At 32.3% G+C, this 130,237-nt stretch overlaps 2 protein-coding genes and 4 long non-coding RNA genes across 6 annotated transcripts; 5 read left to right on the top strand and 1 right to left on the bottom strand.

The window, feature by feature from the left end:
- Positions 1-12,978: 12,978 nt before the first annotated feature.
- On the top strand, positions 12,979-13,929 carry LOC133200697 (uncharacterized). The gene is made up of 4 exons (XR_009722995.1): positions 12,979-13,074; positions 13,371-13,454; positions 13,739-13,769; positions 13,855-13,929. It is a non-coding gene; the product is annotated as an uncharacterized LOC133200697 (long non-coding RNA).
- Positions 13,930-25,189: 11,260 nt separating this feature from the next.
- On the top strand, positions 25,190-43,778 carry LOC133200893 (uncharacterized). Its single transcript, XR_009723012.1, has 6 exons — positions 25,190-25,297; positions 29,826-29,895; positions 30,883-31,026; positions 39,450-39,559; positions 39,777-39,942; positions 42,380-43,778. It is a non-coding gene; the product is annotated as an uncharacterized LOC133200893 (long non-coding RNA).
- Positions 43,779-56,824: 13,046 nt separating this feature from the next.
- On the top strand, positions 56,825-57,357 carry LOC133200879 (uncharacterized). The gene is made up of 3 exons (XR_009723009.1): positions 56,825-56,900; positions 56,993-57,091; positions 57,330-57,357. It is a non-coding gene; the product is annotated as an uncharacterized LOC133200879 (long non-coding RNA).
- Positions 57,358-67,479: 10,122 nt separating this feature from the next.
- LOC133200979 (uncharacterized) lies at positions 67,480-70,720 on the top strand. The gene is made up of 4 exons (XR_009723024.1): positions 67,480-67,589; positions 68,099-68,197; positions 68,433-68,461; positions 70,617-70,720. It is a non-coding gene; the product is annotated as an uncharacterized LOC133200979 (long non-coding RNA).
- Positions 70,721-85,751: 15,031 nt separating this feature from the next.
- Positions 85,752-91,211, bottom strand: LOC133200950 (uncharacterized). Its single transcript, XM_061336763.1, has 6 exons — positions 91,085-91,211; positions 90,705-90,735; positions 90,413-90,468; positions 89,484-89,538; positions 89,225-89,329; positions 85,752-85,878 (listed from the first exon to the last, which is right to left on the bottom strand). The coding sequence occupies exons 1-6, from the start codon at positions 91,155-91,157 to the stop codon at positions 85,809-85,811; spliced, it is 390 nt and encodes a 129-aa protein (XP_061192747.1). The 5' UTR covers positions 91,158-91,211; the 3' UTR covers positions 85,752-85,808.
- Positions 91,212-97,717: 6,506 nt separating this feature from the next.
- Positions 97,718-116,538, top strand: LOC133200832 (cell surface hyaluronidase-like). Its single transcript, XM_061336647.1, has 24 exons — positions 97,718-97,840; positions 99,427-99,652; positions 100,670-100,821; positions 100,981-101,164; positions 102,741-102,920; positions 103,260-103,478; positions 105,116-105,220; positions 105,318-105,454; positions 107,379-107,451; positions 107,904-108,034; positions 109,343-109,473; positions 109,625-109,694; positions 110,615-110,749; positions 110,963-111,092; positions 111,206-111,269; positions 111,461-111,496; positions 111,628-111,759; positions 111,868-112,048; positions 112,388-112,600; positions 112,814-113,019; positions 113,157-113,336; positions 113,467-113,644; positions 116,166-116,213; positions 116,425-116,538. The coding sequence occupies exons 1-24, from the start codon at positions 97,718-97,720 to the stop codon at positions 116,452-116,454; spliced, it is 3,264 nt and encodes a 1,087-aa protein (XP_061192631.1). The 3' UTR covers positions 116,455-116,538.
- The last annotated feature ends 13,699 nt before the right edge of the window (positions 116,539-130,237 follow it).

The following is a 130,237-nucleotide window of genomic DNA, read 5'->3' as shown; positions in this document are numbered from 1 at the left end:
GTGGTACTTCATTTGAAAAAAGAAAACATCACTACATCCTAAAAGACTTTATAAAATACATGATCAAAAGTAATTATAGTTTTTTTTATCCTTCAGACTTGTGTTAGGAATATAAATGATTGGATGTAAACCTTAATTGAGTTTCTTCTTTTGTACATGTAAAACAAAATTAGATTTTTGATTATTATTTTACATTAATTGTCTCAATTCTGGTTTGGAAAGCTTTAATAGGAAAGAATTATGATACAATAAATTCCAAAAATTACCTTTTTGTTCATTTAGTCTTTTTTTTTTTTTTTTTTTTTTTTTTTTTTTTTTTTTTTTTTTACAAATAGAAGCCCGAAAAGAAATATGATATTTTAGTTTTCTAACAAAAAATACTAGATTTTGAAGTGACCCTATTTTACCTTATTTTGTTGCACCCCTGATATTTGATATGTTTTTATTTAACATTGTTTCAAAAATTATAACACACAAAAATTCATTCAAAGTTTGAGCAGTTATCGTTTTGTTATTTTTTTTTTTATCATTTATAGCAAGCTTTTCACATTTGCTTGACTTCAACATACGAATATTTACTTAAGCAATATATATTTTAAAATATATGTTTAGTGATAAATACTATTCTGCGAATTGGCTGTAAAACGTCCAAAAATGTCTGTTATTTAATTGTTGATAGACATAATGATTTCAACTACAAATAATATAGAACATTTCCTGCAATTTATTTTTTAAGTAAAGAGAAATAAAGTTCATTGATAATTATATAGCAGTTTTGTTGCACTCCTGACTGTAGAAAAATTTAAAATTAAAACCATAGAACACAAAAATTCATAGGGTTTTGTCAACATCAATGTTGTAACGAATTTATACAATATTTATATTCCTGATACTTCATGGTTAAAATGCATAAAATTGTTTAAACTCAGATCTATATCCTGAATTATTTCCTATCAATGTCACAAAACTAGTTAAAAATATATTTGGAAGATAAAATTATATTTTATAAGGCATTTACTTCATGCGACAAATACTGTTAGCAATTGAGGTCAATCAGAAACATTTTGCTCATCAATTGTTTCTTATATTGATTCATATTTGATCATCGATATTTCTAACAATTTTGTTGCACTCCTGACCAAAAGCATGTGAGTCTTTAAAGTAGAATTTTGAGGTATAAATTACATCAGAACATATTCTTTTGTTTCAGTGAAGTTGTGGTGGAATTACTTGAATTTTATAACAATTTTTCAGTGTTTTTCTTTAATTTTTCAAGAAATAAATTAAAAGATAAAAAGGAATCTGGATTGATAAAATTGAAAAAGAAATAGATTTCAATAATAAAATTGTCAATAATTTAGTACTAAATTATTCAAATAGATCCTTATGTATCAAAGAATACTTATTAGTATGAATGGAAGTCATTGAACTTGAACCTTTAAAAAATGTGTTGCACTCCTGACCCTAGAAATATGGATCTGAAACACAAACAGATCCTGGAATTGATAGATTTATTACGTAAAATGTTCTTTGTGTCTTTATTTTCCAAAATAGATAGCAAAGAACTATATACTTATAAAGGTTTTTCCATGTTGAGAGCAAACAAACAACCCCCCCCCCCCCCCCCCCCCGAAAAAAAATCAAATGCTGCACTCCTGACATACTGTAGATTCCTTATTTTACGCGAGTACTTATTACCGCGAAATGACCCAAGGGCGTCAAATCGCGAGAATAATAATTCGCGAATGGTTGATTTATCTAGAGATTTTACATACATTAAAGCACCATAAAAATAAAAGCGAGTAATTTTATTTCGCGAGCGGTGCTTCTCGCGTAATTACGCGATAATTTATTCCTCGAGTATATTTAGGAATCTACAGTAAATGGGTATGCACAGATACATAACTCTCATTAATGCTGCCCTTGATTCATTTAATATATTTAACTTTCTAAAGTATCAGTTATTGATTTACATTTTGAAAATACTTTATTGACTTAAGAGTCATATGGATTTTTAAAATCAATGTTTTTTGGCAACAATACATTTTTCCTGTTGCATTCCTGACATGCTTTAACATTTTTTCAACAGTAGCCATGATTATAACTTGGTCAAACAAAAGTTACTACAGTGTAAATATAAAGCTCAATACATTGACTTTTATAAGGAAAGTCTTTATTTCCAAAATAAACCATTATTATTTATGTCATAGACCCTAAAAAAATATTACACTTTCAAAATATCACTAAAAAGGTGTTGCACTCCTGATATTTTAATATCATTTTAGGGCATAACTTTTTTGTGACTAAAGATATCAATAAGATATTTGGCAGGTATTTAGCTAAAAACAAAAAAACATATGATGAGCCATAGATATTGTTTTCACATCGCCTGTATTATCAGTGCAGATTGATAAATAAATGTATGTATCTGGTCATTTTTTTTTCTTGAATTCACCCTTGAACTACAGGATCTGTCAATATTTTTCTTTTATTTCTTGTAAATTCTATCATTATTTAATCTTGCTATAGAAATACTGTGAAACTTAAAATTCATGCTTTCTTTATTGAGACAAATCTATCATTAGGTTTGTCAGAAAATTATAAAGGTCTATATGTAAGTTGGAACTCATAAACTGATGATCTATTTCACTCTTAGCGACTTAGATACCACCAAGAATTCTTTTCAGGCAATGAATGCCCTCAGCGTCTTTGATTTTTGGTTGTCGGAGAAAAAACCATCTGCCAGAATATTTTTCACTGAGGAAAGCATAAACGTTATATGTAGAAATCTCGTGTTAAACAGTCAAGGGGCAATATGAAAACCATCTATCCTTTTGTTCTCAATAATTCAGAAGTAAAAAAAGGCTTAAATAGACTACAGATCTATGTACTGGTCCCAGCTGACAAAGCTATTAGCAACATAGTCTTTGTGTGTAGGGTTCATTATTACAGTTGCATTTTAGAGAAACTTGGATTTAATTCTACAAATGGTAATCCAAGTTATGATCATAGTTTCCCTTTCTAAGGAGGAACTTCAAAATCATATGCCAGTTTTGAATATTTTTATATATTCCCAACAACCAAATTGAATTTGAATTACCATACATATTCTGTATTCCTAAACTTCATAATGTTTTTTACAAAGCTACATAGCGGGTTATAGTGGATGTTCTACCGAGCCCTTTCTCACGAAAATATTAATAGCGGTGAAGGAGAAACTTCAGGAGTACTGCACCACAATATATTTGAGAGGTAGTGTTAATCAGATGTGGACGCTTAAAACACCAAGAAATTTTACGAAAATTTGAAATCACAAATTCGTACCAAAATCAAAATGTACAACATTTCAATCCTTTATACAACCATTCCCCACGATAAATTAAAGACCAGGGGCCCGTTTTACAAAAGAACTTACGACTAAGACCAAAATTTAATTCTGCTTGTAACTTTTTAACTTACAGTATATTAAAAATGGTTTTAATCTTTTTGAAAGGAATGTAGTAAGATATTTTTACGCTAGCAATTTTAAACAAAATCATTTATTTTGCAAAATTTTACAACCAATTTAAGTTTTCGGTCTTATTCGTAAGTTCTTTTGTAAAATGGGCCCCTGACTTTCTGACATCAAAGACAACTGGTTCTTCAATAAGCTCAGGAATTGGCATACCTTGTCATTAGCCGTGTGCAAACTTATTTTGTTAAAAAACATTCTGATTCGACACACAAGTACTCCGAGGTTGATATTAAAAAGATGTTTGAGTTTCTTATTGACAATATCTATGTAGTTTTCGGAGACAATGTCTTCCAACAATCTGTTAGAATTTCCATGGGTAATTGTGCCCCTTTATTAGCAGATTTTTTTGTATTCACAAAAAGCAGATTCTATTCAAAAACTTCTTAATGAAAGAAGTCTCTTGCTGTGGCCTTCAATTCTATTTACATATATCGACGATTTAACAATTAACAATATTCAGTTTCATGCATTCCTACGTTTATTCGATATATCCCATTAAACTCGAAACAAAAGGCACCACAGAGTCTGACATATCTTTTTTATATTTGGGTGTTTTGCTAGCGAAGGACATTGTTATCATACTGACAGCTTAAGTGTATGACAAACGTGATGACTTCAACTTTTCTATCCTCATTACTTCCCTTATTTATGTAACAATATACCTTTATCACATGTCATTGAGTTTATGTATCTCAGTTGATTTGATACGCAAGGACTTGTTCTACATACAAATAATTTCTGAAACGAGGCAAGCTATTGACAAATAAGTTGATGAAACCGCGAAATCACTTGTTTAAAGTCAACATTTTGCAAATTCTATGGTCGATACTATGACATTTTTTGCAAATACAATCTGTCGAATATTTACTGAGGTCTTTGATTCAAATTGTAAGGTCAGTATTTTCACATTGATATGTCTACGGATTTTTTCGGTTTATCCAATCATGACAAAGAGCACATGGCGGGTGTGACCGGTCGACAGGAATGCTTACTCCTTCATGGCATCTGATTCCATCTTAGTTTTCAGAGGCCCGTGTTGGTCCTGCTTATAATTTATATTGTGTAAAGGACTTTTTAAAATGGTCACTGTTCATTATCTTCACATTTCACAAGAGAAAATAATTCCTTACTCTAACTTTAATGTCCTGTAAAATATTAAGCTCCCGCTATATGAAAGACTCCTGGTTAACAAAATGTTCATTATTGTATGAATAACATTTTATGATGTTTGTTTTACTAAACGTTCTTTGAAAAATAAAGTGCATGAGACAAAATCATACTTTCTGTAAGGTGACAACATTATTACTCTGTCTCTAACAGAAAGAATAGTCTCCGGACTTTTTTGAGTAGATCTGGACTTTTGTTTTAGGAACAATACATAATGAACTCAAGATAGATACATATAGCTAAAAATATTAAAGGTCTTTGTCCGTTTCTCTACAAATTTGCCTCATTTACGTCTTAGGTTACTTTTTATATATTCCGGTATTTACATAAATATGTAGCTTAGTACTTAGATAGCAGAGGAACTACTGTGACATTGATATTGCTTCGATATCAATTATTAAAACAAGAAATAACGAAAAATTACATGATGCTTCCAGAATCGATATATTTTGTACCATAAAACAGTCGGCATGGCGACTCATTTATAAAATAGACCATTATACATAAAAGACAATGGTAATTAGATTAAATAATACAAACACCTTTAATAAGAAAATCCAATTGTTTGGTCATCATTACCATTACCTGTATTAATTTCAACTAGTGGTACTGTGAGCAGTGAGCTCACAAAATTATACCCCGGTCTCATACGAGTATAATAACAAAGTCCATTTTTTTGCTATGGGAAAACCCAAATATCTGTCCTATCAAAACATAAAGAAGGATGTGCAGAATGGCACTATGTAAAAAGATTCTGTGAAAGTGTCATTAAATTTTATTCAGTGTATAGGAGGAGTTGTGGGAAAAAATGGGTACTACCGATAATATGGAAAGAATGGCAGTGTCCATGTTTTGCTGTGGGGAACTTGAAATATGTACAGTCAGATCAAAAAGTAAAATAAAAGGAGCACTATGGCATTATGTAGCAAAGATTCTACGACAGTTTCATTAAAATTTATTCAGTGATATAGGAGGAGTTGTGGATAAGAGAAACAAACAAACAAAAATGTATCCTTGTCCAAACCTCAAAAACCTATTTTCATGGGTTTGGGAGTAGGACAGGTTGCTTTCCAAAATCAATTTCCTTCATATTTATGCCTCTCATGCCTATTATGCCTCTCCTAACCATTTTTAGAGGAGTAAGTGTGACCTAGGGGTCCAAGGTCGCTTTTTTGTTACTTTACATAGAAAGGAGATGGGCGAACATAGCGTGCAGAAAGCCTATAGCTTCAGATATATAAAAATCTTGTTCAATTTATGAATTCAGTATTTAGAGTAAAGTTCTCATTATTGAAATTTATGAAATTATAATAAAAAAAAAACTTTTCTGAGGAAAATTTTCTCGGCAAAATTTATTCTTTTATTAAAAAAAATAATGTGGTATTCGTGGGGTTCGAACCCTAGCAATAAAAAAAATCCTGAGTATCATTTTCTTTCGAGACTAGCACGCTAACCACTAGACTACACAAGTCCTGATGACTAGTGGCATTTAAATCATGTTTGTGATATGACCCTTGACTTAATGGACTTCAAGTATTTCTCGATAAGATGCGAATGATATGTCATAAAAGTATATTTTTAAGGTATAGTGGGTCTTTGCTCCATATTTTTGGAAACCAAAAAATGTATATTTTTATGCAAACTTCGAGGATTAACTTTCATAAAAATGGAGCGAACACCCACTCATATCGAAAAATAGTGTTATAGTATGAGAAAATTACTCTTTTTTGCCCTCTTTAGTGTGTGTACAATACTTCTTATGTATATAATTTCAATCTTCTTGAGATTTTTGCAATTTGTAGAGATTTTACATAAAGTATATTTTAATGTTAGATGAAATATCAAGGAAAATTTTGATATAATTGAGATTTAATTTTTCACCTTCATGTTTGTCACACTATAGGCTTTTCGCTCGTCATGTTCACCCATCTTCTTTAATTACCTTGAAAATTCCAGTTGGGATGGACCCCCTCCTGACCCCCCCCCCCCTTTGCTAGATCTGCGCATGTAGAAGTTAAGATGTGAAAATGTTATCAAAAAACAGGGTCCCTTGCAATATTATACAGATGCAATTAAGATTGTGCGTTAAAAGAAAGTTCTAGCTTTCTTTTTGTATTTTTACTAAAAACCCTTCTTCTTTTATGCATATTTTGTCAAACAATTACACAAGAAAAAATCTTCCATGGGATAACTGATTCTAAATTCTGAATCCTACATTGATGTATAAGGCGCTTTCCCTTTAACAGTGTTTAATGTTCAGTCGACATTTGATGCCTACAATCTTGTTATACTTCAATGCGTAAGGTATTCTTTACTTGAATTAAACTAATAAAAAATAAATATACATTATACGTACTAGTATATCTTTCACATATGAAGTTACAGAGCTTTGAAAAACAGGATTTAAATAATGTAGAAGTGAAATGTATTTATTTAGATAAACAGCAACATAGTTTTGATAAGAAATAAATGAAAAAAAAAATCCATGGAATTAAAAATACAGGAATATTGCAACAAAGATATGAGAAGTTTTAGCATAGTTTAGGGTTAGTTCGCATAATCTTTATATACAGTAAATATTCTAATATGAAATCAATGTGGAAGATTCTGTAATGTTTTCAAATTTTGAGTGTATTCCATAAAACGTTGGTGATATTTAAATTTTAAATTAAAAGGTAACAGCAAGCATGCAGAAGCTTTTGTATGCATTCTTTGTCATAAGAATAGAAAGAAAAGCAGGCCGTTTTACAAAGGAGCACAATATGTGCCTATTGAAAATAAACAAATTATGGGAAGACTTGGTCTCCAAATATTGCATAATCTCTTTTGTAATTAAAAATCGTTTTAAAATCAACTTCAGAGAACTTATGTGTAGAATTGAAAAGTAATTTTGTAGATGACTAATCACAAAACAAGAAAATTACCGAGTTCCAATTTTTATTGAAGAAGCAAGCGTCTATTTTTGGGGAAAAAATTGTTTCATTCTTTACGTTGATTAAATTGCGATGTCAATTTATTTAGTATAAACTCACAAAATTATTAAGTTTGCGAAACTTTAAAACTACATTTAATTTTTAGACTGAGTGGTACATTCTTTAGTAAAACAGGGCACTGGACTTTTATTAATGTGATGAATGGTTGTATGATGCTTATAAGTTACTCTAACTTTATAAAAAATTGTGAATTGAAATTTTCTTAGAGATTTTTTGAGTTTAGAGAAACCAAATTTGATTTTCACAACGTCTAGAGAACGCACGTCTGAAGTTTCTCCTTAAAAAGTGTATTTAAAAATGAAACACAAAATTGAAGAATTTCATCTTTTAAAAGGAAACTGTGATTAAATAAGTTGGATGTGGATTTAAAGTTAAGTTCTTCTTAGATGTAATCAGAACTATTAAATATTAACATAGGCTTTTATATGAATTCTCAGCTTGGTACATGATAAGGACATTAGATACTAAAAACAATTGTTAAAAAAAAATTGTAAAAATAGCTTGTACAAATTTTATCAATGCTAAAAACATAATAATTACAATATTTTTTCTACCAAGCCAATCTTATTTTTTTATACTCCCCAATTCTTTTCTTTCAACTCTAAGAAATGCAGTGCAAAAATCATGAATATACAAAATTCTGCCAAACTAAATATTAATTTACTATAATTTTACCATGAACAAATTAATTTGAATTTAAAAACAACAAAATAAAGAAGTTACACTGCAAATAATGTCTAACGTTAATTAAATGTTAATCTCAAATTCTCAATTAGCCTTACTTTGACGTTAATTTGATGTTATTTGATGTTCTTTTCACGTTAAATTGGTTTAAATGATTAACATTAAATTAACAATTAATTAATGTTATTCTAATGTTAAATGAACGTTAGGCATAATTGGCTGTATATGATATAAAAAACAACTTGCCCCAGATTTTGGGTATCCTATGACCTTAAGGTGTGTAAGCACGTATTATGCATACCACTGATATTTTTTTTTATGTTTTCAAATGAAATGATTCTTTTGATTAATGAGGAAGATATTTCATCTAAAAGGAATATTCAATCTTATTTTGCATGTTTATAATCAACGTAATAAAGAATATATATATATATATATATATATATATATATATATATATATATATATATATATATATATATATATATATATATATATATATATATATATATATATATATATATATATATATATATCATGATTTATGATATGATTGAATATTTTTTATATCCATTGAGTTGTGTGTTTAACCACTTTGGTTCTTAGTTCACAAGCACACATTGATAAATTTTGATATAGAATGGAGTTGGATAAAAAAAAAAAGTTAAATCAAATACCATCTGTTTTCCTTTTTTAAATGGAATTACCCCTCCCCCTTTTCCGGTCGGCTACTTTGGGTCACATAATACATTTAAGAAAATAGGGCATCTAAAAATGATGTGTGATAAAAAGTGGAAAAATTCTTCTCTTTCAATGTAGAATCTTTAATTTGAATAATTGAAGGAATTACAATATTTTGAACTCTGACTGGATCTTTAATGTTTATACTTACTTATGCATATAAATGTTTTGATTTCATAACATAATGAGGCGTCAGAAAACAAACTGTGGAATATGAAAAAAATGATAAGGATGATATCCACTAAATGAAGGGATAAAACTGTGATAGATAAAAATATTTTACACATGATGATTTGTTCATAAAAATGATCAGACAAATTAAACAAAATGGATATAAATTTTGCTTAATTTCTATAATTTCTATTTAAATATTTTCCTACTTTACTATCATTGACAAGAAGTTTGGGATATTGTATTATTGCCATTAAACTTAACTTTTGCAGTATAATTTTGTTCTTTTTAAGTTTGTAACAAAAATACTCTGATAGTAATTCAATTCCTTAGTTTTGTCAAATCAAGTAGTTCAGTGTTTCAATATATAATCCCATAATAATTCAATCATTACTTTACAATGGAATTTCAGTTTTGTATTTAATTTATTTCAGTTTTTAGCTGAGATTTTTTTTTTTTTTGCATTTCAAAGACAATGCTACTGACCCATTTAGATTTTACTTTCCTTTTTTACAATCGTATTATTATAATTTTATATATTCTATTATTGTTATTTTCGAGATTCTCTTTCATCGCCGCATTTTAACATCGCAGCAAATAAATAAGTGTTTCTAAGATATTACATGTACAAAGCCCTATGCTGACATTTTTTTTTGTTTTGTTTGTAGGTTTTTTTTAGATTGATCTTCACCCATTTCATTCAACCAGTTAGATATTTTAGTCAAGTATTGTCTCCTGTACTTTATTTTTCAAGGAATGCATAGTCAAGCAAACATCGTAAATATGTCATTCATGTATCAATGGGACTTTTGTTAACCAATATAACTTAACCGCTTACCGTGTAAATTTAATAAAATTGATTTCTTAATCATTACTAAAAGTGCAAAATTTTGAGTTGAAAGGTGATAAAACATGACAATAACATCTTTTCAAATAATACACGATATACGTACTTAATTGCCTCGATTTTTTTTGTAACATGTATAATTTGTTTTTTTAATGAATATGATGCTTAGATTAAATAAATGTGAAGTTGGATATTTTTTCCGATCCTGAAACCTTATGAAGATTTTTTTTTTAAAATCTATTAAGAACCTATTTATTTCTAAAAGAAAATATAAAATACTTCTGAAGTTTAACGTTTAATACTCTTTAATACTCAATTATATAATCATGGAGACGTTTTTATGAGAAAAAAGCACTTTTAGCTTCGTTAATTTAAAAGCTCGTAGGCGTCTTTTATAATCATTTTAATAATGTAAGAGCTGTATAATAACCAACATTCATTGTATTAAAAATAAAACTCCATGAATCGAAATATTATACAGCAAAATAATAAGAGTAATGGAATTTTTTTAATAACTAGAAGTCATAGATAAAACAAATGACATATTATTGCAATTCTTTATTTGATAAATGACAGAAAATAATCTACCAAACTGAACGAAGCCCCATTGTTAATTGACAGGACGTAATTGGACAGTTCCGTATAAATATCTCCTAGAAATTCCATTCATAGTTGACAGAAAATTGATCGAGATTTGCTTAGTCCAATAAGGTAAGAATTCTTTTTCATTCTGAAAAGTTTCGTTATATAAAATATTTTTTGTTAAAGAATATTTACAGAATGAATTGATAATATTAAAAAAAGAATATATTTTAGTTTCAAATCCAAATAAAAATTGAATATTACTAAATATATAAATAAATACTACTTTTCTCACTCAAACCATTTAATATACCTTTTCTTTTTAAATTTTGCAGTTCCAGTTTAGTTCTCATATATTTATATATAAACTCTTTTTTATATACTTAAAATTATTTTTAATCAGTAAATAAGTTATGATTAGGTCCCTGAAAAAGGTGATCAATCTCAAAAATCCTATAAACATTACAAACCGTGCACAGGGCCAAAACACGGACCCCTGAAAATCCCCAGACTTAGGATCAGGCGCCTAAGAGGAAAAAGTACCTTTGATGACCGGTCACACCCGCCGTGTGCCCTCAGTATTAATCAGGTAAACGGAATATTCCGTAGTCCAACATGTCCTCATTTTTTTTATTTCGCTTTCGCCTGCATATGGTGTTTACGTCACCCAACTTATTTGATGACTAAACAATTATAAATATATATATTATTACATATATTATTGACAATCAAGGTGATGAAACAAGAATATCAACAGTCTCGTTTAAAGTCATCATTTCGTAAGTTTTATTGTCGATACAATGACCTTGTCAGCAAATACAATCTCTCATTAAGTCAAATGCTGAATGACGATTTTCATATTAATAATATGAATTGTTAGGATATTATTACACACTGAATTGTCGACGGATTTTTCCGTTATTTCCCGATCATGACAAGGAGCACACGGCGGGTGTTACCGGTCGGCAGGGGATGCTTACTCCTCCATGGCACTCGATCCCACCTCTGATGTTTTAGAGATTCGTGTTTGCTCTGCTCCTGATTTGTTTGTTTGAAGGGACTTTTCAGCTGGAATACTGTTCGTATATATCTCCATATATTTCCTCCATGATTTATATTGCTATATTCTCTGATTTTAAATTTTTATAAGAATTGAAAGAAATACTTTTTGGATAAATTTCTTTCACAGAAAGGATAAAGACGGGTTTCTCAAAAATGTATAATTTATTTTATATTCCGCTATCACCTGTATATGGTGTTAACGTCTCCCAACTTATTCAATACTCAAGAACATGCTCTGAATACGATTCATTGTTAAAGCGGGACAGACCACTGAGCGATAAGTTGATGTTACAGGGATTTTATCAACCTCGTTTTAGGTCAGCATTTTTTAAATCTGGTTCTTCTAATGACCTTGTTAGCAAATATAACCTATCACTGGATTGTATTTTCGCTCTAAGCACCTGATAACATTTCTAATTTTTCTAGCGATCCATGTTTTTACTCTCTTTTTGATATGTAAACTTTATCAGATTTATGAGATAGTTCGATTCCCTGTACGTTATCTTGATCTTTTTCATAAGGTTGAATGCTATGTTATTTTTATTGTCGTCTGTAGAGCACAGCTTATCTTGTATATGGCGATATCTCTTGAACAAAACTGTGTCTCCCTTCCCCCGTTTTTTAAAATGCACTGTAAGATACAGGACTCGTGAAGTTTTGTACTTTGATGAATTTCATAGCGTACATTACCCTTCACCCCATCCTTTTGTTTATAAATTAAATATAAATTTAATTTCTTCATTCATTTAATAACAATTAATTATAAGTTACATTATTTGGAACATTTTTAAAAAGTGTGTATTTAGTCATATATATTAAAAATAAATATCAATGATATTCAAAGTAAGGAAAGTATTATATAATCCATAAATATAAAAATAATATAATCAATGATACAAAAAAAGTATGTGTGTATATATAAAAATAATAAATATCAATTATATACAGACAGTATGTGTGAAAATACAAAAAAAAAATAGATGTTAATGATATAAAGAAAGTATTTATGTAAATGTTAAAATTAAAAAAAAAAAAAAAAAATCAATGGTCAAATTTCAATTCAGAAAAGTTTAAAAATGAAAATCACTCCATTATGACAGTTAATTTACGAGCAATCTCTTTTTTGATACTGTGGCATTTTATAATTAAATTACTCTATAAAGTGAAAGAGTAATCCAGAGTTTTGTTTACGTCATTTATGTTTTGTAGACAAACATCATGATCCATTACGTCATCCTCTCAGTCTTCTTAATTTTCTCAATGACAGAACTCGGCACTTCCAAGAGTTTTAGTGATGCTGTCAGTTACAAAAGGTGCAAGGTTTAATATTTATTTACATTAGATACCCTTATATGTTATTCTGCTTTAATGTTTTGTTAATTTCTTTTTGGATTTTACCTTATTTCTAGATGTAGAAATGATAAAAATATTACTATATTCAAAAATGAATTTTTTATATTGTACGTCAAAAATTAAATAAAAATAAACTTGATCTTATGTTTCAAAGTTATATTTGAAACACATACCCTTTTTAAATCAAAAATAAATCCCGATTATCATTAAAAAAAAAACCCAGACCTATTTTATACAATGTATACTGAACTGGTAGGTCAGCCATCGGAGATCTTATCAGGATGAAAGCCCTAGCTTTGAAGGATGAGATAATTGCCCATGGACTCAATGCATCTAACTAGTATGTTTCCTTTTTCATTTTTTAAATGGTATTAATGATAGAGGACTATATGCATTATATATTAGTTAACATTGCATAGACAACATACAGCATCGATCTTTTTGCGGAAAAGTATCTGCTAGGTGATTGGTTCCTGATTTATAACATTTTTATGTTGATGAAATCAGAAAAATTAATTATCAAGTGTTTATATTTTGGGCCAAAGCCTACATTTTTTAAAACTGAATATCAATATATTGCCTTGTTACGAATGCTTTTAAGTTCTTGGTAAATTTACATTACAGTGGAAGATAGCCGCAACAAGCTTTCGTAGAAGTAAGTACCTGTACATATATAACATTATCATTCCAAGAACTTGAAATTATTGAACATTACATTCTTTTTGAAAATTCTATTGCAGGTTAATGATTCTTAGAAGAGAGTTAATCTAAATGTGTCTGTATTTAAACATATTGAAATAAATAGTTGAACCCAATACCAGTATTTTGATTACTAATTTTGAACTACTACCAAGACTTCATTTTAGTTTCGTGCCTTTTAATTGTAAGAACTTTTAAAAAGATGTTAAGAATGTATTTCAAATTGAGGATTTTTTGAATATCCCTAAGTAAATTTATTGAAATATGTGGAGATAACGAACAGTATTCGAGCTCAAAAGTCCATTAAACATTACAAAATAGGAGCAAAGCCACACGGACCTATATAACATCAGAGGTGGGATCAGGTGCCATGGAGGAGTGAGCATCCCCTGCTGACCGGTCACACCCGCCTTGTGCTCCTTGTCCTGATCGGGAAATAACGGAAAAATCCGTCAACAAATCAGTGTGTATATAATGGCCTAACTATTAGTATGAAAAAAGTCTGTCAGCATTTGGCTTAATGAGAGATTGTATTTGCTGAACAAGTTCATTGAATCGACCATAGAACTTACGAAATGATGACTTTAAACAAGACTGCTTATATTCTTGTTTCATCAACTTGTTTGTCAATAATTTACCTCGTTTTAGAAATTGTTCATACGTAGAGCATGCTCTTGCGTATCGAATCGACTGAGAGATATAGACCCCGTAAGCAGATGATAAGCGTATATTGCTACATATTAAGTAAGGGAAGTTGACCATTGAAGAATTAAAGTCATCACGTGTATCATAAAGCTTTGTTGTTAGATTACCATTAACGTCTTTTTCTAATAAAATATCCAAATATGAAACAGATGTGTTAGACTTTGTGGTATCTTTTATCTCAAGCTCACCGGGATATATCGTGTCGACATAAGAATGAAAATAACCATTGTTAATTGACAATACGTCGTCGATATATCTAAATGTCAAGTTGAAGGTCACAACAAGTGTTTTTTTTTTTCTTTTCACGTAAAAGATTTTGAACAAATTCTGCTGCATATGAATACAAAAATAGGTCTGCTAATAACGGGGTGCAATTGGTACCCATGGGAATTCCAATAGATTGTTGGAAAACCATTTAATACACGATGTGGAGTTATTTCTTTACTACCCCTGCCTTTCAATCTGCCCATTTTGTCCAGCCTGTTAATTAATATTTTAGCTTCAATTTATCATTTATATAACAAACTCAAACATTATGGTTGACTTAAGTTGTCGTACTGTGTTCAGATCTTGATTCAAGCTTCACAAAGGGGAAGATAATTTCAGCACAATGTTATAAAAATGTTCAGACATGTTTATATACCTTTAAAGGAAAAAAATGATAATCCAAGCAAAAGTGGTTCTTGTCCATATTATGTGACTAACTTGTTGTAAGGTTATTATTATCAAAAGTCAAAGTACTAATAATTGTTCTATTTATGAAGCCTCAAGTGAAGACGGTGAAACTGTACAAGTACTTATTTTTGTTTAAGTATTTGTGTAGGACATGCATGTACCTCAAAGGAAGTTTACGGTATTTAAATACCTCTTTGCTTAATGAAGACAACCCCACCGTATTAGATTTAGAAGAGGGAAAAAACACATTATTTTCCCCCCTTCAGTTGTCAAAAAGAATGCGTTTCAGCAAATGAAGGACTATTAATAATCGAAATTATGATATTTATATGACACATCTGTTTCATATTTAGATATTTTACTAGAAAAAGATTTAATGGTAACTTAAAAGAAAGCTTTTTGATAAAGGTGATGACTTCAAATTTTCAATTGTCAACTTCCCTTACTTATGTAGCAATATACCCTTATCAACTGCATATGGGTTTATGTCTCTCAATTGATTTGAAACGCAAGAGCATGCTCTTCGTAGTTTCTCAAACGAGGCAAGCTATTGACAAACAAGTTAATGAAACAAGGATATCAACAGTCTCGTTTGAAGTAATCTTTTTGCAAGTTTTATGTTTGATACAATGACCTTGTCAGCAAATACAACCTAGCATTGAGTCAAATGCTGGCTGACGATTTTCATACTAATTGTTAGGCCATTATTTATACTGATTTTTCCGTTTTTCCCTCGATCATTTCAAGGAGCACACGGCGGGCGTGACCGGCGGTAGGGGATGCTCACTCCTCCATGGCACCCGATCCCAACGCTGATGTTTTAGACGTCCGTATTTGCTCTGCTCCAAATTTGTATCGTTTCATTGGACTTTAGAGATTAAATAATGTTTGATATCATCACATTTCATGAAAAAAAAACCCATCAATATTCTCCCCTCCCCTCCCCCCCCCCCCCAATACGAGACTTGACTGGAATCATACACTGCTGCATACTATGCCCTGAAGAAATTGTGAGAAAGGGCACGTCATACTTTTATACTTTTTTTCCAATTATCTGTTTTGTCTACGTATTAAAATATAACATAGATATTCTGTACTCAGTGAATCAGAAAAAGAAATAGAAAACAGGAATAGAAAGTTCTGTAAAGACTACACAAATATTATACCAATGGGTGTTCTTCCTTGGTTTATCAGTTGTTAGAGGAAAGTTAGGAATTTATCTTAGAAACATCCATTTTGCAAAAGAAAGCAACAACCAAAAACAAAACAAAAAACAAAAAAAAAAAAAACAAACAAAAAAAAAACAAAAAAACAAAAACAAAAAAAAACAAAAAAAAAAAAACAACAACAGAAAAACACTCACAAACAAAAACAAAAACAAAAATAAATAAATAAATAAATAAATAAAAAGTCGTATTTTATTTTTTAAATAACAATAAAATAAAAGTATCTGGTCATAAGACCCGAAAATAAGGATGCAGTAAAACATTTAACAACTTTTTAAAGTACTCAGTCATATTTTTTTTTTGTAATATGGAGACAAAAATTGCGAACATAAATCAAAATTGTCAGTATGAGTGATAAATGCCCTGACCAGAACCATGTTAGAGTCATTTACTGAGAATACAATCACATGTAAGGAATCCATTCTTTATAAGACGGAGGTGCCCCGCTGCTGTGATACAGAACGCGCCCTTTCTGTATCGTATAAAAGTATGATAATCTTCATACGTCTTAATCATAGAAAAGTGTTCAGAGAGGTAAGGTAAGCATTTTCGAATTTCATCTCGCTTATTGAATGTTTTTAAAATATTTTCTGAGTAAAAGAAAACAAAAGGTTTAAAAAGTACTTTTATTCAATATAAAGTATTCACTATATATATATATATACGAGGGGTTATCAAAAAGTTCGTGGACTAACGTCATAAAATTAAAACCGCTTTAGGTACATCAATGAATTTTTACACATTTAGTTAGCATCATCTTTTCTATCTATAGAATAAACCATCAATCATAATTTTTATTTTTTAATAAATTGTTAGTGTTTTTGTAAGCAAAGGTATGTCCAGGCGGCGCAACCTCTAATATGACGTTTTTTTCTACCTGAGTGTAACTGAGAAAAACTCTTTAGATATGAGTATTTGTCATCAAAAAATCTCGTTAATTCAGGCATGTGGTGCGACACATTTGTTCAGTAAAATTTGCAATTTTGCAATTCTGTAATTTCTATGAAAGTTTATCGTAAATTTTATATGGAGTGTCTAAACAATTATGGGCTTGAAAATAACGTCAAAAAAGGGGAGGGGTTTCTTTTTGGAACACTCTATAGAGTTTCGCTCCTGGAAAAACTGGTATTGACCTAAGGAATGTTTAAACTGGCTACAGAAAAATAAAATGCATCCAGAGTACTTGTTTTTTAATGCCCAAAAAGATTCAGAGAGATGAAATATGCACAGTTAGTGTCGATTTGTAGTCAGCGTGTCAAAAGTCAGTCACGTCGAAAAGTGACGTTGATCATGTGTGGTAGAAATTGAACTCCAACAAGCTAAGTATTCTGGCATGATCAAGTGAGGATCTTTCCCCATATAAAGATCCATTTATAATATTATATGCATTGAAAACAGCTGCTCATGACATTGTAAATTCATATAAATAAGACGGGTTTAAGTCCTTACTTAACTCCAGGTAATCTCAACAAGATAAGTGTATGAGGTAGAGAGAGCGGACATTAAGAAACAATGACGTTAAGGGGACGTCATGACACTAAACGGCAACAGCGCCGGGTGATCACATAAAGTCTTTTTAATTTTAGAATAATTTGGCAAATTATCAACGTATCAAGCTAAAATTTTCAACATTTCTTAAACTTTTCTTGTTTTATGTTCCGCTTAAATTTTGTAAGCAAAGACTACATATTATTAATTTTATCGCGTCAGTCCACGAACTTTTTGATAACTCCTCGTATATATATATATATATATATATATATATATATATATATATATATATATATATATATATATATATATATATAGGATCTCCCATGATTTGTAGTTGGATATGATTTTTATCCAACGAGTTGTGTGTTTTTTATCGCGAGCCTTGGCGAGGGGATAAAAACACACAACGAGTTGGATAAAAGTCATATCCAACTACAAATCATGGGAGATTCTTTTTATCCCATGTTTAATACTTCACAACCAATGTTTTACACTGTTTTATATAGGACTCCACTTTATTTTACTTCATCGCGCTAACGCAAAAACCATTGTGACGTCACAACTGTGGATTATGAAAAAATTATCCAATGAGTCATATCCACGGGATAATGGGGAAAACATGGGATATATATATATATATATATATATATATATATATATATATATATATATATATATATATATATATATATATATATATGTGTGTGTGTGTGTGTGTGTGTGTGTGTGTGTTGGTTTCACAGATCTCCCGAGGACTATAGTGTGAAAAAACACCTTTACTCCGAGGACGTAAATTTCTTCCGAGGACTTTTTCCACGTCCTCGGAAAAAAATTGCTTGTATCGTCACAAAATATCGAACTACATCACGTGGTGAAATTTGGTGAAAGTCCTCAGAAGAATAGTAAGATGTGAAATTGTGTTACACCATCACACACTTTTATCGTCTGCCATAACACACATTTGATATTTTAGACGCGCGCTGATGCGCGCGCATCCAAACAGGATATTTCCGATGCGCACTGATGCATGCGCATAGGAATGGCGGAAATGATGAAAGGTCTTGACTTTTACGTCTCAATATGTAAGTATTCACAGTATATTTACTAAACGTTGTTTTCATTAATGAAAAATAAATAATCTTAGATAAAAAAGACATTTAACAAAGAATTTTAATGCTAGTATCTGTACTTACATGTAGATGTAAACAGATAGGACATACACGAACATTAATAGGAAAATACATAAACAGATAAATGATAGATCTCATTTGACTACTTAAAAACGTGTTATTGAGGAAAAACTGTCAATGAAGAAGGGGAAATGATAAGTACGGAAAACATATGTTTATTCCATGTTCATTTCTATGAGCCTTTCAGGTTTTTAGGTGACATTAACTTGTTGACAAAACGCTTGCTTATTATAACCCCCCCCCCCCGAAGATTTTTTTAAAATGACAAAACACTTGTACAAGCAATGATACGTGGCACTGGTTAACTTAATTCACACGAATTAAGGTAGGATTATTAAAAATGGCAGTTTGTAAATTTAGAATTTACAGAGGGAAGAGCCAAAATTACTGAAAAGGGAAACTAAAATTTCGATCATTTATCTTCACATGACAATCTTAGATTCCTCACTTTTTCATTGTCGAGACTTTTTTATTTGGAATCGAAAACAATGTATAGTTCCTTTGACATAGTTTTCAGAAATGGAGCAGTAGATTAACTTGTTAAAAAAGTAGCATGCATGCAAATCTTTAATTTATGGAAAAGCAAAATTTAAAAAAAATATTCTGTTCTTTTGGAAAAACATGGTTAAGTTTTATGGGTCTGAAAAGCAGTGGTGATCAAGAAAACAAGACCAACCGTACTCAGTATTTATAACTTAACAAACTTTCAGAAACTTATAAATGGAATATTAAGGTAATGGATTTTGTTTATATTTGTTGTTGTAAAACTCGAGATTAGTATGAATACTTTTGCACACTTCAATTCATTTAATGTTCCTTACCTTTCATCTTCAAAACACAAAACTGATCTCCACGTTTGTTTCACGTTCCTTTAAGAATTTTTCACTCATATTAAAAAGCCACCACTTGCCGGTGGAGGGCTGCAAATTTAAAACTGTACTCAGTACTTATGGCTTTTGAGCAGTGAGGGATCTTTTTCATGCCAGCACTTATTGCGACACAGGACCTCAGTTTATAAGGTCTCCTCCAAAGACCGGTCTCCACGTTCTGCTATGGGATTTGAATCCACAATGTAAGGATCATCTTACTCCTCGACTCGTCGCCCGCATAGTGCAGTGGTTAGAGCGTCTGCTCTAGAGTCGCGGAGTAAGGAGTTGATCCTTACGTCGTGGGTTCGAATCCAACTGTGGGAAGTGGAGACCGGTCCTTCGGATGAGACCGTATAAACCGATGTCCCGTGTCGCAGTAGGTGCTGGCAGGAAAAAGATCCCTCACTGCTCAATGGCCGTAAGCGCCGAGTATAGGACAAAATTTGCAGCACTCCACTGGCAAGTGGTGGCGTCTCCATATGAGTGAAAAATTCTCGAGAGGGACGTTAATCAACATAAAAACAAACAAACAAACTCCTCGACTCTAAAGCAAATGCTCTAACCATTGCACCATGCAGGTGACTTTGATCTCCATGCCTCAAAGGAAATGACTTGATAGCCTCTTATAGGAGTAATTGTCACTGACTATATGCACTACCTATGTAGTCACATAAACCAAATACTGCTGCTCTTTGAGACATAGTTTATAAGTCTTATATAGTGCACTTAAAATAAGTCAAGATTCCAAAGAATTTTAAACATCCCATTCATTCAAAGAGTTAAAAATAATCAATACCTCAGGAAGTTTCGACAATTCTTAGATTTGAAAAATATTTGCTCAAATTGAATTAGATTTCATATTTTATTCTGTTTATGTCAAACATGATGTTCTATTTATTAACAATTGATTTCTCTCCTTGGTAAAATGATTTTTTACTGTTTATTTAACGTCCCTTCGAGAATTTTTTACTCATGTTAAGAAGCCACCACTTCCCTGTGGAGGGCTGCAAAATTAGACCTGAACTCAGCACTTATGGCCATTTATATTAGCAGTAAGGGATATTTTGTGCAAACACCTACTGCAACAAAGAACCTGCTTTATACGGTTTCATCCAAAGGACCGGTTTTCAGGTCCCACAATGGGATTAAAACCCTTGAAGTAAGGATCAACTCCTTACTTTGCAACTCTGGAGCAAAAGCTCTATACTCTATGCCACGTGGCGACTGGTAAATTGATAAACATGTACTAAATATGTTGACTCTACCACAGGCCTCTATGTGACCTCTAAAATTTAGGCACCAACTGGCTCCTTATGAAAAAAAAAATTTAGTCACCAATGCAAATTTTTAGCCGCCAGGTAAATTTTTCTTAGGCACCAATCTAAAAACTGATATTAGTCAATATTAGAGACATGTCCATTGCTTCTTTTCGGCTCTTTCTAAAAAAAAAAAAATTGAAAATGTTTATAGTTCAGTAATTTGATGATCACCAAGCCAATTTAAAATGGTTGCCAATTTGGCGAATTCTAGAAAAATTTTAGGCACCAATCATAATTTTTAGGTGCTATTGCGACTTAATTAGTCGCCAATTAGACCTATACCATATATCGCATACCCTGTAATTGTTTTCACTATCTGCACATTTTTGATTTTTTTGCCTTTACAAATCAACTTGGTTATAAAGATACACAACTGTATAATTTTTGTAAAACAGCTGGATTTTTAAGTTAAATTTCTTTTGGTTTAAAGCTAAGAAAACTTAGATATTATAGCTAAAGGACTGGTTATTAAGGGACAAGCTTAAGTATTTCTGACACATTTATTCTATCCCCTTTAAAATTACCATGGGGCTATAGATACAGGTTGGTCATGTGATCAAATCCCATGGAATCCAAAGGGCTTTATGGTAGGTAACAACATATGACTATAGTCCCATAGATGATAAAATATTATACTTTTTCATGTTACATTTTGCCCATATATGAAGCATTAGAGTATTATAAATTGTGTATAAAACATTGATGTTTTTACTTTGAATTTCAAATGTCAAGCGTCACCTGTGTGGCGCAGTGGTTAGAGCATTTGCTCTAGAGTCGCGGAGTAAGGAGTTGATCCTTACGTTGTGGGTTCGAATCCCACTGTAGGACATGGAGACCGGTCCTTCGGATGAGACCATATATATCTAGGTCCAGTGTCGCAGTAGGTGCTGGCACGAAAAAGATCCCTCACTGCTCAATGGCCCTGAGTACCGAGTACAAGTCAAAATTTGCAGCTCTCCACCGGCAAGTGGTAGCATTTCCATATGAGTGAAAAATTCTCGAGAGGGACGTTAAACAACAACAACAACAACAACAAATCAAATGTCAAGCTAGAATAAGGAACTACAGCATTGAACTATTGACACTTTTTAGTCATTCATAGTTATAAATGAGTCTCCTTGAATCCTAATATTTCTCAGGAGAAAGCACTGCAATTTTAAATAAGTGTTTATTTTCTAGAAACTTTTGTTTGTGCAGGTGTATCAGATGCATTCCAAAAGTGTTCAGTCACTGAAAATTTAAATACAGTTGAACTTTGGTATCTCAAGCACTGATAACTTGAATACCACGGATATGTCAAAGTTAACTGGAAGTCCGAACCACTTATTTTTTAAGAAATTAACACTCGATATCTTGAATACTCCTATATCTCTAAGTTTTTTCAGTTCCATCTATTTTAAAATAATGAGGTTTGACTGTGCATGTTTCTTATTTAGCATTTGATGAATTTCATATGAATCACCAACAAGTTTTCACATTTTGATGCAAACTTTTATAGTTCTAAACAACCAACCACTCATTAATCAATTACTACATATAATTTAAATAAAATAAATTAACAATTAGTTAAAAGTTTATAATTATATACATTTTACCAACTCTTTTTATGTATTCAACTGCAAGATATTATATACATAATTTAAATAAATTCAAATTGATCAGAAATGTCAAAATTGAAAGTTTGAGAAACCTGGCTTCATTTACTGGACAGTACTGAAATTGTAGAAAAGAAGTTCATTCATTTATCAATTTTATGATTCGTTCTAGGAACAGATCAGAAAATATGTTTCAAAAATAAGTAGTATCTATTAAAATAATTAAAAAATCAAAGTGAAGGAACACTTTAGCATATGTGCCTGCCTGTTCATCTATTTGCAATCATACTAATAAATATACAAAGCTGATGTATCAAGATAATAAATGCTACTATATAAGTGAAGCATTTCAAGTAAATCTTTTGGTTGTAACCATTATAGCATTTTGTCGTGTTAAACAGAAAAAGTAATCTAACTATGAAATAGCTCCCAAGTAGTCCATGTTCAAGTACTTCCAAGTTTCTTTGTAACAACCAGTTTTGTACCCATTTTTGCAGATGAGTAGGGCAGTATACATGGACCATATTCAAGATTTAGAGATATTTACGAAATAATGAAAAAGTTTGGTAAAATAATTATAATTTCATTGCCTCAATTGATATAATTCATGTTTCTTTGGATTGAAAAATCTTTATATAACCTTCAATAAAAGTCCTTAATTATTTCCTATGTATCTTAAAACACGAGATCTGATTGGTTAGCAAGCGGGGTGTAAATTTCCTTACACCCAGCTAAAGCTGGGGTGGGGTGGGTGGGGTTAAATAATGTGACATCACAATGAATAGTTTCTATATCAAATAAACACCATACAACATGATGTCACGATGTATTGAAGCATATAGTAAATCAATAGTTTAAAATATTAGTGGAATTGGGTTTACAGAGAAATTATTAGGTTATATAGGAAATAAAGATTTGTTATCCAGGTGTAATCAAGGGTGTACAAAGATTTACCTGTTAGCAAATATAACCTATCACTGGGTCGTATTTTGGCTGACTTGCTTCATACCAATTGTTAGGCCTTTGTTTATATGCTAAATTTGACTATCGAATATTCCATCTACTTGATCAATATATAGGGCTCACAGTGGGTGTGGCCGGTCAACAGGGAATGCTTAATCCTCCTTGGCACGTGATCCCACCTCTGGAATTTCAGGGGGTCTGTGTTTATGCAGTGTTCAAAGATTTGTATTGTTTGTAATTTTTATGAAATAGATCACTGTTCATTATCTTCTCTTTTTCACTCCATATCCATACCCCGCAATCATAACTTTGACCTTTTGACTCCAGAATCAAGAGGAATCATCCTCTCCACTGGAGTAGAGACTGATCTAAAAGCCAATTTGAAAGCAACTAAGTCATAGACACAAATTTAATTAATGATGTACACATACCCTAAATTAAATTAGTGACTATTGTCTGCCCCAAAATAAATACAGGGACCCAAGACTTTATCTTTAAAATAATTAAAAATTCTTTTAAACAATGTATAAGTACTGCACAACAAATGTAAATCACATAACACATAAATATGCATAGACATTTAACACATACAACAGGGTGATTGGGCTATGTGTATGTTTAAGGTGTGCAATAGAACATCTCCTATGACACGATACAATATTTTACAAGATGGTGTGTACATATCGAGTAAATTATGTGATATTTTGTTAGTATATTACTATATAGGTCTCTGGGTATTGCTAAGAGACCCCTAACATAGAATGAAATGCAAGTTGGGACCCATGCATGTAGTTTTCTCGTTTATTTAATTAGACGCATGCAATTTCTTCACTTTAAGAGCATATTTTATGATTAAACAAATGTCATTTCAAACTTTACCAGATATACTGTAATACAGTGCCCTACACTCAGTATATGTACAGGGTGATAAAAAATACATTATCAATATTACCATTTATCATGTTTATTTACCAATAATTTCAAAACTTTTTAATTCTGTATTGCATATTTATGAAAAAATCATGACGATACTATCATCAATTACTTGCAATAGGATTAATCAATAAAATAAATGAATTGTGCATTTCCGTCCTCATCGCGGTGATCACCATCTTTCTTCAGCATCGACTGATACGAGGTTCGACATGGCAATTATGAATAAATATTTATCTTTTTATTCTGTCTTCAAATGCTGTACAGCTGGTCTGAAAAAAATGTGATGGATTACCAGAGGAAATAAGATCTGATTTATTAGAATTAAATGTTCTGTATTTAAAAAAAAAACGGGTTGGCAATTTACGAAACAATAGTGGGTCGGGTTAATTAGCCAACCAAAATGGCAGTACAGGCTCCGACCGAGGACTGAGGAAGCTTAGGATGACTAATAAGAATGGTTGCGGCGAGTGTTTTGTTGTGGAAGTATTAGAAGAATGTGTAAGAAACATACGGTTAGTCGCCTAAGTTCAAATCTATCAAATTCAAAGTTTTAATAAAAAGATATCTACAATTCTACACTTGGACGATACACTGATACACAGTCATTTAGCTGGTACAATCACTAGTGGGGTTAGAAAATAATTTAATTCATAGTTTAACTTGCTGTAATCCTTGTAACAACAGTAAAGCAGTGGAGATACCAAACACCAAAACCAAAAAATATAAAACTCATTTTTTTGTTTGCACTGCAATAGACTGGAGTCATCTGGAAGAGGAAGTAGTTGTAGATAGAATTTTCTAATCATTAAAATGATTAATGTGCTTCAGACCCGGTTTAAGAGAGGTGTGGTGAGGGCTCGTCTGGAGACGCAGTTAGATTATTTAACTAATTTAAAAGTAGTTCGTGCCCCAAAGCTATTAAAGAGTTTTAAGACCGCGTTACAACATCCTGATGACTTAATGCACCCAGGCCTCCATCACATTAAAACCCAAGAGGATTCTTATAAATTTATACTGGTACATAAACAAATTGATTGAAGAAATGCCCATGTAGAAAACGCATGGTTTTTTCTCGTCAATGTCGTAGCATTATCTTGACATATTAGTATTGATAGAATACTTCCAATTACAATTAGGCCAAAATATAAAATACCTTTGTTTCCCCTAACACGACCGACCCACTTAAATCGTGCCGACTGAAAAGTTTTTTTAATAAGATTATTTAAATATTTTTTTTTTATTGTTTATCAAATTTATAAAATACAATTTCATCAAAATCCGTTTTTTATCAGAACGGCGGCTTTTGTTTTACTCTCATTTGGTGCCGACATTTGGCCACAGAGGGTTAGTTCATGTTATAAAACAATGGTGACGTATCAATCTTATTATATCTTTAACTTATTAGAATCCTACACTCTTGAGACATCTCGTGAATTAATGTACCATGACTAAGGAGTGTTAAGATGGTATTTAAAAAATTAACGTACGTAGTAAGCATAGCAAAGCCTGGCTCATGAGTAGATGAGGGGCGCTTCTTGTGAATACATATCAATAAATTTCACTGCATTTGATTTGTTTCGATCTAATAAACAGTTCATGTAAGATCCTATTTTTACTACATAGGACCATAGGAGTTTTAAATATGTCTTTGTATGATTATTTCATTTGATAAATATAATTCAGATGTCGTTTCTTCATTCCTTTTATTTATGGGGTATTGACTCCGTGACTATAAAATTAGATATATGAAACTTTAATCATTTTAGATATGGTTTGGTTGAATTATATATTGTTTATACATGTACATGTACACTATTTCCAAATAGTGTTGAAGTCTTTAAAATTTGCTTATGGTACGGCTTCCTGAGACGGCCAGTTTATTTTGCTTTAGTTAGGCCCTTGAAAACAGGTTGTTTCTTTGCTTTAAAATACCTTTAAAATTTGTTGGGCCGGTGGAAGGCTCCTAATTTAGACTTTTACTCGGCACTTATGGCCTTTGATCATTAAGCATCAGTAAGGGATCTTTTACGTGCCATCTGCATGTATACTCCGACACTGGACCTACGTTTTTTGTCTTATTCGACTGACCGGTCTGCAAGTCCCACGTTGGGACCTGTGATTTAGAATTAGCTCCCGAATTACGTCGTGACTCCAAAACGAAACACTAGAATTACTGTGCTACGCGATGCCCTTGACATTTTGTCTGTGTAAGTACTCTAAGATGATAGTAGGTTTGAAAAATGTACTTGAATGTCCGATGGTTCAGTATTTGCGAATCTTGTGTTTTTTTTGTAAATATTCGATTTCAATAAATTTACGCTGGCCTGAGATATTTTACAAGTTCAAATGAATAATATTTGTGAATTAATTTACCATACATGTTGCTTCATTTGTATGATATTAGGTTTAAAATTGGTTTCTTTTGTTCTTTCTTATTTATAAAGGTATTATTCAATTTTTCAGAATGTATTCCCAAACCTGCTGTCAGAAAAAAAAAATGATTTACCTACCTACCGACCCAACTTGAGATTTTTGGGTCGGGTTTGGGGAAACAAAGATATTTTTAATGATGGCCTTACTTGTTTTTAATTTTAACTTAAAATCATTAAAGTCATGACTGTATTTGTAGACCCCTACAGTTTGGGGTATTTCGAATCCTGTGTGTACATGAGAGCAGGTGAATAAGATACACATGCTGCACACATGTTATATTAATTTTACATGTCAGATGTACACTCAATTTTTAGACAGGACCAAACTTTTACTAGTCAGTGTCGATCAGACATGCCTTATAAATGTTAAACCCTGTGTCCGAATGCATAAATATTTTTTACTTGTCTGATTCTGAACAGATTTAAAGAAATTTGTTGAACTTAATGAAGGCTAAATTAGCTATAAAAATAACTGACTTATTTAGATTTGTGTTATCATGAAGATAGAAATATTAATTGCGCTCCTCCTCTCATTAGCAATATTTATCTAGGTATAACTGAGCGTTAAAGATGGAAAATTTATGCTATGCTACAAGTACATATTTTAACTTCAGTATCTTGAATCGTAGGATATCACAAAGTTTTTTCTAGGACCCATTAGGTTCGATGTTTATATTCTACTCTAAAAGCCTTAAAAATGAGTTTTTATACTACTAGTATCATTTACATTTTTGAAAAACATTTTTTAATAAATTTTTTTATCATGTTTTTATCACAAATATAGTTTCACTATATATACCATGAAGAGTTCACATCACATCAGAAACAGTTAATAACAAATGCTAGAAACAAATACAACAAAACAGAAAGAGTTGTAACACCCTCTTGATCATCCTCGTGTGCTTTTATGCTACATATTATAATAGCTCGGGTTCGAGATTTAATGCTGTTGGTTGCTAAGGCAAATATAAACAAAAAATGGGGCAGAGTTCCTGGGCTCGACATTGTATGCTCATCCACTTGTCCAGTACATGTACCAGTAAAATTTTTCATGAACAAGTGATAATTACTGACCACTTGTCCGATTTGACAAGGGATATTTTTCTAGGAAGAATTTTTTTTAGCTAAGCATGAAAACTTAAAGAATTAAAATTTGTTGTCAACTTTTTATCGGAGGTTCAAAATGAAAACATGCCATGCATGCGGTTTGTAAATAGTTAAATGTTGAATGATCCTGCTCGTAATATTGATGGCCCTGGTTGTCAAACTTGATCAGGAACAATGTTACTATGAAACTTGTCTGAAATATCTGATGTTTTTCAGGCATTTGTCACAATTTTAATTTTAATATTTAAAGTACCAGGAAGTTGACTACTTAGAACTACAGTAACTTTGAAACGTGTACTTTTACTGAAGGAAATTTGGGTTTTTATTATCTGGCAGGAGAGCTTTAGCAAAAGACAATTTAGGCTACAAAGGATAAGCAAAAGAAGGCAAAGAAAAATTTGAGGTCATATAGTCAGCTATTTCTTGTTGTTACTATTTTTCTTTCATACATGTATTACAATTATATAACATGATTTACATCTACTTTAGGATAGGATGATACAGTTTAGTAATTTGCAATAGATGTGTCCACTCAAAATCTCAAAAACAGACTCAATGAATGTATTATAGACTATTGTAATGTACAATATTTTTTCAAATTGTTAAAAAGGTCTTTTATGAAATATTTTTATACAAGTAAAAGTTATGTTCAGACAAGTAAATTTCACAATTGTTGTAAATTTAATGGCATCTTTAAAAACATTTCTTCTCAAGAATCAGTGGACCAGAAAATGAAAATTCTCTGAAAGCTTCATTACTTAGTGTACATTCAGTTTTGTTTAAATCATGACACCCCCCCCCCCCCCCAGGGTAGGTTGGGGCCACAATGGGCAATCAAATTTTTACGTATGAATAAATATACATCATCATGTGTAGTAAAAAAAAAAGTAGAACAGCAAGGCCATAGTGACTCGGGTGAGCATTGTTGCCCATGGCCACTTGTTCTTTTTACAGGCATTTTTTACTTTGACAAATTGCACTTTAATAATATAATTATAAGCTTAAATTGGATAATATTTTATTAACCATAATATTGTTAATCAAACTTTGGTGAAACTGTGAAATTAACTTGTCAAATGAGTAGAAATTTTTTACTGAATCTAGATATGGATATACAGTTCTTCAACATTTAAACTTTTACTGTGGCTCACCACACATAAACAAAAATTTTTGGAGATCAATAACATTTTGTCGAAATCAAAGACAAAACCAAATGCTTGGGTATTTATTTACAAAGTTTGATTTGTTAATTTTTTACCATATGCATAATTTACCCTTTCTTTCCAGTAGACCCTTGTTATGCCATGCTTAGCTTAGAGCCAGGAATAGCAAATCAAAATGAACTTAGTCAGTTATTGTTCTTTGTAGAAAGAGACAATTTCTTTTCAGGTTTTCTTTTTCAGTTTCTCATTTTAGGCCTACAGTATTTATTTTTTACTCAAATATTACGACTATTATACTTGTAGGCAATCAATGAATTTAAGGAATACTCTTTTTTTAGGTGCTCATGATGCAACTTCCTGGATGGTGTGTAAACTGTTTATCAGCATGTGAAATCCACATGATTGAAGGTATCTTACCTATCAGTAATATCAATTTTCTCTATTAAAAGCTGCATAAGGAATTTTTTTATTTCTGGTCTCAAATTTTTGTCCAAGCATCATTCATTTTTTCTTCATCTTTTATCTAGTGAGGGTCATATTAATTGATTAATTTAATCAAGGCTTTATAGTAAAATATAGTGAATTATGTTCTTGTGTATGACCTTTAAAGGGGCATAGACTCAGATTTGAAGTTAATATTTTCTAAAATTTTTGACTAGATCATGACATATGTGTGGCTATAGTATTTCACAAGGAAATATCATAAAAATAACTTATTTTACCTGAAAATTATTGAAACTACGAATTTAGGGACGCATTTGATTGACACATCCTTGCACTTTCACAAAGTAAAACTTCATCCTTGATACTTAAAAAAAGTAGAAATTTTGTTGTGTTTTAGTGAAAAAGATTAAAGATAAAATCCATAAAATTCAAAGTTGAAATGTGAGAAAGCAAAACCAACTCATCAGTATTGTCAGTCCGTGCTCAGTGATGTGTGCAGAGTTTAACAAATTGAACACACCCAATGGAACATAAATTGTTTTGTGTTCAATTTGTTAAACTCTTCACACATCACTGAGCATGGACTGACAATACTGGTTAGTTGGTTTTGCTTTCTCTCATTTCTACTCTTAATTTTCTGGATTATATTTTTTTTATATTTTTTCATTAATATGTATCAAAAAACCTACTTTTCTTAAGTATTAAGGATGAAGTTTACTTGTGAAAGTGCAAGGATGTGTCAATCAAACGCATCCCGAAATTCATAGTTTCAATAATTTACAGATAAAATAAGTTTTTTATTATATTTCCGTGTGAAATGCCATAGCCACATATATGTCATGATATATTACAGACAATTTGAGAAAATATTTCAAAATGTCGAATCAGTGTCTATGTCCCTTTAAGAGTAACAGGTAACTTCACTTTTGAAAATAATTTTTCTTATTTCAGGAGAAGTCTTCCTTGTTAAAGATCAGCAACGGCAGATAAACAATGCATGATGCAATCTGCTCACTAAAAAGATTACACCAATACATCCCATGACATGTATTTCTACCTATCACCTATGTAACCTTTGTCATGCTCTTCAGAGAGGTAAGAAAACAAAATAATTATGAAAAAAAATTTTGGTGAAAGCGACACTTAGAGATCACTTTACATGGTGTCTGTCTGTCTGTCATACCCTAGATCCTGAGAACTGTAAGAGGAATGGATTTGATACTTTGCACTTGCATTGCTTGGCACTTTGGCTTTTGTAAAATACTATATACAGTCAAACTCGTTTACATTGAAATTTAAGGGACCTTGAGATTTATTTCAAATTAACCGAATTTCATTATATCTGTGTGCTATGAATTACATAAAAAATGTAGATACAGTTGAACTTCATTATCTGGAACACTGATATCTTGAATACCATGGATATGTCAAAGTGATTTGCTGTTAATACCACTTATTCTTTAAGTATTTTACCCTCCATATCTCGAATCCTCAGATATCTCGAAGTTTTTTCTTGGTCCCTTCAAGTTAGAGGTAACGAGGCTTGACTGTACAGTAAAAAAAAATATACATGTGAGAATTCATATTTTTTACATAACATTACATGCAGTGTTTCAGAAATTTACTTATCTCTATTTTTCAAAAAAGTCCTAAATTTTTTTTACTGTTTTATTTTTTTTTTTTTTTGGATCTGTGTTAGAAAACTATCAAGACTATTTATACACGAAAAAAGTTCGTCCTGAACATTGCCGCATAGAAGCAATGATTTGTCAGGTTCGAATCTATAGAACAGCCCTGTCTCATCAGCATTGAAAACATATGCTTCATATACTTCAATTCAAGAAGTTTATTTTCCATTTACTTAATTACAGTGGATTTATTTACTCAGGCACTTTCTCCACTAGGGCTGTGTCAATATATTGATTAATCAATACATATCGATATTCAGGAATTTATCGTATCGACAAACTAACTTCCAATACGTATTGGGCAGACAGTTTTTTAGGTCACCTGAGTCACTCAGGTGACCTATTGCAATCTGTTTTCGTCCGTCGTCATCCGTCGTGCGACGTGCGTCGGTCATAAACTTTTGAACATTTTTAGCTTCTTCTCTTGAACCACAGAACCAATTTCAACCAATTTTGGCATATAGCATCAACGGGTGAAGGGGTACAAAAATTGTGAATTTCATGGTCCATACCCCCCTGGGGCCTGAGGGGTGGGGCTAAAACCATCAAAATTAGTGCTATCTTTAAAAATCTTTTTCTTTACTCCTGGACATCAAGCAGTCAAACTGTTGGCATGATTGAAATAAGCATTGAGCCCTCTACCAAAATTGTGAAATTCATGGCCCCAGGGTCAGGGGTTCTGGTGCTAGGGTTGGGCTATATAGATCATATAGTGAAAGTGCATTATTTCTTTGAAAATTTTCTTCTCTTCTCCTGGGTATTATTTAAACAAACTAAGTGCATGGTTATGACAAGCAATGGTGCCTTTTCCAAAATTGTGAAATTCATGGCCCCTGGGTCAGGGGTTCTGGTGTTAGGGTGGGGCTCTATTGATTATATAGTGAAAATGCATTAATTCTTTGAAAATCTTCTTCTCTGCTCTTGGGTATTATTTAAACAAACCAAGTGTATGATAATGATGCACAAGGATGATTTTTCCAAAATTGTGAAATTCATGGCCCCAGGGTCAGGGATTCTGGTGTTAGGGTGGGGCTCTATTGATTATATAGTGAAAATGCATTAATTCTTTGAAAATCTTCTTCTCTGCTCCTGGATATTATATAAACCAACTTAGTGCATGGTTATGATAAGCATTGATGCCTTTTCCAAAATTGTGAATGTCATGGCCCCAGAGTCAGGGGTTCTAGTGGTGGGCGGGGCTCTATTAATTATATAGTGAAAATGCATTAAGTCTTTGAAAATCTTCTTCTCTGCTCCTGGGTATTATTTAAACAAAACAAGTGTATGATAATGATGCACAAGGATGATTTTTCCAAAATTGTGAAATTCATGGCCCCAGGGTCAGGGATTCTGGTGTTAGGGTGGGGCTCTATTGATTATATAGTGAAAATGCATTAATTCTTTGAAAATCTTCTTCTCTGCTCCTGGATATTATATAAACCAACTTAGTGCATGGTTATGATAAGCATTGATGCCTTTTCCAAAATTGTGAATGTCATGGCCCCAAAGTCAGGGGTTCTAGTGGTAGGGCGGGGTTCTATTAATTATATAGTGAAAATGCATTAAGTCTTTGAAAATCTTCTTCGCTGCTCCTGGATATTATTTAAACAAACTAAGTGCATAGTAATTGTGCACAAGGATGTTTTTTCCAAAATTTTGAAATTCATTTCCCCAGGGTCAGGGGTTCTGGTGCTAGGGCGGGGCTATATAGATCATATAGTGACTTTGAAAAATCTTCTTCTCTACTCCTGGGTATTATTGAAACAAATTGAATACATAGTTAGAATAAGCAAGGGTGACTCTACCAAAATTGTGAAATTCATGGCCCCAGGGTCAGGGATTCTGGTGGTAGGGCGGGGCTATATAGATCATATAGTGAAAGTGCATTATTTCTTTGAATCTTCTTCTCTACCCCTTGGTATTATTGAAACAAATTGAATACATAGCTATAATAAGCAAGGGTGACTCTACTAAAATTGTGAAGTTCATGGTCCCAGGGTCAGGGGTTGTGGTGTTAGGGTGGGGCTATATACATCATATAGTGAAAGTGCATTATTTCTTTGAAAATCTTCTCCTCTACTCCTGGGTATTATTGAAACAAATTGAATACATAGTTATAATAAGCAAGGGTGACTCTACCAAAATTTTGATATTCATGGCCCAAGGGTCAGGGATTCTGGTGGTAGGGCGGGGCTATATAGATCATATAGTGAAAGTGCATTATTTCTTTGAAAATCTTCTTCTCTACTCCTGGGTATTATTGAAACAAATTGAATACATAGTTATGATAAGCAAGGGTGACTCTACCAAAATTGTGAAATTCATGGCCCCAGGGTCAGGGATTCTGGTGGTAGGGCGGGGCTATATAGATCATATAGTGAAAGTGCATTATTTCTTTGAAAATCTTCTTCTCTACTCCTGGGTATTATTGAAACAAATTGAATACATAGTTATGATAAGCAAGGGTGACTCTACCAAAATTGTGAAATTCATGGCCCAAGGGTCAGGGGTTCTGGTGCGCCAGACTCTATTGATAATATAGAGAATCTGTAGTAAAAATGCATTATTTCTTTGAAAATCTTCTCTGCACCTGGACATATCAGAAGCAAAAAGAGTAAAAGTTTTAATATAAAAAAGATTTTTGAACATCTGGACCATTTGGTCAAGTGTTCTGGTCCTGGCCAGAGCTCTATTAATTTGTATTCAACTGAGAGGAGTTATTCCCCTTTGCTATTTACTTTTGATAATTAATCACTGTAAATAATGTACTTGAAAGGTTAATAGAAGAGGAGAATTATGCAAGATTTTTTATTGTATAATACAAAAAGTACTTTTATAGTTTAAATGATTAGGTAGACTTGTAAGTAATAGATAAATAAAAATGAGACAAAAATAAGTTGTCTTATTCAATGCTCATCAAAGACCAAGAGAGTCCAATGTAAGGGATTTCATCAAGGAATTGAAATAGTACAGAATCACTGATAATTTGTTCATATATTGTATGGTGATAGTGATAAATGGGGAACAGATTAGAACCTAATTTATGAACTGTTAATGAACAGTAGACTAATTATTTTGTTGATCCTAATCACCCTATTTTTCTTGCTTTTGGGCAACAAAGCTTCACCTTTCAGTTCATTTTATACTCTGTGGATCCTCTAAATTGTTGTATTATACTCAGGTGACCGTTAAGGCCCTTGGGCCTCTTGTCTTATAATTCTGTGAAAAAGTTGGGAATTTCAGTCACCAAAGATAATTTTTAACTGTTTTTAATTAAAACTGGTCAATAATAAAATAAACATTAAGGAGATAGCACATCTTAATTAACTATTGCAAAATTCATATACAACTATATTTTAACATATTAGTTTTTCAGTCATTAAAAGTTTGAATTTGAAGTGTTCTTTGTAAAGACAGTGAGACATATGAACTTCCAATTTGGTATTAAAACACCCAGTTTTTATCAAATTTATGCATTAAATGATTTACAAGACCTTTTTGCTAGACTTATTAAAGAATCTAATATATTGCATATTGCTTTATAAAATATCTTATTGAAATATTTTGGTCAATACACAGCCCTATTCTCCGCACACCAATGTACACATGGCACCCCTGCGTATTTTATCCATGTCGGTCTTAATGCCGTAGTTAGAAAATAAAAACGGCGACTAATATGTTCATATAATTAAAGTTGCACAGGTCCACCAACATCAAATCACCTGTGAAAAATTAACATGCTAGACTTTATATATAGTCAGTCACCTGAGTCCACGCATCGCAATCGGCAACTTCAGTGTACCCGCTATAAGCTTTGTGTTCAGCGGACCCCAAAATCACTTCAAATTAACAGAGTTTTTCAAGTTAACCGATTTCAATCTAAACGAGTATTTATTGCAAAGAAACTGTACCAGCATTTTAGGAGAAACCCAGTTCATTTCAAACAAACCGATTTTTCAAACAAAGAGAGTTCAATGCAAGTGAGTTCGTTACATTACAATTCAGTTGACCTTGACCTTTGATTTTATAAAATCACTCTGGCGGTTGATTGAATTATTATTATTTTTTTCTTTGTTTTTTGATTTTGAGAGGCAGGATTTTGATAATTAGCATTTATATCACATGTTACTGTATATGAGCTCATGACACTGTACTTTGAAACTGTATGCAATATAACCACACAAACTGAAATTTAAATACTGTAACAATGAAAAGACATCAGGATGGGTATACCAAAAGTATCATTATAGAGTGAATAGAGACTGAAATCTCTTTTGGAAGATATCTGGGATAAAGATATATTTATTAAAAATAATTATTTTAATTATTATACCCCCACTCCGAAGGAGAGGGGGGTATACTGTTTTACCCTTGTGTGTCTGTCTGTCTGTCTGTCTGTGTGTCTGTCTGTCTGTCCGTAACAAATATTTCTTCACAGTTTTCTCAGCAACTACTCATCGCAGATGCTTGAAATTTTAGTACACACTTTATTGAGGTATGCCATATGGTGGGATTCATTTTCGTACGAATCTGATTTCAACTTCCTGTTTATCCGTGTGTCTGTCTGTACCATACATAACAAATTTTGGTTGCAGTTTTCTCAGCAACTACTGCTTGCAGATGCTTGAAATTTTAGCACATTCTTTGTTTAGGCATGCCATATGGTGGGATTTATATTTGTACGAATCCGATGTCAACTTCCTGTTTATCCGTGCATCTGTCCGTACCATACATAACAAATTTTGGTCGCAGTTTTCTCAGCAACTACTGATTGCAGATGCTTGAAATTTTAGCACACTCTTTGTTTAGCCATGTCATATGGTGGGATTCATTTTTGTACAAATCCGATGTCAACTTCTTGTTCATCCTTGTGTCTGTTCATAACTGAACTTGTGTATATTCACATCAGAATGTATATTCACATCAAAGCGGGGGTATTACTAGTGAACATTGGCTCACAGACTTCTTGTTAATTTCAATTTTATAATTCACTTTAGCTTTGAAGGGTGGAGAATCATATATCTATTGTCAGATTTTATATGATAAATGCTATTCTGTATGGGACTTACTATTTGTGGATTTTTTTTCTTTGCTATATAAGGGCTATTTTGAAATTAATGAGACATTTACTTTTACTCCATAAAAGAAAGACATAAATTCATGAAAATTTGTCAACATTTTAACAAGAACAAATAAAACAGCTATGCAAAATTTCTAATTGATAGGATAATTAGACATGTCCCATTGGAATTATAAACTTGCATATGTCTATTGAACTAAAGCATCATTGCTTCTTCATTTTCATCTCATGCCAGCCATAGATCTTTACCATGTTGAGACAGTCTGGAAGCTTTAATGCTTCTTTCTCTGTCATCACAGAAACTACTCAACTGATTGAGATGAAACCTTTTTAGGGTTAACAGGCATGTTGTGTAGATGTGCAGAAGGAAGGTCATTTTACCCACACTTGCATGCACATGCGTGCGCGTTCAAGGAGTGAAATGACTGAAGCAATTGAAACACCATTAACCTTCCTGTTTTTTTTTATGATATGCTTTGAACTTCATTGTATAAACTTGTATTAGTGGTGTAGACAAGAAGATGTGGTTGAATTAGCAAGAAAGCATGTTCATGCATGTGTGCTTTGCTCTGTTTGACTGACACAAAAAATCTCAATAACCTTTTTTTTTTTGATGAAATGCTTTGAAATTTAAAACATAGTCATACACAACAAGGCTCTACATTTTGATATAATATATGAGATATTGTGAAAACACGCTCATGCAAGTGTGCTGCAATTTGATTGGCTAAAACTTTAAATGGCTGTTACAGTAGTAACTTTCTTATTTTTTAACAAAACTGGATGGAATTTACAATATAGATAGGTGTAATGGGTTCCTACATTGTGCTACTATGAAAATTGAATGCAAGGATGATACACCTCCTTCACGGTTCGATACGTATTGTATAATTTTGTCTCGGTTCGGTTATTTTCGATACGATACATTTTGATAGAAGGAAACAAATTCAACGTTGTTTTATGCTTTCTTTTTCTAAATCTAGTCACATATTTTACGAATTTTATTTGCAAATTGACTAGAAGAAATTGATTAAAATTATTTGACTGTAAAAAATTATTTTACAAGCTATCAGTCATAAAAAAATTACGTTTTCTATACTTATTTATACTGAGTAAAGTGTTTTGCCTTATGCCAAACCCGACTGAATAACGATCCCGATCGAAAAATGAACCGAACCGAAAATTAGAGATTTTGCACCGTGTATCAAACCGAGAAAAAATACCGCGGTGAATCGATACCGCGCTGAACCGTTTCACTCCAACAAGGATGTGGATTCTGATTTGCTAATACTTCTCTCATAGTTTTCAATGAAAATCTTTAGATTTCTTACATAGCTATTTATTGTGAGTCTCTTCACGAGGAAGGAATATGAAATATTTAGAAAATATGGGCATGTGCATGCGCTAGAGGTGTAACAATACAGCAATACATCAATCATATTGATCGCAAGGGCTGACGATACGCGTATCGCCATGTATGTATTGTGATACAGTAGAAGATAATTTTCATTGTTTTGTTTGTAACTTCTACATTCAACCTAACAAATTTTAATGTTTTAAAATGGCTGAAAAAAGGTAGCAAAGAAAAAATACAATATCAAGACTATAAATCCACCTTTTATTAACTTTGATAAGGGTTATCAAGATATTCTTTGTATATTTTCTATAACTGTGGAGTTAGCAAAGAATTATATGTTAAGATAAAGCTTAATTCAATTGGTGACAGCTTTATCATTGTACATGTTGTATATCACATGACCGTATCATGATATGTATCATATTGTTAGGTAGTTTGCGATACTCAGGCCCAACATGCGCTGAAATCCAATTGGCTAATACTCGAAGAACTATACCAGTGTTGTTTTTCAAATAAATACTACTGAAAATAAAGTATAGATTTATTAAACAAAAGAATTGCATAATTAAATGAAGCCTGTAATGAATGGGGCCCATAAGAGAATGGGGAAGTGTTTGGGGAACATCTGAAACAGTTCTCGTTACAGTTAGCACTAGTTGTTATTGTTTTAGCAGATCTTTTAGTCTGGAAAAGAGTTCTCCACAGAGCTACGTAAAATTCTATAGGTATGCTCGCTGTGTCGCGTTGACGTCAAAATCTTTTTTATTGATGTAATCAGATATCTATACCTAGCTTAGATTTTTTTATGATCTCCATATTTCTGATTGAAATTCTAAGAAGCTTGCACAAAATGAATTGAAATGAAATTGAAAAAATAAATACCGATATATAATTTGAATTATTTTCGCTCTTGCTGTATATGGGTCCACTGGGAGTTTGAACATAGGTATAACATATTTCAATATATGATTTCTTGACGGCACCGGGTACCCCTTCTATTTACCCATAATATACCATTGAAAAGAAGAAATAAAATATTTGTAAAATATTTGTTGCTTTTATTAATTCTTAGTGTTTGTCAAACATATATGCCATTTTTCACCAAAAGGCATTACTTGGAAAGAAAAATAAACACTATGTACTAATAATCTCTTAACAGCCCTCATAATGCTTGTATCAAATAATATTTGACCACCCTTAGATTTTCTTTTAATTTTAAATAATGATGCTGTTCATCAGGCGACACATGTGTTCCTTGGAACACTTTTAATTTTAGCTAGCAAGATTATTTGGACTTAAAAGTCAAGTTAATAATCTTCTAACAAACATTTTCTTCTGTCATGTTTAATTCATGGTCACTAGGACACTGAAATTTCCACTCATTGCTTTTCAGTCATCGATAGGAAAAGGAATTACCAGTAAGTTGACAGGACTTTCCACACTGTTTCTGGTAGCAGCTTATGATTGAATTGATGATAGAAGACATGGCCCACTTAATCAAAGGTAAATCTCATGGAATAGTGCTAATAGTACTGATATTTTTTTTTACTCTGTTTTGCATTGAAGCTTTAGGTCAAAGGCAAATTTTCTTTGTGTGGATTCCTTTATTCTTCTCAGAAATGTGTGGCTGCTAATTGAGCCATAGCTGTCTGTTTTCTTTGAGAATCAAAGAATTGCAGCAAGTCTTTTAGGTTTTCAATGAAATTTCCTTGTTTTTCAGATAATCTGTATAGAGTGGCACCTTAACCACCACTGGTGAAATAGAAGATGACTAGTGGATGGTCATCACTTTGCAGCTCACTTTCACTTTCTGCAGCCCATCTCTTCTCATCCACAATCATTGTCTTTGGAGGAATGGTGACAGTGCAGTCCTCATGGCTGGGCAGGTAACTTCCTTTCCTTTATTTCTCAGCTTTCACCTTTCTTACAAAATTTATTTCCATAGAACACTGCTACAATTTTCTTCTTCTAAGAACACAGTATATGTCACTTGGGTAGCAGCTTAGAATTGGGTTTTCCCAATGGCACTGAAGGTGGCATTTTTGAATTGAGCATCTCCTTCCACTCTGATACATGTATCAGGAGTCCCCATTTTTCATTTAGATCCTGAATGTTCTGTCTTATATTCATCATGCTGGTCTTCTACCCCCACAATAAAGGTTGGGGGAATATATAAGAATCACCTTGTCAGTCTATCGGTGCCAACTTGTTGGTCATTGGAAGCTCAAACTTGGTACAAAGAATGTTTATGACCTGTTGGTGTGTCAAGATCTTGACCCAAGGTCATTCCAGCTAGTTCAACAGGGTTTGACACTAAGGCATGTTTGACCCAGTCTAGTAAATGAGTGGTCCAGTCGTGTAAAAGACCAATTGGTCGTATTGATAAAATAACTGTTGAACCCCCATTTCAGTCCTTCAAATAAATAATCTAAAAACTTTTAAAGAAAGAACAAGGTATGGTAACGGCCGAATCTGGCCCCTTGTTTGATGTAAAAATCAGAACACAGTTAAAATTGTGATAGTTTGTAGGTAAGAATTAAAAATATAATGCTTGTCTTAAAACCAGCACTAATCTTGATTCAAAGCTTACATGGAGGCCACAAGAGGGTGTAGAAGTAGGTTATTTTCCAGAATTTCCTCAATTCTGGTTGCATTTCATCAAATTTGCAGGGGTTGAAATATATGGTTGCCCGATGCCCGGGGCTAGTCAATTTAAGACTCAGGCTAGCTAATTCAGATGTAATCGGACTAGCAGAATGGGGAAAAAATCTCAACAGTTTACTTTCACTTTTCTATGTCGAGTGGTTTCATTAGATTGAGAATTACATTGTAGTTTAATTTGTTTCTGTCACCACAGCCTTTAAAACTTTTACTTGTTATGTTTTCATTTCGCATGAAAAAGTTGTTGGGCTAGTTAGTTTGAGGTTTGGGCTAGTAATTTTTTACTGGTCAATAGCCCCTGGGCTTGTGGGTTTTCCAGGAAAATTTAAACCCCTGATTTGAGATACTTTTCACTTTGGGAAATATAGAGCACAAGGCTGCCTATCTGAGATTTTTATACATAAGATGCATCTGATACTATTGTATGAAATATATAAATTTGGTAGATAGGCAAGCTTGTGCTCTATGTTTTCTGAACCAAAATGTGCTGTAAAACCAATGAAAATTTGCATAAAATGAGAAAATTCAGAAACTGACATTTTTCCTGACCTTCCTGTGGCCTCTGTGTATCCCATAACTTAGAAACAATACTCAATTTATGGCAGGGGTGACAACAGGTTTTTAACTGAAAAACTGTTGCAACATTCTAAAAGACACCCCAAACCAGGGGCCAAAAAGGAATCTTAGCCTATCTTATCCTTTCTTATATGTTAGATTGTAAACAGTCATTGCTCTGTAAAGAAAAAATCCCCACATGACCCAATCACTATTTTTAGCCACAGCTGTTATTAACAAGTCGAGGGCAAAATTACTTTTGTTCAGTACAATGTTTCAATATGATGTAAATAGTTATGTTTAGTATAGTTTTAAACTAATTTATTAATATTAACGATAATTATTTTATGAAAGTTTGTCGAATCTTTAAGGCTTATATTGCTCAAATGTCCTGATGAACCCGACTTGATTGGCGGGATCCCATCAAACAGTCTGTCAAAATTCAAGGTCACTGACAGAAATGATATAAACTTCTTGTCCAGGATATCAGTTTGCAATGGAGAATCATTGAAGCTCATTCTTGGTACAAAGATTATTGAAGACCTGAGAGTGTGTCATGACCTTGGCCCATTGCAATTCTGGCAAGTTCAAGGTCACTGGCTTAAAAGGTATAAAACACTTGTGTAGGCTGTAACTTTGTAATGGAGAATCATTGGAAGCTCTTACTTGCTAAAAAGATTGTTTATGACCTGGAAGTTTGTCTTGACCTTGACGAAGGTCATTCTGGCAAGTTCAAGGTCACTGGCAGATAAGAGATAACATTCTTGTCCAGTCAATAACTTTGTAACTGAGCTTTAATTTGCTACAAAATTTTTTTTCTGACCTGAGGGTCATTGTGACAAGTTCAAGGTCTCTGGCAGAAAAAATGTAAGTCTATTATTTTGTATTAATGGAGAAAAATTGGATGTCCATATTTCACTCTTAGATTAATCATGTCGAAAGATCTGTCCTTTTTTTACCAAAGTCATTTTGGTAAGTTCAAGGTCACATTTACAAATTCTAAATAAAAGAATTGCAGCAGGGTTATAACCTTATTATTTTGTTAGCTCGCTCACAGCACCTTTAGCTGACATAAGTGATGTAATAATTTTTCTCACTTTGTTTCAGGTCTACTGCATGTTGACAGCTGATACTTGTTCTCTATTTACTCCAAGAGGCCTACTACACATTGTACCTCAGTTATGACTGTACTCGTGCTGGCTTCTATGATGTTAATTTCCTTTACCTGCACTGCATTAAACTTGGTCAATTCTGTTACTGTCGAACACCAACAGATGAAAATAAGATTAAGCTGATCCTGCCAACATTGTGACATAAGCGGTCCAATGTCCAATATCTCACTCTGCAGTCAAACATCATTTTTTTTTTTTTATGAACGCTCAGTAAAACATTGGAAATGTTAGACTTTTTTAGTATTGATTTATATAGTTACATATTTTTAAAGTAATAACAATTCTTTTTATGCTCCCGGATCGAAAGATGTTTTTGTCCTGTCTGTCTGTTTGTCTGTTTGTCTGTTGTCAACTTTAACCTTGCCCTTAACTTTTGATTGGTTGGAGCTATGACTTTCGTATTTCACATGTGTATTTCTTGTGACAAGATCTTTCTTTGGGTACAAGCATATTTGACCTTTGACCTTGGCCATAACTTCTGAACAGTTGGTGCTTGGGGTTTCAAACTTCACATATTCTTTTGTATTCTTTGTGACAAGGCCTTCCTTTGGATACCAACAACTTTGACCTTGACCTTGACCTTGGAGTTTGACCTACTTTTGAAAAACTTTAACCTTGGTCATAACTTTTGAACGGTTAGAGCTAGGGCTTTCATACTTTACATATGTAATCCTTGTGACAATACCTTCCTTTGGATACTAACCACTTTGACCTTTTGACCTTGACCTAGGAGTTTGACCTACTTTTGAAAAACTTTAACCTTGGCCATAACTTTTGAATGGTTAATGCTAGGGCTTTCATACTTCACATATGTAATCCTTGTGACAAGACCTTCCTTTGAATACCAACCACTTTGACCCTTTGACCTTGACATAGGAGTTTGACCTACTTTTGAACAACTTTAACCTTGGCCATAATTTTTGAATGGTTGGTGCTAGGGCTTTCATACTTCACATATGTAATCCTTGTGACAAGACCTTCCTTTGGATACCAACCACTTTGACCCTTTGACCTTGACATAGGAGTTTGACCTACTTTCGAAAAACTTTAACCTTGGCCATAACTTTTGAATGGTTGGTGCTAGGGATTTCATACTTCACATATGTAATCCTTGTGCCAAGACCTTCCTTTGGATACCAACAACTTTGACCTTGACCTTAATGTTTTACTGACTTTTAAAAAACTTTAACCTTCGCCATAACGGGGGCATCAGTGTTTCACAAACACATCTTGTTATTGATGTATGTTTAAGTATGCAAAAATGAACATTGATGATATTAAAGGTGAGGTATTTATTTGTGATTTCTCTTCTGAATAAAATTTTATATCAATAATTTATGCTCTTGTTTATACAAACTGCAAATGAGGCTTTCTATTCATCAGGAACTGGACCCATAATTACTTCCTTAAGGAGGAATGCCACACCAAAATTTAATTCCATTGGTATTAAGACATCCATGTTAAGGAAGCTCTGAACACTAATGAAAAATGCTTTTTGGGCTTTGAGAAAAATATATCATATAAAGGTGCACATATTCAGTGTATCAAGTTCATTTTCAACATAGGGTACCTGCCTTATTTCTGCAGAAAAAATGTTCAAAGACAATGAACTACACTGTATTTGTGAACAGATTTCACTGTTTTTTACTTGCATCAGGAAAATTAATGGAAATAATGTATTCAATTACTTAATCTTGGTCTAACATAACATTAAATAATACTTTAATTCATAAGAAATTGTGTGATTAACTGTAGATTCCCATTTATACTATTTTTCTTCTAAGGGCAAATGACCCAATAAAACTACCCTACAAATAGAACTCTTTAGTGTGCAGTGTTTAGAGCTTCCTTAAGTCATGGTTTCAGCATTGAAAGGCCTAGCTCTTAATTATTTTATAAGAATTTTCTCCAATTTTTCATAGAAAATGAAAAAAAAATGTTTTATTTGCAAATAAGATGCTTTATAGTTAAAAATTTGATGTTAATGAATGCATAATATAAATATCTCATAAAATATGTGAAGAAAAGCCAGGTAGACATTTTAATTTTTTTACTAAAAATTTTTTTTCAAAAAGTACATTATTTGTGAATATTTTCAAAACATATGGATAATATATTCAAAAAACAAGTCACAGCTACAAAGGATATGTTAGACAATCATATTTGAAAAAGAAATTATGTTTTACAAATTTTAGCCGATCCCGATCGAAATTAAACTGATCCCAACCAGAATTTTATAATAATTGATAATAGATAATATTTTCAGAAGAAATACAAGTTTGTTAAGGTGTAATTCGCGTTAAAAAGTAATTGAACTTGATAAATAAATAAATTTCTTAGTGGTAAATACTTAAAGAAGGCAATAATTTCATCTTATTTATTTTGTGTTAATTTTGATCGGGATTGGTCTAAATATTGAAAAAAATAGTTTCCCTAAAATTTTGCAATTTCTTTCCAATTTCTTTTTAAAATATGTTTGACTAACATGTTCTCCATAGTTCTGACTAGTTTTATGAAGATTTTATCCATAGGCTTAAAAAATATTCACAAATAATGTGTTTTATTTTCATAAATAAATTTTTTACTTAAAAAATTTAAATGTCTATCCAGGTTTTCTTTAGATATTGTATTACACATTCATATTATGTATTCATTAACAGCAAATGCTTAAATTTGTTGTTTATATCAAAAATATTTGTAAGAAAAAGCTTTCCAACAACTACATGTGTAAAAGTTTTTGGTTAGCAAAGGAGCATTTCATGCGAGAGGCGCACCAGTCATTGTCGGATTTTTTTTTTAATATTCACTGGTATTAAGCCGATATCTGTACCAGTAGGTACGCATATCCCAAGATGACGTCGAGCTTGACAGGTTCATGAGTTTACTCTGCTTGATTTTGTTATTTTTGTCATATTTCATTAAATGAATCAAAGTGAATTGTAGATATATTGAGTCTTAACAATTAGCTAGCGACAAGCAGAGTTGAATAAAACCGACAAATAAATCATATATCTCGTATGAAGGTGATAAGCGTACCTTGATGTTTTGGACGTAAAAACCATGTGTAAATGATATCGGCTAGTTTTATGTACCTGCTAGTTTTATTTTTTCTAATTCTTTGCATTTTAATAATTTGCGCATAAATGTATCTGTCAAATATTTCACAGGAACGTAGCATCGTTTTTGAAAAAAAAAGGGGGGGGGGAGGGGTTGGGGCAGCAAGAGAAAAAATTCAACATACTCGAAAATCCTATTTCGTGGGAGGTGTAAGGGGGGAGGGTAGGTGTTCCATCTTTCAGTACCAAATTTTATTAATACATTACCCTGAATTGACTATACTGCAACAAAAAAGGGGGAGCTAGCTGCCCTTTCAATGAATGAAATATATGTAGATAACGAACGGTATTCAAGCTCAAATGTCCTTTAAACAATACAAATCGGGAGCAGCTAGAGCAAACACACATTGCTCAACGCGTTATCGGCTATTCGGTTGTTATCGGGCATTCGGTGCAAGGAAAGTAAAGTTTAGAAAACATAGGTGATTTTAAATTTCTTAATTCAACGATAATTGCGTACTTCAGCAAACAAAGTTTGTGATCTTAGGCAGATAAATGATTATACTTTCAGCAGCAAAAAGAACAAACCAAATCACTCTCTTTCTAAAGATATACAGCTTTTTCAAATGATATTTTATTAAAATTTCGGAATATTTCATCACATTTTAGCTTTTGTAGAAGTCAAAATCAGATTATTCTATAAAACAAAACGGTTTATTTATTCTATGGACAATCATATACCTGAAGATAAGCAGACTGAGATCAAAAATCCAAATGAAGGGTTAGTTAATAGGCATCTAAAATGTCTCGTTAGGTTAAAACATGTTATCGTCAACAAGGTTGATGATGCAAACACGGACCTCTAAAATGTCAGAGGTGGGATCAGATGCCATGGAGGAGCGAGCATCCCCTGCCGACCGGTCATACCCGCCGTGTGCTCCTTGTCATGATCGTGAAATACGGAAAAATCCGCCGACAATGAATCTTTTCAATCGTGAAAAGTAAAGTTTGTAGTTTCAAGTCTGTAACAATGTTTTTTAAGGTGGAGAGGGGTTGAGCCACAGGAAAACATTCAGGATTTTTTTTTAAATGTTAAAAAGCAAAATGTTTACAAGCGATGAAGGGTAATAGGCTGTTGACAATTTTACAAAACTTAAATTCTTAAAACTGAGAAAGGAGGGGGAGGGGGTGGTGTAATACTCTCATTTTTTTTCTGCACGAAATATATTCTGTACAATACGGTGCAAGCGGTTCAACGCTACCACAGAAAAGTGTGGAAAGTGTGTGTTTGTGGGGGGGGGGGGGGGGGGTCTCAGACTAAATAATACCATGCATACAGGTGTATCTGCAAAAGACAGATGAATCCAAATCCAAATCTTATGTAGAGAAAGAATACATATACTTTTACATGTACCGGTAAATACAATGTATAAAAATGTTTGTTTGTTTGTTTGCTTAGTTGTTTAACGTCCCTTCGAGAATGTTTCAATCATATTGAGACGCCAACACTTGCTGGTGGGGGGCTGCAAATTTAGACCTGTACACGACACTTGCGGCTTTTGAGCAGAGAGAGAGAGAGAGAGATCTTTTTCGTGCCAGCATCTACTGCGACAAGGGACTTCGGTTTATACGGTCTTATCCTAAGGACCGGTCTCCACCTTATACAGTACGGAAATAATCCATACATTGTAAAAACAGTTTAGAAATGAGGCAAAAATAATAATTATATACATTTTTGTATGCTACGAAGAGATGCAAAAACAGATATATTCGAGGAGCCGTAACATATTTGGAGATTCGACCGTACATTATTTCGCCTACCACAATATCGAAGTGTATGCTTAAATCTTTGATAAAGTCCCAATATTTAATTACATTGTGACCCATATTCTTTTTCTTGAAATGTTGGGTTTTCTTTGGTGATTATTCAGATTTTGAGCGCTTGAATCATTTCCTTTGATTTAATGTATTGTATAAAGGTATATGTTGCAAATTTCTCTCTGCTTTATAGGTTTAAAGACTATATGTATATATCTTCAAATCATTTTAATTCACCAAGAGATTGAAGGGATATATAAGTATATCTATAGATGTAAACTCTCGAAGCTGTGGAGCTTTTCGACATCTGAGGATACATGTATGCGTACCTACTGGCACGGATATCGGCTTAATACCACTGATTTCGGTCACTGGAGCAGAGATTTTTTATACATGTATTTTCAAGAACAGATTCTTTATTTCCAAAATCTGCCAGCGTCCCCCTCTTAATTATCCCCCCCCCCCAATAGAATGAAAATTGTCGTGCCCTAAAAGATATTGATGATTTCTTTAAAAGAATAGATTGGATAGAAGTTTCTAATCTGAATTAAATTCAAACTATTCGGAAATTGAAATTATTATTTGTCTTCTGCATCAAGCGTATGAGAAAAGCATTTGGATTGAAAATTAACTTCAAGCTAGAATTTCAATCAATTTTTCTCAGACGTCCGACACGAATTCGCTTTCTATCACCAAATCATATGCGGCTTTTACCCAACCAACTCAGAACCAGCAGCATACTTTGTACATATCTTAGGACTATCTTAAGATACGTCTTTGGATGTAAAACAAAAGCATCTTAGGAATATCTTTAGTTAAGATGTCGTAATTGGGGAGGTGGGGCGTGGTCATGGGATCCGGTCCCCTTGGGAGTTGTTGAAATGATATTAATAGTAAACCCAATCCCTCTAGAAAACACGGACCCCTGTTACAATGGCATAGAAAGTCACATACATTTATACATCTTCTGTATATCTATAAAGGCAAAGCGATTTAACACCCCCTCCCCCTCCAAAACGAAATAGCTATATAAGGTATGGATAAGTTTATGGTTTTTTATCCTTGCTTGACAATAATGTCTGAGTCTTCTTTTTTTTTTTTTTTTTTTTGAGTGCGCGGCTCTGTACCCTCCTTCCCCCTCCGGAAAATGCCTGTATCCGCGCTTGATATGTATTGGTAATAATAAAATGTTTCAGAAATTTTATAAATAATCGCTATTCCTCGATTTTCATTTCAAATTTTTTATCAGGTTTGTCCATTCTTATCCCGTTTTCATGTATTGAGCTGTAATAGATATAATAAGATTTATTTTCAAAATGCCACTTCTTGTGGTTGTTCGTCCCCAGATGTAACAGACCCCCCCCCTCTCTCTCTCTCTGTAGAAAGGTTGGAGGTAGTGCCCGTCTGCATCCGCGCCGTAGTCACGCTTATGAACGTTTTAACCTGCTACATGTTTCATTCATCAATTAATAAATGTATTTTCTTTTATCACACTTTCTCTTTTCTATTTGTACGGTTAAATGCATACATATACAGTGACACGGCACAGTGCCTACTTAATTGATTTAATTCATAAAAGAAATTAATATTATTACAAAAACTATTGGATTAAATTATATAAGCTCTGTAAATTCAATATATTCTAGTTGTTTTCCTGGCACCAGCGCTTCTAATATCATTTAGATATGTCTTAGGATAAGCACATCGTCGTCTTGAAGTTAGGGCAAAGATAAGGAAGTCTCCTAAGATAGGATAGCTTCGTTGCCCCCCCCCCCATCTCTCTCCTCCCTATGATATGCCGTAAGCTCGTCCCAGGAAAGCTTCAAAAGCATGCCTGCAACTTTAGAAAAACATACCATTCTTTGACAAAGAGAGATAGAGAGAGAGAGAAATTTATGACGGCAAGTGCAAGGAAAATATATATATATATATATATATATATATATATATATATATATATATATATCGGAAATATCTATTTTAAAATTCTATTCTTAATTGCAAATATAGATAGGTTCCTACAGGCATTCAGTTACATGTAATAGGAACCCATCTACTTATTTAAAATAAAAAAAAACTCTAGGAAAGACAATAAATCAATTATTGTTATCAACATTATTGTATATATATAGGATCTCCCATGAGTTGTAGTTGGATATGATTTTTATCCAACGAGTTGTGTTTTTTATCCCCGAGCCTTGGCGAGGGGATAAAAACACACAACGAGCTGGATAAAAGTCATATCCAACTACAACTCATGGGAGATTCTTTTTATCCAATGTTTAATACTTCACAACCAATGTTTACACTGTTTTATGTAGGACTCCACTAATTTTACTTCATCACGCTAACACAAAAACCATTGTGACGTCACAACTGCACTTAACTGTGGGATATGAAAAAAATATCCAATGAGTCATATCCACGGGATAAAGGGGTAAACATGGGATAAATGTCGATATCATGTTACAATAACATTGATTTCATAAATGAAGTGTGATAAATTCATTTGATAGCTATTAGAACTTCGAAAATATAGTGACTAAAATAATTAAACTCTCTGATTGATCAAAAACAAAATTAGAAAAAAAATATTGAACTTTTAAAGCGAAATTATTTGTAGGTGGCATTTTTAAAATTTCAATTAGCCAATAATGCGCTTTTGGTTAGATGAATATTTTAATAGGTTGAAGGAGTGGCAAACTGAATCCAGTGTAGGAATTCCTACCACTCTAGTTATTTCAGTGGAGAAAATCCTACAACTCTATAGTTCATTTTTTTTCTTGGGAGAATCCTACTCTAGAGCCAGTTTTCCGCGGTGAGGGGGATTTGAGAGGAAAAGCCTACTCTAAAAGACTAACTAGGAGGAATGAGACACATATTTTGCTAGGCATTTCGTTAAATTAACATTGAATTAACATAATAATTCAATTTATATCTTCGAAGAATAGAGAAGGGGGGAGGGGTTTTTTTCCCCATCATTTGTCACCAGTTGACCAACATCTCTCTCCTTCTAGATCTCTCTCTGCTTTACGACAGATTCAAAATGTTTGGAGGAAGGGAGGAGATTAGGGATGTGAGTCTGCAACTATATAAGCCAAGTATTCACATAGTGCAGTTTTGATTTATTAACTATGCTGTATTTATTATATAAAGGCATGAAATAAAATGTGATAATAATATACGTCATTATAATAGTCGTTGTTACATGATTTTGGGGAATGCGAAAGAGAATCTGCTTAAATGCATGTAAAATTTTAATTTTTGCACTCAATATAATTATGTGGGTTGCAAATTTCGAATGTTCATTACGTCATACATGCACTGAGGTTTTCATCATCTCAACCCCTTAACAGCATACAATTCATCTAATTCTTGAAAAATATTCAATGACTAAATTAAATTACATGAAAGTTTATACCTGTATGAAATCCGGAAAATGGAGGGGGCTAAGTATCTCATTTTTGACTCATCTTCACGTACCTAAATTAATTCTTTTCTTCCTGTTCAACTATATCTACTTTTGGTTTCAGAATTACATTGTAATTAGTTATCAGTTAGTTGATCAATAGTCAGTTAGGATTTAGAGCTGATGAGGGAATCCGTACACCTACCCCTGGGATTTTTCAGTCTTAAACTTTATAGAGTCAAATAACCTCCCCCCCCCCCCCCCCAACCCCCTAAGGAGAGGAAACGCAGAGCTTTCGGAATTCATAAAATGTACATGCATTTACAAGAAGGAAAGGGGTCTGTCAGTGTAACCCCTTTCTAGTTAATTTTGTATCATTCATTTGATTTATGCCCAATTCTTTTTAGATGCATGTATAATATCCTCTAGTCCCTTACAAAGTCTTGTATGATGTTTTCTTTTTTATTACATGTGCACTGCATGCACCGCTTGATATTGGAAAAAAACATCTAGTTCAGAACATTAATAAAAGTGTTAAAGTTCTGCCGGCAATTAATATTTCGTAGTAAATAAGGAAATTCTAAATACTAAATTTGGAGATTTTTCAAATTGGTGCGCTCATATCTCAGTCCTTATCCCAGTTTACATCAAATCAATGTATTTAAGAATAGTTTGATTTATATTAAGATTTGGGTTGTTAAGCACAACATCTTGTAATTTTTGCTAACCAATGCAAAGTAACATGCACCGCATGCACCAATCACCTTTTCCTAGTGAGTACTGAATCTATGAGTATTAGTATGCTGTCACGATTGTTAAATTCCTGTTAAAGTACATGCATCATTGAGGGAGTTAGCAAGATTCCAGTTCCCCAAGGCCAGGACTATTTCCCGAGGCGAAGCCGAGGGAAATAGTCCTGGTCGAGGGGAACTGGATCTTGCTAACTCCCTCAATGATATACTTTTAACTGTTTTATTATACCGATACAAACGTAAAATTTAGAGGATTCGGATGGCGTGATTTCAAAGCAGGGATTAGCTCACTGAACTAACACACGGAGATAAGTCCATTCACATATCATACCAATGTAAAAGTAAAATCATTTCGGATAACCGGGAATTAGCTTTCGAAAGAGGGATTAGCTCATTTGACTAACGCACGGGGATTAGTCCATTCATAACGATTTCCAGGGAATTAGTCACATACAATAACTGCGATACAAACACTTCGTGGTCGTTTCATTTTGTAAATGAGCAGAAACTGTACAATAACTACAAAATATTAACAATATAGAACTGTTTAATTTTAGCGATGATGGAAAGCTGTATGAATCACTCAAATTACATGACAGCGCTGTTACGTATTTACTCAAAATTTTAGATGAATTTAGGATAGAAGTGAACAGCGGCGGATCCAAAATTTTAGAAAGGAAGGAGGAGGAGAGCAGTTCACGGATGGTTTTCTTTGACAAAATAAAGAAAAGAAAAAAATTGTCCAAACTCTAAAATCGTATTTCCTGGGTTAGGGATACTAGCTCATCATTAGTCCTAAAACTATGTGCCTGGTCGTTACGTGTGGATAAATTAAATGTGTATACAAGTTAAGCAAACACAATTTACGAAAGTCAAAAAGAAAAAAAAAAAAACTCAAAGTTTTGGGGGGGGGGGATGCCCGACGCCCGCCAGTATGTGCTGGATCCGCCTTTGGCTACTTCTTTACTCTTCCTCCCTCCTCTTTCATCAGATTCTGTTTGTTTTAGTATCGAGTCAGGAATACTGTACATGTATGTGACGACCGGTGGATAACATTTCTCTTAGAATTCAATCTGCCAGAAACATTTTTGCTTGATACTATTAAAGAGTTTTGACTGTACACATTAAAAAAAAAATCTTTGCTTGATTATAGCATAATCTATAGGACTTTTGAAAAAAAAATTAAACAAGGTTGATCATGCAAATGCATTCTTAATTTCTGTTAACCATTTGTCATTTTTCCTTATTCTTTCTTCATATATACACTCAATATACAGTCACATGAATTTTTTTGAGTTTAAGCTAAAATTTCAGTTTCCTTGAAAGAGGCGGTCTGTCTAATTTTATGGGGTACATGATTTCACACCTACATTTAGGGCTTTCTTCCAAAAGTATGTATCTATTTTTTTTTTCACCTTCTTTGGCATATTTTATAAATATGCATCCTTGCTTGCACTTATTCACATGGTTTATTTGTTTATCTTTGGAATTTTTTAAAAGTTAATGTAGCATATGCACTCAGAATAGCACATAGCACCTGCATGGAATTAGCATTTAGCACCTGCATGGAAATATCTCTTACATGTAGCAACTGCATGAATGAACGTAATTTTGGATATTGACGCCCACATTACCCCCAGATTTATGTACATGTATAGTTCTGTACTGTGATATACAGCTTTCTATATCATTTGTCTACTAACTTATATATACATATATTAATTTCAGAATATATTTACTGAAACCTTGTTCTTTTTTTTCAATGAAGAACGTTCTTTTGAAAAATAAACTAAGATTAGAATAATAGTATATTTACTGAAAAATTGAAAAGGGGGGCTAAACCAACCCCCACCCCCAAAAAACGTTTGGGGACTATGCCCCAATTTTCAAAGCCTATATTATGTCTATCTTTGAAAAAATAAGTTTGGGAGGCTGCCCCCTCTAGCCCTCCCTCCGGTTCCGACGCCTATTACAAGTTTATTACGCATCGCTTCTTATCATCAATATTTCACATTATCAATTTCTATAATGTAATATTAAGAAAGACTTTTTTGGGGTGGGGTGGGGGTTAATTTTTATTTCTTTCTTTCCTTGGTTTTTTTTTTTTTTTTTATTTATTTAACTATAATTTATTCATTTTGAGGGAAAGTTCATCCTAACTTAAAAGATGGAACAAAAATTCTCAAAAAACATGGGGCCAAAGTATACTTGTAGTTTGAGTAAAAAATCAATCCATGTCACTTGATAACCAGTAATTAATGAATCAGTTTTACATGATTTCTCGTAATTATGCGTAGAGAGGTTTGTAATCTATATAGAAAAGGAGAAAATATAACGCGTTAAATTATATGACAATTCTACATTGTATATACATTCAACTATGGAAACCTATGTTATTGTTATACAGTACTTTTTGTAATGACAAAATGTACTTTCATGGGGGGTTGTGTATGGACTTTTGTTGCGAGGATAAAAATGGCAGTGCATGTCCATAAAAAATTTATATTTTCTTTTCAAAGATTTGCTTTTGTATTATAAAATGCATGTAATGAATTATAATATCTAATAATATCTATTTTCATGAAAGTAAATAAAGGAAGAAAAAGAACACTATGGAAACCTAGCTCTTTATATCTGTTCTATAATGCTTTTTTGGGGGGGGGGGGGGGGGGGGCAAATGCCATTAAAATCATCAGCCTTTGTAAGTTCACTTATTATTAAAGTAGTACTATCAAGGAACGGCATTGATAAAAAAGGGTGTTGAAGTTCTTTTATTATTTTCCTTAATCGGCAAAAATTATGAAAAATATAAAACAAAAGCCGAAAACTAAAATTTAGGTGGAGAGAAAATTGGCTTGAGGGGTAGTCACACTTTATAGCTTTTAAGCTGTGTATGATCTCTCGAAAATATTGGCTTTCCTTAGTAGAAATCCTTCTCTAGATCCAGTTTTTCCGGGGGACTCCCCCTCTAAAACCATTTTCCCGGGAAATACTTGAGGGGGGGGGGGTCTACCGTACAAAGTCGGTACTTTTGCTGGTTGGAACAATGTTGAGGTCTACATGAATATTTTATGTTTTTGAAGGGTCGAAGAAGGTCTTGATTAAAACTATGTAAATTAAGATTCACGACGCTATCAACCCCCCCCCCCCCCCCCCGGCCTGTGTATGACGAATGATGACCCTTATTGTCAACACACATGGCGCACGTTCTTACAGCGCACCGTAAGAATGATTGAAAACAAAAAATGTGTTTCCTAACTTTGTTTACATGTCTTTTGTGGGGCATAAGCAAAACGTCCTCTATCGGATAACACATCGTCCTCGCAAGGTTAACACAGCGTCCTCTCAAGCTTAACACATCGTCCTCTCACGGTTAACACACCGTCCTCTCAAGCTTAACACACCGTCCTCGCAAGGTTAACACACCGTCCTCTCACGGCTAACACACCGTCCTCGCAAGGTTAACACACCGTCCTCTCACGGCTAACACACCGTCCTCGCAAGGTTAACACACCGTCCTCTCACGTTAACACAACGTCCTCTTACGTTAACACAACGTCCTCTAAAGCATAGTGAAAAAATCATGCTTTAATTTTCAAAATACAACATAATGCAACCCCCCATCGTGTATCTAGTGCCAAACCTTATAAATATACCAAATCTTGAAAAAATATCTCAATTAGAAAGTATAGTCCTCGAAGGAATGTGGGGTGTCATAGTCCTCGAATGGTCGGTGATGCATGTGAGGGTGTGTGTGTGTGTGTGTGTGTGTGTGTGTGTGTGTGTGTGTGTGAGGGGGTGTGTGTGAGGGGGTGTGTGTGTGTGTGAGGGTGTGTGTGAGGGAGGGTGAGAGGGTGTGTGTGTGTGTGTGTGTTATACTTATATAATTATTTATCAAATATACAACTTTTATAATTTGGATAGGGAAGGGGCAAATGAAGTAGTTTACTTAGAAATTTGAATTTTAATCTGTTAAGCATTTTTGTATAACTTTCCAAAAAAAAAAAAACACAAACTAAAAATCAGTTTCTTGTTATGTCCTTTCTCTTGAAAAAATGGGAAATACATTATATACATCATCACATTCGATAAAAAACAAGAAGAAACTTTTCCTTTAAAATTTTCTTTTATTCAACATTTAAAAGGGTATAGCAGCAAAATAAAATCTCGGTACAAAAATTAAAACAATCCAAAAAATAAATAAATAAAATTCGTAAAATATCGTTTATGACATAGTAAATAAATGCCAATCATTTTTAAGGGACCAATCAATATTTATCATCGGTGCTAACGATTTTTTTAGATATATAAAAATTCTTTATATCATACATGCATATCATATAACTTCCCATTTATTCAGCACAAGGCATCCAGAATTGTTTGGTAGATTCCTACCACTTGTATGGTATAGATTCTCTTAACTTGGGGAAATTTGGTATTTTCCTTTTCATAACTAATTGCTTTTGGAATTCTTTAGATGTAAATTTGGATTACAAGCAACCTAAAAAAAGTAGACAAGCTAAGTTATATGAAGCAAATGAGCCACATTACATGACTCTGTATTTGAAAATGACCAAGGAATTTTAATACTACTGGGATTGAAGAAGACTTGAATTATTATTTTTTAAAAAAATCCAACAATATGTTCGGCTAGTCAATCAATATTCGTTTGATCTCTTAAATGACTCTAGCTTTTTACATTTTTGAATTACATATGGCAAATTAGATAGGGTATTCTGTTTGTAATAACATATACTTATGAAAACTGAATTGATATATCAATTTTTAAGATAATCTGACATGTAAAAGGGCAGGAGAAGTTTCACACTAAAGGCCAGGTCCACATTGTTTAAAAAATTACAGGGGGATTTTGTTCAGGGTTATAAATTACTATTCATAAATGAGAATTAAGTGTCCCTTGCTTCCTTATAATCAAAAATCAATATTAGGTCCCATAGTTACATACTTACATGCCATTACTTACTAGCGTATTTTTAGTAATGCGTTTGCAGTGATAAGTTTTGTTACATATATTTAGAGGAAAAATATGAATGTCCCATTTACATTACTGTTGTAAAAAAAAATTGTCCCATCTTAATGCATGCCCCCAAAATACATGTCCCTTCATACTTTGCACCGGTAATAAATATTGCCTGGTCTATAACTGAATGAAATATTTTTTTTAAGTCACTTGAAGTCTGATCAGAATTTTGGAAAAATACATGTATTGAAAAACCATTTTAAATAAATTAATATAAATATTATCAATTATCAATTACACACCAATATTGTCATTAATTTTCAGACAAAGACGATGTTGCAGTGCAAGAATGTTGCATTTACCCTCGCCTTTAGTGTATTTTTCTTAGTTTTTGTCAAGGACGTTTCTGCAAAGGAGGTTGAAACAATTTTGCTGAGAAGGTACACCATTTAAAGTTTAATTTCTCTTCTCAAATGAGCTGTATAGTACAATATTCATCATTAAGCAAAGTAATTTTTTTTTATAATTTCAGCCGGAAATCTAGACATATTATGGCAGAATTGTTGCTGATGGACTATTTGGCCTCCAGACACACCGATAAATTAGGATACGGCCTTAATATATCACACTAGTACGTATTTTATTTCTTGAGTCTTACTTTAACAATTTACAAGTTTAACCACTTCATGTAGACTCATCGTATTTCCTAGTAAATAGAACTTAGTCTTTAAAAAGTAATGATAAGAATTTAATCTCCTGTTGGGAAAAAAGTGAAAATTAGCATTTTCAAAGAAGTTTTCGCATTTTTTGTTTCAGAAAAATCCTCGGTAAATGAAAATATCGATAGTAATGTTTACATTTGATTTCAGCGGTAGATAGCAAAATCAAGGTTTACTGGTAAGTAAAATCTCTTTTATGTTTGATACCACTACATATTTAATTATGTAACTTTAAGTTAAAAAAAAAATATGTAATTAACTTATTTTTAGTAATAAAAAAGATTTACATTGAAAAATTCTATTTTTGCTGAATTTTATTTTTCTCGAAATATTAAAATTTTTGATGAAGTATTGAAACTATGTTTGGTTCTCTTCTGTTTTAGATTCACTTGCAATCTGGGAGACTTCGAAGGTGACACCTTCCAAACGATGCGAATGTGATATTTCTAATACTGTAAATGATGATGTAATAAAATCCCAAATGTCATATTTTAGTCTCTCTCCACTTGTGTATTTAATTCTAACGTGCTGATGCAAAAGTCTGTCTTATACAATCTCTTAAAGGATACAGAACATATACAAAGTATCTATGAGGTAACAAGTGGACTTTTAACTTTGACATAGTTTTCTCTTTGTCCGTCTGTCTATCACAAAATTCTGCCCATCCCATCGGCCTCAAAACGTTTTTGGAATGGTTTTAAGGTTTCATATGATTTGCCTGTAAGATTTGTCATGATCTAAGTTAAGGTCCTATTTGAAGATACAAGATCAGGCAATGAAATTCCATCCGGGCTGTAACTCTGAAACCTTAGATGACTTGAAATGAAACCATACCCTGTTGTTGCCAATAATATAAAGTTATATCTTATGTCAAGGCCAAATGTAAAAGGGTCAAATTCCTTCGAATTGATAAAAATAATTCTACGTAGATGTAAATTTAAGTCTAAACAAAATTTACTATGTTTTTCGCCCGAAAATTGCATATTTTGACCAATATCTCCAAATTTACATCACTGGCCTCAAACTTTTTCTTTCATTATTTTAAATTACACGATATTCCCCACGATAAATTAAAGTTCAAGTTTTTTTATATCTTTGACAGCTGCTTTTTCAACAAAAATGGAACTCGTAAATTTACTTACCTTGTCATTGGTCATTTGCAAAATTATTTTGTTAAAAAACATTCTGATTGTACACACAAGTACTTTGAAGTTGATATTAAAAAGATGCTTGAGTTTCTGATTGACAATATCTATGTAGTTTTTGGAGACCAGGTCTTCCAACAATCTATTGGAATTCCCATGGGTACCAATTGCGCCCCGTTATTAGCAGACCTATTTTTGTATTCATATGAAGCAGATTTTGTTCAAAATCTTTTACGTGAAAAGAAGAAAACACTTGCTGTGGCCTTCAACTGGACATTTAGATATATCGACGACGTATTGTCAATTAACAATGGTTATTTCCATTCTTATGTCGATACAATATATCCCGGTGTGCTTGAAATAAGAGATACCACAGCGTCTGACACATCTGTTTCATATTTGGATATTTCAACTCGACATTTAGATATATCGACGACATATTGTCAATTAACAATTGTTATTTCCATTCTCATGTCGATACGATATATCCCGGTGAGCTTGAAATAACTACAGAGTCTGACACATCTGTTTCATATTTGGATATTTAACTTGAAAAAGACGTTAATGGTAATCTAACAACAAAGATTTACGATAAACGTGATGAGTTTAATTTTTCAATCATCAACTTCCCTTACTTATGCAGCAATATACCTTCATCACCTGCATACGGGGTTTATATCTCTCAGTTGATTCGATACGCAAAAGCATGCTCTAAGTATGTACAATTTCTAAAACGAGGTAAATTATTGACAAACAAGTTGATGAAACAAGAATATCAGCAGTCTTGTTTAAAGTCATAATTTCGTAAGTTCTATGGTCGCTACAATGACCTTGTCAGCAAAAACAATTTACCATTGAGTCAAATGCTGACTGACGTTTTTCATACTAATTGTTAGGCCATTATTTACACACTGAATTGTAGACGGATTTTTCCGTTATGTCCCGATCATGACAAGGAGCACACGGCAGGTGTGACCGGTCGGCAGGGGATGATCACTCCTCCATTCACCTGATCCCACCTCTGATGTTTTGGAGGTCCGTGTTTGCTCTGCACCTCTTTTGTAATGTTTAATGAACTTTTGAGCTTGAATATTGTTCGTTATCTCCATATATTTCATCACTGAGTCAAATGCTGACTTACGTTTTTCATACTTATCGTTAGGTCATTATTTACACACTGAATTGTTGATGGATTTTCCAGTTATTTCCCGATCATGACAAGAGCACACGGCGGGTGTGACCGGTCGGCAGGGGATGCTCACTCCTCCATGGCACCTGATCCCATCTGTAATATTTTAGAGGTCCGTGTTTGCTCTGCTTCAAAATTTGTATTGTTTAATGGACTTTTGAGCTTGAATACTGTTCGTTAGCTCCATGTATTTCTTTCAACCGATCAGTACTAAAGTCATGAAAAGCTTGATACAAGAAAATATTTTATTGCCAGTTTAGATTTTGATACGATACCCTAGATATGATATTTTTTAGTGCAATAATATTATTTAAACTATTTTACATGAAATAAGATTATATTTATTGCAATGATTACTTTTGGTAACATATGATAAATGTTAAAGTGATTAACCTTAAGGGTTACAATTTAAAGTTCAAAAAGGTCAAGTTAATTGTACCCTAGCTCAGTAACATGTACACTGATCCCCAATTTTCTTTGCGATTTGAGTCCTGCCATATAAGTAGATATCTAAGATATACTTCTAAAAAAATCCTTGATATTACTGATATCACGAGTGACATATTCTAAGTATAAATATTAAGAAATCGTTATCGCTAAATTTCACGTCAGATAGCTTACTATGACGACAAAGTACAGTGTATATGCAAGTCAGAATATCTGGTGGGTGCAGACTAAACATACCCGTCTAGAATAACATATTTTCTCGTACAACCAGGTTCCAGGGTCATAAAACTTAGACGAGCTCACCTTTGATCTCAGTCTCACTTTTACAAAAGGAATTATTGGTGGAAAAGTGAGACTGGGATCAAAAGTGAGCTCATCTAAGTTTTATGACCCCGGAGCCAGATGACGTCTTGCTAGCAAGGTAATATCCAACTCGGATGGGAAAATATCTTGCACATACGACATAATAACATGCAAATATGAGAATGTATTTAGTTTGAACAGTATAACAGCTCCAAAAACTTTTGACCTAACATGCTCTTTTGAACAAATTAAATGAACATTTTGAATAAAAACATGAATACCTTCTTAACAAAGATGAAAAGAAAAAAAAGAAATATGGTTTGAATTTTATGAGATTTTTTCATATGTTTGTTTGATTCTCTACCTTCTAATAAGTAGTTGTTACCCAATTTACACGAATAACAGCTTTAATGGAACCAGGCATGCTATGAATTAGGTTTTTATAGAACTTTTTCGGCATTGAGAACAATTCTCGCTCGAGTTTCTTCCACATATTTATCAAATTGCTGATATTATTTGAGAAAGGTTCTTCCGTGTGTTTAATTTTTGAGTTATGAAACGGTGATAATACAAATCACCAAGTCAAAATTTCTAACACTAATAACTAGGTACAAACCTATTTCTGAGAAATACTTAATACTGAAAGCTTTAAGTATCTCCTTCTTAGTACACGATCTTTCTCAAACTAAATGAAGTTTGTACGCGTCTGTGATCGGGAAACGTTACCGATTCAAACCCAGTTTAAACATTTTTGGCCAATTAAAGAACATACATGGTCAAAACATGCCAACCACTAAAATAGATACTTGTAGGACACCCAGAGAGAAATGCTACTCAGTTCCAAAACTTTTCTGTGTAAACTTAATTCATAGCATACCTAGCAGTGTTAACGATGTATATATAATGGAATAAGAGCGAGAAACTAAATACTAGAAGCTAAATCATGAATGCAAAAACTATGATTCGTTTAAAAAATTCATCAAATCTTTTGTTGAAGTCTTAGTTTAGAAGTAATGTATTTCCAAAATGTAATTTAATATGTTCATAAAGTTAAGTTAGGTTAAAAAGTGTTTTGAGCTATATTTATATTTATATATATATATATATATATATATATATATATATATATATATATATATATATATATATATATATATATATATATATATATATATATATATATATATATATATAAAGAGAGACAGAGAGACAGAGAGAGACAGAGAGACAGAGAGAAAGATAGATAGATAGATAGATAGATAGATAGATAGATATAAGACGCAAAAAAAAACTCGTGCAAATTAGATAGTTATGTGAACGAGATAATATTTCGCTCACAGTACATAGTGTTTTCCATCTTAAGCGATAAAAGTAATTGCATATCCTTAATATTAACCTAAATAAGGCTTAATTTTCGTGATATAAAAAAAAACTTAAGTCAATATTTGAGAAATTGCCACCAGAATAGAAAAAGTCTGTGTCTTCCCAAAAACTCGGGTCTTTGCCAATAAATTGAACCTTTTAGTCAAATTCAATCAAATTAAGGATTTCAGGAGTTCATGTTCGAGGTACATGTAACTTGATGAAATAACATGCAATGAATAATAAATATATAACAGTGTTTCTTTCCTTAGATTAATTCTCTGGTTTCTCTGATTTGTCTCAATATAATTTCCCTAGCATGTTGTTAATTCATGATCATTGATTCATATTAGACTTGAACTTGAAATTCGTAGATCAAACAATCAAAGAAACGGCAAATATACATTAATAGCTAACAGGACTTTCTACCCTGTACTATAATCAAAGGTCAGTACTGTATTTCCATTTTAGATAGTCTAATTCATCCAGATTCCTGAACGATATCATTTAATTTGACAATTAATTTAACATTTTTAATCTTATATTTCGGAGCAAATTGAAAATGGATTCAAATCATGCCATTTTCATTGGGAAAAAAAGAGATATATCAAAAGATTTTCGTAATTAGTGAGTAAAAATCTATTGAAAAAACACCCTGAAAAAAGGGTGATTTAAAAAGTTTCTTTTGTTGTCCTAACACAATAAAATGGTTTCTGAATTGCATTCATTTCACCAGGGATGTTTCATACTCGCAATAGGAATTCGATTTCCTTCTTTATTTCCTATTCATCTTTACCTTTCTTTGAAAATAAATTTAAGCATCAGCATATCTTTAATGATTCACTGTAAGACCTCATCTACTATATTTCGATCACCAGGACGCCCTTTTAAAGGGAACAGCTTCATTGAATTTGAAAAATTCTTTTTGAAATACCGTAAAGTGGAAAAGTTGACCACCTGGAAACAAAAGAAATTAACGTAAGACTAATAATTATCAGTGTTTGTATTCGTCAAATTTCCAATCAGATTAAAAAAAAAATACTTGTTGACTTTTAAAAGTTTCAAGTGTCAAAGTTCGTTATTCAAATTGTCAAACTTTCAACCTGTCAATAAAAAAGTTCCCAGTATATTGTGCACCGGAAATAAAGATATATGTGAAAATACGTTCTCTTTCCTACACCTGTTAAGGGGGTAAAAAAATTTTAACTTAAGTTAGTCATTACAGGTGTTTACACATATTTTTGCTGCAATTCATTATTAAAAATGTTAATAAAAAGAAGATGTGTGAAATATATCAACTAGACATTGATTGAAATTCACACTTTTCTGTAATTGTCTAAATATTGCATGAAGAAAGAATCTGTGATGTGAAATAAATATTAATTGATTAAAAAATTATTAATATTGTTTTTCTCTTAGCGAGGACCTTGAGGTCCACGCTGAAAATATATATAAGTGAGGTTAAACCGGATGCTATGGAGAAAAAAGAATGCACATGCCCCAGAATGCGATACAGTTCGCTTCTAGGACAATTTGCCCTTAGGAAAATTCGCACTCCTCGAAGAAGAACTTGCCCAACATTGAAAACACTAATATTCTGTACATTGTATTTATTTGTTTTTTGGGAATCCAAAATCAACGTCTTCGCTCATTTACTCGACTCTTAATTGTAAATAAAAAGTATCATTCTATTGTTATGTATATAGATGGTAAAATAATATTTACAAATTAAGATCCTGGCTTCTTTGGTGCAAGCATTTCAAACAAGGAAAATTTCATCTGGCTTCACAGCTTTAATTCAATTCGAAGATCAGGCTTTAAAAGATAAGACTTCCGGTATCAGCTTTGTGCAACACGACTCGTAGGAGGCATTTCAGTAGGGGGATAACTGAAATTCTTGATAAGCAAAAAAGAAAGGTCATTTAACGTCTCATGAAGGGGTACGACTGTTAAATTAGCTTACATTTCAATTCTTTAGTTTTTACTGGCAAAACTATTGAGGGGACACAACTAGTACTGTAGATTGGCTTTCTTTTTATAAAGTAAGTCTTAACTGGCAAAATCATCATTCCCTCCCCGTTCCTATGAGCCTGGTATCATTTGCTGTCTTCGGCGGAAAAGAAATATTTTCCCTGTAAAGGCAAGGAGAACAACGCTGCTGTATCAGATGCCTTGATCAAGTTTAATTGATAACCAGTTTTATATATTACAGTTTCAGTAATTATATTTTTCAAAAGTCAGTAACATCAGAACGTACGAGTTTTCTACACTTTATACAACCATTCCTCACAATAGTGGGTGCTGGCATTCCTCTTTGACAACATTTATGTAGTCTTCGGAGACCAGGTCTTCCAACTAACTGTTGGAATTCCGAAGGGCACTAATTGTGCTTCTTTATTAAACGACCTGTTTTTATATTCCTATGAATCAGAATTTATTTAAAAACTTCTACAAAAGAAGAAAACACTTTTTGTGGCCTTCAACTCGACATTCAGATATATCTGAATGGGTCGTATTTTGACTGACTTTTTTCACACCAATTGTCAGGCCTTTGTTTTTATACTGAATTTGACTACATAATGTTCCGTCTACCAGATCAATACATAGGGCTCACGGCGGGTGTGACCGGTCAACAGAGAATGCTTACTCCTCCTAGGCACCTGATCCTATCTCTGGAATTTCCAAGGGTCCGTATTTAATGCACTTTTTACAGAATTGAATTGTTTTATAGATTTTTTTTTTTGATCGATCACTTCGTTATTTTCACCTTTTTCATTACGTTAAATTATATTGAAAAATTACAAGATTCAAGATAAAAGAATTTTATTTACGTCACATATATAACAGATTTTTTTGTCAGAAACACATGCCTGTTGTCCATGTATTACAGCAACTTGTCATTATTTTCTGGGGGAAAATATCAACAGTGTATTTGCACCTGGCCTATTTTATTTATTTTTGTCATGGGGAAGCGTTTTAAATTGGGGTAATGAATAAAGCAAATATGTTTACATAAATCATTATGATGAGAAACACACACACAGACAGAACATGAAAAAAAAATATTCTAGAAGATAAGCTTGATTTTTTAGTTGAAATCATTGGACATTGTACTTACACCTACTTGGTTGATTTATCTCAAAATGTGTGCATTATATATGAAGAATCATTTGTAAAATTGTAAATTTGATGTTTTTAATTGACATTCAATATAACTGTCGCTAACTATCTCCAGGTTTGTTTTTATTATCTTGTTTTCATATTGAATTTTTAGAAGCGTTCATACATCGTGTTTAGAAACTTAAGTTTTTGATATCAGTTAATTCATACATTCTTTAACCGTCATGCTTATTTTTCAGTACTTATAACTGGTCATGTATTCTTACTTATTATTTAAATCTACAAGAAAGATATTGCACGTATACTGAACTTCCACATAATTGGAACAAATTTACTTTTAAAATATTATCCCATTTGTTGATATGAAATCAGAACCTAGGATGTTGCAAATATATTTAATTTGGCAAAGTAGTGTCTTGACTTTTTTTACTTCAGTGAACTTAAATGTGATTTATTCTTTGAGGATCATAAGTTTTTTGCAAGAGAATATTTCTGAACAACTATCTACAATATTGCACACGAAGTGTTCAGTCCCTACCCGTTTGGCATTTGATAAAGGAAAATTTATTGTTGTAAATAATTATTTACGAAAACAACAATTTCCTGTAAAGGGTTTGAGTATTTGTTTCATAAGAGGTAGAGCGTGGGGGAGTGGAGCAATCTAAAATGAAACAACCCTGAGGTAGTAGTATCATATGTACTAAATTTAATATCGAAAGATACTCATTCATATTTTTTGCAATTTCGTGGACAAAAAATGTAATAATATAACGAAATATCCAGTGTAATTTACGATTGCTTTGACCAGTGGCATGTCAAAATTACTTATTTCCCAGACAAATGAGCAATGAGACATATTATTACACATCTACTGCGGAAGTACCCCTGTTGCTTCCAAACATATAAGGCTTTACTGTATTGTATAAATATGATTTTGTTCTCAACATTTTTCAGATCGGATTCAGAAGGAGTAACGTAAGTATGTTGCCTATTTTCTTTATTTTTTTTCTTTGCTTATTATTAATTAAGATATCATTCTTAAGTATCAAGATAATTTAATCAAATCATCAAATAGAAGATGGACTTCAGTGGCGAAAAGGAAAGTTGAGTACCAGTATAAAGAACTTGATAATTATTTTATTCCCATGACAGCAATCTAAGCACATCTACCCTTCATCTTAATCTTCATACTCATTTAATAATACTTGATAATCATCTTAATACCTGTGATCATAAATACGCCATTTAAGAACATTTTTTTTCTAATTCAATATAAAAGGTATAGCTACTAAGTTTAATCATTGTTTGAGCATTGTTAAAACAAACATAATGAAGATGCAAAAAAAAACGAAAGAAATTACAATTTTTTTTTTTTTTTTCGAGTCAAAAAATTTAATAAATAAAAATGATAGGCTAATTGATTTTGTCCTCAAATCAATCAAAAGAAAAAAATATAACACTTTTATCACTGCATCACTTACGTACCTGAGAGATCGAGTTATAAACATTTGAAAAGGAAGGTTACTGACCATTTTAAAAAAAAGTATCCAAGCACTTCATTTTCTTTCCAATATTTGGGAGAGGGACGGTATAATTCAGACTACCGAGGACGTCTATTTCCAATCTATTTTCAGCCAAAAAAAAAAAAAAGATTTTGAAAAAAAAAAAACAAAAAAAAAAAACGAAAATTGAATGAGGGATTTGAGGGGCCATTTAAGAAAATGGCTCTTTCACAGTAACTTTTTTAATACCTTGATCATTTTCCTTACTGTATTATGTTCTTAGTTTAGCTAAACTGATGCAATTTAAAATGTATGGTCATTGTTGTACATGACATGACGTTTATGGACGATTTAAAGCCATATTCAGCAGAAACTGGATTGGTCAGTTATGCCCTCTAGAGCAGTCTGGTATTTTCTAAGAATTTGGATCAGTAAATGCAATATTGAAAATAAAAAGGGGGTTGTTTAGGAACCTTTGACTTCCTCTCCAGAACCACTTGGCCATTTTTTCAACCAAACTTGCCACATCTTTGGGTGAAGAAGATTAAAGTTTGTTTCCATGAAGTGCCACGCCCTTTTTCAAGGAAAAGATTTCATTTAAATGACCTCCGAGGCTAATGCGGGGCCACAATGGGCGAGAAAAGTTTTACATAGGAATGTACAGGAAACAATCCTGAAAAATCTTCTTCTCAAGAACAGCAACACCATAATTAATCATATTTATAAGGATGCATCCTCAGTTTATTTTCAAGTCCAAATTATGACCCCCTCCCCCGTCCGGGGCTAGGGTGAGGCCACATTAGGCGATCAAAGTTTAAAATAGGGATATATAGGGAGAAAAAAAATTCTGAGGAACAGGAATACCATGATTAATTATATTTATTTGGAAGTAACCTCAGGTAGTTTAGATTCAAAGCCCAGATCGAGGCAACATTCGGCGATCTAGGAATATATGGAAAAACGTCTTCTTCTTTAGAACAGCAAAACCATTTTCTACATATTTATAAGGAAACACCCAAAGATAGTGTAGATTCAAGTTTGTTCAAATCGTGACCCCCGGGGAAGTGAGGGTTTTTTAATGGAGTATATTGGGAAAAATCTGCTGCCGTAGAACAGCAGGACCTGTGAATCAGGTGAGCGTTGTGGGCCTCCTGTTTTTGGATTCTGAGCTTGATTGCATTTCAAACTCTTCAAATTTCATTACCGAAATATTACTTATTTTTCAGGCAAGCACTATGTTCCAGTGTAAAAATATCGCATTAACTCTGGCCCTTTTTGTGTTCTTATCAAGTTTCCTTTTGGAAATTGCTGCAATGAGCCAGGAAACCAATTTGATCAGAAGGTAATCAATATTAATAGAAAAAATGCAATTTTGTATAACCTATGTTTTTTTTCTATTTTCAAACCTAATGCAAATGTTAATAAACAGAAATGACCCAATGTGGGATAAACTGAATCATTAAATCAAAAGATCCAAGAGACATATATAGGAAATTTCAAGTTTCATAAGTTTCTCTAAGCAAGAAGTATCCGCGAAATATTGAATAAAAAAGCCGCTAAACATAAATGATTAACTACATAGTGTACATATTCAGGATCTATGAGATCAAAGTTAAGATTAAGGTCACAATGTCATAAAAAATACTTTTCTTGTGAAAATGCTTTCCCAAAAATGTATATATGTGTAAAATATCATATCTAGTATCCTTCTTGTTATTCGTTATATTCTTCTTATATCTGTTAATAAAATTTGATCCTCAACAATGTCATAAAAATTTAAATTGTATTAACAGACAGAAGGACATAAAATTAAGACTCCGGATTGGACAGAGGTTTATTTTTACATTTCAGCCGAAAGCCTAGAAATATTATGGCGGATTTGTTACTAATGGACTATATGGCTTCTAGACACAGCGATAAACTTGGATACGGTCTAAATATATCTCAATAGTATGTATTCGGTTAACTCTTTCTCTTGTTTATTTCTTTTACAATAGACAGCTTCTTTTGTGATTTATGATTCTTTATTATAAGTAAAACGTTTTTATTAAATATTCCACTTATCTTTTTTATAACGAAATCCAACATGAAATAGTTTTGTCATCTAACTTTACATGAATATCCACCCACCCACTCCAAAAAAAGGTTAGTGTAATGTATGATATGTTATCAATTTCAATTTCAGCGGGAGGTAGCACCTGTAATTGTTATCTGGTAAGTGAAATTTAAGCTACCTTATATGGATTGTTACCTGGTAAGTGCGAAATTTAATATACCTACCTGGTGTGAATTGTTACCAGGTAAGTAAAATTCAATCTACCTGATATGAATTGTTGTCAGGTAAGTGAAATTTAATCTGCATGATATGAATTGTTACCTGGTAAGTGAAATCTACTCTAATCTGTTTAAGCAAAATAGATCTTAACCTGGCGATAGTTAAATTTACTATAATTCTGTTAAAATGTTTCATATATAAAGTTAAGAAGATAATTTTTTAGAGTCTGAAAAAATTCTTCTACAGCAAAGCTATACCCGGGGTACAAGTTGTACTATCCATCCCTTCGAAAATTTTCGTTCATTTTTTGACGCAAATTTTGATTTCCTTTGATTTCTCCAACACTGAAGAGATCCTCCTCCAACACTGAAGAGTTCCTCGAAGCTATACCCGGGGTATAAATTGTTCTATCCAACACTCAGAATTCATAATATACATCAGTATAATAAAACTCTTATCCATTGGATTTGAGTGGGATAGTCCTTTCAATAAACCCTTGTAAGGAAGTATTCCACTCGGCCGGTTTGATAAAAGAGCTATTCCACTCACAGCCAGTAGATAGATGCATTTTATATTTTTTCTTTTAATCTTTTTTAGCTCATTTGAGCTGACAGCTCAATAAGCTTTTCTAATCACATTTTTTCGTCCATCTGTCCGCCCATCCGTCTGTGACTTTTCACATTTTTGACTTCTTCTGAAGAACCACTGGGCCAATATCACCTAAACTTGCCACAAAGCATCCTTGGGTAAAGAGGATTCAAGTTTGTTCAAATGTAGGGCCACGCCCTCCTTTAAGGAGAGACAATTAAGGATTAGTGAAAATTTTGTGGTATTTTTGAAAAATTTTCTTCTCAAGAACAACTTCATATTCAAATTTGTTTAAATCATTACCCCTGAGGGTTGAGTGGGGCCACAATGGAGGATCAAAGTTTTACATATGAATATATAGCAAAAATCTTCTTCTCAAGAACAGCAATGCCATGATAAGTCATATTGATATGAAAGAATCCTCAGGTAGTGTAGATTCAAGTTCATTCAAATCATGACAATTGGGGGTAGGTTGGGATCACAATGTGGGATCAAAGTTTTACATAGATACATAAAGGACAAAACAATCTTTAAAAGTCTTTTTCTCAAGAAGTGCAAAGCCATGATTGGGCATATTGATAGGGGAGCATCCTCGGGTACTGTAGATTCACTTTTGTTCAGACCATGACCCCGTGGATTGGGTGAAGCCACAGTGGAGGGTCGAACTTTTACGTATGAATATATATAATTATGAAATTTTCTTCTCAAAAACAGCAAAGCCATGATTGGTCATAATGATATGGAAGCATCCTCAGGTCGTGTAGACTTATATTTTTCTAAATCATGACCCCAGGGATACGGTGGGACCACAATGGGGGATCAAAGTTTTAAATAGGAATAGATAGGAAAAAATCTTTAAAAATCTTCTCAACTACAGCATCCTGAGATAATGTAGATTCAAGTTCAAATATAACCCCTCTGAGTAGAATAGGGCTACAATGTGCGACCAAAGTTTTACATAGGAATATATATGAAAAACATCTCTTCTTAAGTACAGCGAAACCATGATTAGTCATATTGATATGGAAGCATCCTCAGATAGTGTAGATTCAAATTTGGTCAAATCATGACCCAGGTGATACGTTGGAGCCACAATGGGTGATCAAAGTTTTACATAGGAATATATAATAGAAAAAATCTGCTGATGAAGAACAAAAGAGCCATGTTTGACTCAGATGAGGGTTGTGGCCCATAGGCCTCTTATTTTAACGTTAAAGAACTACATGTATTTTTATGTTTTTTAAAGTTCACTGATACTCTTATAAGCGAGATTATTATCTCTAAAGGGGATAAATGACAATTATTCCTTAAACAAAAAATCTAGTTATCAGGCCATTGCTGTCAAATTTTTTGTCGCAAGGTTGGTTAAAATTGTGAGCATTTTAATTATAAATTAGATTTCTTTTGAAAATCATAAGCGTTAAGGAAAATATGAATGAGTAGAATGGGGATCCTTGAGAGTTTTGTACAGAGCGAAAAAATTAATTGAAGAATTCTTAACTTCAGGTTTATTTACATTCCGGAAGAGTTGGAGAGCCGTTCAGCCTTGGATGCAGAATGTGATACTCATATTTATAAACATTATTGATGCAATAAAATGCAGAAAATTCTGTCTAAAGCATGTTTTCTTTCTTTAGCATTTTTTAAAATGAAATATGAAGATAACGAACAGTATTCCATCTCGAAAGTCGAGTGAAACGATACAAATTTAGAGCAGAGCAAACACGGACCTCAAAATGTAGAGGTGGGATCACATCCGCCTTGTTCTCCTTGTCAGGATTGGAAAAAAAAACCGGAAAAATCTGTAGAAAGTTCAGTGTATAAATAATGGCCTACCAATTAGTATGAAAAACGTCAGTCAGCATTTGACTCAATGATAGGCTGTATGTGCTGACAAGGTCAGCATGTTGATATCCTTGTTTCATCTACTTGTGTGTCAATAGCTTGCCTCGTTTTAGAAATTGTTCATACGTAGAGCATACTCTTGTGTATCAAATCAACTGAGAGACATAAGCCCCATATGCAGGTGATAAGGGTATATTGTTGCATAAGTAAGGAAATTTGACGATTGAAAAGTTATCAGAAAGTTTTGTTGTTAGGTTACCATTAACGTCTTTTTCTAGTAAAATATCTAAATATGAAACAGATGTGTCAGAATCTGTGGTATCTTTTATTTCAAGCTCACTGGGATATATCGAGTCAACATATGAATGAAAGTAACTATTGTTAATTGATAATACGTCGTCGATATATCGAAATGTCGAGTTGAAGGCCACACCAGTGCAAGTATTTTCTTGAATAAATTTTTTGAATAAATTCTGCTTCATATTGATACAAAAACAGGTCTGCTAATTAGGGGATGCAATTGCTACCCATGGGAATTCCAACAGATTGTTGGAAGACCTGCTCTCTAAAAACTGCATAGATGTTGTCAATCAGAAACTCAAGCATCTCTTTAATATCAACTTCAGAGTACTTGTGAGTACAATCAGAGTGCTTTTTAACAAAATAATTTTGTAAATGTGACAAAGTAAGTAGATTTACGAGTTCCATTTTTATTGAAAAAGCGGCTGTCAATGACGTCAAAAAGCCTGGACTTCAATTTATCGTGGGGAATGGTTGTATAAAGTGTTGAAAGTCGTGCGTTTTGATATTATTGATTTTAGCAAACTTTTGTGATTTCACATTTTCCAAAAGTTCTTCGGAGTTTTTAAGTATCCACATCTGATTTACACCACTTCTCGAATATACTGTTGTACAGTACTCCTGAAGTTTCTCCTTCATTACAGTAAATATTTTAGTGAGGAGTAAAGAAAGAGGCTTGGTAGAACATTTACTGGAACCTGCTATGTATCTTTGTTTGTAAGGATTTTTATAAAGGTTCAGAATCCAGTAAAGGTATTGTAATTCAAATTCATTTTGATTGTTGGGAATATTAAAAATATCTAAAATGGACATATGACTTTGAAGAATTTCCTCCTTAGAAAGGGAGGTATGGGTGTAAGCTGGTGTCAAACAACTGTGTTTGTAAACATGGGCACGATCTATATTATTGTTAATATTTACATTATACGAAATGTGTTCAATTTGATTACTCTGCACACATCACTGAGCACGGACTGATAATACTGGTGAGTTGGTTTTGCTTTCTCATCTCTCTACTCAGATTTCTGAATTATAATTCTAATAGTTTTCATTAGTTTTTCCACTATTCTTAAATATTAAGGATAAAATTTATTATTAAATGTAAGGAGCTGTGTCAATCAAACACGTACCGAAATTCGTAGTTTAAATAATTTCCAGTAAAAGAAATTTCTAAACACACTTTTATAATATTTTTGTGTGAAATGCTCTAGCAACGTATAAGTAAGTATACTATAACTTCAAATCTGTGCCCAGGTCCGTTTATGGTAAAGACAGTTGTAATATATACAAGTTGATATCGGTTCTTGTATTTCTAAATGGAAGGTGCCCAGATCAAAGCACACAACACGATATGTTCATGAATTTGTGAGGTTTTCTTTCTTTTTTGATGATATTAAGTTGCTTAAAAGTTCTGGGCTTATCAGTGATAAGACGTAGCACTTGATATATATAGGGTTTATTTTATATTTATTTTAAATATTAGTTTGATATTATAATTATATATTATATTAGTTTGATGAGGGAAAATACCCAGGATTAAATTTGTTACTATTACGATAAAGCAATGATTTGTAAATAAATTGTTGTTTTAATTTAACAACACTTAATCGTAGGCAATTTATTGAACAAAGTGTAAATATTTAATTCTTATTTTGAAATTATTTGAAATAGTAAGCCAAAAAAGTCTTAAACGAGATAAAAACAAATTATATGATCATTGTAATTAAACACCCTGCATCGTAGCAAGTGTTTGTAATATAAATATCTCATTAAATTTCATCATCCTCATCAAAGACCAAATCTTCATCACCCACATCATGTTCTTGTACAAGTTTGACAAACAGCGGAATCGAATGTCTGGAAATGGAAATTGGAACATAAATTACGAAATGATCCTCATATAAATTTGATTTCATATTTTGTTTGTACATTTTAGTATTACAAAAGCGTTTTGACATGATTTAATTAGAAAAAAAAGAATTCCAAATACTAGTACCAAAATGTGGACGTTTCAAACTCGAGGCCAATTCTTTATAATGGATACAATACTGAAAAATAAATTAATTGTTAAAATACTGACTACTGTACCTTTTGGTCACTCGACTTAATATCAGCCATATTTGGGATAAACTCCTGTCACCTTCCAAATACAAATCCGAGAAATAGATCGCTGTAAAATATTTCGGAAAAATGATTTCATTATCAAGAATAGTCAAGTGAAAATGAGCAATTTTAGCATCATCACATTCTTTTGCTACCTTTGACAGAATTTTGAATTTGAAAAAAAAATTATGTTTATCACATTGTTCATCTATTTTAGAGAGTGAGACTTGATTTTGAAATATTGCGTAAGATTTACATATATACGAAGTAGTAAAATCAGCGAATTAACCATAGTCTTTACAGGTATTGCAGTAGTAAAATAACATTAAGGTCAGGCGATACGTTCCTGAAATATCTGTTTCGTATATCTTCGTATTGTGTGGAAAATATTCAAAATTTTAATTACCTTCTGATTTTTTAACTGGTTTCTAATTGTCTTTAAAAAATTGAAACACTTAAAAATGTGTTATTGGCTAATTAAGTTTTTTCCAAAAGGATTTTATAGGAAACATCATCCTCTGATATCTTACACAAATGCCTGGTAAGGTACCTCAATTTTTTGTGAGTAAACATGTTAAAGTAGCAATACTTCAAAGACAAAATCATAGAAAAAATTATATATTATTGAGGAACCTATCATCTGTCCTTAAATACAAGATTTAATATAACAGAAGTAATAAATGTAAACATATACTAAAAAAATTGAATCTTATTTAAATTAATTTTTTGTTCAAAATTTATAAATGTTTTGTTTTCTTGATACATGTTTAATAATTCGACAGAAAATTTCTTCTTAATTTGAGAAACTAATTTTTTTGTATTATAAATGGTGCAAAACTTGCTTATAAAATATATTCGAAAAAAATATTACTTTGTAATTTGAATTGATATTTCATAACTTGTTTTAATTGAGTAAGATGTGTTTCCAACCAATATCTCTCAATGGCTTAACGTAGCTACTGGTTATAAATGCTGCAATATCATTTATGGATGTTAATTTAGTCATCTTTTAATGCTGTATTATATTATATACAATGATTATTAGTGGTTACTTCAATTATCAAAAGTCTCACGTGAACACCCAAGGAAAATAACGATAAACTGATTGAACTATTTAATATGAAGATCTAGAGAGACGTTTTTTCCTAAATATAGGCGCTCAGTGGCTTCATTCCCCCCTCCCTCACTGCCCCTCAAGCGCCTTGGCACAAGTATTCTTTCTATGAAGTTTCCTTCTTAAAAGCATTTAGGCTCCATTATGTTGCTTTTTCTAGGACATCAAATTCATTATAATTCAAAGGGAAGTTAGCTCATTAAATGCCATTTTATTTAACAACGCATTTTCCTTAACCTTTGTGTAAAACTGTCTACCTCCAATTGTAAAAAAAAAATGCATTTGTTTAGAAAGTCTGAAAAAATTTCTTTAATGTCAAACACATTGAATATACGAATGAATGTTCAAAAAGAATCTAAAATGCATATTACCTTGAGACGATGAATCTTTCAAGCTGAATGATAGAAGCACAAAAACTGCAATGTAGGAAAATTTAGTGGAAACCATTGAGGAAAGATTTAATTCCTCTCCTTGGTGCAAATCAAGAAAAGAAAAACGGAAAAGTTTAATACAGAATACGAAGATTAAAACATATAAAACTGCTTATAATAACCGGCACAATCAACAATATACAATATTACTATATATTCACTAATCAATAATTTCAGATGCTTACTCCTATTATGCACCTGATCCCACCTCTGGAATTTCCGGGGGTCTATGTTTTAAGCACTGTTCACAGAATTTGATTGTTTTTAGATTATTTTTTTTTTTTGAAATCGATCATTGTGCGTTATCTTCATCTTTTTTCATAAATCTAGATCAGCAATATTTAAAAAAAGAAAAGAAAAACAAAAAGTAATTTCATTAATTACTCTTGACACAAGCAGTAAAATCTTCTCATAATCAATAAAATATAACTTAAGGAAATATTTGAAAAACATACTTAAGAAAAGAACTTACTTTCGCTGCTACAATGGCGGTGCAGCAATTGTGGACCTATCAATTACGCACGTAATCTTATACACTCCCTGCAAACTAATCTATTATCGGAAGTTAATTGACATTTCTCCTACGTATATTTAATAGACACTAAATGTTGATCGAACTGAATATTCTGTATTTCAGTATTTAGGTTTAATAGAAAGATATTTATAATAGCGAAATTATTAAATTAATTCACTGAATATATATATATATATATATATATATATATATATATATATATATATATATATATATATATATATATATATATATATATATATATATATATATATATATATATAATTTTTATTCGCTTATATATAATTTTTATTCGCACCTAATTGCAGTATTTCTTTTAAATTATCGATGAAAATCAATACTTATTTTGAATAAAAAGTCTAAGTAATTGCTTTTGATAAACACATTAAAGTAGTTTCAGATTAAGTCAGACTAAATCAGACTAAGAGTCATTTATGCCAAGGGGAAAAACCTGTATAAAACCTGCTGCCAAGCGTCAACCTGCAGACCAACCAGCATCAAATAAATGGTCGGCATTGGGGTAGCAGTGTCGCATCTTGGCAGTTTTCAAGACCCGACAACTCTGTTCCTGTATAAGATGAAAATTTTGCTATTTCAGCAAGTACTTCAGCATGCATGGATACGTTTACTTCAAGTATAACAACCCCCTCCAGCAATGCAGCAAAGGTCAGTCTTGAGCGTTCTGATCGTGGTGATACAGCAGGTAATGAAATTGTCAGTATATCTGGTAGTTTGGGGGCAAATGTTTCAGAATCAGTCAATTAAAAAAATGTTAAGGGACAGTACATTCAATTTAAGTCAATAACTATCTAATCCGGTCCTGATGGATGATTAACAAACCCAAACAGTGCCTGATGAGTAATTGAACCCAAACAGGCTACAGTAAAGATTACAAATGTGCAGCAGTTGAATTTCTCCTCAATATATGTTATTGCATACCTACGGAAGCCCATTTAGGACCTATCAAAAATATTTTTGAATTCGATATAACGAATTGTCGAATAAATAATAACGAATTTAATTCGTTATAACAATTTCTTTGAATTCGTTATAACGAATTCAATCTGTTATTATAAATTTGTTGAGTTCGTTATAACGAATTAAATTTGTTATAAGGAATTCTAAAACTAGTTAAAACGAATTAAATTCGTTAAAACGAATTCCTTAATTTGTTATATCAAATTAAATTCGTTAAAACGAATTCGAAAAAATCGTTATATCTAATTCATATATTTTTTTCAACAAGCCCCGATTTTTGAATTTGATTAAACGAATTTAATTCGTTATAACAAATTTTAGAATTCGTTTAAACGAATTTAATTCGTTATAACAAAGTTTAGAATTCGTTGTAACGAATTCAATAAATTTGTTACAACAGATTAAATTCGTTATAACGAATTCAAAGAAATTGCTATAGATCTAACGAAAATTCGTTACGACAAATTCGACAATTTGTTATATCGAAATCAAAAATATTCTTTTGATAGGTCCTTAATTAACTTCCGTACATACCTTATAAAATATTTTGGCTTTTTTAATTATATCAACACTGTATGACAGGGCTAAGAGGTGTGAAGGTATACGGTGAAACTTTTATGATGAGAAATTTCGAATAAGAAATGCAAGAAATCCCAGTGCTTTGTAAGGAATCGTTGATCTTGAAAGAAATGTTGGACAATGGAACCGTCAGATACTGGTCCTGTGCAAAGGGGTGGGAGAGGGGGGTCCGATTTCGTAAATGCTATGACTTTAACAATTATAGTTTTGAGAAAAGGAGCAGTGCCATTATCTGCATACGTGTTTGAGTTGTAGTGGCCAACTTCAATCAGTACTGTGTGTATGGTGTTCCTACTAAACAACTACTAAGGATTTATTTTTCAGGTCATAGATACCCTTTACCATACAGAAACAAGGCTCCTTCTTCAAGACAACCCCCACCTGTCCACAGCCAGATTCCCCGAGTTTACCGCGATCGATCTTCAGAGCCCTGTTCCCCTTCCCCCAATATACATGGAAGTTCTTGCTGCCTATTTACATTTTTTTCATGAAAGGAAGAAATCAGAAATTGTGCTAAAGGGGTTTCCTGTAGGTCTTAAATTCAATTACAATGGTTGAATCGTAGGCTCTAATTTAAAGTCAGCTAGAGATAATGTGCTTGAGATTCTAGAAAAAAATTAAAGAAAATCATGATAAAGAGTTTGCATGCCCATTTCATTATAAACTTCTTCCCAATCGAAGACTTTCACTAACAGGCTTAGAACCTAAAAGGATGGCTCATTCTAGGTTGAGGCATCTTTATCTTATCCTGCCAATTCAAGTGTTAATTCATTTATTAACCAATCTTACAGTTCAGACAATTACTGGTCAATAGATGATGCTGTTAGGTTATTAAGTTCATAGGGTAAGTGAGTCTTGATTGGTAACATGGACCTCAAGTCTGCTTTTAGATTGCTTACTGTCCACCCGTCAGATTTTGAACTTTTCTGTTTTAGGATACTGTGAAATCACTAATTTTCGTGGGGGTTTAATTTCCATTGTTTTCAAGATATGAAGAGACCCACGAATTCATGTCCACCACGAAATGTAAAATGTCAGATACATAACTACTCAGCGCGTCCCCAATCACGAAATCAAATGCCCCCGAACGAATCTTTTTTCTTCAAACCGAGAAAATTTGACCCCACGAAAAAACTGCAGGTATGTGATTTCACAGTAAATGATATTTTTTCTTTGACAAATGCCTGGGGTGTTTAATGTCTTGTAGTCTTTTTGATGAGTTTTCATCATGTTTGGTCGCCGAAATAAGGCTAAAATAATAATAAATAAATCATCATGTTTGGAGTGGATAATGAAGCTATACTGTACAGTCTGGACAGGAATCCGTTGTGCACTATATAGATGACTTTTTGTTTGCTGGCGTAGCAGGTAGCAACATACGTGATGAACTTTTGTCATTGTAGGAGTTTGTGAGCAGTTAGGTGTCCTCTTAGCTGGTGATAAAACATTGTGGCCTTCACTTCCTTAGCTCTTCTGGGTTATGAAATAGTCTTAGTTGGAATGATAATAAGAATCCCATCTGAAAAAGCTTAGTAGTTTAAAGGATTTAATCAACAATTAATGACAAAAAAGAAGGGAAACCTTGAGGAATTCCAGATTCTTGCAAGTTTACTGAACTTTGTTGCGTTCCATTCTCTCGGATAGGGATTTCACTAGGCATGTTAATGATGACATGCAAGATGTTTTAAAACCATATCACTTTATCAGGGGTTCAGTTGAAGGTAAATAGGACTTGAGTGTACGGATTCGTTTGATGGGCGTTGTTCCCTTTCCCAAAATTGACTGGGTATAGCAGGTGAACAATTCCAACTACATGTCTATTTACTGAGAATACCTGGACTTCAGATTCAGGTCACGATGCCTTCTTCAGAAATCATTGGTTGTTTTTCAAGTGGCCCACTGAATGGGCTAGTACTGGAGTGATTAGGGACACTTCTTAAACTCAATCAAATTGTCTAGCAATTCGTGCTTGGGGAAGCAATTATTAACAAGAAAATAGTTTTCCGACTTGTCAATGAGGCCCTGGTAAAAATTTTGAAGATATCTTCAAAGAAGAGGTGTGTCATATGTTTTGTTCGCCCTTTGGTACTTTACTATATGTTAACCAATATAAAATTGTCACGATTGTGAACTGTATATATTACATAGATACAAAGATATACTCTCTGCCATGATTACATCTAGTAAAATATGACAGAGGTGAAAATGATAGACCTAAAAGTCAAAATTTAAGTGCAAAAAGATAAAATTAACTGTAACTTTTCTAAATAAGATGCACACTGACCTCCAATTTTCTTTGCGATTATGAGTTACGCTATATGAGTAGATATTTAAGATATACTTGTCAAAAATCCTTGATATAACTAGAATCAGGATAATTATTTCTTATGTAGCTTGTAACCTGAGCTTTGATTGGTTACAAAGCCGGGGATAAATTTCCGTGACGTCACAATGCATAGTTTCTCTTTGATAAAAAGCAAATAACGCCAAATTAAGTAACTTCATATTTTATTTTACACCAAGGGGGATATACTCGCTACCCAGAGTTCACTTCGATTGATTATAGCTTGTTAAAGGTAGCTCGCGGGTTTACTGTCTTTCTGAAAACATGGACTGAAATCTGTCAAATGGGTCCATTCGTTCCAAAATTTTGTTTCTGAATTTTTTTCACATTCGTCTGCGTGATTATGTTGTAAATGTATCTCAAATATACCAATGTTGGTGAATACAGATGACGCCATTTCATTGAAATATATAGTAAAATTGAACCTTTCACCTGTAAACGCATTTCAAAACCATGCTCATAATTTTAAAATGAAGCAGACAAATTTTGTCTTATATAACACAATGAATGTGAATCAACTCATACAAAAAATTGTATGTGTTCTTGCTCAATTTCTACCATATATTTTTTTTTATTACGTCGTTATATTACGTTAGCGCATTATTTTCTTAAATGTCTGCGCGACTAAAAATATGTGTGTCATTAAAAAAGCATGCAATCCGCCAGCTAATTTGTTACTGATCGAGGGTATTGCATAATTTTATTTAGAAATTGCTATAGTTTGCCCACAGAATGGCACTATTTCAATGAATCATAGAGAATTCATATGATTTTTTATTCAAATAAATCACGCAATGCGGAGATAATTGAAATAAATCTATATAAAAAAATCTGATTTGGGTTGGATTATATTTGCAAATCGAAATTAAAATTATTGTAATCTATTTTAAAAAATGTCAAGTTTTGTTAACGTAACTAAGTATATGTATGAATCTCTATAAAGGTAGCACACTGAACTTGGATACACATATTTCATGGAACGAAATGACTGTCCCTATCACTGAATTAACAGTATTCAGCTTTCCCTTCAATACGTAATGAAGACATCTCTTCCGCCTCTCTAGAGCGTCAATTCTGAAACTCCACCAAAATGAATAATAATAATACATGTAATTAAATTTGCAAAGAATGACAAAATATTGTATTTTACTTTGAAGAATAGTATTCATTTTAGCTTTGCATTTTCCAACATAAAGAAAGCTTTAATTTATTGACACGTCCTTTACTTTTAATTATATTTAAATAAATATTTGTACAGACCACCACAACCTTTAATTAATTTTTTATTTTATTTGCAAAATATATTTTTTAGTTGTTTGTAGTTATTGTAAACATGGTACGCTTTTAACATCAGCAAACGACCTGACGTCATCAAAGCCGCGAGCTTCCTAAAAACAAGATAGGTGCACTTGTCTGAACAAGGCAATCAGATATTTATTGAATCTTTGAAAAAGGCTTTGCACAATTTTATTTTGTCAGGTGTGGGAGTGATGCTTACTCTGCTTAATAAAAGAAATCGACCATGGCACACTATTTCGCTGACTAATTAATGGCAAATGCAACCTTTTGCTTGCACATTACGCAACAGACTACTTTTTGCAATAGACTGTATATTTTACAGGCCTTGTTATATACCATAAAGCCTTTTTAATTGCATTTCCTTTGAGATGTAGAAAACACTTCGCAGTAACATGAAGCATAAAAGTAAGTAACCTCTCTCAAGCGGAGGCTTGATGTTCAATTATGAAACAGAAGTACACCTTTTCCTTTTCGGAAAAGTTAATCCATCCATTTGTATCTCGAGTAAAACTAATTTTGACCTTGTTTACTGAGAGAAAATTATCTATGGCATATGAGAATGTTGACTGTTTTTGTACATTCTGCGACATTTCTTACACTTTAACTTTGAAAAAGACTGAGTATTAAGAATGTGCGTTTTGTTGACAAAGTAATCTTGCATATTGAATTGAACGGATTCAATTGCAAAAAGAAGTTACTGGGGGAAAAATAAAAGTAAAGAATTAATATATTTTGCTCTCCATACATTTGTTAAAAATAAAGATTTTCATTGCAAACTTTTTGTCCCTTTGTAGCCTCTTGACTTAAAGAAAACGTTTAAAATTCATCTGTCTGTATGCTTGAAAGAATTTTCAAGTTTTATATGACAGTAGATTTAATTCTTGTCTGAAGACTGAGCGAGATGATATCTGAGCACGCCATCTAATTCTGAAGAAACGAAGACTACCTTCATAGTCTTTCCTCGGGAGTAAATATGTAAGAGGTAGCGCTGTAAAATCACTTATTTTTAGGGGTCTGTTTTTGTGGACTGAAGAAAAAGTTGTTTCAAGGGAATTTGAATTCTTGGCTGAAGAAGAAACATGAAACTACTATTTAAAATTTAAGCATTTCATGGGAGCATAGATTTGTGGGTCGCATTCCTACAACGAAAGCAAAGACACCCCCTTAAAAAATAGTGATTTCACAGTTTAATCTTTGGATAAAATAATACACGAAATATATTTTATTTACATGAAGATCTGTATTCCATTTAAAATTTTTGGATATAGAATAATAACAAACCGTATATGAATTGCCAACGTTTGACCTCTGCTATATCTCAATCCAGTGCACTCAGTAATGCTTTCAATTTGGTTCTCAGGGACTCATTATGAAAAAATGAAGATAACGAACAGTGATCGATCCTAAAAAATCTACAAACAATCCAAATCTGTTAAACCCGGCCCTCCCCTAGCCCGGAATTCCAGAAGAAGGACCAGCTGCCATGGAAGAGTAAGCAATCCATTTCGACCGGTCACACCTGCCGTGAGCCCCAAGTATTGATCAGGTAGATGGAATATTCCATAGAAAAATTTAGTATAAAAGCAAAGGCCTAACAATTAAGATTAAAAACCTGAGCCAAATTAAAACCCAGTGATAGGTTATATTTGCTAACAAGATCATTATAACGAACAAGAATGTACAAAATATTGACTTTAAACGAGGTTGTTGAATTCCGTGTAACATCAACTAATCTGTCAGTAGCCTGCCTCAGTTTAAATAATTGTACTCAGAAATGCTCTTGAATATCAAATAAAATGGGAGTTGTAAACCCCACATGCAGGTAATAGCGGAACATTATTACATGAATAAAGAGAGTTGACGATGGAAAACCTGAAATCATCTCTTTTATCATGCAATTTAATTGTTAGTTTGCCCATATAGTCATTGTCGGTAAAATATCCTTGTATGAAACAGATAAGACAGACTCTGTAGTACCTTTTATTTCGAGTTCATATGGAATACATCTAGTCGACACATGAATGGAATTAACTATTATGAATTGACAAAACGTTCTCAGTATATCTGAATGTCGAGTTAAAGGCCACAGGAAGTGTTTTCTTTTTCTCATGAAGATTGATTGATTGTATGTTGTTTTACGTCCCATCACATTCGTGAATTTTCACTCATATTGAGACGTAACCATATAACAGTGAAGGGCTTTAAATTGAAACCTACGGCTCAGGGTCATTGAGTAGTGAGGGATCTTTATCGTTCCAGCGCCTGTCGTGTCTTCGGTTTTTAAGGTATTATCAGAAAGACCCTTAACTTACCCTTCGAGTGCCGGGTGCTTGGCGAAGGAACAGTTCACTACCTATGTTTTTCTCATCTAGAAGTTTTTGAATAAATTCTGCTTCATAGGAATATAAAAACTGGTTGGCTAATAAAGGAGCACAGTTAGTCTCAATCAGAATTCCAACAGTTTGTTGGAAGACCTGGTCTCAAAAGACTATATAAATGCTGTCAATGAGGAACTCCAGCGTCCTTTCAATATAAACTTCAGGATACATATATGAAGAATTAGGGTGATTTTAAACATGATGACCAATCAGGAGATATGAAACTTTCCTAGTTTAAATTTTTATTGAAGAAGCTGTTGTCTATGACATCAAATTGAAAAGCCTAGTTTTTTTTTAAAATTTATCATCAAAAATGATTATATAAAGTGTAGAAAAGTCGTACGTTCTAATTTTATATACTTTGAATAGTTTGGGGATTTTAAATTTCTTTGAAAATCCATATCTGATTTACACCACTTCTAGAATATTCTGTAGCACAGTACGTCTGAAATTTCTCCTAGAAACCTAAGAAACCTTTCTTAGTTAAAATGTTTGTGAGGAATAAAGATAGGGGGTTGGTAGAGCCATTGCTGGACCATGCAATATATCTTTGTTTGAAAGGATTTTTATGACGTTTAGGAATGAAGTATACGTATGGTAGATCGAACTCACCTTGGTTGACTGGGATGTTAAAAATATTAAAGACTGAAATGTGATTTTGAAGAATTTCGTCCTTAGAAAGTGAACTGTCAGTATAAGCTAGATTTTCAGACAGTTACATAAATGGACTTTTCAAACAGACACAATATTGATACAGGCCATGTCTGCTGGAACCATAACATATTGTTCTTTCTAATTCTTTTTCCAACTCCGATTTAGCGAAAACGGAATTATATATGGTTTGCATGTTATCTTTTATCTTTCTAACATGATTCTTTAATATATTTCTAAAACAACTACTGTGGAATCATTTTAATTCGTGGGGGTCAATGTTCGTGGGCAAGCAGAATTTTACTTGTTCGTGGGGACGTTATTTCGTGGTTACTAGTTTTTACGGTAGATTCAATATGTTTAGAAAATAAACGTTCGTGGGGATGTAAATTCGTGGGTAAGTGTGACCCACGAAATCCACAAACATTGGTCCCCCACGAACAATGATGATTCCACAGTAATCCATTCTAACAAAGTGTTCAGGTCTTCTCATTCATATTTAGCCCAATCTGACATAATCTTCGACAGAATTCATAATAGAAATGAAGTTCTGTTGCCAATTCAAAGATCGGGCTCGATCCGGTATTTAGGACCTTTTTAAGCAATATAAACTGCATTTTTTGAGAATTTTATTTTGCTGTTAAAATGTGCTGTTATGGTAAATCTGTATGTAATTTAATCCTTTATGATCAATTAGACTAAAATAAAGTAGTAATTTTTTTTTAAGTATATAGTATTATATTTTTGGTACAGGACGACAATAATGTAATTTCCCTTCAATCAAAGTTTATAAATAGTTCTTTTTTCGCAAATATGAACGACAGAAGTTTAAAAACGTTCTTTTTATGTCATTGAAAAAGTTATTGGCAATATCGCAACAAAAATTTCCGACATCAAAGTTGCAGCTCATATTGCTTTAAGATTATTGTTTTAGGTCGTCATTTTTCAACATCGGTAATTTCATGTCCGGCGGGACTGTAGTTGAAAGAAGAAGAGCAAGAATACTTAAAGAGGATTTTGTTTTGAATGTTCAATATCTAGGTACTATAACGTTTGTGTTAAGAAAGACTCATGACTTAAACTTGCAAACACCAAATAATAAAGGAAGGAATGTTAACTTCTTATTTTTAAAGTCTTAATTCCTGATAGCTCATCACTTTCTGTACAGAAAGCTAGCACCTTACCAATCAAATAATCGATGTGATTAACAGTTGATTAACTAGTATCACTTACTCATTAATGTTTGATCATGCATTAAAATAATTCTTGGATGAAAAATAGCTTGATGCTTCTAATACTTTTAAAGTAATTAATCTCTAAATATGGAAAAAATGTAAGAAATAACATAATAATAAACATAATAGGATGATAAAATAAAATTTCAAATGTTGGAATTCTTTTTTTTTTTTTTTTTTTTTTTGCTTTTAATTTTACTTTTCAGGTAGATATACATTGCACACATGATAAGTAGGACAAGTCATGAATTGTTTATGTTCATTTATGTTAATTATACAGATTATCAATCACCTAGTCAAAGAGTTCGCGCATTACACTCTCTCTCACATGGGATACATTAGGTAGTTGTTTTTTTTTTCATGAATAATAATGGGAATAATGTTTTTAATGACAATAATCTATAAGAAATCGTACATAATGAAATTTATAATACTTTTTATCCTGATCGCTTTTTGCACTTTGTTATGCTGCTCTGTATGTTATACCATAGCAGGGGAACTTATTAAAAACGAATAGGAAATTAATTTCATTCGATAAAGATCTCATTCGTAAACTCAACTGTTCAAATAACTAGAACATTTCTATTAAATTCTTCAATTCAATCAAAATACAATGTATCTTTTATCTTGTCTTTGGTTAACATGTTTATGGGATTGCAAAATTAAAAACAAATGAATAAGAATTTACTACATTATTTGATGATAAAATTTCACAAGTTCCGAAGAAAGGGACATGTAAATTAGGTGAAAATTGATAGATTTCTTTTTAAATTATTTTCTTCACCCTCTTTGATACATAATATAGGGCTATCAGAGTATATAGGTAAATAAAACATATCGGTTGTCCCATCCTATACCACTACGTATTTATTATATCATCACAAAACAGGCACACTAGGTATCAGTTCATTTTCCTTGTGGCATTTGATGAGGGGTTGCTCCTGCTAGTTTAGTTATAACAAACGGCTCCTGTGTGCTGTAAATAAAGGACATGAATGAAAAAGCGAAAATAGGAAACATTGATCAATCTCGTAAATTCTGTAAACAATGATCAATCTCGTAAATTCTGTAAACAACACGGTGAATAGGGCCACAAAAACTGTAAAATGTAAATTGTAGAATTATATGCATTAACAGTAAGGTATTACAGCCACAACGATTGGCATATTAATATCCCTTGGACACGATCAATTGTTACATTACTAAGTCTTTTCTGAAAAAGAACAGTGCTCAAAATAAGAAAATATGACTTATATTTATGATGTTCACAAGTGACGAATTTGTTTTTTTACAATAATATATTTATCAATTCATTGTCTTTTGAAATTCCCAATGTAAATTTCAGTTTTTACATAATAATATATGAACCTTCCTATTTTACTTTTTTAAAAAAAAAATTTCCATTTGTTATACTTTTTTCTTCAAAGAAGTGAAGTATCATTAATTTCCATAATATGATTGTCGACTTTTTGGAATCTATGACAAAAAAATATACATATACTATTCTGGACAGAAATTTTCAACATTCAAGAGTGGAGTCAGGTCTTCATAATTATAGCAGTCTGGTGGCAATTTTTGATCATGACCAGTTATTTTTCAATAATTCAAATAGTTCTATATATATAGGGAAAGCAATTTCATGGTTATCTTTAGTTTCACACAAGACAAAAACTCGATAAGGCATGATAGAGCCACTTGTAAGTTTACGAAAATTTTACTTTTCAATATAAGTTTTTGGAACACGTATGCTGATATGCTGTGTATAATGTTCTAGGGTTTTCTTAGTCAATATATCTGATGTTTTGTTTGTAAATACTTATTATGTTTCAATATACAGTAAAACACGCTATAACCACGCTTATAAAGTGCTAGGGGCAGTTTAATTTGCTTCGTTATAACGTAATTCGTTATTTCCCTTAAGTTCACAATATATTTTAAAGCCACCGGGAATAAAAATCACTTCACTGTAAGCTCCAATTCATTATAAGCATGTTCTCTATAAGCGTGTTTACTGTGTATGGAATATGTAATAAAAAAACGTATTACAGATTGGATCAAATGCAATATTAAAAATCTTATGGATTTTAATGATTTAAAAATTAAGAGACATCTTTGCATTTTTGTAGCAACGTAAAAAAAAGTAGAAATGTTATGATATATAAAGCTTTATAAAATCTAATAACATGAATAAACCATATCTCATGTCTATTAGGTCATCTACAAAATTACTTTGTTAAAACATTCTGATTCTATATATAAAAACACTCTTAATTTGATATTAGAAAGATGTTGGAATTCTTATTGATAATATCTATCTAGTCTTTGGAGATCAGGTCTTCAAACAATATGTTACAATATTGCAATGAGCACTAATTGTGCTCCTTTATAAGCCGACCTGTTTTTAATAGCTCACTTGAGCCGAAGGCTCAAGAGAGCTTTTTTGATCAAAATTTGTCCGTTGTCTGTCGTTGCCGTTGTCGTCGTAAAATTTTCAAAATTTCATCTTCTTCTCCAGAACCACTTGGCCAATTTCAACCAAACTTGCCACAAAGCATTCTTGGGTAAAGGGGATTCAAGTTTGTTCACAGAAAGTGCCACACCCTCTTACAAGGGGAAATAATTATTCATTCGTGAAAATTTTGAGGCATCATTTAAAATCCTTCTTCTCAAGAACCACTGGGCCAGAAAAAATAAAACTTATGCGAGAGCTTCTTTACAAACTGTAGATTCAATTTTGTACATATCATGACCCATCGGGGTAGGGAGGGGCCACAAAATGGGATCAGATATTTAAATAGGAATATATAGGAAATGTCTTTTAAAAATCTTCTTTTTAAGAACAGCCAAGCAATTATTAGTCATTTAATGAAGAAGCATCCTCGGGTAGTGTAGATTCAAATTTGTACAAATCATGAGCCCCGGGGGTGGGGCAGGGCCACAACAGAAGGTCAAAGTTCTACAAAGGAATATATAGGGAAAATATTTTAAAATATTCTTCTCAAGAACAGCAAAGCCGTTATTAGTCATATTTATAAAGAAGCATCCTCAGGTAGTGTAGATCCAAGTTTGTACAAATGACCCCAGAGCGTAGGGCGGGGCCACAACAGGGTGTCAAAGTTTTACATAGGAATATATAGGAAATATCTTTAAAAAATCTTCTTCTCAAGAACAGCAAAGCCATTATTAGTCATATTGATATAGAAGTATCCTCGGATAGTGTAGTTTCAAGATTGTTCAACTCATGACCCCCAGGGGTTGCATGGGGGCACAATAGGAGACCAAAGTTTTACAAAAAATATATTGGAAATATCTTCTTCTCAAGAACAGCAAAGCCCTGATCAGTCATATTTATATGGAATCATCCTCAGGTAGAGTAGATTGAAATTTGTTAAAATCATAATCCCTGGGTATAGGGTGGGACAGAAACGGGGGATCAACGTTTAACATAGAAAAATGTTTAAAAATCTTTTCTCCAGGAATAGCAAAGCCATATTTAGAGGGAAGCGTCTGCAGGTAGTGTACATTCAGATTTGATTAAATCATGACCCCCAGGAGTATAAATATGATCAGTGTTTAAACCGAGGCAAGCTTCTGACAAATAATTTGATGTTTCAAGGATTCAACAATTCATGTTTAGAGTCATTTTTTCGAAAATTCTACGGTCATTATTATGACGTTCTTTTAGATACAGACTATCCTTGGGTCGTATTTTGACCGAAATGATTCAAGGCATGTATTAGGTTATTGTTTTTATTTGACTACAGTGTACTAGGTCTACCTTATGAATACATAGGTCTCACGGCGGGTGTGCCCGGTCGACAGGGGATGCTTAACCCTCCTAGGCACCGGATCCCAACTCTGTTGTGTCCAGGAGTCCGTGTGTTTGCCCTGTTTATGATTTGTTCTGTCTCCTAGATCTATGAGATTGATCACTGTTCGTTATCTTCACCTTTTACATTCTATGGTTTTAGTATAGTTATCGGACTGATTTTTTTTTATTCAACCCCTTTCAGAATTACTATTAAAGAAAAAAATTGATTCCATATCCCTAAAAAAATTCTACTGTAAAATTCCATATTTTCATAGGGTCAAAATGTGGTTTCAGGAAAAAAAATGTCGTTTGGCGGGGATTTGATTTCGTGGTATAAGAAATGTACTGATACTGTACATTGTCTTCTTAATTTTTTTATGTGGAAGATATATATTCGTAGTTCACTTCTTACGACGAAAACAACGTAAATTATCCCCCCAACCCCACCCCCCCCACCCCCCAGATTATTGATTTCACATTTATTTATGGCAAATCTGATAGGATTACTTACACTGGTTTTGGTTTCACTAACGTTCTTCTGGTTTGTAGATTCTCTTCCCTTTGGAGTCCTAACTTTTGGAGGTGTAAGCGAAGCATCTGATGTTTTATCAAATTTCTATTAAGTAAAGCACTCAGGTGAATAACCAAAGGTGTTCGCAGCAAATTGAAGGAATTACTAGGAGCTCATATTTGAAAATTTAATTCATAAGTATTTTTAAACAAATTATCAAAAATCAAGCAGTACATGATGATAACAAGAAACAAATTACCTTGCTATAATATCCTTACGTATACATTCTTGAACTGTCCCGCAGCTTCTTGAAACTGGTAAGAAAACAAATAATACGTATGAAAGAATGCATTAATATCAATTTTCATTTTTACATTTTTACATTAACAACAAACTATAGAGTTTGAAATCTGTGATTCTGTGCTCTAATACGCTCAATTTTGTAAACCTTCAGAGCCTTTAAATAACGATTATTACCTTAAATGTGGATTTCTTTGAAATAACTTAATTATTGAACAAAAATCTAATATATATATATATATATATATATATATATATATATATATATATATATATATATATATATATATATGCTGTAAAAATCATGACCACCATCAATAATATTCTCATTTTATTTTTTTGAAGACCTGCCCCTTCTTAGGGACAAATGAAAAAAAAATTATACTGAGGAAAGAAGAAACGATCGCTTAATTAAAGCCCTATGATAATTTTATGACATATAATATAATATAATATAATATAATATAATATAATATAATATAATATAATATAATATAATATAATATAATATAATATAATATAATATAATATAATATAATATCAATCTAACGTGAGAAAATCAAGTCTGTCATTTAGGTGTATTACTTTTGGATACAAGTATTACGTGTTTACGTGCTTTAGCTTTTTGTTCTCTCTCTCTCTCTCTCTCTCTCTCTCTCTCTCTCTCTCTGGTGAATTCTAAATGCCTTATTATTATTTCCAGTTGTTGACTCTGCTCATTAACTGTATTGTTTATGTATTGTTTATATGGACTTTTGACAATGTTCACTGTTCGTAAGCTTTACATTTTATTTTCAAATAACAGTCAATTATTAGTAATTAAGAACGTAACTTTTAAAATTAAACGCATTTAAAAAAAATAATCTTTCAATTCTCAATGAAACATACCTTTAGAATTATGTCTCCTATTCCATAACACAGGAAATGAACGTTTAAAATTTACCCTGAAAAAAGATAAAATCACAATTTAAGAATTAACGTAAAATAACAATGAAAGTAATGTTCACATTTTTATATTACCTATAATACTTTTGATATACCAATCCTTAATTTGAAACGTCAGAATTTATTTTTCTTGGTTATATTAGAGAGTATATTGATAAGGTATATGAATACTTTTTTGAGACATGGTTTTTACAAAGGGTAAAACATTCTTTGATTTTTTTTTTAATGAACTCACGTAGGAAATCTGCATATCCGACATTGTCCTGCTACAAGGAACAGAATAAAATATTTTACTTTTCCAAAACAGTGTTGTCGAAACATTCATTTTTGATTGAAAGTTCCACTTTAAATATTGAATACTTCTCTTATGGAAAATGAACTTAGAAGCGTTTGGGGCATGTACATGCAAATAGCAAAACAGCACCATATAAATGCTAATTTCTGTTGTTCATTTTTTTAATGTTATCTTGATTTTAAATTGCAGTTTTCCTATAGCATTTTATATAAATGTCATTTTATTGTCTATTTTAAAGTGTGAAAAATCAATTTTCCTCAGAATAATTGTAATATTGATTAATGTCGATTTTTTGTGTTACTATAAATAAATTATCTTACCTGCGGAGCAGCATATTCTGGGGGAACAGAAATCCACACAAAGAGTCACAATAAAGAGGATCAAAAACTTCATTTTTCTGGTTCCTGTAAGATTTTTGTCCGAATTATTGCCTTTTTTGTTTTATTTACACAGACAGTTGTCCTTGTCCTATTTAAGCGAAGACATAGAGCGTGGGCCGTTTGACTGTCTAATCTACTGAGATTAATCATCATAGATCAACCATTTAGTTTGATTACTTTATTTATAACTAAAAACAGATTAAATTTATTCAGTATTTGAAATTTTATTTAGTTTTCTGTCATGCCTTAAATTTATGCATGAAAGGATAAAGAAAAGTCGCGGAATACCTTGGGATCTGAAAGATTTTGTATGGTCTAGCACGGTTTAATACGTGTAATTGCTTTTGAAAACTATCAATTAACACCATTCTTTGCTTGAGAAAAGTTAAGGATTCTTTCTATTATTATACACAAAGTTCATGTACCGTTTTTCTATTCATGTTTAGCATTATCTTTTACTTTGGTTTTCGTAATTACATTTATGTATTTCCTTCTCGAAATATTATCTTTTTTTTTAAAGTAGACATTTACGTCAAATATAGTTTAACCTTTACATAGAAAAGATGAAGCAAGTTGATGAAATGATAATAATAATAGTCTTCGTAATTGCTGGCTAGATATTTCAGTTCTGTTGTCAGATAATTATATATGAGTTATGGCGAAAAGTAAATATGTTCCTAATCATGTCATGCTTCAGGAACCAAAAACACATGGACCAGTAATTACTTTCCAAAAGATTAAGAACATCTGAATTGGACTGTATTTAATTAATAGTCTTGCTTTCTATAATTTATTGAGTATTCAGTAGAAGGAGAGGAGTACTTAATTATAATTTGTTCTCCTAAATTGAGAAGATAAAAAGGAAATGAAGAAAAAGAGAAGGGGGGATAAATGTGGATGTTAGAGAAAAACAGCTTCCCAGTATATTGTCTAAAAACTGCAGCATATGTTTTAGACAAACAAAAGTTAACAAACTTTTTCTTAAAAATTGTCTTGTGTCCGAAATAGATTTTTCGTTTAAAATCCCTATAAAATTTATGACAATACTGTGACATACATTGAATTTTAGAGATTTCAATTTCATGATTTTTTTTTTTTTGTAAAACCCCAAAACCTTGTTCTTTATTCATAATCTACAAGTGGAACCGGATAAGTTTATGGCACTCTTTTGTATTTTGGATTGTAATGGTTTTATCATTCAATTTAATGGAGACCATTTTAGAGACATCTCTAACATACACATGTATATCCATTTGAACTAGAAATAAAAGACACCTCAGAGTCTGACATTTCTGTTTCATATTTGGATATTTTATTAGAAAAAGACATTTACGGTAAACTTACAGCAAAACTTAATAATTACATCAGCTTTTCTATCGTCGACGTCCCTGTATATACCATTATCATCTGCAGATGGCATGTTAGAGCATGTTATATGTACAAGCACTTTCTAAAACAAGGCAAGCTATTGACAAATAAGTAGGTGTTGTAAGGATAACAATAGTTTCGTGCAAAGTTAACATTTCACAAATCCTATGGTCTATGCCATGACCTGTTAGCAAAAACAATCTATCCTTAAGCAGAATGTTGACGCTCTTCATACAATTTGTTAGGCCATTATTTTCATATTGAATTGCCTACGGATTTTTAACCAATCATGACCACCCCCAGGCGGGATGCTTACTCCTCTTACTCCTCCATGGCACCTGATCTTACCTCTACTGTTTTTAGAGGTTTGTGTTTGCTCTGCTCTCAATTTGTTTTGTTTTTTCCAGTGGACTTTTGAGCTTTATCGCTGTTCATTATCTTTATATTTAATCAACAGGAGATGCTTACTCCTCTAAGCGACCTGATCCCACCTCTGGAATTTCAGGAGGTCCGTATTTTATGCCTTCTTCACAGATTTGTAATGTTTGTTGATTTTTTGAGATCGATCACTGTTCGTTATATTCACCTTTTTCACTAAAAACTTTATGCAGATGTAATATAGTGGTATTCTATCAAATATTTTAGGAAACATAACCTAACAAAATATACTTTTTATCATAATTCAGTTCTACAAGTGAATGGAATGCTTTGATGTATAATTAATATCTAATCTTATGTGTAAATACTTAAAAGTTATTTACTCTTTAACTCAGATATTTAACGAGCCAAATTAAAAGTGCATTGGAGGTGCTAAATGTATAACGATAGAGAAATAATTATCAACTCCATTGAATTTAGGAAAAGTAGACATACGGATTTAATAACAAAAGAGAAAAAAAGCCAAGATTGTGTTTTTATACAGTACATGTACATGAATGTAAGCAGAAAATAGAATAATTACATAATGATTTCCTTATAACTACACTTTTATATATATATATTTTTTTTTTTTCAAGAAATAGAAATTAACGGAAAAAATTGTAATAGCAACAAAAATCGGCATGACTATCTAAGGAAAACTCTTGAAATTGTGCATTTGTTTGAATGATATGAAGAAATCAAGTAAAAGCAGTGGACACACAGTTTACACAGAAATCTCAGATAGTGTTTCTTTTAGTGGCTGGAATGGATTGTGGTTCTTCTTTGTCTTCATTTGTGAAGTCTGCGAACAACAAAAATTTCTAATTTGGTTATCACCAAAATTTATTACAAATGCTCTAGTTTATCAAACATAAATAGTTTGACTTATTTAACAAAAGATTTAAAGCTGGCATATTGATATTTCCAATTAAAAAATAATATTTATACATGTAATCTACCAAAGACTTGTAGAGCCTCAAGTCATTTTTAATTTGTTTATCTTTAATTTGATTATTTTTTACAGCTTTACCTATTTGATTTTAATCGTAATTAAAGCCTGCAGATTTATTGATTAAATAAATCAATTTTTTTTTTCTATCTAATAATTTCTCTAAGAGAATTACTGCTCATGTTTTTGCAAATCGTTACCTTTCAATGTGAGAGAGCTTTCAAACAATAGATACTTGTACCATGGTTTAATTTTTTTTTTTTTTTTTTTTTTTAAAAAGGTCCTGTTCCGAATAAGTTTTTTTTCAACGCTAATTTGCAAAGCATTTAATTACTGAAAATTGATTCTCTATGATTCTGAATGAATGATTCGTGAATTTACATGATAATTGAAATTTTGGAAAGTTTCCACATAACAACCAATAAATATAAAAGATCTTTCCGATCACGTGCAAAAGTATGTACTGGGGAGCAAATACGGCAGCACATAGAGTACTTGGAGGTAAACTATGGGAAAGGTGAGAAATGTAAAGCACAGTCAACTTTGACAGAAATCATGCACCGTAGGTCTTTCATATAGAGTGTCAAATCACCTGGTGTGGAATTAATCTTAAATAAATAGTTTTATTATCCCGATGATCTTGCTTCATCGTTTGAACTATTTCTGCTGGTTCAGGTGTGTTTTCTCTCTTATCAAAGCAAAAAAAAAAGTGAGCTCCAGAAGTTGGAAATGGAAATTAATGTTTAAGAAAGCGTCCTTAGTTATAACTAATATTAATTGATTAACTTTTTTTCATAGGAATAGGAAACGAAAAAAAATCTTAGTTTTATTAACAGCAATGGTCAAAAGGGGACGGAGGGGTATGACCTTTAAATTTTTTTCTGTTTTTTTTTTTTTTGTTGTTTTTTTTTTTTTTTTGGTTTGTTTGTTTGTTTTTGTTTGTTTGTTTTTTGGTTTTGCTTTTAAAAGTAAATTTGAAACAAAAATGCATCAATTTGACAAGTTTTTTTCTTGTTATTTGTAAACAAATTTTGTCCGCAAAAATTGAAGTAACATCTGTGCTCCAGAACAAGATATGGAAATATAATCTATTACAAAAAAAAATAACAATAACAAAAAGAAAACAAATGTGTTACCCAAAACAGATTTTATAAAACACTTTAAAAAAAAAACAAACAAACAAACAAACAAAAAAACAAGGTACTTAAAGAATAAACAATGACCTCTTTGTTCTTATAGTGTGAAAGATACTTGGAGGTACAGGCTCAGTCAATAATAATTGTAAATACATAAATATGTGTATATCTATTCTAAATCAATGTACAAAAGTATTTAGATGTTTGGTAGAAACCTACACAGTACCTCCGGCAAAATTAAAGTTGTTCATTCAAGCAATATCACTGGACGGTCATGAACTTTCTCCATCTTGTTAGCCTTGTCCAATGGAGCAAATAAAGGGGCTAGATTGAACTTTAAATGGACCTCTCGTTTTTTAAAAGAAATTGAAGATATATATATATTTTCAAAGCAATTTCAATCAAAAAGCTATCAGATATAGACTTTGTTGAATTTTGCCAATTTGGTATTGATAATTAATCCTAATAGACGGAAATTACTATAACGAATTTATAAATAAGAGTACAGTTTTATTAAATGTATTGTACATAATATTTTTAGGTAATATGAATTTAGTTCAAGGATAAAAAATAAAAATGAAATGTTTTCACTTAAAGAAGCCAGGATAAAATATATTTTCGTGAATTTATTATACTTATTATGGATAAAGAAGATAGTAAAGAAATAAATTATACTGCGCTTTTATTTCAAACAAAGTTTAAGCATATACTGCACCTTATAATAACAATCTACTAAATTATATAGTTATAATATATAAACATAATAACATAGATGTCTGTGGTTTGTTCTATCGACCAAAAATTTCATTGCTTTGACCTCATAAAAGCTGATATCTGAAATGGTTTATAATAAACGGCTGGTTTGTATGCATGAAACTATGTCAAATATAAAGATTAATTTTAGTAAAAAGATAACATTTTATTCCTATACTGTGGAATTATATAAACTTTTATATTCATGAGGGTGTGGTCAATTTTCGTGGATTTCTAAAATTGTACTGGTTCGTGAACAAGCGATATCAGTCACATCACCTACTTATATTTTAGGAATGACTCTAATTCTTGGCCAAATTATTCGAGTATAACCTGGTTTGGGTCAGTTTACGCTTTATAATCCGCGAAGCGGATTATAAAACAGCGTAAACTGACCCAAACCAGGTTATACTCGAATAATTTGGCCAAGAATTAGAGTCATTCCTTATAATTTAATTCTAAAATCATTAAACAACTGTGGGTGTAAAATTTCGTTGCTTTTTATTAGTCCAAATTCGCCGCTCAATAATACAACCATAGTAACGGAAGTGATGGGAAGCAAGGGGAGGTAAAAACTGATACATAGTCCTAGCAGCCATGTTTTTTGTTTGCATGTGGTAAGATCCGAGTTACTGTTTCAAGCTAAAGGTACATTTATTAAATCTGGAATTTTCCATGAATCCCGAGGACTGGAAATTAGAGGACTGTATGCATACAGATGATTCAGCTGGTTGTCAGGGGGGTGTGTCCCCATACCAAACCAGGTTATACAGAAATAATTTGTGTTCCTTTTTGGATATTAACCAATCAGAGGCTAGAATACAAACAAAATTAAATTATTTTATAATAAATTCGAAGGAAAAAATAATTAAACAATATTTGTTTATAAAATATTCAAGAAAATTTTAATTAACTACCTTAACTTGTTTGCATCTCATGGGAGAACAAAGCACTCGGGTGTACTTTTCATTAAAATTATCTTTTCTTACAGCTATATCAGTGAAACAATACAGACAGTGTGAACATGGACATTGTGTCAAAAATCAGAAGCCAGATAGCCTTGAAGTAATTAGTTATTCCAATCAATGCCCATTTTTTCAATATGACTAATTATCAGATGGTCAAGACGGTGAAAAGTTCGTATTTTTCACTCTATTTGTGTTCATTACTTGTCAAATCTGAAAACTGATAGGAAAGGTACATAAACAAAAAGATTTGAAGGATGATATATTCTGTTGTGAAGAGTTGTCTAACAAATGGTACATTCTTACTTCTTATCAACAAAAGTAAAAATTTGTTTTTGAAGAAAGCTCAACGTAAAATTTACCTTTTACGCTTGATTTTTTAACTTTGAAATTATGAATTTAATATCTAACGGAAGTCATTTTATTCATTATGCTCATCAACATAGGCTAGTAACTAATTAAACTATTTGGCGTCTTTTGTAAATTAAAATAAAAAACAAATATTAACAGAGCTTGAAAGTGATTTGAAATTGAACTTTTACTAGCAAAAAATTAGTGCCCGTGTATCTTATAATTTTAGTACCCCTTTATTTTTTGCAATAATATCGTCTAGAATTTCTCAAGTGTAAATAATGAAGAAAGAGACCAATTAAGCAGAAAATGATGAATGGGGACGCTTGGTACCAATCGAGACCTGCTATTGAAGCAAATCTATTTAATTTTAAAACTTTAAAGGTATCATAATCTTCACTTCAATTTTAGAAAATTTTGTGATCATTCTGTTAGTAATGAATATTTATTTTGCTTGAAATCAAACTATCAGTCGAATGAATTCACAGACTTTAAATTCTATCATTATCTGTGTCGATTCAATTTAGCTACAAAAGCAACCTTAAGGGTAAACGTGAGATTAAATGGACACAACCCTTCTAGCCTATATATACCTCTGGAACCAAGGGATGGGTTCAGTACCAGGTAAAAGATGACCAGAGCAGGTGTGATTTGGACGCTATTTTGTCTTTTTGCCCTCGTGGCTTCCCAGGCCTGTCCAGATGAGGATCCGGAGCTGAAAAAATGGTCAGAGGATTCAACGTGGGATGGACAGGTATAAGTTTAGAATTCTTAATCAAAATTGTTGATTCTAAAATCTTGAAGTGATTTGTAAGAAAGAAATTCTCTTTTTTTAAAAAAATCTGTTGTTTGTTATCAGAATTCTTAGAACAGGGCTATCATATCAAAATGATCGTAATCATATCTAAATATCCGTTTTCTCGTGATATTAGTGAAAACAATGTACATTGAGTAATCAGAAATTTCAAAATTTTGATACCGAGACCTTTTTCTGAAATTTTAATGCCAATGTTTTGAGAATTTGAGAAAATATTTTTTTTTTACAATTCTTTTTCGCAGTTTTGATATTAAAAAAACTTCTTTTATAATTTTTTTTATTCTTTGAAAAACTAACAAACATTTGAAAATCCAGCATAATCATAATAATATCCAAATGACAAGTTGCAGTAGGCTTTAAAAGTTCAGCTTTAGATGAAAATGTTTGCAAAGAAATATTGGTTGAACGAAAGTTGAAAGGAAATCATAAACATAAATCAAACATAATAGCCTTTGTCTAACTTTAAAAGATATCACATGGCTTGAATTGAAATCTTCAAGCGCTTTTCAAAATATTTTGGTATGCAACCTTTAGACAATTGATAAAAACTATTTTTTCTAGTTTCCATAAAAGAAAAAAATAATTTAAAATCATTATACGTAAACTCTATAACACTGGTTGAGGAAAAAGTTGTCCAGTCTTTTCTACACCATATTTGGAGGTGATTCAATTACATGTATATGTGATATTTTACTTTTTTATGAATGACAAACAGAATGAAGAAAAGTATCTGTTTAAATCCATTTATGTCACGACTGCAACACGTGATGGTTTGCTCCTCATCGTGTAAAAACTTTAATCAGTATATATAATTTTTGTGCTTTATTTTTCCAAATAAGTTTTTACTCCATAAATATATCAAGTATTAGTACATTATCTGATTGCGTTTCAGATCCGTATTTCCACTGTCAAAAGTAGAACAACTTATTTTAAAGATTCAAGTTTGAAGCTAAAGATGAAATGACTGTTTTTCATACTAATTTCTATAATTTGACCAATTTGCATCTATTTGATTAATTGATTTATTTAAAACTAATTTATGACAACGCTGTTATTTGAATCCGACTCCTTCAATTTTATCAATCTGGACATTCATATTAAATAAATAAGTCGGCAGCCAAGAGTACAACAAAATAAGCTAAATAAGATTCACTTCAAAGCCTAGTAGTTTTTGCAAAATAAATTACTCTATGAAAATTCTTTTTTACTTTACACTTTGAGAAATGGTGAAAATGAGTTAATCATCTAATTTCATTCTGTATTTTAAAAGTCTTTTTGAATGTATGATTTTTTTTTATTTTTCAAAAAAAAAAAAAAAATGTTAATAAAAATTCTGAATCTTTAAAATGCATTTGTATATTCTATTGCCACTTTGGAATTTTGAACAAGAATGTATATACCATATGATGTTATGATTAAAATAAATGTTAATGATTTTAATTTTTCTTAAAAAAAATTGATTTTTTAATTCAATTTACCGGTCATTATTTTTAAATTCACTCACACAGTCATTTATATTTTAGATCCCACAAGAAGGAGACGACCTTGTTATAGAGAGTGGGGACAAATTGCTTTTAGACACTTCCCCTCCTCCTTTGGGCTCTATTACTATACAGTCGGGCGGGGTACTGGTCGTGGCTGATGAGAAAGAAATAAGTTTAAGTGTCAAGTACATTAAAATCCAAGGAGAAATGCGCGTGGGCTCAGAAAATTGTCCATTTACGGGAAAACTGCACATAACTCTGCAAGGTAAACTTTGACATTACAGTTATATTATATTTCAGTTAGTTTTTTATCAGTCAATAACAGTCTGGGCTTGGTTAAAACTGAACCTGTGAATCTGTGAATTATTTATTTTATCAGTTATGTCTGATTCGGTATAATACTCATTTCTCTGCGAGATAAATTATTTGTATCTAATTAATTGTACTTGAAGCTATAGAATCAGAATCAGTTTGTTTCGCTCAAACCGTACTTAATAGAAAATAGAGTATAAAACAAAGCTGTAAAAATCATCAGAGGTACGTATATAACGAATTTACATAAATAATTATTTAGCAATTGTTTTATTATACATTTTAGGTAAGATAAAACTACATATAATGAAATATGGAGATAACGAACAGTATTCAAACTCAAAAGTCCTTTTAAACAATACAGAAAGGAGCAGAGCCAACGTACCATTAAAAAATCAGAGGTGGGATCAGGTGCCATGAAGAAGTAAGCATCCCTTGTCGACCGGTCTTACTCACCGTGTGCTCATTGTGATGATCGTGCAAACGGAAGAAATTGTAGACAATTCAGTGTTTAAATAATGGCCTAACAATTAGTATGAAAAACGTCAGTCAGCATTCGACTTAATGATAGCCTGTATTTGCTGACAAGGTCATTGTATCGACCATAGAACTTGCGAAATGTTGACTTTAAACGAGACTGTTTAATCCTTGTTAAATCAATCTGTTTGTCAATAGCTAGCCTCGTGTTAAAAATTGTTCGTACGTGGAGCATGTATCAAATCAAGTGGGAGATATAAATTCCATATGCAGGTGACAAAGGTATATTGCTACATAAGTAAGGGAAGTTGATGATGGAAAAGTTGAAGTCATCGAGTTTATCATAAAGTTTTGTTTTTATCTCTCTGATATTTCAATTAGGTTGGGTAATGTAAAGTCTTTGGTATGAAACTACACACACTCTGCGAAGTAAATTCACTGTTATCAAAATTGTTATCACTCATTAGAATGACTGTTCATTTTTTTTACAAAGGTAACCTTGGAGAATATGACATACCAGGTTTTGGAGAGAAGTTCATTGGTGTAGAAAATGGCGGGGTTCTTGAAATCCACGGTGAATACCGCCTACCCTGGACAAAGATCACCAACACAGTCGATAAAGTCCAGTACATTTCTAACGTCAGGGTCAGTTCACCTTCTTATTTTGTATTTATTCCAGACTGAAAACAATACAGAAAATCCTAGAACAATTCTGTAAAATCATCATGATTTACATATGTCAGAACATTTCAAAAGTAGAAATTGATAGTAGATATATAATTTGCAAATCTTTTTTTTTCCCAGAATATAGATATGTCACAAGATGCTAACGAGACAGACAACGTAGGCAAAAACATTCGGGCACTTGTTATATATGTCTTCAATGAACAAACTGGTGTCTTGGAGTCGGCGGCACAATTGGTGAATACTAATGGAAAAGCCAAAGATTTTCCCGATAATGTCGCAAAAGCTAAACAAATACTCGATGGTAAGATTTGTATTAGCGACCCTTCTTTAGAGATAATTATCAAATGAAAGATAAGATGCTTTATATTCAGAACTGAAAGTTATGAATACGTTGTCTATAATTTTTCATCATCTACACATTGTCATCTATACATTGGTCAGTAATGACAATATTAATAACATATAACAGTGATTTAAAGTTCACAGTTTTGAAAACAAATGGATATTGTTGTTTTAGCACGATATTTATTTTATATGCCTATCTTTGTAATTTATAGCAAGTAAAGTGTTAAATTAGGTAATCGAAACACTGTACGAGGGTTGATCAAAAAGTTCGCAAACTATCTCTATATTTACAAAACCACAATTCAGATCAGAATGAAATTTGGCACACATATAGTTATACACATGTTCTATAAATAGCAAATGTCATATTATGTTTTGCCTCGTGTTTGTGACGTCACAATGTGAAAATGACGTCAATATGTAGGTGACTTGTGACAAAAAATGGTTGACTCAGTCGTACTCGAGCAACGAACGGCTGTAAAGTTTAACGTATATCTCGGAAATTCATTTGCAGTAATTTGTACAAGGTGTATGAAGACAAAAGACTTACCAGAAGTTCAATCATTAATTGGATTGATTGTTTTAGTGAAGGCAGGGAGATGGTTAAAAAATGATGTTTGTTCTGTTGCCAAGCGAAAGCAAGCTGGTAAAAATATGTGTCTTTAGTTGAGCAGTTTGTTTTAAAAGATCGCCAAGTTACAGTTAATAAAAATAGTTGAATATCTTAACAATAATATGATTATTAAAACCCTAAAATATCTTTTACTATAGACTTTAAACATATGAGATATAAAAACCGAAGGCGTCCATACTTTATCCACACTGGATAAACGATGCTCGCGAGACAGAGGACTCGGGTTGTGATGGTTACTGTGCTAATTCTGAGAAAGGATATCCTTATCCACCCATCTTATTGCCGAGATTTGGCCATTTCTGACAGATGGTCTGTTCTTGTTATAAAAAATAATTTGCATGGTAAGAAATATAAGACTCGGAAAAATTTCATAGCTTCTGTGAACAGACCGCTGCGGAGCATGTCATATGACCGCCTGGATCACGTGATTCGCGCATGGGCAGATCATTAAAATCGGTGAGGACTACTTTAAAAAATAATGAACACTGAAACCTCATTTTATTTCTTTTAAGGAAGTAATTCAATTAGTTCGCGAACTTTTTGATCACCCCTCGTAAATACAGTTTTCTCTCACATTGATGCAAATTTTTATGTTATGCTTCCTTTTTTCGAATACTTTATTTTGTTTATCACGATAAATTGATACAAGCAGTTATAATTAACAAAAGGCAAACTAACCAAACCCTTTACATAATCCAGCAACATGCTTTCTTCGTTTCTTTTAAAATTAACGTCCATAAGGGAACAATTAAATAAATAAGAAAAGATGGTAAGGAATTCGTAAATTACTTATATACAATTCCATCGTGATCGGGTTCTCTTTCTTTGAACTTGATTCATTGAATTTAATAATCAATGTTTTATTATCAAACATATAATTTAATTATTTCATAATTAGATATCCCAGCAGGAAAGATAATAGGGTTGGCATTGAAGAGGCGCTTTAGGGTGGAGCGAGTTGACCCCTCCGGACTATTTGATATGCTAGAGCAGTGGGCCTATGGCACAGTAGATAACACCTCTCTACAGTTCAGAGACTACAAGTTTCACGGTGCTTGGTCACTTATCAAGAAACAAGGTTATATAATTCTCTTACTTCAATAATGTGTAAAGTTGTAAAATGATAAGAAAATATTGATATAAAAAGATTTAAATCATTTTCGTTCAAAGTATCAATTAGAGCAGATAAAATATATCAAGAATTGGATGTATCATAAAAAACATAAATTAACACCAAAAAATCTAAAAACAACAATTGATTTATTTGTACAAATATATAAAAGCTTAAAAGTCATTGATATTAATCATTCTTTCATTTAACTGATATATTTTAGATTGTTCTATTGAAATGTCATGCAACTTTTTATAAATTTAGATAAACTATAAATGTAAGCTAAGATTAATTTTTTTGACACAGGCGACGATGCAAGTACCCAAGAACTTCTGCTGAATGATGATGGAAAAAATATTCGCATTGCTGAGCTGTACCACGTGGAGAACAATATCAAATTTGGAGTGCGTAGCTGGGTTCATACGGTCAAGAGAGGTCAATGTTACTCCCGTGGAAAGTCCAGCTTAATGCAGTATTCCCTTCCCGTGATTAATGTTGTAGACGATGCACAAACATGGCGCACGGGTAATTTTTTTTCCCTAGAACCCTTTATAATTTAGTAAGTACGTAGAGTGTGTCTTTTTTTTTTTTTTTGCAAAAACACAAATCAATTATAAAATTAACGCTGAAAGCATGTTAAAACCGATTTTTGTGGTAGCAGAACTTAACTAGTATATTGCTGAAGTATTGTGGTGTATGACCATGACCTTATTGAGACATACCATTATCTTCTTTAAAAAAATTAAAAAGCGGAAATTTATAAGTTCACCCTAACTTAAATAGTTTGATTTTACAGTTTGAAAAATTTGAATTTCCTGAAAACAAAAGACAAGTTCATACCTGATGCTGCATTTTTCAACATTTTTCTCAAAACAAAGCAAACTAATAATTTTTGCATTGATCAATGCCAGTACCAGATTTCCTAAAAGCCAGTAAGTAAGATATTGCTAGATATAGTACCTACTGGTAGCTAAAGGCCGTTTTATTATATCTTGTCCCTTGATTAGTCAGTTGAGATGTTGTTAATTAGAAATCAAACGCACTTCCTGAAATCACAGTTACTGGTATGCTTTACCAATGTAATGTACACATCAGGGCCAGTCACTCATCAGGACTTTTAAATGCAGGATACCTAATTTTCCATTAATTTCTTCAATTATTTCAATTGTTCAATTTCTATTATCCACAACAATTTTACAATAACAGTTTAAACTGATTGAAAACCCTAGATAATCTTCTTGTCTAGTTATAACTACATGTATTTACTTTTTTGTAGTACATGTATTTTCTATATTGAGAAGGGTATAAAAGAAATTAAAAACAAATTTATTTAAAATGCAATTGAGTACTAACAATTCAATCACATATATATCAATGATTTCCAAATAAAATTTAATGCTTTCAAATTCAAGACTCGTACAAAAAAGCACCTTTGCAAAGGTTAAAAAAATTAATGGTCAAAACCCTGGAATTGTAGAGACCTGTCATTTTGTTGAAAAAGGATTTGTGAGTACACAAACGGCCTCCACTAGCTTTTTGCAAGCATTGATCTTCCTAAATTGATATATCAAAGTATTTTGTCTCATTTGAAAGGGAAGATCCTAGATCTCAGGCTGGAGAAAGGGAATCTTTGTGGAAATCTCGCTGTCTTCCTTCTTGATTAATTAGTCCCCTACCGGTGAAACCGGAGGGGACTATAGGTTTCCTCTGAGTCTGTCCGTCCGTCTGTCTGTCCCTCTGTCTGTCTGTCAGTCTGTCCCACTTGGTTTTCCGCACTTTTTTCCTAAACGCTTGCAGATATTGAGCTTATTTTTGGTATGTGAGTGTATTTTGATGAGTTACAGATCAAGTTTGCATTTCGTTCCGCTTCATTGATTTTTGACGGAATTACGGCCTTTTCAATTTTTTCGGTTTTTCCGCAATTTTCTTCTAAACGCTTGTAGATATTGAGCTGATTTTTGGTATGTGGCTTTACCTTGATTAGTTATAGATCAAGTTTGCATTTCGTCCCGCTTCATTAATTTTTGACGGAATTATGGCATTTTCAATTCTTAACGGGAACCAGATTACACCTGCCGGTAGGGGACTAGTATTGCTAATGCAATACTCTCAGAATGCTTGTTTACATAGCAATTCTTCAAAACCTTTACATTTTGTTGTAGGTGATACTGTGGCACTGATGTCCACTGACTTTGACTGGAAGCAAACGGAATTTGGGACAATAGTCGACTGTCCATCTTGCACCACTAACCAGATACAAGTTAACAGTAAGTGGGATTTCTACAGTGTATGTTGTATACATATATCAACACAGGAAGTTATGTATCTTTTAATCACTAAATCAATGCGTTTTATTTCATATAGTTGAACCAGAATTCACTCATTTTGGCGAAATATACAAAAACGTGGACATGCGCGGTGAGATTGCTTTGGTAAACCGAAACATATTAATCGAAGGAGGACCTGCGGATAAGGACAAAAAGATTGGAGGACACATAAAGGTCAGCAGAAAAAAAAACTTTGTGTTTGTTAATTCTCCGATCTGTTTTAGGAAAGTTGAGTATATTGTGTCCATTATGTCCAGTTTTCTTATCTTCTACATCTTATCTGTACAAAAGAATTGCATAAGATAAGCTATGTCATATACTAGTAGATACCAATAAAATTTTGGAATTTTGATACGGTCTCAGGAGTCCTCGAAAACGTAAAAGTTTCTGGATTTTAATTCTTATTGTCATTTTATGCCGTTTAATCTGTGTAGTGGTGAAAGCCAGAAATTGATTTACTCTATCAATGTCACTTCAGTTGACCGATTTTGACTTTTGACAGTTTTGCGATTGAGTGCTAAGGATAAATTTTGAAGTATGTCTTTTTACTGGTGACTTTTACTCTAATATTACTAAAATTGCATGAATAAAACAAGTAAAGAACCTTTTGGCAACTAAGAGCTTTTTCGAATTTACCAATTTTCTATGTTGTGAGTAGGGATGTCAAAATATTTATTTTCTTTAGTCGAATATTCGATTGCATTATTCGAACGATAGTCGAATATATTCGAATCTTTTTCGGAAAATAAAATTTTATTTCAAACCTCATTGGTACATGACGTATTTAACCCCAAAACCTTTTTTTCAAATTTATTAAAAAGTAACAACAAAATTAATGTTACACAGAGATGTTCACATGCACCTAAAATGGGGATAGCGTGTTTATATTAACTAAATCTTGTCCATAAATCGGTCTGTAAAGATGTTTTTAGTAAGCATAAAAAATGACAGTATTATATATTTTTAAAGCTTATTAAAATAATTGGAGGGGGGGTGTTAAAACACACACTATCCACACACCAGATGTCTTTGATAATGTTAAACAGCTGAACATACTTTTTGTCCCGGCTATCAAAATGTCTTTAAAATTTGTAAAAGAATATTAATTTTATAATAAATATCGTATTGTTCAAACATGGGTACATGGTATGAGATCAAGTCCAATCAATCATATTACAAACAAAGCCCAGAATACTGAGGTTATTTTATTACAAAAACAACACATTAATTGACAAATAATTCTCGCGGAAGTGAAGCATTTCTAATTACTGTACTATCTACATGTAAAGTCAGCTGTTTTTTATGAGGAAAATTATCTTATCGACTGTGTCCAAGGAAAGACGGTTTATCAATTTTAAGATGAGAATTCCATCTCTTTATCACTCTTTTATTGAATTTATTTATTCGAATGTCGTTTCGTTATTCGATCGTCTGTCCATTCGACTGATAGTCGAATAGTCGATAATTCGTTGACATCCCTAGTTGTGAGCCTTTGGAGAAAATTAAATTTCTTAGTGATGATGTCATTCATTCTCATTTTTTTTAAATCCCGTATTCATCTGATGAGGTTTTATATGTTGAGGGAGATTTCTAAATATTTCATGCAGTTTCTTTTCCAATGAGAGCTTATCTGTTAAGTGTATTAGCTAACTGTCATTGGTTACTGTTATTTACTGTTAATGATATTCTGTAAATATGTTATGTTTCAAATGGTTTTTACAAGCACTTTCGGTTAATGAAGTTGTTCAAATCACTGCATGGTTTTTTGTGTTTCAGCTTAATTTATTCATCTACCTTTCTTTATCAATTACATAATTATAGTATTTTATACACGGCGGTTATGGAGGTCTGCTAGGTTTTGAACCCTTCCATTCCTAAACAAATACATGCTTCACATTATATGAAGGCTTATTTTATCCAATTTGACTCAATACAACACATACAAATATTATAATTTGAAAAAATAAACTAAAAAAAAATTAAAGTTGAAACATAAATCAAACTTAGTTTGTGTGTGTGTAAGGGTGAGTGTGTATGTGTGTATGTAACTTTTTGAATTGCGTTTTATTCTAACAAGTATGGGTTCTAATATTTGCAGTTTTTGAAAGGATTTAAGACAGTACAGGTGAAGAATGTGGAATTAAACAGGATGGGACAGCAGACCTCCCTAGGTAAACACATCGTTTTTTTTTAAAAAATACATTTTATATCAACAATATCTAAACTTAGCTCAGTCACCCATCAAGGAGAGATTATTTTTGCTTTAAAAGTTTTACCAAAGTAAACATCAAAATGCTATATAGCCATATAATAACAATTTTGAAAAATTGTAAAAAAAAAAAAAAAAAAAAAAAAAAAAAAAAAAAAAAAAAAGGAAAAGAGAAGTACATGTAAGTGCACAATGAAAATACAGAGCCAATGAACTTTTTAAAAAAAAAAACAAACAAACGCAAGTAATGGCCAAACTTTTCAAACGTTGGTTTTATCCGATTTGGTATTAGACAATTGGCATCTTTTTTTTCTATAGGAAAATTATCCTCTTGACTTTTATATAATTAAATGGCATTTTCAATCCAAACAAATTAACTTCTTTGATTAATTGTATGGCTTTTTCAATACATAGGAAATTATCCTCTACATTTCCATATGTGTGAAGATGTAGATGACAGAACCAAACCGTCACTTTTAAGCGGAAACAGTATTCACAATTCCTTTGCTCGCTGTATCACAATACATGGCACTCATGGCGCTCAGGTAGGTACATTTGAGTGTGATGCTGCAAAGTAATTTTGACATTAAAAAAAACTTTAGAGATACTCTCAAATACATGCAAATCAATATTTGTTTTATTACAATAAAACTTTCGCGGGGTTGTATTGTATCATACCATTTGTGTTTTGACTTTATACTAAATTTTACTACGGATACTCCCTCCACCAGATCAATGCAGATCAATACATAGGGTTTCTTCCAGGCACCTGATCCCATCTATGGTGTTTGCAGGAGTCAATGTTTTTGCCCTGTTTATAATACATTTTGTTTACTGATTTATAAGGTTTATCACTGCTTGTTTACTTCACCTTTTACATTTTACAAATGCATGTAATGTACGGAAGTACATAACAGGTATGCGGATAGTTTTAGAATGTCACCAGTTGTCTAGTTATGTTTTAATGCTGCATAACATTGACATGCACTAAATATTTTGTAATTTTGTCCATTATTTATTATATATTTACATTCAATGTATTTTTTTCAAAATCCATTGAAAATCTACAACATTCAAACCTCTATAAACGCACATGAAACCTTGTAACAAAAGGAACTGCACACACTTTCAATAAACCAGGAAATCATAATGGATCTTGTTTTGGCCCAATTTAATTAAAAACAATTATTGCAGTTCTAATCTAACAATTATACTATTCCCCTGCAATATTTATTTGCATTATTTAATTTTCGATGTCGAAACGACTTTTACGTCTGTTGAGAAAACATACCACTTCTGAAAGGCGCTAAATTCAAAATAAAGACGAACGGAATAAACATAAATTATGAAGAGAGATAAATGGAGAATATAAAAATAAGCATTTAATTCTTATTTTTGGATGCCGTCGGTCGTATATAACAGTACTTTTCCGTGCTGGCAATTATCATACCGCGCTAACCCGCGGTATTTAATTTGTCGGTATGGCTATGCGCTGTTATACGACCGACGACATCCAAAAAATAAGAATTCAATGCTTAAAAACATTCCCTTAAATACGACTGATAGCCAGCTTATCAAAATTCTTCAATTGTTCACCATTATATATGTCTAATATGAGTAATACCTCTGCGAAGACCATGATCATCGGAAATTGTCTCACTTTAATTAGTTTCGCTTCAATCTTAGTAAATAAAAATAGTAATATGTTATTGCTCTTAGTGATAAAAAAAGCAGTGCTCACTTCGAGATATCTTCTATAAAATTGTATAATAGGATAAGAGTTCTCTTTGCATAGTTTTCCAGTGTAACATGTTATGTAAGTCTGAATGTTCTAAATGTTTTTGTTTACCTAGGTTAAAGACAACTTCTGCTTTAATACTCTTGGTCATGGATACTTTTTAGAAGATGGAGGCGAGAAGAGAACGGTATTGGATGGTAATCTTGGAGCAGGACAAAAGAGAGGGAATCTCATAAGATCCGACATGTTAGTCATCATGTGTTTAATTATACTTAATGTCAAGTTCAGAAAAATATATATTTTGACTCCGATTGATATAACCGATATATACAAGTTTCACATTCTTTTGCTTACAATATTTATTTTTTCTCGTCTTTATTTTGTTGCTATCATTCAGGAATCCAACAACATTTTGGATAACAAATCCACAGACATACGTCAGAAATAACGTGGCTGCAGGCGGAGAGGTACATTTTAACAATAAACCATCCAAATTATGTAGTAATACTAGGTATCATATAGGTATAGGTCATCAAGATAAAGTTTGCAAGTTAAATTTGAATAATTCTTTGATGTGCTATTCGTCAAAAATCATAACATTGTCAATTTGAAGCCTCCACTACAAAGTACTCAATTGTTATAATCTTAAAACCTTAGATATCTCAGGACTTGAACAAAGGTGCAGGCATTGTGTATTTACTTAGAGGAAAAGTATGGAAAACTTTATGAACCATGACTTTCTAATTTAGAAATATTAAACTAACTAACCCAAAGGTCAATTTTGAAATATCCATGCATTTGTTAGACGAAGGGATAGAGGCCAGAAGCACATAAAATCTTCAGCTTGTCAAGGGACTTGAACGTTTTGTTTTACTTGAGCAACGTAACAAGAATCAATTTCTTTGCTTTTAATATCGGTTATGTGTGATCATATTTATTGTTTTTCATGCGAAGAATTTTTTGGCAGCAATTTTAAATTGCATGATGAAATGTCTGAGTATATATATTTTCTATGCGAAGTATATTAAGAATTTCTACCGTAGAGCATTTATAGTTTCTCTTGTTTTCAATTCTTGCAAGGTCCTTTCTATATATATATACATACATATATATATATATATATATATATATATATATATATATATATATATATATATATATATATATATATATATATATATATATCGCTTAACCTGATAAATGGTAAACTATTTTAAACCACACATCGTCGTCTTTACGTCAATGTCATAGAAAAAAAAAATACACAAAGAATAAAAATCATGAATTAATTACATTCGAACAAAAGTTATGAGTGAGAGATGATTAAAATTAAAAAAAAATAATCAGTTTATGTACCAATTATGATAGTTTGATTCATTGTCTGTAGGCCCATGGATTCTGGTTTGTCTACCCTAACTCACCCGTTGGTCCCTCAGCAAGCCGTGGATTCATGGACCAATATGAAGCTATGCACACCGCAATATTTGAATTCGACAACAACGTTGCCCATTCAAACGCAAAGGTAACTTCAAAGAAATTAATTTTTCATTCTATTATTCGATGAGTTACAATCTTAACTGCATGACTTATTGAGGAAGCTTATTAGGAAAAATAGTATGCGAATCATTAGTATCGATAGATTTATATTGTTTTTTTTTTCTTTTTTTTTTTTTGGAGCTATTTACTCATGCTACAGGCATAGTTTAATTTGTTTTATGTTTATTTTCTTTGACAGAGTGGTTTATTCATTGATAATATTCTGAGATCTGACGGTAGTCTTGTATCAAGTAATTCTTATGAACCCTGGAATGATCCAAAAGATTCAGAATCCGGGGCTAAAATGGTGACGATAAGAAAACTTACGGGTAGGTTCTTACTTAATTATTTTGAAATGTCATTTGTTTTTACAGCAAACAATCCATGTATCAATATATATTAACAATAAACACTTAAAAAATTTATGTGCGTTACACTTCAGCGTACAAAAACATGAAAGAAAATGCTTGGATTAACGGTGGTTTATTTAAAGTCACCGAGTCTTCGTAAGTCTTGTAAATTTCATACAATAAAGATTCCATTTGCTCTCAGTTTTATTAATAATCCTTTATTACAAACATTGTAACAATAATAAGTGCACATAAAAATGAACCTTTTTGTATTTGTCATAAAGTAATACCATTAAATTTCATAAAATTAAAGAATTTGCACTTTGTCTTTTTTTTTCTTTACTCAGATTCTCTGATAGCGTTATTGGACTTACATTTAAAAGGTATGTATAAACATGTATCACGTAACTTATCTTTGTCTGACCCAAACTCTGTCAGCCATTTTAGACTTATTTATTCCAGTGATAGTATACATGAGTCAGTGATCATGCTTGCTTCTATTTTATTGCTACAGAAGTTCTGAACAGAATCAATACATTGAAAAGAGCGTCTTTATTGGGGATTCTCCGAACACTGGGTCCCCCACGGTGATTTCCAGTGGGGGAGCATCCAAAACCTACCCTAGATCTGTTCCAATAGCGTTTGCGTAAGTATATAAATATACCTTGTAACAAATAACATTGGCAGCATTTCTTTTCAAATAGTTGTAACTTTTAACGATAATTTAATGTATTGATAACCATTTTAATATTAGCGACCAACCGCGCCAAGGGTTCGTGTTTTATCATGGCCCTGTTTTTGTTGATGACACGTTTTTCGGGGACTTTGAAGACACAGAGAATTATAGGTCTGGTGCTCTTGGTTTCCAACGTGACAACGACGGTCATAGTTCTCCAATTAGCGCCGTCAGTGGAATCAAATTTGGTTTCTCAGATGTAAGCTTTAATTAATTCAGAGGAGAAAAATCTAGGTTGTCCATTTCATAAGTTCTTTCTTTTTAAAATGTTTACTTTTATCACATTTGACTACGGTGTATTTTATGTGCATAAATGAACTTATATATATATATATATATATATATATATATATATATATATATATATATATATATATATATATATGTATGTATGTATGTATGTATGTATGTATATAAGATGTTGAAAATGAGCAATAGGTTAATAAGTAACACTTATAATACCATCAAACTGGGTATTCTGTATCTGGTTTTCATTACAATAGGAATAAGTAAAAATAATCAAACATTGTGTTTAAAGCCATCCGAGGGTAACCGCGTGTTCGACGGGAATGCTACAGACAATGGTTTTTCTGGACTAGACGGTGATTTGATCGGTTCTTTCCGGGATACTGATGGATCAGTGTTTTCTACCGGATCACAGATTGTTAAAGATCTTCCATTCCACTCAACCTCAAACTGCTATCAGAGGACTAACTGGAAAATGATGGCCTGTACAAACACTTTCGGACAAGTAATTGTCTATGAATATCTGATTCACTATATTAGCAATTACGGTAGTTCATCTAATTGAGTGAATTTGTGCAATTACGATAATTGTACAAATAACTTTTTAATTGATTTTTTTGAAGCACATGTTTATAGTATTATGTAGGCTGTACCGAAGAAGAATTAGACATGATTCTTAAAACTGAAAGACATTTGTAATCCATCTATCCAATCACAGGTGCGTCTATCATGGAATTTCAAACCTACTGGGGTAGCAAATGACGTTTCCATTTATCGGGACGACCTCCCCGATAACCCAATTGAGTCAGACGCCAGGAAAATGGCTCCATTTATGGCCATTTTGGGAGAAGGATATGGTTATTTAGCTAAAATGAACGGAAACGTGCCGACTTCAGTTGGTTTTAAGGGACTTGGTTTCACCAAGTTAGTTTTGTTTTGTTTTTTTTAAATTAAAATGTGGTATATGATCTACATGATTTATAAACGTATCTTGACATTTTTTATGTTGGTTGTTATCCTTTCCATTCAACTTAACTTTGCAAAATGATATCAATTTTAAGAACTAAAACTGCACGGATGGGACTTTGCGTACCTAGAGATGCTACAATATTTGTCAGAGTACTGGATCTCACATCAACTTCTAAATGGAACAAATGGACTAAAGGGGAGTCCTTGTCAACTATCGAGGATCTTGACTCCAGTACAAATGCTAAAAATTACTTCTTAGATTCAGAAGTTGGGTATGCAGTTTTGAACACTTTGAACCTCAATGTTTTTTCTCAATGTCCGAAAAACTCAAATTTTTGAGTGTTGATATTTTTCATAACACAAACAGATTTCAAATATAATCTCTGGGATCTATTTTGTCAGGGTTGTCTTCTTCAATATAATGCATGAACGGGAATACAGCTCCTCAGATGCGCAGGATTGTCTTGATGAACGATGCCCCAGTGTAGTGGTGAAGATAACTGGTGGTGATTCTTCCGATTCGGACTGTACCTCCAGGGCGTTTGATAAATACAAGCGAGAATCACGTGACTCCTCCCCCGTACGTATAGTAATCAGTAGTGTGACGTTCCATTTGCATTCATTTGTGTTGATTTTCAGAGCACATAAGGTTCAGTTATAAGTGGTTTGTTTTGAAGTTTTATATATATAAGGGATGTCAACGAGTACCCGGTTTACCGGGTACTCGCTCGAACGTCCGAGTATCGAATACTAAAATCGGTACTCGGTTACTCGGATGTGTATTTTTTTCATATTTCAAAGTGCATATATTTATTAAAAACTTATCAAAAAATGTGATTTAAATATGCATTGTCCATGTCTGTACAGTAATTACCGTCACCTACACCAGTTAATACCCGTTATCGCCTGTGGCTGTGTTCGTGTATATAGAGTAATTAATCACTGGACACTGTACACAGCCGTTCTCACCTCTTGTGACCCTAATTTCTAGATGGCTTTCATTATTTGTTTTCAATGAACATCGTTTAATTATGATCTATTAATTATTCTATGATTATTCAATTAGCATATGAAAACGAAATCTGACATACATAGAAATACCGCTACCAATTCACCAGACTGTTCAAAAGTGAAGAAATATTTATAAATAACCGAAGATTTAAAAAATGTTAAAAGGCACCTGCATGTGCATAGTAAATTTAGCGTATAGGATGGAAACAAACATATATTAAAGGAATCACTTTTTAGTTTGCTGTGCATACCAGGGCATCAACGGCAGTTGGAAACGTGGAATAATTTATCCATAACGGATGGAGTTGTAAATATCGAGAAATTAACATACTTAACTTTCAGAGTTATCACAAAGAAAACATTTGCAAACGTAAAATTAATAATATACAACTCGCGATTACGACAGAGTCCATTCCCCACTGTTCCCAAAGATATTCTCTCTCGCTAGTCTTTTTTTTTTTTTTTATTCAGATTTTACAAAGACATTTTGGGGTAAAGTCTCCTCAGAGACCCCCTCATAATCCGCACCATATGTGCCTACAGCTTTCTGGATTGGATAGCATAGATCTATGTATACATTGACATTATTAAAAATAATAGTATAATGACAATGAAAAAAAAAAGATAAATTTCTAAACAAAAATGATATAAAAGTATTCCATATTTTTTTTCTTCCGTTTTGTAATGTCAAAATTTATACAGTACAAATGATATCCGGTTGTAACTTTGAATATAAACATTGAGTTATCTTCGACTTTTTTTTTTAAACAGTCAAATAATGCAAAAAGACTCGAGGTAAAATTAAAATCTACAGGTTATGTGTATAAAAATTTACTGCTTATGAAATCCGTGTTCTCATAGAGGTCCCATTTCACCTTCCAAAGTCCATATTGACCCCCACTTGTTAACATGCTTCTTTGGTCAGGCTACCCAAGAAGCTTTGGATTTCATAAGTTGTTACGTAATTATAACATGAAGGAAAAATGCTCTATTAACTATGAATTATATATGTCTTTCAACATTTATACACATTTCAGCTAGTTTGAATTTTTATATGACATTTTTATAATATTATAGTACATCAATAAATTGCTCTTCACAAATTTTATCAAATTTTCAGTTATACATGGTTCACAATTTACACGACATTTCATTTTATATTTATATATTTTCAGAGCTATATAAGAAATGAGTATGTTCAACATTTCAGATAGCTGAGTTTCTTAAAAAAAACCAATTACTATATTTTTCCAGCCAATATTGAACTTCAATGATTGGCTTACTTTTTTCCATATATACAAGGAATCATTACACTTATATAAAAGATGTTCTATATTTTCTATTTCACTCTCTCGCTAGTCTAATCATTACAAAGTTGCGTCCTTCTCTTCCGTTGACCAAATTGTCTTCATAAATAAGAACTGTAAAGCATTTGTAATTATTGGTGTATTAATTGATCATGTCTTTTGTGTTTGTTTGATAAATAAATTTAGTACAAAAAGAATCGTTCTCGTTGGGCTCGATGTTTATGTACATGCATTATAACATGTTATAAACGAAAGAAAACATCGATGTGGTAAACAGGTCTCAAACCCTACATGTATAAACACTTTTTCCGAGTACCCGGGTACTCGATCGGAAAATCGTCCGAGTAACTGATTATCAAATATTGACCGATTTGACATCCCTAATATATATATATATATATATATATATATATATATATATATATATATATATATATATATATATATATATATATATATATATATATAAGAGGGAGAGAGACTGATTTTGAATAGAAATGTTCATAAATAATAGATTAGATATAAAGAACCTTTCATTTTCTTTGGTGTTCAAATATGCATCTTGGTGTTATTTTCTCTGAAAATGAGTACATTTTTCGTCTACATTTTCTGACATTATAACAGAATTTCACAAATTTTTACACTTACTTTGGACAACTATATGAACAAAATCAATTAGATATATTGCTGATTTTTAAAGAAATTAAAGTTTAAGTAAGTGGACACTTTCATGTATTAATGTGATAGACATGCAAGTTAAGATTTATCCATTTCTTTTTCAAGGAGACCGAAATTACTGCCTTGCCAACAAGTGACCTTTACCCACCTCCTGTAAGTATTGTTATTGAATAAATTAACCCTCACAATTTGATTAAAAATTCATCTTTGAGAATGCTTTAAAAATTCTCTAAAAATGTCCATGCTTATTTATTTCAGTTTCTTTATTATAATTCTGTTGAAAAATAATGGAAGTGTCTTGCCAAAAAATTATTTCATTTAGGGGTTTAAAAATTTAATTAGTTTCATTTTATTTTTATCTTAGTCCTGGGGTGCTGGCTCCTCACGTGATTAAAAGAAGAAATAACCGAACTGTAATACTGTAATACTTTATATTGAATGCTTTCTTTTATATGAAATAAAAATAGAATTATTTGAATATGAACATCTTAGTTATATCTTCTGTTTTTAACCACAATTTTATGATTTTGAATACTAGTATTTCATGGTGTTGACTATGGCGTGTAAAACGTTGCATTATTATACTTTTTTGTTATTTCTATTCAAAAATTTTGCTCTTCTCATTCTAAAATATATCATTCCTATTCGTTAAAATGTGATTCCTATTCGATAAGTTCTTATTCTTATGCGAAAAAATGTGCTTTCTATTCAATAATTTATCATTCCTATTCGATAAATTGTTATTCCTATTCGAAAACATGTGATTCCTAGTCGAAAACATGTATTCTGTGTTTTTTCAATAGGAATAACATGTTTATCGAATATCAATCGTTTAATTATCGAATAAGAATGACAAAATTATCGAATAGGAATAAAAAAAAATATCAAAAAGGAATCAGTTTTCGAATATGAATGACATGTTATCGAACAGAAAACACATGTTTTCGAATGTGAATGATATATTTTGGAATAGGAATCATATTTCTTCCCATAGGAATAACAATTTATCGAACAGAAATAACAACTTATCGAATAGGAATTACATCTTATCGAATAGAAATATAATCTGTATTTATGCCGTGTGTGTTCATATTGTATGAAATATGGAGATAACGAACAGTATTCAAGCTCAAAATCCATTAAAACAATACAAATCTTGAGTAGAGCAAACACGGACCTCCAAAAACATCAAAGGTGGGATCAGGTGCCATGGAGGAGTGAGCATCCCCTGCCGATCGGTCACACCCGCCGTGTGCTCCTTGTCATGATCGGGAAATAACGGAAAATCCGTCGACAATTCAGTGTGTAAATAATGGCAATTACAGTTGAAAATAAAAGCACAAAGGAAACAATTATAAACACTTTTTTGTTCTTTGATTGTGAAAGATTCGTTGAGATACAAGCTTAGTTAATTGCATTTGTGAATATATAAATGTGTATATCTATTCTAAATCAATCTACATAAGCATTTAGATGTTTGTTAGAAACTTGCACAGTTCCTCAGGGAATATTAAAACAGCCCATTTATATATTTGAACTGCCATAAACTCCCTCCATCTTGTTTAGCATTGTCTAATAGAGCAAATAAAAAGGCTAGATTGAACTTTACATGAACTTTATTTCAAAAAATGAGGATAAATGTAAGCAGATCAGATTTTACAAATATTAGATTCCTTTGTTGTGTTCACGCTTTTAACATCACTCTTACTTTTCATTATGAAAAAAAAAAAATTATGAAAAAACTTTCTGTGTGTGAATTAAATTCAACTTCATCGAAATTTTTTTTTGTGTGGATTTTTCAAATATGCTACATGTATTGTTAGGCATTAAATATTTATGCGACGTCAATTTATTCATAAAGCTGACCAATTCATGATCAAAAGCTTATTGATTTTCATGAGCTAGTAACAGGTACACAGTACTGCAATAATTAAAAAAAACGATGTAAAAAAAAAATAAATAAATAAAATTAATTTACAATTAAAGTACACGTTTCATTGATCTGAATAATTAAATTCCCTGTTATCAATATTTCTTTTAATAACTTAAAAAACGGTCGCAAATTTCCAAAATGTAAAAAAAAAAAATATATCAAAAAGCATCCAAACAAACACAAAGTATTAAATCAAGACGACTTGTACTAATTGAGCTCTGTTATTAAAGTTGATATTACTTATTTTTAAAACTTTATAATGAAATTAAGATCTTAGAGCATTAGCTATAGAATAGTTTTTTGCCATTCTTTAAATAATGAATGGTCATCTAGTTTTAGATCACTTGCTACAAAGAAACTTTTTTTCAAAAATCATGAAAATACACACTAAAACTATGTTTGTATTAGTAAAATGAATTAAATTTAGCCGGATAAAGTTTACATTTTTCTCAAGATTTATCAAGAATGAAAAAAATAATTGAAAAATACAGATTTATAGAAGAAACGGGAAAAAGGTAAGAATTTTGAACATCATAGAAAGTTTACAATTTCTTAATACTTAAAGAATTTGATAATTGCATCATTTGTAACCAAAAATGTCCAGAAACATATACCTATCCAGGCGTCCAATTTTTTTGTACCAAGCAGGGATGGGGTAATTGTAATCAGTAATCATAATCAGCTGTAATCGATTACAGTTTGCTGTATAATCATGAGTAATCAGTATTCATGCATTTTTCTGACTACAAGTAATTGTAATTTAATCAATTACTCTGAAAAGTCTTGTAATCATGATTACTTTTTGATTATTTTATGAAGATTACAATGGTAAAAAGTCACCCGCGTGGCGCAGTGGTAGAGCGTCCGCTCTAGAGTAGGGAGTTGATCCTTATGTCGTGGGTTCGAATCCCACTGTGGGACGTGGAGATCGGTCCTTCGGATAAGACCGTATAAATCGAGGTCCCGTGTCGCAGTAGATGCTGGCACGAAAAAGATCCCTCACTGCTCAATGGCCCTGAGTGCTGAGTATAGGTCAATATTTGCAGCTCTCCACCGGCAAGTGGTGGCGTCTCCATATGAGTGAAAAATTCTCGAGAGGGACGTTAAACAATACACAAACAAACAATGGTAAAAAAACTATGGTCTTTGATGATATTCAGTGGATATTTTTTCAGTCTGCAAATTTGTGTATAAGCAAAAATTATGATAAAATTATAGGCTATATATCTTTTATTGTCCTCGGGAATATATTCCATTTATGAGACAGGACTTTTTTTTTTACTTTAACTCGTGCTTCAGTTGTGGAAATATAAAAAAATAAATCCTGACCCACTCATGAAAACAAATCCTATCCAACTGCAAAACATTGAGTATCTTGTAAGTCTTTTTCAGGGTAATTGATTGATTGATTGTACGTTGTTTTACATCTCGTTCGAGAAATTTTCAATCATATAGAGAAGTCACCATATACCGCTGAAGGACTTCAAATTTAGACGCATTTTCTCGGCACTAAGGGTCATTGAGCAATAAGGGTTCTTTATCGTACCAACGTCTACCGTGACACGGGTCCTCGGTTTTTAAGGTCTCAACTGTTAAAGTGCCGAACGCTTGGCGAAGGAACAACTGCTACCTATTTTATCTGGACTTAGGTCAGCCGCGGCCGTGATTCGAACACACGACCTTCCGATCACGGAGCGAGCGCTCTGCCGACTGAGCTACCGTGACTGTTTTTTCTGAGTGTGGCTGTATACATTTTCATTCAGTCTGGATACTGTAAATATTAAATTTTATTCCCTATTACTAATTTTCTGATAAATTAAATATGGAGATAACGACCAGTAATTAAGCTCAAAAGTCCATAAAAATACACATCAAAAGCAGAGCAAAAACAGACTTCTAAAAAACATCAGAGGTGGGATCAGGAGACATGGAAGAGTAAGCATCCCCTGCCGACCGGTCACACCCGCCGTGTGCTAGTTGTCATGATCGTGAAAACGGAAAAATCCGTAGACAATTCACTGTGTAAATATAGTGGCCTTACAATTAGTATGAAAAACGCCAGTCAGCAATCAACTTAATGATATATTGTATTTGCTGACAAGGTCATTGTATCGACCATAGAACTTGCGAAATTATGACTTTAAACTGTTGATATTCTTGTTTTCATCTACTTCTTTGTCAATAGTTTGCCTCGATTAAGATACTGCACGTATGTAGAGCATGCTCTTGCATATCGAATCAACTGGTAGAAAAAAGTTGAAGTAATCACATTTATCATAGAGTTTTGCTGTTATGTTACCATCTTTTTCTAGTAAAATATCCAAATATGAAACAGATGCAGGCTAAGTAGAATCTTTCAAGTTCACTGGGATATATCGAGTCGACATATGAATGGAAGTAACTACAGTATGTTAATTGATAATACCTCGTCGATATATCTAAATGTATGAAATTATAATTTTCGATGTTTGTCATTGCCTAGTATACTCAACTTTGACTCATAGGACTAATTCTGGCTCACCTATGCTTCAAGATCAAATGAAGTATTTTAACATCAACTTCAGAGTGATTTTTAAGAAAGTAATTTTTAAATGAGCTAACACAAGATATGAAAGTTTCCGAGTTTCGTTTTTATTTAAGAAGCAGCAGTTGTCTATGATATCATAAAGCTTAGTTTTCAATTATCGTGAGTTATGGTTGAACAAAGTTTAGAAAAGTCGTATGTTTTGATGTCAATGAATTTAGAAAAAAAATGGTGATTTTAATTTTTTTAAAAGTTCTTTGGAGTTTTTGAGAATCCACATCTGAATTACATTACTTCTAGAATGTGCTGTAACAGCAGTTTATATTTTTTGTAAAGAGTAAAGATTGGAGTTTGGTAGAGCATTCGCTTGGCCTGGCAATGTATATTTGTTGTAAGGATTTTTATGAAGTTAAAGAATCCAGTATATAAAGGGTAGATCGAACTCGGCTTGGTTGAGTGGAATGTTAAAAGTATTAAACACAGAAATGTTATTTTGAAGAATTCCATCCTTAGAAGTGAACTGTGATAACAAGCTGGGTTTCCAGATGTAGAATTAAAACAAAGTTCTTCTAAAATAGAATTATAACAATGAGCTTTACAAAGAAAGGTAATATTGTTTCAAGCCTTGTCTGCTGAAACCATAACACACTGTTCAAGTATGAAGAAACGGAAGAAAAGATAGATGGTTTGCATATTGCATTTCAACCTTCTTAATCGATTCTTGAACACTTGTAAAGTGTTAAGGTCTTCCCTTTCTTATTTAGCGCAACGTCTGGCATAATCTTCGAAATAATTCATAATAAAAATGATTGATTGATTGATTGTATGTTGTTTAATGTCCCGTTTGAGAATATTCACTCATATAGATACGTCACCATATACCGTTGAAGGGCTTCAAATTTTTTTCGGGGTTTATTTTTTTTCGATCATGACAAGGAGCACACGGCGGATGTGACCGGTCGGCAGGGGATGCTCACTCCTCCATCTTATCCCACCTCTAAATTTTGAGGTCCGGGTTTGCTCTGCTCCAAATTTGTATCGTTTCATTGGACTTTCGAGATTGAATACTGTTCGTTATCTTCATATTTCATTTAGTCATTTACTTGGCACTAAGGACCATTGAGCAGTGTGGGTTCTTTATCATGCCAACGCCTACCGTGACACGGGGTCTCAATTTTTAAGGTCTCATCCGAAAAATCCGCCACTTTCACTTCAACGTGTCGAGAGCTTGGCGGAGGAACAGTCGCTACCTATTTTTTCTAGACTTAGGTCAGCCGTGATTCGAACACACGACATTCCGATCACGGAGCGAGTGCTCTTTCGACTGAGCTACCGTAAAAATGAAGTTCTGTTGCCAATAAAAGATTAAGTTCCATGTATTGAGGACCTCTTAAGATGATTAGGTCTTTATTTTCAACTATATCAACATCACTTGTCATGAGGTGTCCAGCGGGAATGTAGTTGAGCGAAGAAATAAGAGTAAGAAAACTTAAGAGGATTTTGATTCAGAACGACTTATAATTGTGTCCATTAGTCGATTGAAATTTTCTCGCCAAAGGAAAATTATTTAATACACTTCCATAATAATTGTTTATAGCATTTATCTAATCCATAGGAAATTATCCTCTACATTTCCATATGTGTGAAGATGTAGATGACAGAACCAAACCGTCAATTTTAAGCGGAAATAGTATTCACGATTCCTTTGCTCGCTACATCACAATACATGGCAGTCATGGAGTTCAGGTAAGTACATTTTATTTGTGATGTTTTTTTTTATTATTAGTATTTAGTATTAGATAAAATTGCTAATCATCAAATCGCAATGTTTCATGCACTTCATAATGTATTTTAACCTTATGAATATGATCTCTTAAAATATCCGGATCATTGGAAATTGACAGTATTAATGTGATGCTGCTGTTTTTGTATACAAACGACAAAGTGTAAATGGTCATATAATATAATAAAATAAATATACATGTATTTAAGTACTTTTTACTGTTCATTCATTAAAGATTTCCACGTGTTGTTTAAATGTTACATGTTATGTACACAGAAACAACTTCTTTTTTGTACATAGGTTAGAAACAACTTCTGCTTTGAAACTCTTGGTCATGGATACTTTTTGGAAGACGGAGGCGAGAAAAGGCCAATTTTGGATGTTAATCTAGGAGCAGGACAGCAGAAAGGGAAACTCACAAGTTATTCATCATGTTTTGCTCAGTGTTTCAATTAAATGTTTATATGTACTTGCTACTAAATTCAGAAAAATAAACACTTTGAGCTCCGACTTATTCAAGCATATACAAGTTCCATATTACTTGGCTTACAATATTTTTTCTCATGTTTCATTTCGTTGCTATCATTCAGGAATCCAACAACATTCTGGATAACAAATCCACAGACATACGTCAGAAACAACGTGGCTGCAGGCGGAGAGGTACATTTTAACAATAAATCAGCCATAAGTAAGGGTTTAAATTAAGTATCATGATTACCTAGCATTATCCCACTTACTCTTTTACGGCATAGTCGAGGAAGGTCTAAATCTTACAAGATTTCCAGAACACAAAACTGTTAATGACGATTGATTCGAATCATTTAGTATGCCAAAAGTACAAAGTATTGCCGACGGTTGAACTTTAGATAGTAGATAGTCTAATTCGGAAAGTTCATAGTATTATTTTGTGGACTTTAAAATTTATTTCCAAAATACTTTTTTTATTCAAATTTCTACATCTTAGACTAGTAAATCGTAATTTGTTTAAAAATAGCATACTGCTGTCTATACATTAAAGGTGCTTGGACACAGATTTGAAGTTAATATTTTCTCAGATTTTCTGTATAATTTCATGACTTATATGTTGCTATAGCATTTCATACTAAAATATAAGAAAAATCTTATTTCATCTCGAAGTTATTGAAACTTCAAATTTCTGGACGCGTTTGATTGACACATCCTTGCACTTTCACAATTTTTAATTTTATTCTTAATACTTAAGAAATGTGGCAGTTTTGTTGTGTATTAATGAAAAGTATTAAAACTATAATCCAGAAAATTCAGAGTAGAAATGTTCGAAAGCAAAACCCACTCAGAGTATTGTCAGTCCGTGCTCAGTGGTGTGTGCAGACTTTAACAATTGAACACACCCGGTGAATCGTAAACATTAACAATAACAGAGCTCGTGCCCTGTTTACAGAAACAGTTTACGTTTCACGGGTGTATTCAATTTGTTAAACTCTGTACACAACACTGAGTACGGGCTGACGATATTAGTGAGGGGGTTTGCTTTCGCACATTTCTACTCTGAATTTTCTGGATTATAGATGTAATGTTTTTCATTAATACAAAACAAAATCGCTTCTTTTCTTAAATATTAAGGATAAAGATAAAATTTGTGAAATTGCAAGGATGTGTTAATCAAACGCGTCCAGGAATTCGTAGTTCCAATAATTTCCAGATAAAATAAGTTTTTAATTATATTTTCGTGTGAAATGCTATTGCAATACATGTATATAAGTCGTGATATTATACAGAAATTTTGAGAAAATATTAACTTCAAATATGTGTCTAAGCACCTTTAATGTCAATAATGTTAAAATATTGATTTTGTACCAAAAAGTAAAAGTCATTAATTAAGAAACAATTATAGCAATCTAAGAGAAATGATGAGTAAGAGAACGTATAAAATAAGAAAAAAAATTTAAATAGTTCCTATGCTTATCATGATGTGTTTGAATCCTTTTTCTGTAGGGCCATGGATTCTGGTTTATCCACCGCAATATTTGAATTTGACAACAACATTGATCATTCAAATGTCAAGGTAATTTTGAAAGGGCTTCATTCGTTTTTACTTATTATTTGGCATATTGCATTCTTAACTGAAAGGCAAAACAGTTGAAGCTTATAATATTAGAAAAAAATGTATGTGAAACATTGGATAATCTTATAAGTCTAGAATGAAGTAATAAAAAACCATGGAATGAATAATTTTTTTTTAGGTCACCTGAGTCACTCAGGTGACCTAATTGCTATCCGTTCTCGTCCGTCGGCGTGCGTCGTGCGTTAACATTTGAACATTTTTAGCTTCTTCTCTGAAACCGCTTAACCAAATTTGGCATATAGCATCTATGGGTAAAGGGGAACAAAAATTGTGAATTTCATGGTCCCTGCCCCCCTGGGGCCTGAGGGGTGGGGCTTAAACCACCAAAAATAATGCAATCTTTAAAAATCTTCTTCTTTACTCCAGGACATCAAGCAGTCAAACTGTTGGCATCATTGTAATAAGCATTGAGCCCTCTACCAAAATTGTGAAATTCATGGCCCCAGGATCAGGGGTTCTGGCCCCAGGGTGGGGCTATATAGATCATATAGTGAAAGTGCATTATTTCTTTGAAAATCTTCTTCTCTGTTCCTGGGTATTAAATAAAGTAACTAAGTACATAGTTATGAAGAGCAAGAGTGCCTCTTCCAAAATTGTGAAATTCAGGGCCCCAGGGTCAGGGGTTCTGGTGTAAGGGCGGGGCTCAATAGATTATATAGTGAAAATGCATTAATTCTTTGAAAATCATCTTCTCTGCTCCTGGGTATTAAATAAAGTAACTAAGTACATAGTTATGATGAGCAAGAGTGCCTCTTCGAAAATTCATGGCCCCAAGGTCAGGGGTTCTGGCCCCAGGGTGGGGCTCTATAGATCATATAGTGAAAATGCATTATTTCTTTGAAAATCTTCTTCTCTGCTCCTGGGTATTAAATAAAGTAACTAAGTACATAGTTATGATGAGCAAAAGTGCCTTTTCAAGAATTGTGAATTTCATTGCCCCAGGGTCAGGAGTTCTGGTGTTAGGGCGGGGCTCTATCGACTATCTAGTGAAAATGCATTAATTCTTTGAAAATCTTCTCTGCTCCTGTGTATTGAATTAAGTAACTAAGTACATAGTTATGATGAGCAAGAGAGCCTCTTCCAAAATTGTGAATTTCATGGCCCCAGGGTCAGGGGTTCTGGTGTTAGGGCGGGGCTCTATTGAATATATAGTGAAAATGCATTAATTCTTTGAAAATTTTCTCCTCTGCTCCTGGGCATTAAGGTGATAAACTAAGTACATAGTTATGATGTGGAGGTGGGCCCCTTCCAGAATTGTGAAAGCCATGGCCCCTGGGTCAGGGGTTCTGGTGTTAGGGTGGGGCTCTATTGATTATATAGTGAAAATGCATTAATTCTTTGAAAATCTTCTTCTCTGCTCCTGGGTATTATTTAAACAAACTTAGTGCATGGTTATGATGCATAAGGATGCCTTTTTAAAAATTGTGAATTTCATGGCCCCAGGGTCAGGGGTTCTGGTGTTAGGGCGGGGCTCTATTGATTATATTGTGAAAATGCATTAATTCTTTGAAAATCTTCTTCTCTGCTACTGGAGATTATTTAAACAAACTAAGTGCATGGTTATGATGCATAAGGATACCTTTTTAAAAATTGTGAATTTCATGGCCCCTGGGTCAGGTCTGGTGTTAGGACGGGGCTCTATTGATTATATTGTGAAAATGCATTGATTCTTTTAAAATCTTCTTCTCTGCTACTGGAGATTATTTAAACAAACTAAGTGCATGGTTATGATGCATAAGGATGCCTTTTTAAAAATTGTGAATTTCATGGCCCCAGGGTCAGGTCTGGTGTTAGGGCGGGGCTCCATTGATTATATTGTGAAAATGCATTGATTCTATGAAAATCTTCTTTGCTACTGGAGATTATTTAAACAAACTAAGTGCATGATTATGATAGGCAAGGATGCCTCTTCCAAAATTTTTAAATATATGGCCTCAGTTTTTGGGGTTCTTGAGGAGGGGGGGGGGAGGGGGGCTCTATTGATTATATAGTGAAAATGCATTAATTCTATTAATTAATCATTAATTAATCCTGTCTGCTCCTTAGTGTTGATTAATAAATTGCTTAGCTATGATGAAAATGGGAGCTTCGAACAGAATTTTTAAATCTTGTGGTCCTAGGGTCAGGGGTTTTGGCATAACGAGGAGGAGGGGGGGGGGGGCTTTTGATAATATAGTGGAAAAGTGTTAATTCTTTGAAGTCCATAGTTATGATGATGAGGGTAACTCTTCCAAATTTGTAAATTTCTTCACCTTTGGTCTTGGGTTCTGGTGTTAGGGTAAGGCTTTGTTGAATCTGTAGTGAAAATGCATTGTACCTGTGAAATTCTTCTCTGCTTCTGGGCATATCGGAAGCAAACTGAGTAAAAGTTTAAATGATATAAGTAAGCGTATTTCTACCAGATTTGTGAACATCTGGACCATTTGTCTAAGCATTCTGATCCTGGGCAGGGCTCTATTAATTTGTATTCTACTGAGAGAAGTTATTCCCCTTTTCCTTTCACCTTTAATAATTAATCACTGTAAATAATGTATTTGAAAGGTTAATAGAATAAGATTATTATGCAAGAATGTTTATCGTATAATTCAAAAAGTAGTTTCTTAGTTTTAATAATCAGGCAGACCTGTAAGTAATAGATAAATAAAAATGAGACAAAAATAACTTATCTTATTAAAAGTTCTTCAAAGACCATAAGAGAGGTCAATGCTAGAGGTCTTAATATGGGTTTAAAAATAGTACAGAAGCACTAATAGTTTGTTAATAGTCTGCTTGGTGATAGTGTTAAGTGGGGGACAGATTAGAACTTAAGTTATGAGTTGATACTGAATACTAGGCTAATTATTTTGTTATCCTGATCTTCCTACTTCTCTTGCTTTAGGGGAACAAAGCTTCATCTATCAGTGTATTTAATTTCTAAATTGTTGTATTATACTCAGGTGACCATTAAGGCCCTTGGGCCTCTTGTGTTTTTTTTTCTTGTGGTCGAAATGGGTCGGTAACAGTTGATTCCATGTGAGACATCCGGCAAATTTTAAGCATTTGCGCACACTTCACGGACTGCTTTGTTTAATATGCACTGGTAGCTTCATGTAAATCTATCATAACATCTTACGTACAATGGAGTTTTTTAACTCATTTACTTTGAGATGCAAATATTTATACAGGTGTATGGTAAATACACTTACGTTTCCTATACATTTGCAAGAATTCCATGGACTTCCAAAACGGAACTACAACCTTTCATTTAGATTAAAGTTTATATGTTCTTTGTTGTTTATTAGGTAATTGACTGTTCTGTACAAACTCTGCCGTTCGTCTACCATTAGGCCACAAGTTTGATTTCTGAATATTACACTTCCAGATCACATCCTTCATATATTAACTTTCAACAACCGCAGCATGCTTCTTGCAAAAAGCAACAGATTGGTCAAATATTTCATTTTGTATGAAAGAGTGGCTTATTCATTGATGATATCTTGAGATATGACGGAAGTACATCATCAAGTAATTCTTAAGAACCCTGGAATGATCCAAAAGATGCAGAATCCGGGGCCAAAATGGTGACGATAAGGAAACTCTCGGGTAAAAAGGTACCTAATTAAATGATATAAAATGTAAATGTATTTATTTCAAACAATCCATTTATCATTATGCAATAATATACTATGGAAATCACATTTTCAAGACTTGAATCTTAACATTTACCGAAGATATGAAAGTATTTTCTTTAGTTTGTAATTAATAAGATTTCCTTCTTACTTTTCAACTTACAAGAACATGAAAGAAAATGCCTGGATTAATGGAGGTTTATTTAAAGTCACAGAATCTTCGTAAGTCTTGAGTATTTTATGAAATAAAAATTAAGTTTGTTTCAGGAGTTAGAATATAGAAATATTGATAAGAGCAATACATGTACAAAATTTCACTTTTTGTATTTTCATGAAGAAAAGCCATGAAATATCGAGGAATTAACACATGTTCTAGCTTTCTTCTCTTTGTTTAGATTCTCTGATAGCGTCATTGGACTAATATTTAAAAGATTCGTAGAAACATATTTCATTACATGAATATACATTTAAATACAAGTTTAATGATTTATTTAACTGAAACTTTATAAAGTATAATATTCATTTATAACTAAGAAGTAAATATATACAGAGGACCATGCTTGATTTTGATTTATCGTAACAGAAGTTCTGAACAAAATAAGTATATTGAAAAGAGCGTCTTTATTGGGGATTCTCCAAACACCGGGTCCCCCACAGTGATTTCCAGTGGAGGAGCATCTAAAACCTACCCTAGATCTGTCCCAATAGCCTTATGCGTAAGTATATATGCATAGTTTGTAACAAATCATTTTAGCATCAAAAGATTCGCCTCTTTTCATATCAATGTAACATTTGAAAGTTGATTTTAAGGCATTGATAACTGTTTTAACATTAACTACAACCTCAACAAGGGTTCGTGTTTTATCATGGCCCTGTTTTTGTTGATGACACGTTTTTCGGGGATTTAAGGACACAGAGAATTATAGATCTGGAGCGCTTGGTTTCCAACATGATAATGATGGTCATAGTTTACCAACCTGCGCCGTTAAAGGAATTTTTGGCTTCTCAAATGGAAGCTTTAGTTTATTCACATTAAAAAGTTTTTGTTTAAAAGTTTTCTAACTAACAAGTTTTCTGTCAATTCGGGGTTTTAGCTCACCTGAGCTGAAAGCTCAAGATATCATGAGCTTTTCTCATAAACAAAAACATAGTGTAGATTCCGGTTTGTTGAAATCATAACCCCTGGAGGTAGGATGGGGCCATAATTGACAGATCAGAATTTTACATAGGGATATATAGGAAAAAATCTTTGAAAATCTTCTCGAGAACAACTAAGGCATGATTATTAATATTGATATAATGGATAGTGTAGATTAAAATTTGTTCAAATTATTACCCCTGGGGTGTAGTGTGGGGATACAATAGACGATAAATGTTAGGAAAAAAATCTTTAAAAATCTTCTCTAGAGAACAGCAAAGGCATACTTAGTCACATTGATTTGAAAACATCCTCAAGTAGTGTAGATTAAATCATGGCTAGGGTGGAGCCACAATAGACGATCAACGTTTCACATAGGAATATATAATACAAAAATTTGAAAAAAAAAACTAGTTTTTCAGAAGTAGGTCAAACTTCAAAGTCAAAAGGTCAAAGTTGTTGGTATCCAAAGGAAGGTCTTCACCCAAGGATTACATATGTAAAGTATGAAAGCCCTAGCACTAATTGTACAAAAGTTACGGCGAAGGTTAAAGTTGGGTAAAATTTTGCAAAACTGGGTCAAACTCCAAGGTCAAGGTCAAAAGGTCAAATATGGTGGTACCCAAAGAAAGGTCTTGTCAAAAGGAATACACATGTAAAATATGAAAGCCATAGCTCCAACCAATCAAAAGTTATGGGCAATGTTAAAGTTTTGGTGGACAAACAGACAGACAGACGGACGGACAGGGCAAAAACTATATACCCCCTAATCTTCGATACAGGGGCATAAAAAGTAAGTTTTGTAATCGAGTAACACTGAAAATCCCTCTCTGGTTTTTATCACATTAAGAATAAGGAAATAAGAATCTTGTATTGTTTTTAAGTTTATTGAGGGTAACCGAGTGCTCGACGGGCCGGCAATGCTACAGACAATGGTTTTTCTGGACTAGACGATGATTTGATCGGTTCTTTCCGGGATATTGATGGTTCGGTGTTTTTTTACCGGATCACAGATTGTGAAAGATCTTTCATTCCACTCAACCTCAAACTGCTACCAGAGGACTAACTGGAAAATGATGGCCTGTAC

Source organism: Saccostrea echinata, unplaced genomic scaffold (assembly GCF_033153115.1).
Source record: "Saccostrea echinata isolate AGI-Se365-2 ecotype Australia unplaced genomic scaffold, CSIRO_AGI_Sech_v1 ptg000041l, whole genome shotgun sequence".
Lineage (NCBI taxonomy): Eukaryota > Metazoa > Mollusca > Bivalvia > Ostreida > Ostreidae > Saccostrea > Saccostrea echinata.
This window is presented reverse-complemented; position numbering and strand designations above follow the sequence as displayed.

Excerpts from the sequence above, each read along its gene's own strand:
- LOC133200950 (XM_061336763.1), bottom strand. The coding sequence starts at position 91,157 with ATGAAGTTTTTGATCCTCTTTATTGTGACTCTTTGTGTGGATTTCTGT. Across the intron at positions 90,469-90,704 it reads CGGATATGCAGATTTCCTAC|GGTAAATTTTAAACGTTCAT; the intron begins GTGAGTTCATTA and ends ATCTTTTTTCAG. Across the intron at positions 85,879-89,224 it reads TTAGTGAAACCAAAACCAGT|CACACAGGAGCCGTTTGTTA; the intron begins GTAAGTAATCCT and ends CTTTATTTACAG.
- LOC133200832 (XM_061336647.1), top strand. The coding sequence starts at position 97,718 with ATGACCAGAGCAGGTGTGATTTGGACGCTATTTTGTCTTTTTGCCCTC. Across the intron at positions 111,497-111,627 it reads ATTGGACTTACATTTAAAAG|AAGTTCTGAACAGAATCAAT; the intron begins GTATGTATAAAC and ends TTATTGCTACAG. Across the intron at positions 113,645-116,165 it reads AATCACGTGACTCCTCCCCC|GAGACCGAAATTACTGCCTT; the intron begins GTACGTATAGTA and ends TTCTTTTTCAAG.